Source organism: Taudactylus pleione, unplaced genomic scaffold, assembly GCF_031769625.1.
Source record: "Taudactylus pleione unplaced genomic scaffold, aTauple2 ptg000007l, whole genome shotgun sequence".
Classification (NCBI taxonomy): Eukaryota; Metazoa; Chordata; class Amphibia; order Anura; family Myobatrachidae; genus Taudactylus; species Taudactylus pleione.
The window spans coordinates 5,124,595-5,246,458 of NW_028284410.1; the positions used below are offsets into that span (position 1 = coordinate 5,124,595).

General features: G+C 54.5%; 2 protein-coding genes and 1 pseudogene across 3 annotated transcripts; all 3 read left to right on the forward strand.

Moving 5' to 3' along the window:
- Positions 1-73,902: 73,902 nt before the first annotated feature.
- On the forward strand, positions 73,903-110,438 carry OSCP1 (organic solute carrier partner 1). Its single transcript, XM_088460418.1, has 10 exons — positions 73,903-74,288; positions 82,886-83,040; positions 83,392-83,559; positions 91,401-91,481; positions 91,738-91,841; positions 93,154-93,282; positions 106,282-106,351; positions 107,867-108,006; positions 108,349-108,412; positions 109,982-110,438. Exons 1-10 carry the CDS (start codon positions 74,177-74,179, stop codon positions 110,096-110,098), a joined length of 1,140 nt encoding a protein of 379 aa, XP_088316544.1. The 5' UTR covers positions 73,903-74,176; the 3' UTR covers positions 110,099-110,438.
- On the forward strand, positions 96,196-97,908 carry LOC148542871 (uncharacterized; annotated as a pseudogene).
- A 4,409-nt stretch (positions 110,439-114,847) lies between the features above and the next one.
- LSM10 (LSM10, U7 small nuclear RNA associated) lies at positions 114,848-121,047 on the forward strand. 2 transcript variants are annotated; one of them, XM_088460437.1, is made up of 2 exons: positions 114,848-115,012; positions 120,351-121,047. In XM_088460437.1, the coding sequence occupies exon 2, from the start codon at positions 120,359-120,361 to the stop codon at positions 120,722-120,724; it is 366 nt and encodes a 121-aa protein (XP_088316563.1). In that variant the 5' UTR covers positions 114,848-115,012; positions 120,351-120,358; the 3' UTR covers positions 120,725-121,047. The 2 variants fall into 2 exon arrangements, with proteins under 2 accessions (XP_088316563.1, XP_088316555.1); XM_088460429.1 differs by lacking the exon at positions 114,848-115,012 and adding an exon at positions 115,091-115,528.
- The last annotated feature ends 817 nt before the right edge of the window (positions 121,048-121,864 follow it).

Genomic DNA, 121,864 nt, shown 5'->3' on the forward strand with positions numbered 1-121,864 from the left:
TTCCCTCTCCCACGCCCTGCACCTCACACTACCTACTTCCCTCGCCCACCTCCTGCACCTCACACTACCTGCTTCAATCTGCCACACACCCTCCACCTCACATTACCTACTACCCTCGCCCACACCCTGCACCTCACACAACATGCTTCCCTCTTCCACACACCCTGCACCTCACACTACCTGCTTCCCTCGCCCACCTCCTGTACCTCACACTACCTGCTTCCCTCTCCCACACACTCTGCACCTCACATTACCTACTTCCCTCGCCCACACCCTGCACCTCACACTACCTGCTTCCCTCTCCCACACACCCTGCACCTCACACTACCTGCTTCCCTCGCCCACCTCCTGTACCTCACACTACCTGCTTCCCTCTCCCACACCCTGTACCTCACACTACCTGCTTCCCTCGCCCACACACCCTACACCTCACACTACCTGCTTCCCTCGCCCACACACCCTGCAACTCACACTATCTGCTTCCCTCGCCCACACTCCCTGCACCTCACACTACCTGCTTCCTTCGCCCACCTCCTGCACCTCACATTACCTGCTTCCCTCTCCCAAACATCCTACACCTCACATTACCTGCTTCTCTCACCAACCCCCTGCACCTCAAACTACCTGCTTCCCTCACCCACCCACCGGACCTCACAATACCAGCTTCCCTCTCCCACACAACTTGCACCTCACACTACCTGCTTCCCTCGCCGACCTCCTGCACCTCACACTACCTGCTTCCCTCTCCCACACCCTGCACCTCACACTACCTGCTTCCCTCTCCCACACACCCTGCACCTCACACTATCTGCTTCCCTCGCCCACACACCCTGCACCTCACACTACCTGCTTCCCTCGCCCACACACCCTGCACCTCACACTATCTGCTTCCCTCGCCCACACACCCTGCACCTCACACTACCTGCTTCTCTCACCAACCCCCTGCACCTCACACTACTTGCTTCCCTTACCCACCCCCTGCACCTCACACTACCTGCTTCCCTCTCCCACACCCTGCACCTCACACTACCTGCTTCCCTCACCCGCCCCCTGCACCTCACTCTACCTGCTTCCCTCTCCAACAGCCAGCACCTCACACTGCCTACTTCCTTCTCCCACCCCCTGCACCTCACACTGCCTGTTTCCCTCTCCCACAGCTTGCACCTAACACTACCTGCTACTCTCACCCACCCCCTGCACCTCACACTACCTGCTTCTCTCACCAACCCCCTGCACCTCACACTACCTGCTTCCCTCTCCCACACACCCTGCACCTCACACTACCTGCTTCCCTCTCCCACACACCCTGCACCTCACACCTGCTTCCCTCGCCCACCTCCTGCACCTCACACTACCTGCTTCCCTCTCCCACACACCCTGCAGCTCACACTACCTGCTTCACTCTCCCACACCCTGCACCTCACATTACCTGCTTCCCTCTCCCACACACCCTGCACCTCACACTACCTGCTTCCCTCGCCCACACACCCTGCAACTCACACTACCTGCTTCCCTCGCCCACACACCCTGCACCTCACACTACCTGCTTCCCTCTCCCACACACCCTGCACCTCACACTATCTGCTTCCCTCGCCCACACACCCTGCACCTCACACTACCTGCTTCTCTCACCAACCCCCTGCACCTCACACTACCTGCTTCCCTCGCCCACCTCCTGCACCTCACATTACCTGCTTCCCTCTCCCACACATCCTGCACCTCACATTACCTGCTTCTCTCACCAACCCCCTGCACCTTACACTAGATGCTTCCCTCACCCACCCCCTGCACCTCACACTACCTGCTTCCCTCCCCCACCCCCTGCACCTCACACTACCTGCTTCCCTCTCCCACCTCCTGCACCTCACACTACCTGCTTCCCTCTGCCACACACCCTGCACCTCACATTACCTACTTCCCTCGCCCACACCCTGCACCTCACACTACATGCTTCCCTCTCCCACACACCCTGCACCTCACACTACCTGCTTCCCTCGCCCACCTCCTGTACCTCACACTACCTGCTTCCCTCTCCCACGCACTCTGCACCTCACATTACCTACTTCCCTCGCCCACACCCTGCACAACACACTACCTGCTTCCCTCTCCCACACACCCTGCACCTCACACTACCTGCTTCCCTCGCCGACCTCCTGCACCTCACTACCTGCTTCCCTCTCCTACACCCTGTACCTCACATTACCTGCTTCCCTCTCCCACACAGCCTGCACCTCACACTACCTGCTTCCCTCGCCCTCACAACCTACACCTCACACTACCTGCTTCCCTCGCCCACACACCCTGCACCTCACACTATCTGCTTCCCTCGCCCACACACCCTGCACCTCGCACTACCTGCTTCACTCTCCCACACCCTGCACCTCACATTACCTGCTTCCCTCTCCCACACACCCTGCACCTCACACTACCTGCTTCCCTCGCCCACACCCTGCACCTCACACTACCTGCTTCCCTCGCCCACACACCCTGCACCTCACACTACCTGCTTCCCTCTCCCACACACCCTGCACCTCACACTATCTGCTTCCCTTGTCACACACCCTGCACCTCACACTACCTGCTTCTCTCACCAACCCCCTGCACCTCACACTACCTGCTTCCCTCGCCCACCTCCTGCACCTCACACTACCTGCTTCCCTCTGCCACACCCTGCACCTCACATTACCTACTTCCCTCGCCCACACCCTGCACCTCACACTACATGCTTCCCTCTCCCACACACCCTGCACCTCACACTACCTGCTTCCCTCGCCCACCTCCTGTACCTCACACTACCTGCTTCCCTCTCCCACGCATCCTGCACCTCACATTACCTGCTTCTCTCACCCACCCCCTGCACCTCACACTAGATGCTTCCCTCACCCACCCCCTGCACCTCACACTACCTGCTTCCCTCACCAACCCCCTGCACCTCACACTACCTGTTTCCCTCTCCCATGCTCTGCACCTCACACTACCTACTTCCCACGCCCACCTCCTGCACCTCACACTACCTGATTCCCTCTGCCACACACCCTGCACCACACATTACATACTTCCCTCGCCCACACCCTGCACCTCACACTACATGCTTCCCTCTCCCACACACCCTGCACCTCACACTACCTGCTTCCCTCGCCCACCTCCTGTACCTCACACTACCTGCTTCCCTCTCCCACACACTCTGCTCCTCACATTACCTACTTCCCTCGCCCACACCCTGCATCTCACACAACCTGCTTCCCTCTCCCACACACTCTGCACCTCACACTACCTGCTTCCCTCGCCGACCACCTGCACCTCACACTTCCTGCTTCCCTCTCCTACACCCTGTACCTCACATTACCAGCTTCCCTCTCCCACACAGCCTGCACCTCACACTACCTGCTTCCCTCGCCCACACACCATACACCTCACACTACCTGCTTCCCTCGCCCACACACCCTGCACCTCACACTATCTGCTTCCCTCGCCCACACACCCTGCACCTCGCACTACCTGCTTCCCTCGCCCACCTCCTGCACCTCACATTACCTGCTTCCCTCTCCCAAACATCCTACACCTCACATTACCTGCTTCCCTCACCAACCCCCTGAACCTCACACTAGATGCTTCCCTCACCCACCCCCTGCACCTCAAACTACCTGCTTCCCTCACCCAAACCTTGCACCTCACACTACCTGCTTCCCTCTCCCACACACCCTGCACCTCACACTACCTGCTTCCCTCGCCCACCTCCTGTACCTCACACTACCTGCTACCCTCTCCCACGCACTTTGCACCTCACATTACCTACTTCCCTCGCCCACACCCTGCACAACACACTACCTGCTTCCCTCGCCCACCTCCTGCACCTCACACTACCTGCTTCCCTCTCGCACACACACTGCACCTCACATTACCTGCTTCCCTCGCCCACACCCTGCACCTCACACTACCTGCTTCACTCGCCCACCTCCTGCACCTCACACTACCTGCTTCCCTCACCCACCTCCTGCACCTCACACTACCTGCTTCCCTCACCCACCTGCTGCACCTCACACCACCTGCTTCCCTCGCCCACCTCCTGCACCTCACATTACCTGCTTCCCTCTCCCACACTTTCTGCAACTCATATTACCTGCTTCTCTCACCAACCCCCTGCACCTCACACTAGATGCTTCCCTCACCCACCCCCTGCACTTCACACTACCTGCTACCCTCACCCACCCCCTGCACCTCACACTACCTGCTTCCCTCTCCCATGCCCTGCACCTCACACTACCTACTTCCCTCGCCCACCTCCTGCACCTCACACTACCTGCTTCCCTCTGCCACACACCCTGCACCTCACATTACCTACTTCCCTCACCCCCCTCCTGCACCTCACACTACCTGCTTCCCTCGCCCACCTCCAGCACCTCACATTACCTGCTTCCCTCTCCCACACATCCTGCACCTCATATTACCTGCTTCTCTCACCAACCCCCTGCACCTCACACTAGATGCTTCCCTCACCCACCCCCTGCACCTCACACTACCTACTTCCCTCGCCCACCTCCTGCACCTCACACTACCTGCTTCAACTGCCACACACCCTGCACCTCACATTACCTACTTCCCTCGCCCACACCCTGCACCTCACACAACATGCTTCCCTCTCCCACACACCCTGCACCTCACACTACCTGCTTCCCTCGCCCACATCCTGTACCTCACACTACCTGATTCCCTCGCCCACACACCCAGCACCTCACACTACCTACTTCCCTCTCCCAAACATCCTACACCTCACATTACCTGCTTCTCTCACCAACCCCCTGCACCTCACACTAGATGCTTCCCTCACCTACCCCCTGCACCTCACACTACCTGCTTCCCTCTCCCACACCCTGCGCCTCACACTATGTGCTTCCCTCGCCAACAAACCCTGCACCTCACACTACCTGCTTCCCTCGCCCACACACCCAGCACCTCACATTACCTGCTTCCCTCGCCCACACCCTGCACCTCACACTACCTGCTTCCCTCGCCCACCTCCTGCACCTCACACTACCTGCTTCCCTCTCGCACACACACTGCACCTCACATTACCTGTTTCTCTCGCCCACACCCTGCACCTCATACTACCTGCTTCCCTCGCCCACCTCCTGCACCTCACACTACCTGCTTCCCTCACCCACCTCCTGCACCTCACACTACCTGCTTCCCTCACCCACCTGCTGCACCTCACACTACCTGCTTCCCTCGCCCACCTCCTGCACCTCACATTACCTGCTTCCCTCTCCCACACATCCTGCACCTCATATTACCTGCTTCTCTCACCAACCCCCTGCACCTCACACTAGATGCTTCCCTCACCCACCCCCTGCACTTCACACTACCTGCTACCCTCACCCACCCCCTGCACCTCACACTACCTGCTTCCCTCTCCCACGCCCTGCACCTCACACTACCTACTTCCCTCGCCCACCTCCTGCACCTCACACTACTTGCTTCAATCTGCCACACACCCTCCACCTCACATTACCTACTACCCTCGCCCACACCCTGCACCTCACACAACATGCTTCCCTCTGCCACACACCCTGCACCTCACATTACCTACTTCCCTCACCCACCTTCTGCACCTCACACTACCTGCTTCCCTCGCCCACCTCCTGCACCTCACATTACCTGCTTCCCTCTCCCACACATCCTGCACCTCATATTACCTGATTCTCTCACCAACCCCCTGCACCTCACACTAGATGCTTCCCTCACCCACCCCCTGCACCTCACACTACCTGCTTCCCTCACCCACACCCTGCACCTCACACTACCTGCTTCCCTCTCCCACGCCCTGCACCTCACACTACCTACTTCCCTCGCCCACCTCCTGCACCTCACACTACCTGCTTCAATCTGCCACACACCCTCCACCTCACATTACCTACTACCCTCGCCCACACCCTGCACCTCACACAACATGCTTCCCTCTTCCACACACCCTGCACCTCACACTACCTGCTTCCCTCGCCCACCTCCTGTACCTCACACTACCTGCTTCCCTCTCCCACACACTCTGCACCTCACATTACCTACTTCCCTCGCCCACACCCTGCACCTCACACTACCTGCTTCCCTCTCCCACACACCCTGCACCTCACACTACCTGCTTCCCTCGCCCACCTCCTGTACCTCACACTACCTGCTTCCCTCTCCCACACCCTGTACCTCACACTACCTGCTTCCCTCGCCCACACACCCTACACCTCACACTACCTGCTTCCCTCGCCCACACACCCTGCAACTCACACTATCTGCTTCCCTCGCCCACACTCCCTGCACCTCACACTACCTGCTTCCTTCGCCCACCTCCTGCACCTCACATTACCTGCTTCCCTCTCCCAAACATCCTACACCTCACATTACCTGCTTCTCTCACCAACCCCCTGCACCTCAAACTACCTGCTTCCCTCACCCACCCACCGGACCTCACAATACCAGCTTCCCTCTCCCACACAACTTGCACCTCACACTACCTGCTTCCCTCGCCGACCTCCTGCACCTCACACTACCTGCTTCCCTCTCCCACACCCTGCACCTCACACTACCTGCTTCCCTCTCCCACACACCCTGCACCTCACACTATCTGCTTCCCTCGCCCACACACCCTGCACCTCACACTACCTGCTTCCCTCGCCCACACACCCTGCACCTCACACTATCTGCTTCCCTCGCCCACACACCCTGCACCTCACACTACCTGCTTCTCTCACCAACCCCCTGCACCTCACACTACTTGCTTCCCTTACCCACCCCCTGCACCTCACACTACCTGCTTCCCTCTCCCACACCCTGCACCTCACACTACCTGCTTCCCTCACCCGCCCCCTGCACCTCACTCTACCTGCTTCCCTCTCCAACAGCCAGCACCTCACACTGCCTACTTCCTTCTCCCACCCCCTGCACCTCACACTGCCTGTTTCCCTCTCCCACAGCTTGCACCTAACACTACCTGCTACTCTCACCCACCCCCTGCACCTCACACTACCTGCTTCTCTCACCAACCCCCTGCACCTCACACTACCTGCTTCCCTCTCCCACACACCCTGCACCTCACACTACCTGCTTCCCTCTCCCACACACCCTGCACCTCACACCTGCTTCCCTCGCCCACCTCCTGCACCTCACACTACCTGCTTCCCTCTCCCACACACCCTGCAGCTCACACTACCTGCTTCACTCTCCCACACCCTGCACCTCACATTACCTGCTTCCCTCTCCCACACACCCTGCACCTCACACTACCTGCTTCCCTCGCCCACACACCCTGCAACTCACACTACCTGCTTCCCTCGCCCACACACCCTGCACCTCACACTACCTGCTTCCCTCTCCCACACACCCTGCACCTCACACTATCTGCTTCCCTCGCCCACACACCCTGCACCTCACACTACCTGCTTCTCTCACCAACCCCCTGCACCTCACACTACCTGCTTCCCTCGCCCACCTCCTGCACCTCACATTACCTGCTTCCCTCTCCCACACATCCTGCACCTCACATTACCTGCTTCTCTCACCAACCCCCTGCACCTTACACTAGATGCTTCCCTCACCCACCCCCTGCACCTCACACTACCTGCTTCCCTCCCCCACCCCCTGCACCTCACACTACCTGCTTCCCTCTCCCACCTCCTGCACCTCACACTACCTGCTTCCCTCTGCCACACACCCTGCACCTCACATTACCTACTTCCCTCGCCCACACCCTGCACCTCACACTACATGCTTCCCTCTCCCACACACCCTGCACCTCACACTACCTGCTTCCCTCGCCCACCTCCTGTACCTCACACTACCTGCTTCCCTCTCCCACGCACTCTGCACCTCACATTACCTACTTCCCTCGCCCATACCCTGCACAACACACTACCTGCTTCCCTCTCCCACACACCCTTCACCTCACACTACCTGCTTCCCTCGCCGACCTCCTGCACCTCACTACCTGCTTCCCTCTCCTACACCCTGTACCTCACATTACCTGCTTCCCTCTCCCACACAGCCTGCACCTCACACTACCTGCTTCCCTCGCCCTCACAACCTACACCTCACACTACCTGCTTCCCTCGCCCACACACCCTGCACCTCACACTATCTGCTTCCCTCGCCCACACACCCTGCACCTCGCACTACCTGCTTCACTCTCCCACACCCTGCACCTCACATTACCTGCTTCCCTCTCCCACACACCCTGCACCTCACACTACCTGCTTCCCTCGCCCACACCCTGCACCTCACACTACCTGCTTCCCTCGCCCACACACCCTGCACCTCACACTACCTGCTTCCCTCTCCCACACACCCTGCACCTCACACTATCTGCTTCCCTTGTCACACACCCTGCACCTCACACTACCTGCTTCTCTCACCAACCCCCTGCACCTCACACTACCTGCTTCCCTCGCCCACCTCCTGCACCTCACACTACCTGCTTCCCTCTGCCACACCCTGCACCTCACATTACCTACTTCCCTCGCCCACACCCTGCACCTCACACTACATGCTTCCCTCTCCCACACACCCTGCACCTCACACTACCTGCTTCCCTCGCCCACCTCCTGTACCTCACACTACCTGCTTCCCTCTCCCACGCATCCTGCACCTCACATTACCTGCTTCTCTCACCCACCCCCTGCACCTCACACTAGATGCTTCCCTCACCCACCCCCTGCACCTCACACTACCTGCTTCCCTCACCAACCCCCTGCACCTCACACTACCTGTTTCCCTCTCCCATGCTCTGCACCTCACACTACCTACTTCCCACGCCCACCTCCTGCACCTCACACTACCTGATTCCCTCTGCCACACACCCTGCACCACACATTACATACTTCCCTCGCCCACACCCTGCACCTCACACTACATGCTTCCCTCTCCCACACACCCTGCACCTCACACTACCTGCTTCCCTCGCCCACCTCCTGTACCTCACACTACCTGCTTCCCTCTCCCACACACTCTGCTCCTCACATTACCTACTTCCCTCGCCCACACCCTGCATCTCACACAACCTGCTTCCCTCTCCCACACACTCTGCACCTCACACTACCTGCTTCCCTCGCCGACCACCTGCACCTCACACTTCCTGCTTCCCTCTCCTACACCCTGTACCTCACATTACCAGCTTCCCTCTCCCACACAGCCTGCACCTCACACTACCTGCTTCCCTCGCCCACACACCATACACCTCACACTACCTGCATCCCTCGCCCACACACCCTGCACCTCACACTATCTGCTTCCCTCGCCCACACACCCTGCACCTCGCACTACCTGCTTCCCTCGCCCACCTCCTGCACCTCACATTACCTGCTTCCCTCTCCCAAACATCCTACACCTCACATTACCTGCTTCCCTCACCAACCCCCTGAACCTCACACTAGATGCTTCCCTCACCCACCCCCTGCACCTCAAACTACCTGCTTCCCTCACCCAAACCTTGCACCTCACACTACCTGCTTCCCTCTCCCACACACCCTGCACCTCACACTACCTGCTTCCCTCGCCCACCTCCTGTACCTCACACTACCTGCTACCCTCTCCCACGCACTTTGCACCTCACATTACCTACTTCCCTCGCCCACACCCTGCACAACACACTACCTGCTTCCCTCGCCCACCTCCTGCACCTCACACTACCTGCTTCCCTCTCGCACACACACTGCACCTCACATTACCTGCTTCCCTCGCCCACACCCTGCACCTCACACTACCTGCTTCACTCGCCCACCTCCTGCACCTCACACTACCTGCTTCCCTCACCCACCTCCTGCACCTCACACTACCTGCTTCCCTCACCCACCTGCTGCACCTCACACCACCTGCTTCCCTCGCCCACGTCCTGCACCTCACATTACCTGCTTCCCTCTCCCACACTTTCTGCAACTCATATTACCTGCTTCTCTCACCAACCCCCTGCACCTCACACTAGATGCTTCCCTCACCCACCCCCTGCACTTCACACTACCTGCTACCCTCACCCACCCCCTGCACCTCACACTACCTGCTTCCCTCTCCCATGCCCTGCACCTCACACTACCTACTTCCCTCGCCCACCTCCTGCACCTCACACTACCTGCTTCCCTCTGCCACACACCCTGCACCTCACATTACCTACTTCCCTCACCCCCCTCCTGCACCTCACACTACCTGCTTCCCTCGCCCACCTCCAGCACCTCACATTACCTGCTTCCCTCTCCCACACATCCTGCACCTCATATTACCTGCTTCTCTCACCAACCCCCTGCACCTCACACTAGATGCTTCCCTCACCCACCCCCTGCACCTCACACTACCTACTTCCCTCGCCCACCTCCTGCACCTCACACTACCTGCTTCAACTGCCACACACCCTGCACCTCACATTACCTACTTCCCTCGCCCACACCCTGCACCTCACACAACATGCTTCCCTCTCCCACACACCCTGCACCTCACACTACCTGCTTCCCTCGCCCACATCCTGTACCTCACACTACCTGATTCCCTCGCCCACACACCCAGCACCTCACACTACCTGCTTCCCTCGCCCACACACCCTGCACCTCACACTACTTGCTTCCCTTACCCACCCCCTGCACCTCACACTGCCTGCTTCCCTCTCCCACACCCTGCACCTCACACTACATGCTTCCCTCACCCGCCCCCTGCACCTCACTCTACCTGCTTCCCTCTCCAACAGCCTGCACCTCACACCGCCTATTTCCCTCTCCCACCCCCTGCACCTCACACTGCCTGTTTCCCTCTCCCACAGCTTGCAGCTAACACTACCTGCTACTCTCACCCACCCCCTGCACCTCACACTACCTGCTTCTCTCACCAACCCCCTGCACCTCACACTACCTGCTTCCCTCTCCCACACACCATGCACCTCACACTTCCTGTTTCTCTCACCCACCTCCTGCACCTCACACTACCTGCTTCCCTCTCCCACACACCCTACATCTCACATTACCTGCTTCCCTCGCCCACACCTCCTGCACCTCCCACTACCTGCTTCCTTCTCCCACACACCCTGCACCTCACGTTACCTGCTTCCCTCGCCCACACCCTACACCTCACACCTGCTTCCCTCGCCCACCTCCTGCACCTCACACTACCTGTTTCCTTCTCCTACACCCTGTACCTCACATTACCTGCTTCCCTCTCCCACACAGCCTGCACCTCACACTACCTGCTTCCCTCTCCCACACACCCTGCACCTCATACTACCTGCTTCCCTCACCCACCCCCTGCACCTCACACTTCCTGCTTCTCTCACCAACCCCCTGCACCTCACACTACCTGCTTCCCTCTCCCACACACCCTGCACCTCACACTACCTGTTTCTCTCACCCACCTCCTGCACCTCACACTACCTGCTTCCCTCTCCCACACACCCTACATCTCACATTACCTGCTTCCCTCGCCCACACCTCCTGCACCTCACACTACCTGCTTCCCTCTCCCACACACCCTGCACCTCATGTTACCTGCTTCCCTCGCCCACACCCTACACCTCAAACCTGCTTCCCTCGCCCACCTCCTGCATCTCACACTTCCTGCTTCCCTCTCCTACACCCTGTACCTCACATTACCTGCTTCCATCTCCCACACAGCCTGCACCTCACACTACCTGCTTTCCTCTCCCACACACCTTGCACCTCACACTACCTGCTTCCCTCGCCCACCTCCTGTACCTCACACTACCTGCTACCCTCTCCCACGCACTCTGCACCTCACATTACCTACTTCCCTCGCCCACACCCAGCACCTCACACTACCTGCTTCCCTCACCCACCTCCTGTACCTCACACTACCTGCTACCCTCTCCCACGCACTTTGCACCTCACATTACCTACTTCCCTCGCCCACACCCTGCACAACACACTACCTGCTTCCCTCTCCCACACACCCTGCACTTCACACTACCTGCTTCCCTCGCCGACCTCCTGCACCTCACTACCTGCTTCCCTCTCCTACACCCTGTACCTCACATTACCTGATTCCCTCTCCCACACAGCCTGCACCTCACACTACCTGCTTCCCTCGCCCTCACAACCTACACCTCACACTACCTGCTTCCCTCGCCCACACACCCTGCACCTCACACTATCTGCTTCCCTCGCCCACACACCCTGCACCTCGCACTACCTGCTTCACTTTCCCACACCCTGCTCCTCACATTACCTGCTTCCCTCTCCCACACACCCTGCACCTCACACTACCTGCTTCCCTCGCCCACACACCCTGCACCTCACACTACCTGCTTCCCTCGCCCACACACCCTGCACCTCACACTACCTGCTTCCCTCTCCCACACACCCTGCACCTCACACTATCTGCTTCCCTCGCCCACACACCCTGCACCTCACACTACCTGCTTCTCTCACCAACCCCCTGCACCTCACACTACCTGCTTCCCTCGCCCACCTCCTGCACCTCACATTACCTGCTTCCCTCTCCCACACATCCTGCACCTCACATTACCTGCTTCTCTCACCAACCCCCTGCACCTCACACTAGATGCTTCCCTCACCCACCCCCTGCACCTCACACTACCTGCTTCCCTCACCCACCCCCTGCACCTCACACTACCTGTTTCCCTCTCCCACGCCCTGCACCTCACACTACCTACTTCCCACGCCCCCACCTCCTGCACCTCACACTACGTGCTTCCCTCTGCCACACACCCTGCACCTCACATTACATACTTCCCTCGCCCACACCCTGCACCTCACACTACATGCTTCCCTCTCCCACACACCCTGCACCTCACACTACCTGCTTCCCTCGCCCACCTCCTGCACCTCACACTACCTGCTTCCCTCTCCCACACACTCTGCTCCTCACATTACCTTCTTCCCTCGCCCACACCCTGCATCTCACACTACCTGCTTCCCTATCCCACACACCCTGCACCTCACACTACCTGCTTCCCTCACCCACCCCCTGCACCTCACACTACCTGCTTCTCTCTCCCACGACCTGCACCTCACAATACCTGCTTCCCTCGCCCACCTCCTGCATCTCACACTACCTGCTTCCCTCTCCCACACCCTGCACCTCACATTACCTGCTTCCCTCACCTACACACCTTGCACCTCACACTCCCTGCTTCCCTCTCCCACACACCCTGCACCTCACATTACCTGCTTCCCTCTCCCACACACCCTGCACCATACGCTACCTGCTTCCCTCTCCCACACACCCTGCACCTCACACTACCTGCTTCCCTTGCCCACACACCCTGCACCTCACACTACTTGCTTCCCTCGCCCACCTCCTGCAGCTCCCATTACCTGCTTTCCTCTCCAACATATCCTGCACCTCACGTTACCTGCTTCTCTCACCAACCCCCTGCACCTCACACTAGATGCTTCCCTCACCCACCCCCTGCACCTCACACTACCTGCTTCCCTCTCCCATGCCCTGCACCTCACACTACCTGCTTCCCTCGCCCACCTCCTGCACCTCACACTACCTGCTTCCCTCTCCCACACACCCTGCACCTCACACTACCTGCTTCCCTCGCCCACCTCCTCCACCTCACACTACCTGCTTCCCTCTCCCACACACTCTGCACCTCACATTACCTACTTCCCTCGCCCACACCCTGCACCGCACACTACCTGCTTCACTCTCCCACACCCTGCACCTCACATTACCTGCTTCCCTCTCCCACACACCCTGCACCTCACACTATCTGCTTCCTCGCCCACACACCCTGCACCTCACACTACCTGCTTCCTTCTCCCACACACCCTGCACCTCACACTATCTGCTTCCCTCTCCCACACACCCAGCACCTCACTCTACCTGCTTCTCTCACCAACCCCCTGCATCTCACACTACCTGCTTCCCTCGCCCACCTCCTGCACCTCACATTACCCGCTTCCCTCTCCCACACATCCTGCACCTCACATTACCTGTTTCTCTCACCAACCCCCTGCACCTCACACTAGAGGCTTCCCTCACCCACCCCCTGCACCTCACACTACCTGCTTTCCTCACCCACCCCCTGCACCTCACACAACCTGCTTCCCTCTCCCACGCCCTGCACCTCACACTACCTGCTTCCCTCGCCCACCTCATGCACCTCACACTACCTGCTTCCCTCTCCCACACCCTGCACCTCACATTACCTACTTCCCTCGACCACACCCTGCACCTCACACTACCTGCTTCCCTCTCCCACACACCCTGCACCTCACACTACCTGCTTCCCTCGCCCACCTCCTCCACCTCACACTACCTGCTTCCCTCTCCCACACACTCTGCACCTCACATTACCTACTTCCCTCGCCCACACCCTGCACCTCACACTACCTGCTTCCCTCTCCCACACACCCTGCACCTCACATCACCTGCTTCCCTTGCCGACCTCCTGCACCTCACACTACCTGAATCCCTCTCCCACTCTGCACCTCACATTACCTGCTTCCCTCTCCCACACACCCTGCACCTCACACTACCTGCTTCCCTCTCCCATGACCTCCACCTCACACTACCTGCTTCCCTCGCCCACCTCCTGCATCTCACACTACCTGCTTCCCTCTCCCACACACCCTGCACCTCACATTACCTACTTCCCTCGCCCACACACCCTGCACCTCACACTACCTGCTTCCCTCGCCCACACACCCTGCACCTCACATTGCCTGCTTCCCTCTCCCACACACCCTGCACCTCACATTACCTGTTTCCCTCGCCCACACACCCTGCACCTCACACTACCTGCTTCCCTCTCCCACACACCCTGCACCTCACATTACCTGCTTCCCTCTCCCACACACCCTGCACCATACACTACCTGCTTCCCTCGCCCACACATCCAGCACCTCACACTACCTGCTTCTCTCACCAACCCCCTGCACCTCACATTACCTGCTTCCCTCACCCACCTCCTGCACCTCACATTACCTGCTTCCCTCTCCCACACACCCAGCACCTCACTCTTCCTGCTTCTCTCACCAACCCCCTGCATCTCACACTACCTGCTTCCCTCGCCCACCTCCTGCACCTCACATTACCCGCTTCCCTCTCCCACACATCCTGCACCTCACATTACCTGCTTCTCTCACCAACCCCCTGCACCTCACACTAGAGGCTTCCCTCACCCACCCCCTGCACCTCACACTACCTGCTTCCCTCACCCACCCCCTGCACCTCACACAACCTGCTTCCCTCTCCCACGCCCTGCACCTCACACTACCTGCTTCCCTCGCCCACCTCATGCACCTCACACTACCTGCTTCCCTCTCCCACACCCTGCACCTCACATTACCTACTTCCCTCGACCACACCCTGCACCTCACACTACCTGCTTCCCTCTCCCACACACCCTGCACCTCACACTACCTGCTTCCCTCGCCCACCTCCTCCACCTCACACTACCTGCTTCCCTCTCCCACACACTCTGCACCTCACATTACCTACTTCCCTCGCCCACACCCTGCACCTCACACTACCTGCTTCCCTCTCCCACACACCCTGCACCTCACATCACCTGCTTCCCTCGCCGACCTCCTGCACCTCACACTACCTGAATCCCTCTTCCACTCTGCACCTCACATTACCTGCTTCCCTCTCCCACACACCCTGCACCTCACACTACCTGCTTCCCTCTCCCATGACCTCCACCTCACACTACCTGCTTCCCTCGCCCACCTCCTGCATCTCACACTACCTGCTTCCCTCTCCCACACACCCTGCACCTCACATTACCTACTTCCCTCGCCCACACACCCTGCACCTCACACTACCTGCTTCCCTCGCCCACACACCCTGCACCTCACATTGCCTGCTTCCCTCTCCCACACACCCTGCACCTCACATTACCTGTTTCCCTCGCCCACACACCCTGCACCTCACACTACCTGCTTCCCTCTCCCACACACCCTGCACCTCACATTACCTGCTTCCCTCTCCCACACACCCTGCACCATACACTACCTGCTTCCCTCGCCCACACATCCAGCACCTCACACTACCTGCTTCTCTCACCAACCCCCTGCACCTCACATTACCTGCTTCCCTCACCCACCTCCTGCACCTCACATTACCTGCTTCCCTCTCCCACACATACTGCACCTCACATTACCTGCTTCTCTCACCAACCCCCTGCACCTCACACTAGATGCTTCCCTCACCCACCCCCTGCACCTCACACTACCTGCTTCCCTCGCCCACCCCCTGCACCTCACACTACCAGCTTCCCTCTCCCACGCCCTGCACCTCACACTACCTGCTTCCCTCGCCCACCTCCTGCATCTCACACTATCTGCTTCCCTCTCCCACACACCCTGCACCTCATATTACCTACTTCCCTCGCCCACACCCTGCACAACACACTACTTGCTTCCCTCTCCCACACACCCTGCACCTCACACTACCTGCTTCCCTCACCCACCCCCTGCACCTCACACTACCTACTTCCTTCTCCCACGCCCTGCACCTCACACTACCTACTTCCTTCGCCCACCTCCTGCACCTCACACTACCTGCTTCCCTGTGCCACACACCCTGCACCTCACATTACCTACTTCCCTCGCCCACACCCTGCACAACACACTACTTGCTTCCCTCTCCCACACACCCTGCACCTCACACTACCTGCTTCCCTCGCCGACCTCCTGCACCTCACTACCTGCTTCCCTCTCCTACACCCTATACCTCACATTACCTGCTTCCCTCTCCCACACAGCCTGCACCTCACAATACCTGCTTCCCTCGCCCTCACAACCTACACCTCACACTACCTGCTTCCCTTGCCCACACACTCTGCACCTCACACTATCTGCTTCCCTCGCCCACACACTCTGCACCTCGCACTACCTGCTTCACTCTCCCACACGCTGCACCTCACATTACCTGCTTCCTTCTCCCACACACCCTGCACCTCACACTACCTGCTTCCCTCGCCCACACACCCTGCACCTCACACTACCTGTTTCCCTCGCCCACACACCCTGCACGTCACACTACCTGCTTCCCTCTCCCACACACCCTGCACCTCACACTACCTGCTTCTCTCACCAACCCCCTGCACCTTCCATTACCTGCTTCCCTCGCCCACCTCCTGCACCTCACATTACCTGCTTCCCTCTCCCACACATCCTGCACCTCACATTACCTGCTTCTCTCACCCACCCCCTGCACCTCACACTAGATGCTTCCCTCACCCACCCTCTGCACCTCACACTACCTGCTTCCCTCACCAACCCCCTGCACCTCACACTACCTGTTTCCCTCTCCCACACCCTGCACCTCACACTACCTACTTCCCTCTGCCACACACCCTGCACCTCACATTACATTCTTCCCTCGCCCACACCCTGCACCTCACACTACATGCTTCCCTCTCCCACACACCCTGCACCTCACACTACCTGCTTCCCTCGCCCACCTCCTGTACCTCACACTACCTGCTTCCCTCTCCCACACACTCTGCACCTCACATTACCTACTTCGCTCGCCCACACCCTGCATCTCACACTACCTGCTTCCCTCTCCCACACACCCAGCACCTCACACTACCTGCTTCCCTCGCCGACCACCTGCACCTCACACTACCTGCTTCCCTCTCCTACACCCTGTACCTCACATTACCTGCTTCCCTCTCCCACACAGCCTGCACCTCACACTACCTGCTTCCCTCGCCCACACACCATACACCTCACACTACCTGCTTCCCTCGCCCACACACCCTGCACCTCACACTATCTGCTTCCCTCGCCCACACACCCGGCACCTCACACTACCTGCTTCCCTCGCCCACCTCCTGCACCACACATTACCTGCTTCCCTCTCCCAAACATCCTACACCTCACATTACCTGCTTCTCTCACCAACCCCCTGCACCTCACACTAGATGCTTCCCTCACCTACCCCCTGCACCTCAAACTACCTGCTTCCCTCACCCAAACCTTGCACCTCACACTACCTGCTTCCCTCTCCCACACACCCTGCACCTCACACTACCTGCTTCCCTCGCCGACCTCCTGCACCTCACACTACCTGCTTCCCTCTCCCACACCCTGCGCCTCACACTATGTGCTTCCCTCGCCAACACACCCTGCACCTCACACTTCCTGCTTCCCTCGCCCACACACCCAGCACCTCACATTACCTGCTTCCCTCGCCCACACCCTGCACCTCATACTACCTGCTTCCCTCGCCCACCTCCTGCACCTCACACTACCTGCTTCCGTCTCGCACACACACTGCACCTCACATTACCTGCTTCCCTCTCCCACACATCCTGCACCTCATATTACCTGCTTCTCTCACCAACCCCCTGCACCTCACACTAGATGCTTCCCTCACCCACCCCCTGCACTTCACACTACCTGCTACCCTCACCCACCCCCTGCACCTCACACTACCTGCTTCCCTCTCCCACGCCCTGCACCTCACACTACCTACTTCCCTCGCCCACCTCCTGCACCTCACACTACCTGCTTCCCTCTGCCACACACCCTGCACCTCACACTACCTGCTTCCCTCTCCCACGCCCTGCACCTCACACTACCTACTTCCCTCGCCCACCTCCTGCACCTCACACTACCTGCTTCCCTCTGCCACACACCCTGCACCTCACATTACCTACTTCCCTCACCCACCTCCTGCACCTCACACTACCTGCTTCCCTCGCCCACCTCCTGCATCTCACATTACCTGCTTCCCTCTCCCACACATCCTGCACCTCATATTACCTGCTTCTCTCACCAACCCCCTGCACCTCACACTAGATGCTTCCCTCACCCACCCCCTGCACCTCACACTACCTGCTTCCCTCACCCACACCCTGCACCTCACACTACCTGCTTCCCTCTCCCACGCCCTGCACCGCACACTACCTACTTCCCTCGCCCACCTCCTGCACCTCACACTACCTGCTTCAATCTGCCACACACCCTCCACCTCACATTACCTACTACCCTCGCCCACACCCTGCACCTCACACAACATGCTTCCCTCTCCCACACACCCTGCACCTCACACTACCTGCTTCCCTCTCCCACACCCTGCGCCTCACACTATGTGCTTCCCTCGCCAACACACCCTGCACCTCACACTACCTGCTTCCCTCACCCACACACCCAGCACCTCACATTACCTGCTTCCCTCGCCCACACCCTGCACCTCATACTACATGCTTCCCTCGCCCACCTCCTGCACCTCACACTACCTGCTTCCGTCTCGCACACACACTGCACCTCACATTACCTGCTTCCCTCTCCCACACATCCTGCACCTCATATTACCTGCTTCTCTCACCAACCCCCTGCACCTCACACTAGATGCTTCCCTCACCCACCCCCTGCACTTCACACTACCTGCTACCCTCACCCACCCCCTGCACCTCACACTACCTGCTTCCCTCTCCCATGCCCTGCACCTCACACTACCTACTTCCCTCGCCCACCTCCTGCACCTCACACTACCTGCTTCCCTCTGCCACACACCCTGCACCTCACACTACCTGCTTCCCTCTCCCACGCCCTGCACCTCACACTACCTACTTCCCTCACCCACCTCCTGCACCTCACACTACCTGCTTCCCTCTGCCACACACCCTGCACCTCACATTACCTACTTCCCTCACCCACCTCCTGCACCTCACACTACCTGCTTCCCTCGCCCACCTCCTGCACCTCACATTACCTGCTTCCCTCTCCCACACATCCTGCACCTCATATTACCTGCTTCTCTCACCAACCCCCTGCACCTCACACTAGATGCTTCCCTCACCCACCCCCTGCACCTCACACTACCTGCTTCCCTCACCCACACCCTGCACCTCACACTACCTGCTTCCCTCTCCCACGCCCTGCACCTCACACTACCTACTTCCCTCGCCCACCTCCTGCACCTCACACTACCTGCTTCAATCTGCCACACACCCTCCACCTCACATTACCTACTACCCTCGCCCACACCCTGCACCTCACACAACATGCTTCCCTCTCCCACACACCCTGCACCTCACACTACCTGCTTCCCTCGCCCACCTCCTGTACCTCACACTACCTGCTTCCCTCTCCCACACACTCTGCACCTCACATTACCTACTTCCCTCGCCCACACCCTGCACCTCACACTACCTGCTTCCCTCTCCCACACACCCTGCACCTCACACTACCTGCTTCCCTCGCCCACACACTCTGCACCTCACATTACCTGCTTCCCTCTCCCACACACAATGCACCTCACATTACCTTCTTCCCTCAACCACACACCCTGTACCTCACACTACCTGCTTCCCTCTCCCACACACCCTGCACCTCACACTACCTGCTTCCCTCGCCCACACACCCTGCACCTCACACTACCTGCTTCCCTCGCCCACCTCCAGCAGCTCCCATTACCTGCTTTCCTCTCCCACATATCCTGCACCTCACATTACCTGCTTCTCTCACCCACCCCCTGCACCTCACACTAAATGCTTCCCTCTCCCACACACCCTGCACCTCACACTACCTGCTTCCCTCGCCCACCTCACACTACCTGCTTCCCTCTCCCACACACTCTGCACCTCACATTACCTACTTCCCTCGCCCACACCCTGCACCTCACACTACCTGCTTCCCTCTCCCACACACCCTGCACCTCACATCACCTGCTTCCCTCGCCGACCTCCTACACCTCACACTACCTGCTTCACTCTCCCACACCCTGCACCTCACATTGCCTGCTTCCCTCTCCCACACACCCTGCACCTCACACTATCTGCTTCCCTCGCCCACACACCCTGCACCTCACACTACCTGCTTCCCTCGCCCACACACCCTGCACCTCACACTACCTGCTTCCCTCTCCCGCACACCCTGCACCTCACACTATCTGCTTCCCTCGCCCACACACCCTGCACCTCACACTACCTGCTTCCCTCGCCCACCTCCTGCACCTCACATTACCTGCTTCCCTCTCCCACACATCCTGCCCCTCACATTACTTGCTTCTCTCACCAACCCCCTGCACCTCACACTAGATGCTTCCCTCACCCACCCCCTGCACCTCACCCTACCTGCTTCCCTCACCCACCCCCTGCACCTCACACTTCCTGCTTCCCTCTCCCATGCCCTGCACCTCACACTACCTACTTCCTTGGCCCACCTCCTGCACCTCACACTACCTGCTTCCCTCTGCCACACACCCTGCACCTCACATTACCTACTTCCCTCACCCAAACCTTGCACCTCACAATACCTGCTTCCCTCTCCCACACACGCTGCACCTCACACTACCTGCTTCCCTCGCCGACCTCCTGCACCTCACACTACCTGCTTCCCTCTCCCACACCCTCCGCCTCACACTATGTGCTTCCCTCGCCAACACACCCTGCACCTCACACTACCTGCTTCCCTCGCCCACACACCCAGCACCTCACATTACCTGCTTCCCTCGCCCACACACTGCACCTCACACTACCTGCTTCCCTCGCCCACCTCCTGCACCTCACACTACCTGCTTCCCTCTCGCACACACACTGCACCTCACATTACCTGCTTCCCTCGCCCACACCCTGCACCTCATACTACCTGCTTCCCTCGCCCACCTCCTGCACCTCACACTACCTGCTTCCCTCACCCACCTCCTGCACCTCACACTACCTGCTTCCCTCACCCACCTGCTGCACCTCACACTACCTGCTTCCCTCGCCCACCTCCTGCACCTCACATTACCTGCTTCCCTCTCCCACACATCCTGCACCTCATATTACCTGCTTCTCTCACCAACCCCCTGCACCTCACACTAGATGCTTCCCTCACCCACCCCCTGCACTTCACACTACCTGCTACCCTCACCCACCCCCTGCACCTCACACTACCTGCTTCCCTCTCCCACGCCCTGCACCTCACACTACCTACTTCCCTCGCCCACCTCCTGCACCTCACACTACCTGCTTCCCTCTGCCACACACCCTGCACCTCACATTACCTACTTCCCTCACCCACCTCCTGCACCTCACACTACCTGCTTCCCTCGCCCACCTCCTGCACCTCACATTACCTGCTTCCCTCTCCCACACATCCTGCACCTCATATTACCTGCTTCTCTCACCATCCCCCTGCACCTCACACTAGATGCTTCCCTCACCCACCCCCTGCACCTCACACTACCTGCTTCCCTCACCCACACCCTGCAACTCACACTACCTGTTTCCCTCTCCCACGCCCTGCACCTCACACTACCAGCTTCCCTCGCCCACCTCCTGCACCTCACACTACCTGCTTCAATCTGCCACACACCCTCCACCTCACATTACCTACTACCCTCGCCCACACCCTGCACCTCACACAACATGCTTCCCTCTCCCACACACCCTGCACCTCACACTACCTGCTTCCCTCGCCCACCTCCTGTACCTCACAATACCTGCTTCCCTCTCCCACACACTCTGCACCTCACATTACCTACTTCCCTCGCCCACACCCTGCACCTCACACTACCTGCTTCCCTCTCCCACACACCCTGCACCTCACACTACCTGCTTCCCTCGCCCACCTCCTGTACCTCACACTACCTGCTTCCCTCTCCCACACCCTGTACCTCACACTACCTGCTTCCCTCACCCACACACCCTACACCTCACACTACCTGCTTCCCTCGCCCACACACCCTGCAACTCACACTATCTGCTTCCCTCGCCCACACTCCCTGCACCTCACACTACCTGCTTCCCTCGCCCACCTCCTGCAACTCACATTACCTGCTTCCCTCTCCCAAACATCCTACACCTCACATTACCTGCTTCTCTCACCAACCCCCTGAACCTCACACTAGATGCTTCCCTCACCCAAACCCTGCACCTCAAACTACCTGCTTCCCTCACCCACCCCCTGGACCTCACAATACCAGCTTCGCTCTCCCACACAACCTGCACCTCACACTACCTGCTTCCTCGCCGACCTCCTGCACCTCACACTACCTGCTTCCCTCTCCCACACCCTGCACCTCACACTACCTGCTTCCCTCTCCCACACACCCTGCACCTCACAATATCTGCTTCCCTCGCCCACACACCCTGCACCTCACACTACCTGCTTCTCTCACCAACCCCCTGCACCTCACACTACTTGCTTCCCTTACCCACCCCCTGCACCTCACACTACCTGCTTCCCTCTCCCACACCCTGCACCTCACACTACCTGCTTCCCTCACCCTCCCCCTGCACCTCACTCTACCTGCTTCCCTCTCCAACAGCCTGCACCTCACACTGCCTACTTCCTTCTCCCACCCAATGCACCTCACACTGCCTGTTTCCCTCTCCCACAGCTTGCAACTAACACTACCTGCTACTCTCACCAACCCCCTGCACCTCACACTACCTGCTTCTCTCACCAACCCCCTGCACCTCACACTACCTGCTTCCCTCTCCCACACACCCTGCACCTCACACTACCTGCTTCTCTCACCCACCTCCTGCACCTCACACTACCTGCTTCACTCTCCCACACACCCTACACCTCACATTACCTGCTTCCCTCGCCCACACCTCCTGCACCTCACACTACCTGCTTCCCTCGCCCACCTCCTGCACCTCACATTACCTGCTTCCCTCTCCCACACATCCTGCACCTCATATTACCTGCTTCTCTCACCATCCCCCTGCACCTCACACTAGATGCTTCCCTCACCCACCCCCTGCACCTCACACTACCTGCTTCCCTCACCCACGCCCTGCACCTCACACTACCTACTTCCCTCGCCCACCTCCTGCACCTCACACTACCTGATTCCCTCTGCCACACACCCTGCACCTCACATTACCTACTTCCCTCACCCACCCCCTGCACTTCACACTACCTGCTACCCTCACCCACCCCCTGCACCTCACACTACCTGCTTCCCTCTCCCACGGCCTGCACCTCACACTACCTACTTCCCTCGCCCACCTCCTGCACCTCACACTACCTGCTTCCCTCTGCCACACACCCTGCACCTCACATTACCTACTTCCCTCACCCACCTCCTGCACCTCACACTACCTGCTTCCCTCGCCCACCTCCTGCACCTCACATTACCTGCTTCCCTCTCCCACACATCCTGCACCTCATATTACCTGCTTCTCTCACCATCCCCCTGCACCTCACACTAGATGCTTCCCTCACCCACCCCCTGCACCTCACACTACCTGCTTCCCTCACCCACACCCTGCAACTCACACTACCTGCTTCCCTCTCCCACGCCCTGCACCTCACACTACCTGCTTCCCTCTCCCACCTCCTGCACCTCACACTACCTGCTTCAATCTGCCACACACCCTCCACCTCACATTACCTACTACCCTCGCCCACACCCTGCACCTCACACAACATGCTTCCCTCTCCCACACACCCTGCACCTCACACTACCTGCTTCCCTCGCCCACCTCCTGTACCTCACAATACCTGCTTCCCTCTCCCACACACTCTGCACCTCACATTACCTACTTCCCTCGCCCACACCCTGCACCTCACACTACCTGCTTCCCTCTCCCACACACCCTGCACCTCACACTACCTGCTTCCCTCTCCCACCTCCTGTACCTCACACTACCTGCTTCCCTCTCCCACACCCTGTACCTCACACTACCTGCTTCCCTCACCCACACACCCTACACCTCACACTACCTGCTTCCCTCGCCCACACACCCTGCAACTCACACTATCTGCTTCCCTCGCCCACACTCCCTGCACCTCACACTACCTGCTTCCCTCGCCCACCTCCTGCAACTCACATTACCTGCTTCCCTCTCCCAAACATCCTACACCTCACATTACCTGCTTCTCTCACCAACCCCCTGAACCTCACACTAGATGCTTCCCTCACCCAAACCCTGCACCTCAAACTACCTGCTTCCCTCACCCACCCCCTGGACCTCACAATACCAGCTTCCCTCTCCCACACAACCTGCACCTCACACTACCTGCTTCCTCGCCGACCTCCTGCACCTCACACTACCTGCTTCCCTCTCCCACACCCTGCACCTCACACTACCTGCTTCCCTCTCCCACAGACCCTGCACCTCACACTATCTGCTTCCCTCGCCCACACACCCTGCACCTCACACTACCTGCTTCTCTCACCAACCCCCTGCACCTCACACTACTTGCTTCCCTTACCCACCCCCTGCACCTCACACTACCTGCTTCCCTCACCCTCCCCCTGCACCTCACTCTACCTGCTTCCCTCTCCAACAGCCTGCACCTCACTCTGCCTACTTCCTTCTCCCACCCAATGCACCTCACACTGCCTGTTTCCCTCTCCCACAGCTTGCACCTAACACTACCTGCTACTCTCACCAACCCTCTGCACCTCACACTACCTGCTTCTCTCACCAACCCCCTGCACCTCACACTACCTGCTTCCCTCTCCCACACACCCTGCACCTCACACTACCTGCTTCTCTCACCCACCTCCTGCACCTCACACTACATGCTTCACTCTCCCACACACCCTACACCTCACATTACCTGCTTCCCTCGCCCACACCTCCTGCACCTCACACTACCTGCTTCCCTCTCCCACACACCCTGCACCTCACACTACCTGCTTCTCTCACCAACCCCCTGCACCTCACACTACCTGCTTCCCTCACCCACCTCCTGTACCTCACACTACCTGCTTCCCTCTCCCACGCACTCTGCACCTCACATTACCTACTTCCCTCGCCCACACCCTGCACAACACACTACCTGCTTCCCTCTCCCACACACCCTGCACCTCACACTACCTGCTTCCCTCGCCGACCTCCTGCACCTCACTACCTGCTTCCCTCTCCTACACCCTATACCTCACATTACCTGCTTCCCTCTCCCACACAGCCTGCACCTCACACTACCTGCTTCCCTCGCCCTCACAACCTACACCTCACACTACCTGCTTCCCTTGCCCACACACCCTGCACCTCACACTATCTGCTTCCCTCGCCCACACACTCTGCACCTCGCACTACCTGCTTCACTCTCCCACACGCTGCACCTCACATTACCTGCTTCCTTCTCCCACACACCCAGCACCTCACACTACCTGCTTCCCTCGCCCACACACCCTGCACCTCACACTACCTGTTTCCCTCGCCCACACACCCTGCACGTCACACTACCTGCTTCCCTCTCCCACACACCCTGCACCTCACACTACCTGCTTCTCTCAATAACCCCCTGCACCTTCCATTACCTGCTTCCCTCGCCCACCTCCTGCACCTCACATTACCTGCTTCCCTATCCCACACATCCTGCACCTCACATTACCTGCTTCTCTCACCCACCCCCTGCACCTCACACTAGATGCTTCCCTCACCCACCCTCTGCACCTCACACTACCTGCTTCCCTCACCCACCCCCTGCACCTCACACTACCTGTTTCCCTCTCCCACACCCTGCACCTCACACTACCTACTTCCCTCGCCCACACACCCTGCACCTCACATTACATTCTTCCCTCGCCCACACCCTGCACCTCACACTACATGCTTCCCTCTCCCACACACCCTGCACCTCACACTACCTGCTTCCCTTGCCCACCTCCTGTACCTCACACTACCTGCTTCCCTCTCCCACACACTCTGCACCTCACATTACCTACTTCCCTCGCCCACACCCTGCATCTCACACTACCTGCTTCCCTCTCCCACACACCCAGCACCTCACACTACCTGCTTCCCTCGCCGACCACCTGCACCTCACACTACCTGCTTCCCTCTCCTACACCCTGTACCTCACATTACCTGCTTCCCTCTCCCACACAGCCTGCACCTCACACTACCTGCTTCCCTCGCCCACACACCATACACCTCACACTACCTGCTTCCCTCGCCCACACACCCTGCACCTCACACTATCTGCTTCCCTCGCCCACACACCCTGCACCTCGCACTACCTGCTTCCCTCGCCCACCTCCTGCACCACACATTACCTGCTTCCCTCTCCCAAACATCCTACACCTCACATTACCTGCTTCTCTCACCAACCCCCTGCACCTCACACTAGATGCTTCACTCACCTACCCCCTGCACCTCAAACTACCTGCTTCCCTCACCCAAACCTTGCACCTCACACTACCTGCTTCCCTCTCCCACACACCCTGCACCTCACACTACCTGCTTCCCTCGCCGACCTCCTGCACCTCACACTACCTGCTTCCCTCTCCCACACCCTGCGCCTCACACTATGTGCTTCCCTCGCCAACACACCCTGCACCTCACACTACCTGCTTCCCTCGCCCACACACCCAGCACCTCACATTACCTGCTTCCCTCGCCCACACCCTGCACCTCATACTACCTGCTTCCCTTGCCCACCTCCTGCACCTCACACTACCTGCTTCCGTCTCGCACACACACTGCACCTCACATTACCTGCTTCCCTCTCCCACACATCCTGCACCTCATATTACCTGCTTCTCTCACCAACCCCCTGCACCTCACACTAGATGCTTCCCTCACCCACCCCCTGCACTTCACACTACCTGCTACCCTCACCCACCCCCTGCACCTCACACTACCTGCTTCCCTCTCCCACGCCCTGCACCTCACACTACCTACTTCCCTCGCCCACCTCCTGCACCTCACACTACCTGCTTCCCTCTGCCACACACCCTGCACCTCACACTACCTGCTTCCCTCTCCCACGCCCTGCACCTCACACTACCTACTTCCCTCGCCCACCTCCTGCACCTCACACTACCTGCTTCCCTCTGCCACACACCCTGCACCTCACATTACCTACTTCCCTCACCCACCTCCTGCACCTCACACTACCTGCTTCCCTCGCCCACCTCCTGCACCTCACATTACCTGCTTCCCTCTTCCACACATCCTGCACCTCATATTACCTGCTTCTCTCACCAACCCCCTGCACCTCACACTAGATGCTTCCCTCAGCCACCTCCTGCACCTCACACTACCTGCTTCCCTCTCCCACACATCCTGCACCTCACACTACCTGCTTCCCTCTCCCACGCCCTGCACTTCACACTACCTACTTCCCTCGCCCACCTCCTGCACCTCACACTACCTGCTTCAATCTGCCACACACCCTCCACCTCACATTACCTACTACCCTCGCCCACACCCTGCACCTCACACAACATGCTTCCCTCTCCCACACACCCTGCACCTCACACTACCTGCTTCCCTCTCCCACACCCTGCGCCTCACACTATGTGCTTCCCTCGCCAACACACCCTGCACCTCACACTACCTGCTTCCCTCACCCACACACCCAGCACCTCACATTACCTGCTTCCCTCGCCCACACCCTGCACCTCATACTACCTGCTTCCCTCGCCCACCTCCTGCACCTCACACTACCTGCTTCCATCTCGCACACACACTGCACCTCACATTACCTGCTTCCCTCTCCCACACATCCTGCACCTCATATTACCTGCTTCTCTCACCAACCCCCTGCACCTCACACTAGATGCTTCCCTCACCCACTCCCTGCACTTCACACTACCTGCTACCCTCACCCACCCCCTGCACCTCACACTACCTGCTTCCCTCTCCCATGCCCTGCACCTCACACTACCTACTTCCCTCGCCCACCTCCTGCACCTCACACTACCTGCTTCCCTCTGCCACACACCCTGCACCTCACACTACCTGCTTCCCTCTCCCACGCCCTGCACCTCACACTACCTACTTCCCTCGCCCACCTCCTGCACCTCACACTACCTGCTTCCCTCTGCCACACACCCTGCACCTCACATTACCTACTTCCCTCACCCACCTCCTGCACCTCACACTACCTGCTTCCCTCGCCCACCTCCTGCACCTCACATTACCTGCTTCCCTCTCCCACACATCCTGCACATCATATTACCTGCTTCTCTCACCAACCCCCTGCACCTCACACTAGATGCTTCCCTCACCCACCCCCTGCACCTCACAATACCTACTTCCCTCGCCCACCTCCTGCACCTCACACTACCTGCTTCAATCTGCCACACACCCTGCACCTCACATTACCTACTTCCCTCGCCCACCTCCTGCACCTCACACTACCTGCTTCAATCTGCCACACACCCTCCACCTCACATTACCTACTACCCTCGCCCACACCCTGCACCTCACACAACATGCTTCCCTCTCCCACACACCCTGCACCTCACACTACCTGCTTCCCTCGCCCACCTCCTGTACCTCACACTACCTGCTTCCCTCTCCCACACACTCTGCACCTCATATTACCTACTTCACTCGCCCACACCCTGCACCTCACACTACCTGCTTCCCTCTCCCACACACCCTGCACCTCACACTACCTGCTTCCCTCGCCCACACACTCTGCACCTCACACTACCTGCTTCCTTCTCCCACACACAATGCACCTCACATTACCTGCTTCCCTCTACCACACACCCTGCACCTCACACTACCTGCTTCCCTCTCCCACACACCCTGCACCTCACACTACCTGCTTCCCTCGCCCACACACCCTGCTCCTCACACTACCTGCTTCCCTCGCCCACCTCCAGCAGCTCCCATTACCTGCTTTCCTCTCCCACATATCCTGCACCTCACATCACCTGCTTCTCTCACCCACCCCCTGCACCTCACACTAAATGCTTCCCTCTCCCACACACCCTGCACCTCACACTACCTGCTTCCCTCGCCCACCTCCTCCACCTCACACTACCTGCTTCCCTCTCCCACACACTCTGCACCTCACATTACCTACTTCCCTCGCCCACACCCTGCACCTCACACTACCTGCTTCCCTCTCCCACACACCCTGCACCTCACATCACCTGCTTCCCTCGCTGACCTCCTACACCTCACACTACCTGCTTCACTCTCCCACACCCTGCACCTCACATTGCCTGCTTCCCTCTCCCACACACCCTGCACCTCACACTATCTGCTTCCCTCGCCCACACACCCTGCACCTCACACTACCTGCTTCCCTCGCCCACACACCCTGCACCTCACACTACCTGCTTCCCTCTCCCGCACACCCTGCACCTCACACTACCTGCTTCCCTCGCCCACCTCCTGCACCTCACATTACCTGCTTCCCTCTCCCACACATCCTGCACCTCACATTACTTGCTTCTCTCACCAACCCCCTGCACCTCACACTAGATGCTTCCCTCACCCACCCCCTGCACCTCACCCTACCTGCTTCCCTCACCCACCCCCTGCACCTCACACTACCTGCTTCCCTCTCCCATGCCCTGCACCTCACACTACCTACTTCCTTGGCCCACCTCCTGCACCTCACACTACCTGCTTCCATCTGCCACACACCCTGCACCTCACATTACCTACTTCCCTCGCCCACACCCTGCACCTCACACTACATGCTTCCCTCTCCCACACACCCTGCACCTCACACTACCTGCTTCCCTCGCCCACCTCCTGTACCTCACACTACCTGCTTCCTTCTCCCACGCACTCTGCACCTCACATTACCTACTTCCCTCGCCCACACCCTGCACAACACACTACCTGCTTCCCTCTCCCACACACCCTGCACCTCACACTACATGCTTCCCTCGCCGACCTCCTGCACCTCACTACCTGCTTCCCTCTCCTACACCCTGTACCTCACTTTACCTGCTTCCCTCTCCCACACAGCCTGCACCTCACACTACCTGCTTCCCTTGCCCTCACAACCTACACCTCACACTACCTGCTTCCCTCGCCCACACACCCTGCACCTCACACTACCTGCTTCCCTCACTCACCCCCTGCACCTCACACAACCTCCTTCCCTCTACCACGCCCTGCACCTCACACTACCTGCCTCCCTCGCCCACCTCCTGCACCTCACACTGAATGCTTCCCTCTCCCACACACCATGCACCTCACACTACCTGCTTCCCTCGCCCACCTCCTCCACCTCACACTACCTGCTTCCCTCTCCCACACACTCTGCACCTCAGATTACCTACTTCCCTCGCCCACACCCTGCACCTCACACTACCTGCTTCCCTCTCCCACACACCCTGCACCTCACATCACCTGCTTCCCTCGCCGACCTCCTGCACCTCACACTACCTGCTTCACTCTCCCAAACCCTGCACCTCACATTACCTGCTTCCCTCTCCCACACACCCTGCACCTCACACTATCTGCTTCCCTCACCCACACACCCTGCACCTAACACTACCTGCTTCCCTCGCCCACACACCCTGCACCTCACACTACCTGCTTCCCTCTCCCCCACACCCTGCACCTCGCACTATCTGCTTCCCTCGCCCACACACCCTGCACCTCACACTACCTGCTTCTCTCACCAACCCCCTGCACCTCACACTACCTGCTTCCCTCGCCCACCTCCTGCACCTTACATTACCTGCTTCCCTCTCCCACACATCCTGCACCTCACATTACTTGCTTCTCTCACCAACCCCCCCTGCACCTCACACTAGATGCTTCCCTCACCCACCCCCTGCACCTCACACTACCTTCTTCCCTCACCCACCCCCTGCACCTCACACTACCTATTTCCTTCTCCCACGCCCTGCACCTCACACTACCTACTTCCTTCGCCCACCTCCTGCACCTCACACTACCTGCTTCCCTCTGCCACACACCCTGCACCTCACATTACCTACTTCCCTCGCGCACACCCTGCACCTCACACTACATGCTTCCCTCTCCCACACACCCTGCACCTCACACTACCTGCTTCCCTCGCCCACCTCCTGTACCTCACACTACCTGCTTCCCTCTCCCACGCACTCTGCACCTCACATTACCTACTTCCCTCGCACACACCCTGCACAACACACTACCTGCTTCCCTTTCCCACACACCCTGCACCTCACACTACCTGCTTCCCTCGCCGACCTCCTGCACCTCACTACCTGCTTCCCTCTCCTACACCCTATACCTCACATTACCTGCTTCCCTCTCCCACACAGCCTGCACCTCATACTACCTGCTTCCCACGCCCTCACAACCTACACCTCACACTACCTGCTTCCCTTGCCCACACACCCTGCACCTCACACTATCTGCTTCCCTCGCCCACACACCCTGCACCTCGCACTACCTGCTTCACTCTCCCACACCCTGCACCTCACATTACCTGCTTCCCTCTCCCACACACCCTGCACCTCACACTACCTGCTTCCCTCGCCCACACACCCTGCACCTCACACTACCTGCTTCCCTCGCCCACACACCCTGCACCTCACGCTACCTGCTTCCCTCTCCCACACACCCTGCACCTCACACTATCTGCTTCCCTCTCCCACACACCCTGCACCTCACACTACCTGCTTCTCTCACCAACCCCCTGCACCTCACATTACCTGCTTCCCTCGCCCACCTCCTGCACCTCACATTACCTGCTTCCCTCTCCCACACATCCTGCACCTCACATTACCTGCTTCTCTCACCAGCCCCCTGCACCTCACACTAGATGCTTCCCTCACACACCCCCTGCACCTCACACTACCTGCTTCCCTCACCCACCCCCTGCACCTCACACTACCTGTTTCCCTCTCCCACACCCTGCACCTCACACTACCTACTTCCCTCTGCCACACACCCTGCACCTCACATTACATACTTCCCTCGCCCACACCCTGCACCTCACACTACCTGCTTCCCTCTCCCACACACCCTGCACCTCACACTACCTGCTTCCCTCGCCCACCTCCTGTACCTCACACTACCTGCTTCCCTCTCCCACACACTCTGCACCTTACATTACCTACTTCCCTCGCCCACACCCTGCATCTCACACTACCTGCTTCCCTCTCCCACACACCCAGCACCTCACACTACCTGCTTCCCTCGCCGACCACCTGCACCTCACACTACCTGCTTCCCTCTCCTACACCCTGTACCTCACATTACCTGCTTCCCTCTCCCACACAGCCTGCACCTCACACTACCTGCTTCCCTCGCCCACACACCATACACCTCACACTACCTGCTTCCCTCGCCCACACACCCTGCACCTCACTCTATCTGCTTCCCTCGCCCACACACCCTGCACCTCGCACTACCTGCTTCCCTCGCCCACCTCCTGCACCACACATTACCTGCTTCCCTCTATCAAACATCCTACACCTCACATTACCTGCTTCTCTCACCAACCCCCTGCACCTCACACTAGATGCTTCCGTCACCTACCCCCTGCACCTCAAACTACCTGCTTCCCTCACCCAAACCTTGCACCTCACAATACCTGCTTCCCTCTCCCACACACCCTGCACCTCACACTACCTGCTTCCCTCGCCGACCTCCTGCACCTCACACTACCTGCTTCCCTCTCCCACACCCTCCGCCTCACACTATGTGCTTCCCTCGCCAACACACCCTGCACCTCACACTACCTGCTTCCCTCGCCCACACACCCAGCACCTCACATTACCTGCTTCCCTCGCCCACACCCTGCACCTCACACTACCTGCTTCCCTCGCCCACCTCCTGCACCTCACACTACCTGCTTCCCTCTCGCACACACACTGCACCTCACATTACCTGCTTCCCTCGCCCACACCATGCACCTCATACTACCTGCTTCACTCGCCCACCTCCTGCACCTCACACTACCTGCTTCCCTCACCCACCTCCTGCACCTCACACTACCTGCTTCCCTCACCCACCTGCTGCACCTCACACTACCTGCTTCCCTCGCCCACCTCCTGCACCTCACATTACCTGCTTCCCTCTCCCACACATCCTGCACCTCATATTACCTGCTTCTCTCACCAACCCCCTGCACCTCACACTAGATGCTTCCCTCTCCCACACACCCTGCACCTCACACTACCTGCTTCCCTGGCCCACCTCCTGCACCTCACATTACCTGCTTCCCTCTCCCAAACATCCTACACCTCACATTACCTGCTTCCCTCTCCCAAACATCCTACACCTCACATTACCTGCTTCTCTCAACAACCCCCTGAACCTCACACAAGATGCTTCCCTCACCCACCCCCTGCACCTCAAACTACCTGCTTCCCTCACCCACCCCCTGGACCTCACAATACCAGCTTCCCTCTCCCACACACCCTGCACCTCACACTACCTGCTTCCCTCGCCGACCTCCTGCACCTCACACTACCTGCTTCCCTCTCCCACACTCTGCACCTCACATTACCTGCTTCCCTCTCCCACACACCCTGCACCTCACACTACCTGCTTCCCTCTCCCACACACCCTGCACCTCACACTATCTGCTTCCCTCGCCCACACACCCTGCACCTCACACTACCTGCTTCCCTCGCCCACACACCCAGCACCTCACACTACCTGCTTCCCTCTCCCACACACCCTGCACCTCACACTATCTGCTTCCCTCGCCCACACACCCAGCACCTCGCACTACCTACTTCCCTCGCCCACCTCCTGCACCTCACATTACCTGCTTCCCTCTCCCACACACCCTGCACCCCACATTACCTGCTTCCCTCGCCCACACCTCCTGCACCTCACACTACCTGCTTCCCTCTCCCACACACCCTGCACCTCACGTTACCTGCTTCCCTCGCCCACACCCTGCACCTCACACTACCTGCTTCCCTCGCCCACCTCCTGCACCTCACATTACCTGCTTCCCTCTCCCACACATCCTGCACCTCACATTACCTGCTTCTCTCACCAACCCCCTGCACCTCACACTAGATGCTTCCCTCACCCACCCCCTGCACCTCACACTACCTGCTTCCCTCACCCACCCCCTGAACCTCACACTACCTGTTTCCCTCTCCCACGCCCTGCACCTCACACTACCTACTTCCCTCAACCACCTCCTGCACCTCACACTACCTGCTTCCCTCTGCCACACACCCTGCACCTCACATTACATACTTCCCTCGCCCACACCCTGCACCTCACACTACATGCTTCCCTCTCCCACACACCCTGCACCTCACACTACCTGCTTCCCTCGCCCTCCTCCTGTACCTCACACTACCTGCTTCCCTCTCCCAAACACTCTGCACCTCACATTACCTACTTCCCTCGCCCACACCATGCATCTCACACTACCTGCTTCCCTCTCCCACACACCCTGCACCTCACACTACCTGCTTCCCTCGCCGACCTCCTGCACCTCACACTACCTGCTTCCCTCTCCCACACAGCCTGCACCTCACACTACCTGCTTCCCTCGCCCACACACCCTACACCTCACACTACCTGCTTCCCTCGCCCACACACCCTGCACCTCACACTATCTGCTTCCCTCGCCCACACACCCTGCACCTCGCACTACCTGCTTCCCTCGCCGACCTCCTGCACCTCAACTACCTGCTTCCCTCTCCCACACCCTGCACCTCACATTACCTGCTACCCTCTCCCACACACCCTGCACCTCACACTACCTGATTCCCTCTCCCACACACCCTGCGCCTCACACTATCTGCTTCCCTCGCCAACACACCCTGCACCTCACACTACCTGCTTCCCTCGCCCACACACCCAGCACCTCACATTACCAGCTTCCCTCGCCCACACCCTGCAATTCACACTACCTGCTTCCCTCGCCCACCTCCTGCACCTCACACTACCTGCTTCCCTCTCGCACACACATTGCACCTCACATTACCTGCTTCCCTCGCCCACACCCTGCACCTCACACTACCTGCTTCCCTCGCCCACCTCCTCCACCTCACACTACCTGCTTCCCTCACCCACCTACTGCACCTCACACTACCTGCTTCCCTCACCCACCTGCTGCACCTCACACTACCTGCTTCCCTCGCCCACCTCCTGCACCTCACATTACCTGCTTCCCTCTCCCACACATCCTGCACCTCATATTACCTGCTTCTCTCACCCACCCCCTGCACCTCACACTAGATGCTTCCCTCACCCACCCCCTGCTCTTCACACTACCTGCTACCCTCACCCACCCCCTGTACCTCACACTACCTGCTTCCCTCTCCCACGCCCTGCACCTCACACTACCTACTTCCCTCGCCCACGTCCTGCACCTCACACTACCTGCTTCCCTCTGCCACACCCTGCACCTCACATTACCTACTTCCCTCACCCACCTCCTGCACCTCACACTACCTGCTTCCCTCGCCCACCTCCTGCACCTCACATTACCTGCTTCCCTCTCCCACACATCCTGCACCTCATATTACCAGCTTCTCTCACCAACCCCCTGCACCTCACACTAGATGCTTCCCTCACCCACCCCCTGCACCTCACAATACCTACTTCCCTCGCCCACCTCCTGCACCTCACACTACCTGCTTCAATCTGCCACACACCCTGCACCTCACATTACCTACTTCCCTCGCCCACACCCTGCACCTCACACTACATGCTTCCCTCGCCCACCTCCTGTACCTCACACTACCTGCTTCCCTCTCCCACACACTCTGCACCTCACATTACCTACTTCCCTCGCCCACACCCTGCACCTCACACTACCTGCTTCCCTCTCCCACACACCCTGTACCTCACACTACCTGCTTCCCTCACCCGCCCCCTGCACCTCACTCTACCTGCTTCCCTCTCCAACAGCCTGCACCTCACACTGCCTACTTCCCTCTCCCACCCCCTGCACCTCACACTGCCTGTTTCCCTCTCCCACAGCTTGCACCTAACACTACCTGCTACTCTCACCGACCCCCTGCACCTCACACTACCTGCTTCTCTCACCAACCCCCTGCACCTCACACTAGATGCTTCCCTCACCCACCCCCTGCACCTCAAACTACCTGCTTCCCTCACCCATACCTTGCACCTCACACTACCTGCGTCCCTCTCCCACACACCCTGCACCTCACACTACCTGCTTCCCTCGCCGACCTCCTGCACCTCACACTACCTGCTTCCCTCGCCCACCTCCTGCACCTCACATTACTTGCTTCCCTCTCGCACGCACACTGCACCTCACATTACCTGCTTCCCTCGCCCACACCCTGCACCTCACACTACCTGCTTCCCTCGCCCACCTCCTGCACCTCACACTACCTGCTTCCCTCACCCACCACCTGCACCTCACACTACCTGCTTCCCTCACCCACCTGCTGCAACTCACACCACCTGCTTCCCTCGCCCACCTCCTGCACCTCACATTACCTGCTTCCCTCTCCCACACATCCTGCACCTCATATTACCTGCTTCTCTCTGCAACACATCCTGCACCTCACATTACCTACTTCCCTCACCCACCTCCTGCACCTCACACTACCTGCTTCCCTCGCCCACCTCCAGCACCTCACATTACCTGCTTCCCTCTCCCACACATCCTGCACCTCATATTACCTGCTTCTCTCACCAACCCCCTGCACCTCACACTAGATGCTTCCCTCACCCACCCCCTGCACCTCACACTACCTGCTTCCCTCACCCACACCCTGCACCTCACACTACCTGCTTCCCTCTCCCACGCCCTGCACCTCACACTACCTACTTCCCTCGCCCACCTCCTGCACCTCACACTACCTGCTTCAATCTGCCACACACCCTGCACCTCACACTACCTGCTTCCCTCGCCCACCTCCTGTACCTCACACTACCTGCTTCCCTCTCCCACACACTCTGCACCTCACATTACCTACTTCCCTCGCCCACACCCTGCACCTCACACTACCTGCTTCCCTCTCCCACACACCCTGCACCTCACACTACCTGCTTCCCTCGCCGACCTCCTGCACCTCACACTACCTGCTTCCCTCTCCCACACCCTGTACCTCACACTACCTGCTTCCCTCGCCCACACACCCTACACCTCACACTACCTGCTTCCCTCGCCCACACACCCTGCAACTCACACTATCTGCGTCCCTCGCCCACACACCCTGCACCTCACACTACCTGCTTCCCTCACCCACCTCCTGCACCTCACATTACCTGCTTCCCTCTCCCACACATCCTGCACCTCATATTACCAGCTTCTCTCACCAACCCCCTGCACCTCACACTAGATGCTTCCCTCACCCACCCCCTGCACCTCACAATACCTACTTCCCTCGCCCACCTCCTGCACCTCACACTACCTGCTTCAATCTGCCACACACCCTGCACCTCACATTACCTACTTCCCTCGCCCACACCCTGCACCTCACACTACATGCTTCCCTCGCCCACCTCCTGTACCTCACACTACCTGCTTCCCTCTCCCACACACTCTGCACCTCACATTACCTACTTCCCTCGCCCACACCCTGCACCTCACACTACCTGCTTCCCTCTCCCACACACCCTGCACCTCACACTACCTGCTTCCCTCACCCGCCCCCTGCACCTCACTCTACCTGCTTCCCTCTCCAACAGCCTGCACCTCACACTGCCTACTTCCCTCTCCCACCCCCTGCACCTCACACTGCCTGTTTCCCTCTCCCACAGCTTGCACCTAACACTACCTGCTACTCTCACCGACCCCCTGCACCTCACACTACCTGCTTCTCTCACCAACCCCCTGCACCTCACACTAGATGCTTCCCTCACCCACCCCCTGCACCTCAAACTACCTGCTTCCCTCACCCATACCTTGCACCTCACACTACCTGCGTCCCTCTCCCACACACCCTGCACCTCACACTACCTGCTTCCCTCGCCGACCTCCTGCACCTCACACTACCTGCTTCCCTCGCCCACCTCCTGCACCTCACATTACCTGCTTCCCTCTCGCACGCACACTGCACCTCACATTACCTGCTTCCCTCGCCCACACCCTGCACCTCACACTACCTGCTTCCCTCGCCCACCTCCTGCACCTCACACTACCTGCTTCCCTCACCCACCACCTGCACCTCACACTACCTGCTTCCCTCACCCACCTGCTGCAACTCACACCACCTGCTTCCCTCGCCCACCTCCTGCACCTCACATTACCTGCTTCCCTCTCCCACACATCCTGCACCTCATATTACCTGCTTCTCTCTGCAACACATCCTGCACCTCACATTACCTACTTCCCTCACCCACCTCCTGCACCTCACACTACCTGCTTCCCTCGCCCACCTCCAGCACCTCACATTACCTGCTTCCCTCTCCCACACATCCTGCACCTCATATTACCTGCTTCTCTCACCAACCCCCTGCACCTCACACTAGATGCTTCCCTCACCCACCCCCTGCACCTCACACTACCTGCTTCCCTCACCCACACCCTGCACCTCACACTACCTGCTTCCCTCTCCCACGCCCTGCACCTCACACTACCTACTTCCCTCGCCCACCTCCTGCACCTCACACTACCTGCTTCAATCTGCCACACACCCTGCACCTCACACTACCTGCTTCCCTCGCCCACCTCCTGTACCTCACACTACCTGCTTCCCTCTCCCACACACTCTGCACCTCACATTACCTACTTCCCTCGCCCACACCCTGCACCTCACACTACCTGCTTCCCTCTCCCACACACCCTGCACCTCACACTACCTGCTTCCCTCGCCGACCTCCTGCACCTCACACTACCTGCTTCCCTCTCCCACACCCTGTACCTCACACTACCTGCTTCCCTCGCCCACACACCCTACACCTCACACTACCTGCTTCCCTCGCCCACACACCCTGCAACTCACACTATCTGCGTCCCTCGCCCACACACCCTGCACCTCACACTACCTGCTTCCCTGGCCCACCTCCTGCACCTCACATTACCTGCTTCCCTCTCCCAAACATCCTACACCTCACATTACCTGCTTCCCTCTCCCAAACATCCTACACCTCACATTACCTGCTTCTCTCAACAACCCCCTGAACCTCACACAAGATGCTTCCCTCACCCACCCCCTGCACCTCAAACTACCTGCTTCCCTCACCCACCCCCTGGACCTCACAATACCAGCTTCCCTCTCCCACACACCCTGCACCTCACACTACCTGCTTCCCTCGCCGACCTCCTGCACCTCACACTACCTGCTTCCCTCTCCCACACTCTGCACCTCACATTACCTGCTTCCCTCTCCCACACACCCTGCACCTCACACTACCTGCTTCCCTCTCCCACACACCCTGCACCTCACACTATCTGCTTCCCTCGCCCACACACCCTGCACCTCACACTACCTGCTTCCCTCGCCCACACACCCAGCACCTCACACTACCTGCTTCCCTCTCCCACACACCCTGCACCTCACACTATCTGCTTCCCTCGCCCACACACCCAGCACCTCGCACTACCTGCTTCCCTCGCCCACCTCCTGCACCTCACATTACCTGCTTCCCTCTCCCACACACCCTACATCTCACATTACCTGCTTCCCTCACCCACACCTCCTGCACCTCACACTACCTGCTTCCCTCTCCCACACACCCTGCACCTCACGTTACCTGCTTCCCTCGCCCACACCCTGCACCTCACACCTGCTTCCCTCGCCCACCTCATGCACCTCACACTACCTGCTTCCCACTCCCACACACCCTGCACCTCACACTACCTGCTTCACTCTCCCACACCCTGCACCTCACATTACCTGCTTCCCTCTCCCACACACACTGCACCCCACACTACCTGCTTCCCTCGCCCACACACCCTGCACCTCACACTACCTGCTTCCCTCGCCCACACACCCTGCACCTCACATTACCTACTTCCCTAGCCCACACCCTGCACCTCACACTACCTGCTTCCCTCTCCCACACACCCTGCACCTCACACTACCTGCTTCCCTCACCCGCCCCCTGCACCTCACTCTACCTGCTTCCCTCTCCAACAGCCTGCACCTCACACTGCCTACTTCCCTCTCCCACCCCCTGCACCTCACACTGCCTGTTTCCCTCTCCCACAGCTTGCACCTAACACTACCTGCTACTCTCACCGACCCCCTGCACCTCACACTACCTGCTTCTCTCACCAACCCCCTGCACCTCACACTACCTGCTTCCCTCTCCCACACACCCTGCACCTCACACTACCTACTTCTCTCACCCACCTCCTGCACCTCACACTGCCTGCTTCCCTCTCCCACACACCCTACACCTCACATTACCTGCTTCCCTCGCCCACACCTCCTGCACCTCACACTACCTGCTTCCCTCTCCCACACACCCTGCACCTCACATTACCTGCTTCCCTCGCCCACACCCTGCACCTCACACCTGCTTCCCTCGCCCACCTCCTGCACCTCACACTACCTGCTTCCCTCTCCCACACACCCTGCACCTCACACTACCTGCTTCACTCTCCCACACCCTGCACCTCACATTACCTGCTTCCCTCGCCCACACACCCTGCACCTCACACTACCTGCTTCCCTCGCCCACACACCCTGCACCTCACACTACCTGCTTCCCTCTCCCACACACCCTGCACCCCACACTATCTGCTTCCCTCGCCCACACACCCTGCACCTCACACTACCTGCTTCTCTCACCAACCCCCTGCACCTCACACTACCTGCTTCCCTCGCCCACCTCCTGCACCTCACATTACCTGCTTCCCTCTCCCACACAGCCTGCACCTCACACTACCTGCTTCCCTCGCCCTCACAACCTACACCTCACACTACCTACTTCCCTCGCCCACCTCCTGCACCTCACACTACCTGCTTCCCTCTGCCACACACCCTGCACCTCACATTACCTACTTCCCTCAACCACCTCCTGCACCTCACACTACCTGCTTCCCTCGCACACCTCCTGCACCTCACATTACCTGCTTCCCTCTCCCACACATCCTGCACCTCATATTACCTGCTTCTCTCACCAACCCCCTGCACCTCACACTAGATGCTTCCCTCACCCACCCCCTGCACCTCACACTACCTGCTTCCCTCACCCACACCCTGCACCTCACACTACCTACTTCCCTCGCCCACCTCCTGCACCTCACACTACCTGCTTCCCTCTCCCACACACCCTGCACCTCACACTATCTGCTTCCCTCGCCCACACACCCAGCACCTCGCACTACCTGCTTCCCTCGCCCACCTCCTGCACCTCACATTACCTGCTTCACTCTCCCACACACCCTACATCTCACATTACCTGCTTCCCTCGCCCACACCTCCTGCACCTCACACTACCTGCTTCCCTCTCCCACACACCCTGCACCTCACGTTACCTGCTTCCCTCGCCCACACCCTGCACCTCACACCTGCTTCCCTCGCCCACCTCATGCACCTCACACTACCTGCTTCCCTCTCCCACACACCCTGCACCTCACACTACCTGCTTCACTCTCCCACACCCTGCACCTCACATTACCTGCTTCCCTCTCCCACACACCCTGCACCCCACACTACCTGCTTCCCTCGCCCACACACCCTGCACCTCACACTATCTGCTTCCCTCGCCCACACACCCTGCACCTCACACTACCTGCTTCTCTCACCAACCCCCTGCACCTCACACTACCTGCTTCCCTCGCCCACCTCCTGCACCTCACATTACCTGCTTCCCTCTCCCACACATCCTGCACCTCACATTACCTGCTTCTCTCACCAACCCCCTGCACCTCACACTAGATGCTTCCCTCACCCACCCCCTGCACCTCACACTACCTGCTTCCCTCACCCACCCCCTGAACCTCACACTACCTGTTTCCCTCTCCCACGCCCTGCACCTCACACTACCTACTTCCCTCAACCACCTCCTGCACCTCACACTACCTGCTTCCCTCTGCCACACACCCTGCACCTCACATTACATACTTCCCTCGCCCACACCCTGCACCTCACACTACATGCTTCCCTCTCCCACACACCCTGCACCTCACACTACCTGCTTCCCTCGCCCACCTCCTGTACCTCACACTACCTGCTTCCCTCTCCCAAACACTCTGCACCTCACATTACCTACTTCCCTCGCCCACACCATGCATCTCACACTACCTGCTTCCCTCTCCCACACACCCTGCACCTCACACTACCTGCTTCCCTCGCCGACCTCCTGCACCTCACACTACCTGCTTCCCTCTCCTACACCCTGTACCTCACATTACCTGCTTCCCTCTCCCACACAGCCTGCACCTCACACTACCTGCTTCCCTCGCCCACACACCCTACACCTCACACTACCTGCCTCCCTCGCCCACACACCCTGCACCTCACACTATCTGCTTCCCTCGCCCACACACCCTGCACCTCGCACTACCTGCTTCCCTCGCCGACCTCCTGCACCTCACACTACCTGCTTCCCTCTCCCACACCCTGCACCTCACATTACCTGCTTCCCTCTCCCACACACCCTGCACCTCACACTACCTGCTTCCCTCTCCCACACACCCTGCGCCTCACACTATCTGCTTCCCTCGCCAACACACCCTGCACCTCACACTACCTGCTTCCCTCGCCCACACACCCAGCACCTCACTTTACCTGCTTCCCTCGCCCACACCCTGCAATTCACACTACCTGCTTCCCTCGCCCACCTCCTGCACCTCACACTACCTGCTTCCCTTTCGCACACACATTGCACCTCACATTACCTGCTTCCCTCGCCCACAACCTGCACCTCACACTACCTGCTTCCCTCGCCCACCTCCTCCACCTCACACTACCTGCTTCCCTCGCCCACCTCCTGCACCTCACACTACCTGCTTCCCTCACCCACCTGCTGCACCTCACACTACCTGCTTCCCTCGCCCACCTCCTGCACCTCACATTACCTGCTTCCCTCTCCCACACATCCTGCACCTCATATTACCTGCTTCTCTCACCCACCCCCTGCACCTCACACTAGATGCTTCCCTCACCCACCCCCTGCTCTTCACACTACCTGCTACCCTCACCCACCCCCTGCACCTCACACTACCTGCTTCCCTCTCCCACGCCCTGCACCTCACACTACCTACTTCCCTCGCCCACGTCCTGCACCTCACACTACCTGCTTCCCTCTGCCACTCACCCTGCACCTCACATTACCTACTTCCCTCACCCACCTCCTGCACCTCACACTACCTGCTTCCCTCGCCCACCTCCTGCACCTCACATTACCTGCTTCCCTCTCCCACACATCCTGCACCTCATATTACCAGCTTCTCTCACCAACCCCCTGCACCTCACACTAGATGCTTCCCTCACCCACCCCCTGCACCTCACACTACCTACTTCCCTCGCCCACCTCCTGCACCTCACACTACCTGCTTCAATCTGCCACACACCCTGCACCTCACATTACCTACTTCCCTTGCCCACACCCTGCACCTCACACTACATGCTTCCCTCGCCCACCTCCTGTACCTCACACTACCTGCTTCCCTCTCCCACACACTCTGCACCTCACATTACCTACTTCCCTCGCCCACACCCTGCACCTCACACTACCTGCTTCCCTCTCCCACACACCCTGCACCTCACACTACCTGCTTCCCTCACCCGCCCCCTGCACCTCACTCTACCTGCTTCCCTCTCCAACAGCCTGCACCTCACACTGCCTACTTCCCTCTCCCACCCCCTGCACCTCACACTGCCTGTTTCCCTCTCCCACAGCTTGCACCTAACACTACCTGCTACTCTCACCGACCCCCTGCACCTCACACTACCTGCTTCTCTCACCAACCCCCTGCACCTCACACTACCTGCTTCCCTCTCCCACACACCCTGCACCTCACACTACCTACTTCTCTCACCCACCTCCTGCACCTCACACTGCCTGCTTCCCTCTCCCACACACCCTACACCTCACATTACCTGCTTCCCTGGCCCACATCTCCTGCACCTCACACTACCTGCTTCCCTCTCCCACACACCCTGCACCTCACATTACCTGCTTCCCTCGCCCACACCCTGCACCTCACACCTGCTTCCCTCGCCCACCTCCTGCACCTCACACTACCTGCTTCCCTCTCCCACACACCCTGCACCTCACACTACCTGCTTCACTCTCCCACACCCTGCACCTCACATTACCTGCTTCCCTCTCCCACACGCCCTGCACCTCACACTACCTGCTTCCCTCGCCCACACACCCTGCACCTCACACTACCTGCTTCCCTCGCCCACACACCCTGCACCTCACACTACCTGCTTCCCTCTCCCACACACCCTGCACCCCACACTATCTGCTTCCCTCGCCCACACACCCTGCACCTCACACTACCTGCTTCTCTCACCAACCCCCTGCACCTCACACTACCTGCTTCCCTCGCCCACCTCCTGCACCTCACATTACCTGCTTCCCTCTCCCACACAGCCTACACCTCACACTACCTGCTTCCCTCACCCACCTCCTGCACCTCACACTACCTGCTTCCCTCTGCCACACACCCTGCACCTCACATTACCTACTTCCCTCAACCACCTCCTGCACCTCACACTACCTGCTTCCCTCGCACACCTCCTGCACCTCACATTACCTGCTTCCCTCTCCCACACATCCTGCTCCTCATATTACCTGCTTCTCTCACCAACCCCCTGCACCTCACACTAGATGCTTCCCTCACCCACCCCCTGCACCTCACACTACCTGCTTCCCTCACCCACACCCTGCACCTCACACTACCTACTTCCCTCGCCCACCTCCTGCACCTCACACTACCTGCTTCCCTCTCCCACACACCCTGCACCTCACACTATCTGCTTCCCTCGCCCACACACCCAGCACCTCGCACTACCTGCTTCCCTCGCCCACCTCCTGCACCTCACATTACCTGCTTCCCTCTCCCACACACCCTACATCTCACATTACCTGCTTCCCTCGCCCACACCTCCTGCACCTCACACTACCTGCTTCCCTCTCCCACACACCCTGCACCTCACGTTACCTGCTTCCCTCGCCCACACCCTGCACCTCACACCTGCTTCCCTCGCCCACCTCATGCACCTCACACTACCTGCTTCCCTCTCCCACACACCCTGCACCTCACACTACCTGCTTCACTCTCACCCACCCTGCACCTCACATTACCTGCTTCCCTCTCCCACACACCCTGCACCCCACACTACCTGCTTCCCTCGCCCACACACCCTGCACCTCACACTATCTGCTTCCCTCGCCCACAAACCCTGCACCTCACACTACCTGCTTCTCTCACCAACCCCCTGCACCTCACACTACCTGCTTCCCTCGCCCACCTCCTGCACCTCACATTACCTGCTTCCCTCTCCCACACATCCTGCACCTCACATTACCTGCTTCTCTCACCAACCCCCTGCACCTCACACTAGATGCTTCCCTCACCCACCCCTTTCACCTCACACTACCTGCTTCCCTCACCCACCCCCTGAACCTCACACTACCTGTTTCCCTCTCCCACGCCCTGCACCTCACACTACCTACTTCCCTCAACCACCTCCTGCACCTCACACTACCTGCTTCCCTCTGCCACACACCCTGCACCTCACATTACATACTTCCCTCGCCCACACCCTGCACCTCACACTACATGCTTCCCTCTCCCACACACCCTGCACCTCACACTACCTGCTTCCCTCGCCCTCCTCCTGTACCTCACACTACCTGCTTCCCTCTCCCAAACACTCTGCACCTCACATTACCTACTTCCCTCGCCCACACCATGCATCTCACACTACCTGCTTCCCTCTCCCACACACCCTGCACCTCACACTACCTGCTTCCCTCGCCGACCTCCTGCACCTCACACTACCTGCTTCCCTCTCCCACACAGCCTGCACCTCACACTACCTGCTTCCCTCGCCCACACACCCTACACCTCACACTACCTGCTTCCCTCGCCCACACACCCTGCACCTCACACTATCTGCTTCCCTCGCCCACACACCCTGCACCTCGCACTACCTGCTTCCCTCGCCGACCTCCTGCACCTCACACTACCTGCTTCCCTCTCCCACACCCTGCACCTCACATTACCTGCTTCCCTCTCCCACACACCCTGCACCTCACACTACCTGATTCCCTCTCCCACACACCCTGCGCCTCACACTATCTGCTTCCCTCGCCAACACACCCTGCACCTCACACTACCTGCTTCCCTCGCCCACACACCCAGCACCTCACATTACCAGCTTCCCTCGCCCACACCCTGCAATTCACACTACCTGCTTCCCTCGCCCACCTCCTGCACCTCACACTACCTGCTTCCCTCTCGCACACACATTGCACCTCACATTACCTGCTTCCCTCGCCCACACCCTGCACCTCACACTACCTGCTTCCCTCGCCCACCTCCTCCACCTCACACTACCTGCTTCCCTCACCCACCTCCTGCACCTCACACTACCTGCTTCCCTCACCCACCTGCTGCACCTCACACTACCTGCTTCCCTCGCCCACCTCCTGCACCTCACATTACCTGCTTCCCTCTCCCACACATCCTGCACCTCATATTACCTGCTTCTCTCACCCACCCCCTGCACCTCACACTAGATGCTTCCCTCACCCACCCCCTGCTCTTCACACTACCTGCTACCCTCACCCACCCCCTGCACCTCACACTACCTGCTTCCCTCTCTCACGCCCTGCACCTCACACTACCTACTTCCCTCGCCCACGTCCTGCACCTCACACTACCTGCTTCCCTCTGCCACAGCCTGCACCTCACATTACCTACTTCCCTCACCCACCTCCTGCACCTCACACTACCTGCTTCCCTCGCCCACCTCCTGCACCTCACATTACCTGCTTCCCTCTCCCACACATCCTGCACCTCATATTACCAGCTTCTCTCACCAACCCCCTGCACCTCACACTAGATGCTTCCCTCACCCACCCCCTGCACCTCACAATACCTACTTCCCTCGCCCACCTCCTGCACCTCACACTACCTGCTTCAATCTGCCACACACCCTGCACCTCACATTACCTACTTCCCTCGCCCACACCCTGCACCTCACACTACATGCTTCCCTCGCCCACCTCCTGTACCTCACACTACCTGCTTCCCTCTCCCAGACACTCTGCACCTCACATTACCTACTTCCCTCGCCCACACCCTGCACCTCACACTACCTGCTTCCCTCTCCCACACACCCTGCACCTCACACTACCTGCTTCCCTCACCCGCCCCCTGCACCTCACTCTACCTGCTTCCCTCTCCAACAGCCTGCACCTCACACTGCCTACTTCCCTCTCCCACCCCCTGCACCTCACACTGCCTGTTTCCCTCTCCCACAGCTTGCACCTAACACTACCTGCTACTCTCACCGACCCCCTGCACCTCACACTACCTGCTTCTCTCACCAACCCCCTGCACCTCACACTACCTGCTTTCCTCTCCCACACACCCTGCACCTCACACTACCTACTTCTCTCACCCACCTCCTGCACCTCACACTGCCTGCTTCCCTCTCCCACACACCCTATATTACCTGCTTCCCTCGCCCACACCTCCTGCACCTCACACTACCTGCTTCCCTCTCCCACACACCCTGCACCTCACATTACCTGCTTCCCTCGCCCACACCCTGCACCTCACACCTGCTTCCCTCGCCCACCTCCTGCACCTCACACTACCTGCTTCCCTCTCCCACACACACTGCACCTCACACTACCTGCTTCACTCTCCCACACCCTGCACCTCACATTACCTGCTTCCCTCTCCCACACGCCCTGCACCTCACACTACCTGCTTCCCTCGCCCACACACCCTGCACCTCACACTACCTGCTTCCCTCGCCCACACACCCTGCACCTCACACTACCTGCTTCCCTCTCCCACACACCCTGCACCCCACACTATCTGCTTCCCTCGCCCACACACCCTGCACCTCACACTACCTGCTTCTCTCACCAACCCCCTGCACCTCACACTACCTGCTTCCCTCGCCCACCTCCTGCACCTCACATTACCTGCTTCCCTCTCCCACACAGCCTGCACCTCACACTACCTGCTTCCCTCGCCCTCACAACCTACACCTCACACTACCTACTTCCCTCGCCCACCTCCTGCACCTCACACTACCTGCTTCCCTCTGCCACACACCCTGCACCTCACATTACCTCCTGCACCTCACACTACCTGCTTCCCTCGCACACCTCCTGCACCTCACATTACCTGCTTCCCTCTCCCACACATCCTGCACCTCATATTACCTGCTTCTCTCACCAACCCCCTGCACCTCACACTAGATGCTTCCCTCACCCACCCCCTGCACCTCACACTACCTGCTTCCCTCACCCACACCCTGCACCTCACACTACCTACTTCCCTCGCCCACCTCATGCACCTCACACTACCTGCTTCCCTCGCCCACACACCCAGCACCTCGCACTACCTGCTTCCCTCGCCCACCTCCTGCACCTCACATTACCTGCTTCCCTCTCCCACACACCCTACATCTCACATTACCTGCTTCCCTCGCCCACACCTCCTGCACCTCACACTACCTGCTTCCCTCTCCCACACACCCTGCACCTCACGTTACCTGCTTCCCTCACCCACACCCTGCACCTCACACCTGCTTCCCTCGCCCACCTCATGCACCTCACACTACCTGCTTCCCTCTCCCACACACCCTGCACCTCACACTACCTGCTTCACTCTCCCACACCCTGCACCTCACATTACCTGCTTCCCTCTCCCACACACCCTGCACCCCACACTACCTGCTTCCCTCGCCCACACACCCTGCACCTCACACTATCTGCTTCCCTCGCCCACACACCCTGCACCTAACACTACCTGCTTCTCTCACCAACCCCCTGCACCTCACACTACCTGCTTCCCTCGCCCACCTCCTGCACCTCACATTACCTGCTTCCCTCTCCCACACATCCTGCACCTCACATTACCTGCTTCTCTCACCAACCCCCTGCACCTCACACTAGATGCTTCCCTCACCCACCCCCTGCACCTCACACTACCTGCTTCCCTCAACCACCCCCTGAACCTCACACTACCTGTTTCCCTCTCCCACGCCCTGCACCTCACACTACCTACTTCCCTCAACCACCTCCTGCACCTCACACTACCTGCTTCCCTCTGCCACACACCCTGCACCTCACATTACATACTTCCCTCGCCCCCACACCCTTCACCTCACACTACATGCTTCCCTCTCCCACACACCCTGCACCTCACACTACCTGCTTCCCTCGCCCACCTCCTGTACCTCACACTACCTGCTTCCCTCTCCCAAACACTCTGCACCTCACATTACCTACTTCCCTCGCCCACACCATGCATCTCACACTTCCTGCTTCCCTCTCCCCCACACCCTGCACCTCACACTACCTGCTTCCCTCGCCGACCTCCTGCACCTCACACTACCTGCTTCCCTCTCCTACACCCTGTACCTCACATTACCTGCTTCCCTCTCCCACACAGCCTGCACCTCACACTACCTGCTTCCCTCGCCCACACACCCTACACCTCACACTACCTGCTTCCCTCGCCCACACACCCTGCACCTCACACTATCTGCTTCCCTCGCCCACACACCCTGCACCTCGCACTACCTGCTTCCCTCGCCCACCTCCTGCACCTCACATTACCTGCTTCCCTCTCCCACACATCCTGCACCTCATATTGCCTGCTTCTCTCACCAACCCCCTGCACCTCACACTAGATGCTTCCCTCGCCCACCCCCTGCTCTTCACACTACCTGCTACCCTCACCCACCCCCTGCACCTCACACTACCTGCTTCCCTCTCCCACGCCGTGCACCTCACACTACCTACTTCCCACGCCCACGTCCTGCACCTCACACTACCTGCTTCCCTCTGCCACACACCCTGCACCTCACATTACCTTCTTCCCTCACCCACCTCCTGCACCTCACACTACCTGCTTCCCTCGCCCACCTCCTGCACCTCACATTACCTGCTTCCCTCTCCCACACATCATGCACCTCATATTACCAGCTTCTCTCACCAACCCCCTGCACCTCACACTAGATGCTTCCCTCACCCACACCCTGCACCCCACACTACCTACTTCCCTCGCCCACCTCCTGCACCTCACACTACCTGCTTCCCTCTCCCACAGCTTGCACCTCACACTACCTGCTTCCCTCTCCCACGCCCTGCACCTCAAACTACCTGCTTCAATCTGCCACACACCCTGCACCTCACATTACCTACTTCCCTCGCCCACACCCTGCACCTCACACAACATGCTTCCCTCGCCCACACACCCTGCACCTCACACTACCTGTTTCCCTTCCCCACCTCCCTGCACCTCACATTACCTACTTCCCTCTCCCAAACATCCTACACCTCACATTACCTGCTTCTCTCACCAACCCCCTGAACCTCACACTAGATGCTTCCCTCACCCACCCCCTGCACCTCACATTACCTACTTCCCTCGCCCACACCCTACACCTCACACTACCTGCTTCCCTCTCCCACACACCCTGCACCTCACACTACCTGCTTCCCTCGCCGACCTCCTGCACCTCACACTACCTGCTTCCCTCTCCCACACCCTGTACCTCACACTACCTGCTTCCCTTGCCCACACACCCTACACCTCACACTACCTGCTTCCCTCGCCCACACACCCTGCAACTCACACTATCTGCTTCCCTCGCCCACACACCCTGCACCTCACACTACCTGCTTCCCTCGCCCACCTCCTGCACCTCACATTACCTACTTCCCTCTCCCAAACATCCTACACCTCACATTACCTGCTTCTCTCACCAACCCCCTGAACCTCACACTAGATGCTTCCCTCACCCACCCCCTGCACCTCAAACTACCTGCTTCCCTCACCCACCCCCTGGACCTCACAATACCAGCTTCCCTCTCCCACACACCCTGCACCTCACACTATCTGCTTCCCTCGCCCACACACCCTGCACCTCACACTACCTGCTTCTCTCACCAACCCCCTGCACCTCACACTACTTGCTTCCCTTACCCACCCCCTGCACCTCACACTACCTGCTTCCCTCTCCCACACCATGCACCTCACACTACCTGCTTCCCTCACCCGCCCCCTGCACCTCACTCTACCTGCTTCCCTCTCCAACAGCCTGCACCTCACACTGCCTACTTCCCTCTCCCACTCCCTGCACCTCACACTGCCTGTTTCCCTCTCCCACAGCTTGCACCTAACACTACCTGCTTCTCTCACCCACCCCCTGCACCTCACACTACCTGCTTCTCTCACCAACCCCCTGCACCTCACACTACCTGCTTCCCTCTCCCACACACCCTGCACCTCACACTACCTGCTTCTCTCACCCTCCTCCTGCACCTCACACTACCTGCTTCCCTCTCCCACACACCCTACACCTCACATTACCTGCTTCCCTCTCCCACACCTCCTGCACCTCACACTACCTGCCTTCCTCTCCCACACACCCTGCACCTCACATTACCTGCTTCCCTCGCCCACACCCTGCACCTCACACCAGCTTCCCTCGCCCACCTCCTGCACCTCACACTACCTGCTTCCCTCTCCCACACACCCTGCACCTCACATTACCTGCTTCCCTCGCCCACACCCTGCACCTCACACTACCTGCTGACCTCGCCCACCTCCTGCACCTCCCACTACCTGCTTCCCTCTCCCACACATCCTGCACCTCATATTGCCTGCTTCTCTCACCAACCCCCTGCACCTCACACTAGATGCTTCCCTCGCCCACCCCCTGCTCTTCACACTACCTGCTACCCTCACCCACCCCCTGCACCTCACACTACCTGCTTCCCTCTCCCACGCCCTGCACCTCACACTACCTACTTCCCACGCCCACGTCCTGCACCTCACACTACCTGCTTCCCTCTGCCACACACCCTGCACCTCACATTACCTACTTCCCTCACCCACCTCCTGCACCTCACACTACCTGCTTCCCTCGCCCACCTCCTGCACCTCACATTACCTGCTTCCCTCTCCCACACATCATGCACCTCATATTACCAGCTTCTCTCACCAACCCCCTGCACCTCACACTAGATGCTTCCCTCACCCACACCCTGCACCTCACACTACCTACTTCCCTCGCCCACCTCCTGCACCTCACACTACCTGCTTCCCTCTCCCACAGCTTGCACCTCACACTACCTGCTTCCCTCTCCCACGCCCTGCACCTCAAACTACCTGATTCAATCTGCCACACACCCTGCACCTCACATTACCTACTTCCCTCGCCCACACCCTGCACCTCACACAACATGCTTCCCTCGCCCACACACCCTGCACCTCACACTACCTGCTTCCCTCGCCCACCTCCCTGCACCTCACATTACCTACTTCCCTCTCCCAAACATCCTACACCTCACATTACCTGCTTCTCTCACCAACCCCCTGAACCTCACACTAGATGCTTCCCTCACCCACCCCCTGCACCTCACATTACCTACTTCCCTCGCCTACAGCCTACACCTCACACTACCTGCTTCCCTCTCCCACACACCCTGCACCTCACACTACCTGCTTCCCTCGCCGACCTCCTGCACCTCACACTACCTGCTTCCCTCTCCCACACCCTGTACCTCACACTACCTGCTTCCCTCGCCCACACACCCTACACCTCACACTACCTGCTTCCCTCGCCCACACACCCTGCAACTCACACTATCTGCTTCCCTCGCCCACACACCCTGCACCTCACACTACCTGCTTCCCTCGCCCACCTCCTGCACCTCACATTACCTACTTCCCTCTCCCAAACATCCTACACCTCACATTACCTGCTTCTCTCACCAACCCCCTGAACCTCACACTAGATGCTTCCCTCACCCACCCCCTGCACCTCAAACTACCTGCTTCCCTCACCCACCCCCTGGACCTCACAATACCAGCTTCCCTCTCCCACACACCCTGCACCTCACACTATCTGCTTCCCTCGCCCACACACCCTGCACCTCACACTACCTGCTTCTCTCACCAACCCCCTGCACCTCACACTACTTGCTTCCCTTACCCACCCCCTGCACCTCACACTACCTGCTTCCCTCTCCCACACCATGCAACTCACACTACCTGCTTCCCTCACCCGCCCCCTGCACCTCACTCTACCTGCTTCCCTCTCCAACAGCCTGCACCTCACACTGCCTACTTCCCTCTCCCACCCCCTGCACCTCACACTGCCTGTTTCCCTCTCCCACAGCTTGCACCTAACACTACCTGCTACTCTCACCGACCCCCTGCACCTCACACTACCTGCTTCTCTCACCAACCCCCTGCACCTCACACTACCTGCTTCCCTCTCCCACACACCCTGCACCTCACACTACCTACTTCTCTCACCCACCTCCTGCACCTCACACTGCCTGCTTCCCTCTCCCACACACCCTATATTACCTGCTTCCCTCGCCCACACCTCCTGCACCTCACACTACCTGCTTCCCTCTCCCACACACCCTGCACCTCACATTACCTGCTTCCCTCGCCCACACCCTGCACCTCACACCTGCTTCCCTCGCCCACCTCCTGCACCTCACACTACCTGCTTCCCTCTCCCACACACACTGCACCTCACACTACCTGCTTCACTCTCCCACACCCTGCACCTCACATTACCTGCTTCCCTCTCCCACACGCCCTGCACCTCACACTACCTGCTTCCCTCGCCCACACACCCTGCACCTCACACTACCTGCTTCCCTCGCCCACACACCCTGCACCTCACACTACCTGCTTCCCTCTCCCACACACCCTGCACCCCACACTATCTGCTTCCCTCGCCCACACACCCTGCACCTCACACTACCTGCTTCTCTCACCAACCCCCTGCACCTCACACTACCTGCTTCCCTCGCCCACCTCCTGCACCTCACATTACCTGCTTCCCTCTCCCACACAGCCTGCACCTCACACTACCTGCTTCCCTCGCCCTCACAACCTACACCTCACACTACCTACTTCCCTCGCCCACCTCCTGCACCTCACACTACCTGCTTCCCTCTGCCACACACCCTGCACCTCACATTACCTACTTCCCTCAACCACCTCCTGCACCTCACACTACCTGCTTCCCTCGCACACCTCCTGCACCTCACATTACCTGCTTCCCTCTCCCACACATCCTGCACCTCATATTACCTGCTTCTCTCACCAACCCCCTGCACCTCACACTAGATGCTTCCCTCACCCACCCCCTGCACCTCACACTACCTGCTTCCCTCACCCACACCCTGCACCTCACACTACCTACTTCCCTCGCCCACCTCCTGCACCTCACACTACCTGCTTCCCTCTCCCACACACCCTGCACCTCACACTATCTGCTTCCCTCGCCCACACACCCAGCACCTCGCACTACCTGCTTCCCTCGCCCACCTCCTGCACCTCACATTACCTGCTTCCCTCTCCCACACACCCTACATCTCACATTACCTGCTTCCCTCGCCCACACCTCCTGCACCTCACACTACCTGCTTCCCTCTCCCACACACCCTGCACCTCACGTTACCTGCTTCCCTCACCCACACCCTGCACCTCACACCTGCTTCCCTCGCCCACCTCATGCACCTCACACTACCTGCTTCCCTCTCCCACACACCCTGCACCTCACACTACCTGCTTCACTCTCCCACACCCTGCACCTCACATTACCTGCTTCCCTCTCCCACACACCCTGCACCCCACACTACCTGCTTCCCTCGCCCACACACCCTGCACCTCACACTATCTGCTTCCCTCGCCCACACACCCTGCACCTCACACTACCTGCTTCTCTCACCAACCCCCTGCACCTCACACTACCTGCTTCCCTCGCCCACCTCCTGCACCTCACATTACCTGCTTCCCTCTCCCACACATCCTGCACCTCACATTACCTGCTTCTCTCACCAACCCCCTGCACCTCACACTAGATGCTTCCCTCACCCACCCCCTGCACCTCACACTACCTGCTTCCCTCAACCACCCCCTGAACCTCACACTACCTGTTTCCCTCTCCCACGCCCTGCACCTCACACTACCTGCTTCCCTCAACCACCTCCTGCACCTCACACTACCTGCTTCCCTCTGCCACACACCCTGCACCTCACATTACATACTTCCCTCGCCCCCACACCCTTCACCTCACACTACATGCTTCCCTCTCCCACACACCCTGCACCTCACACTACCTGCTTCCCTCGCCCACCTCCTGTACCTCACACTACCTGCTTCCCTCTCCCAAACACTCTGCACCTCACATTACCTACTTCCCTCGCCCACACCATGCATCTCACACTACCTGCTTCCCTCTCCCCCACACCCTGCACCTCACACTACCTGCTTCCCTCGCCGACCTCCTGCACCTCACACTACCTGCTTCCCTCTCCTACACCCTGTACCTCACATTACCTGCTTCCCTCTCCCACACAGCCTGCACCTCACACTACCTGCTTCCCTCGCCCACACACCCTACACCTCACACTACCTGCTTCCCTCGCCCACACACCCTGCACCTCACACTATCTGCTTCCCTCGCCCACACACCCTGCACCTCGCACTACCTGCTTCCCTCGCCCACCTCCTGCACCTCACATTACCTGCTTCCCTCTCCCAAACATCCTACACCTCACATTACCTGCTTCCCTCACCCACCCCCTGCACCTCAAACTACCTGCTTCCCTCACCCAAACCCTGCACCTCACACTACCTGCTTCCCTCTCCCACACACCCTGCACCTCACACTACCTACTTCCCTCGCCGACCTCCTGCACCTCGCACTACCTGCTTCCCTCTCCCACACCCTGCACCTCACATTACCTGCTTCCCTCTCCCACACACGCTGCACCTCACTACCTGCTTCCCTCTCCCACACACCCTGCGCCTCACACTATCTGCTTCCCTCGCCAACACACCCTGCACCTCACACTACCTGCTTCCCTCGCCCACACACCCAGCACCTCACATTACCTGCTTCCTTCGCCCACACCCTGCACCTCACACTACCTGCTTCCCTCGCCCACCTCCTGCACCTCACACTACCTGATTCCCTCTCGCACACACACTGCACCTCACATTACCTGCTTCCCTCGCCCACACCCTGCACCTCACACTACCTGCTTCCCTCGCCCACCTCCTCCACCTCACACTACCTGCTTCCCTCACCCACCTCCTGCACCTCACACTACCTGCTTCCCTCACCCACCTGCTTCCCTCGCCCACCTCCTGCACCTCACATTACCTGCTTCCCTCTCCCACACATCCTGCACCTCATATTGCCTGCTTCTCTCACCAACCCCCTGCACCTCACACTAGATGCTTCCCTCACCCACCCCCTGCACCTCACACTACCTGCTTCCCTCTCCCACGCCGTGCACCTCACACTACCTACTTCCCACGCCCACGTCCTGCACCTCACACTACCTGCTTCCCTCTGCCACACACCCTGCACCTCACATTACCTACTTCCCTCACCCACCTCCTGCACCTCACACTACCTGCTTCCCTCGCCCACCTCCTGCACCTCACATTACCTGCTTCCCTCTCCCACACATCATGCACCTCATATTACCAGCTTCTCTCACCAACCCCCTGCACCTCACACTAGATGCTTCCCTCACCCACACCCTGCACCCCACACTACCTACTTCCCTCGCCCACCTCCTGCACCTCACACTACCTGCTTCCCTCTCCCACAGCTTGCACCTCACACTACCTGCTTCCCTCTCCCACGCCCTGCACCTCAAACTACCTGCTTCAATCTGCCACACACCCTGCACCTCACATTACCTACTTCCCTCGCCCACACCCTGCACCTCACACAACATGCTTCCCTCGCCCACACACCCTGCACCTCACACTACCTGCTTCCCTCGCCCACCTCCCTGCACCTCACATTACCTACTTCCCTCTCCCAAACATCCTACACCTCACATTACCTGCTTCTCTCACCAACCCCCTGAACCTCACACTAGATGCTTCCCTCACCCACCCCCTGCACCTCACATTACCTACTTCCCTCGCCCACACCCTACACCTCACACTACCTGCTTCCCTCTCCCACACACCCTGCACCTCACACTACCTGCTTCCCTCGCCGACCTCCTGCACCTCACACTACCTGCTTCCCTCTCCCACACCCTGTACCTCACACTACCTGCTTCCCTTGCCCACACACCCTACACCTCACACTACCTGCTTTCCTCGCCCACACACCCTGCAACTCACACTATCTGCTTCCCTCGCCCACACACCCTGCACCTCACACTACCTGCTTCCCTCGCCCACCTCCTGCACCTCACATTACCTACTTCCCTCTCCCAAACATCCTACACCTCACATTACCTGCTTCTCTCACCAACCCCCTGAACCTCACACTAGATGCTTCCCTCACCCACCCCCTGCACCTCAAACTACCTGCTTCCCTCACCCACCCCCTGGACCTCACAATACCAGCTTCCCTCTCCCACACACCCTGCACCTCACACTATCTGCTTCCCTCGCCCACACACCCTGCACCTCACACTACCTGCTTCTCTCACCAACCCCCTGCACCTCACACTACTTGCTTCCCTTACCCACCCCCTGCACCTCACACTAACCTGCTTCCCTCTCCCACACCATGCACCTCACACTACCTGCTTCCCTCACCCGCCCCCTGCACCTCACTCTACCTGCTTCCCTCTCCAACAGCCTGCACCTCACACTGCCTACTTCCCTCTCCCACTCCCTGCACCTCACACTGCCTGTTTCCCTCTCCCACAGCTTGCACCTAACACTACCTGCTTCTCTCACCCACCCCCTGCACCTCACACTACCTGCTTCTCTCACCAACCCCCTGCACCTCACACTACCTGCTTCCCTCTCCCACACATCCTGCACCTCACACTACCTGCTTCTCTCACCCTCCTCCTGCACCTCACACTACCTGCTTCCCTCTCCCACACACCCTACACCTCACATTACCTGCTTCCCTCTCCCACACCTCCTGCACCTCACACTACCTGCCTTCCTCTCCCACACACCCTGCACCTCACATTACCTGCTTCCCTCGCCCACACCCTGCACCTCACACCTGCTTCCCTCGCCCACCTCCTGCACCTCACACTACCTGCTTCCCTCTCCCACACACCCTGCACCTCACATTACCTGCTTCCCTCGCCCACACCCTGCACCTCACACTACCTGCTGACCTCGCCCACCTCCTGCACCTCCCACTACCTGCTTCCCTCTCCCACACATCCTGCACCTCATATTGCCTGCTTCTCTCACCAACCCCCTGCACCTCACACTAGATGCTTCCCTCGCCCACCCCCTGCTCTTCACACTACCTGCTACCCTCACCCACCCCCTGCACCTCACACTACCTGCTTCCCTCTCCCACGCCCTGCACCTCACACTACCTACTTCCCACGCCCACGTCCTGCACCTCACACTACCTGCTGCCCTCTGCCACACACCCTGCACCTCACATTACCTACTTCCCTCACCCACCTCCTGCACCTCACACTACCTGCTTCCCTCGCCCACCTCCTGCACCTCACATTACCTGCTTCCCTCTCCCACACATCATGCACCTCATATTACCAGCTTCTCTCACCAACCCCCTGCACCTCACACTAGATGCTTCCCTCACCCACACCCTGCACCTCACACTACCTACTTCCCTCGCCCACCTCCTGCACCTCACACTACCTGCTTCCCTCTCCCACAGCTTGCACCTCACACTACCTGCTTCCCTCTCCCACGCCCTGCACCTCAAACTACCTGATTCAATCTGCCACACACCCTGCACCTCACATTACCTACTTCCCTCGCCCACACCCTGCACCTCACACAACATGCTTCCCTCGCCCACACACCCTGCACCTCACACTACCTGCTTCCCTCGCCCACCTCCCTGCACCTCACATTACCTACTTCCCTCTCCCAAACATCCTACACCTCACATTACCTGCTTCTCTCACCAACCCCCTGAACCTCACACTAGATGCTTCCCTCACCCACCCCCTGCACCTCACATTACCTACTTCCCTCGCCCACACCCTACACCTCACACTACCTGCTTCCCTCTCCCACACACCCTGCACCTCACACTACCTGCTTCCCTCGCCGACCTCCTGCACCTCACACTACCTGCTTCCCTCTCCCACACCCTGTACCTCACACTACCTGCTTCCCTCGCCCACACACCCTACACCTCACACTACCTGCTTCCCTCGCCCACACACCCTGCAACTCACACTATCTGCTTCCCTCGCCCACACACCCTGCACCTCACACTACCTGCTTCCCTCGCCCACCTCCTGCACCTCACATTACCTACTTCCCTCTCCCAAACATCCTACACCTCACATTACCTGCTTCTCTCACCAACCCCCTGAACCTCACACTAGATGCTTCCCTCACCCACCCCCTGCACCTCAAACTACCTGCTTCCCTCACCCACCCCCTGGACCTCACAATACCAGCTTCCCTCTCCCACACACCCTGCACCTCACACTATCTGCTTCCCTCACCCACACACCCTGCACCTCACACTACCTGCTTCTCTCACCAACCCCCTGCACCTCACACTACTTGCTTCCCTTACCCACCCCCTGCACCTCACACTACCTGCTTCCCTCTCCCACACCATGCAACTCACACTACCTGCTTCCCTCACCCGCCCCCTGCACCTCACTCTACCTGCTTCCCTCTCCAACAGCCTGCACCTCACACTGCCTACTTCCCTCTCCCACCCCCTGCACCTCACACTGCCTGTTTCCCTCTCCCACAGCTTGCACCTAACACTACCTGCTTCTCTCACCCACCCCCTGCACCTCACACTACCTGCTTCTCTCACCAACCCCCTGCACCTCACACTACCTGCTTCCCTCTCCCACACACCCTGCACCTCACACTACCTGCTTCTCTCACCCTCCTCCTGCACCTCACACTACCTGCTTCCCTCTCCCACACACCCTACATCTCACATTACCTGCTTCCCTCTCCCACACCTCCTGCACCTCACACTACCTGCCTTCCTCTCCCACACACCCTGCACCTCACATTACCTGCTTCCCTCGCCCACACCCTGCACCTCACACCTGCTTCCCTCGCCCACCTCCTGCACCTCACACTACCTGCTTCCCTCTCCCACACACCCTGCACCTCACATTACCTGCTTCCCTCGCCCACACCCTGCACCTCACACTACCTGCTGACCTCGCCCACCTCCTGCACCTCCCACTACCTGCTTCCCTCTCCCACACACCCTGCACCTCACACTACCTGCTTCCCTCACCCACCCCCTGCACCTCACACTACCTGCTTCCCTCACCCACCCCCTGCACCTCACACTACCTGCTTCCCTCTCCCACACCCTGCACCTCACACTACCTGCTTCCCTCACCCGCCCCCTGCACCTCACACTACCTGCTTCCCTCTCCCACACTACCTGCTTCTCTCACCCACCCCCTGCACCTCACACTACCTGCTTCCCTCTCCCACACACTCTACACCTCACATTACCTGCTTCCCTCTCCCACACCTCCTGCACCTCACACTACCTGCTTCCCTCTCCCACACACCCTGCACCTCACATTACCTGCTTACCTCGCCCACACCCTGCACCTCACACCTGCTTCCCTCGCCCACCTCCTGCACCTCACACTACCTGCTTCCCTCTCCCACACCCTGCACCTCACATTACCTGCTTCCCTCGCCCACACCCTGCACCTCACACTACCTGCTTCCCTCGCCCACCTCCTGCACCTCACACTACCTGCTTCCCTCTCCCACACACCCTGCACCTCACATTACCTGCTTCCCTCTCCCACAGACCCTGCACCTCACATTACCAGCTTCCCTCTCCCACACACCCTGCAGCTCACACTACCTGCTTCCCTCGCCGACCTCCTGCACCTCACACTACCTGCTTCCCTCTCCCACACCCTGCACCTCACATTACCTGCTTCCCTCTCCCACGTACCCTGCACCTCACACTACCTGCTTCCCTCGCCCACACACACTGTACCATACACTACCTGCTTCCCTCTCCCACACACCCTGCACCTCATACTATCTGCTTCCCTCGCCCACACACCCTGCACCTCACACTACCTGCTTCTCTCAACCCCCTGCACCTCACACTACCTGCTTCCCTCGCCCACCTCCTGCACCTCACATTACCTGCTTCCCTCTCCCACACATCCTGCACCTCACATTACCTGCTTCTCTCACCAACCCCCTGCACCTCACACTAGATGCTTCCCTCACCCACCCCCTGCACCTCACACTACCTGCTTCCCTCACCCACCCCCTGCACATCACACTAACTGCTTCCCTCTCCCATGCCCTGCACCTCACACTACCTGCTTCCCTCGCCCACCTCCTGCACCTCCCACTACCTACTTCCCTCTGCCACGCACCCTGCACCTCACATTACCTACTTCCCTCGCCCACACCCTGTACCTCAGACTACCTGCTTCCCTCGCCCACCTCCTGCACCTCACACTAATTGCTTCCCTCTCCCACACACTCTGCACCTCACATTACCTACTTCCCTTGCCCACACCCTGCACCTCACACTACCTGCTTCCCTCTCCCATACACCCTGCACCTCACACTACCTGCTTCCCTCGCCGACCTCCTGCACCTCACACTACCTGCTTCCCTCTCCCACACCCTGCACCTCACATTACCTGCTTCCCTCTCCCACACACCCTGCCCTCACACTACCTGCTTCCCTCGCCCACCTCCTGCACCTCACACTACCTGCTTCCCTCTCCCACACACTCTGCACATCACATTACCTACTTCCCTTGCCCACACCCTGCACCTCACGCTACCTGCTTCCCTCTCCCATACACCCTGCACCTCACACTACCTGCTTCCCTCGCCGACCTCCTGCACCTCACACTACCTGCTTCCCTCTCCCACACCCTGCACCTCACATTACCTGCTTCCCTCTCCCACACACCCTGCACCTCACACTACCTGCTTCCCTCTCCCACACACCCTGCACCTCACACTATCTGCTTCCCTCGCCCACAACCTGCACCTCACACTACCTGCTTCCCTCGCCCACAGACCCTGCACCTCACACTACCTGCTTCCCTCTCCCACACACCCTGCACCTCACACTATCTGCTTCCCTCGCCCACACTCCCTCCACCGCACACTGCCTGCTTCAGTCGCCCACCTCCTGCACCTCACATTACCTGCTTCCCTCTCCCACACATCCTACACCTCACATTACCTGCTTCTCTCACCAACCCCCTGCACTTCACACTAGATGCTTCCCTCACCCACCCCCTGCTTCCCTCACCCAACCCTTGCACGTCACACTACCTGCTTCCCTCTCCCACGCCCTGCACCTCACACTACCTGCTTCCCTCGCCCACCTCCTGGCCCTCACACTACCCGCTTCCCTCTCCCACACACCCTGCACATCACACTACCTGCTTCCCTCGCCCACCTCCTGCACCTCACACTACCTGCTTCCCTCTCCCACACACTCTGCACCTCACACTACCTACTTCCCTCGCCCACACCCTGAACCTCACACTACCTGCTTCCCTCTCCCACACACCCTGCTTCCCTCGCCGACCTCCTGCACCTCACACTACCTGCTTCTCTCTTCACACCCTGCACCTCACATTACCTGCTTCCCTCTCCCACACACCCTGCACCTCACTCTCCCACACACCCTGCACCTCACACTATCTGCTTCCCTCGCCCACACACCCTGCACCTCACACTAGCTGCTTCCCTTGCCCACACACCCAGCACCTCACACTACCTGCTTCCCTCGCCCACACACTCTGCACCTCACACTACCTGTTTCTCTCCCCAACTCCCTGCACCTCACACTACCTGCTTCCCTCTCCAACACCCTGCACCTCACACTACCTGCTTCCCTCACCCACCCCCTGCACCTCACACTACCTGCTTCCCTCTCCAACACCCTCCACCTCACACTACCTGCTTCCCTCACCCGCCCCCTGAACCTCACACTACCTGCTTCCTTCTCCCACGGTCTGCACCTCACAATACCTACTTCCCTCTCCCACCTCCTGCACCTCACACTGTTTCCCTCTCCCACGCCTGCACCTCACACTACCTGCTTCTCTCACCCACCCCCTGCACCTCACACTACCTGCTTCCCTCTCCCACGGCCTGCACCTCACACTAACTGCTTCTCTCACCCACCCCCTGCACCTCACACTACCTGATTCCCTCTCCCACACCCCCTGCACCTCACATTACCTGCTACCCTCTCCCACACCTCACACTACCTGCTTCCCTCACCCACCTCCTGCACCTCACACTACCTGCTTCCCTTTCCCACACACCCTGCACTTCACATTACCTGCTTCCCTCGCCCACACCCTGCTTCCCTTTCCCACACACCCTGCACCTCACATTACCTGCTTCCCTCGCCCACCTCCTGCACCTCACACTACCTGCTTCCCTCACCCACCTCCTGCACCTCACACTACCTGCTTCCCTCACCCACCTGCTGCACCTTACACCACCTGCTTCCCTCGCCCACCTCCTGCACCTCACATTACCTGCTTCCCTCTCCCACACATCCTGCACCTCATATTACCTGCTTCTCTCACCAACCCCCTGCACCTCACACTACTTGCTTCCCTCTCCAACACCCTCCACCTCACACTACCTGCTTCCCTCACCCGCCCCCTGAACCTCACACTACCTGCTTCCCTCACCCGCCCCCTGAACCTCACACTACCTACTTCCCTCTCCCACCTCCTGCACCTCACACTACCTGCTTCACTCTCCCACACACCCTGCTCCTCACATTACCTACTTCCCTCGCCCACACCCTGCACCTCACACTACCTGCTTCCCTCTCCCACACACCCTGCTTCCCTCGCCGACCTCCTGCACCTCACACTACCTGCTTCTCTCTCGACACCCTGCACCTCACATTACCTGCTTCCCTCACCCACCCCCTGCACCTCACACTACCTGCTTCCCTCTCCAACACCCTCCACCTCACACTACCTGCTTCCCTCACCCGCCCCCTGAACCTCACACTACCTGCTTCCCTCTCCCACGGTCTGCACCTCACACTACCTACTTCCCTCTCCCACCTCCTGCACCTCACACTACCTGCTTCCCTCACCCACCCCCTGCACCTCACACTACCTGCTTCCCTCTCCAACACCCTCCACCTCACACTACCTGCTTCCCTCACCCGCCCCCTGAACCTCACACTACCTGCTTCCCTCTCCCACGGTCTGCACCTCACACTACCTACTTCCCTCTCCCACCTCCTGCACCTCACACTACCTGCTTCACTCTCCCACACACCCTGCACCTCACACTATCTGCTTCCCTCGCCCACACACCCTGCACCTCACACTAGCTGCTTCCCTTGCCCACACACCCAGCACCTCACACTGCCTGCTTCCCTCTCCCACACCCTGCACCTCACACTATCTGCTTCCCTCGCCCACACACTCTGCACCTCACACTACCTGTTTCTCTCACCAACTCCCTGCACCTCACACTACCTGCTTCCCTCTCCAACACCCTGCACCTCACACTACCTGCTTCCCTCACCCACCCCCTGCACCTCACACTACCTGCTTCCCTCTCCAACACCCTCCACCTCACACTACCTGCTTCCCTCACCCGCCCCCTGAACCTCACACTACCTGCTTCCCTCTCCCACGGTCTGCACCTCACAATACCTACTTCCCTCTCCCACCTCCTGCACCTCACACTACCTGTTTCCCTCTCCCACGCCTGCACCTCACACTACCTGCTTCTCTCACCCACCCCCTGCACCTCACACTACCTGCTTCCCTCTCCCACGGCCTGCACCTCACACTAACTGCTTCTCTCACCCACCCCATGCACCTCACACTACCTGATTCCTCTCCCACACGCCCTGCACCTCACATTACCTGCTTCCCTCTCCCACACCTCACACTACCTGTTTCCCTCACCCACCTCCTGCACCTCACACTACCTGCTTCCCTTTCCCACACCCTGCACCTCATATTACCTGCTTCTCTCACCAACCCCCTGCACATCACACTACCTGCTTCCCTCGCCCACACCCTGCTTCCCTTTCCCACACACCCTGCACCTCACATTACCTTCTTCCCTCGCCCACCTCCTGCACCTCACACTACCTGCTTCCCTCACCCACCTCCTGCACCTCACACTACTTGCTTCCCTCACCCACCTGCTGCACCTCACACCACCTGCTTCCCTCGCCCACCTCCTGCACCTCACATTACCTGCTTCCCTCTCCCACACATCCTGCACCTCATATTACCTGCTTCCCTCTCCAACACCCTCCACCTCACACTACCTGCTTCCCTCACCCGCCCCCTGAACCTCACACTACCTGCTTCCCTCGCCCACCTCCTGCACCTCACACTACCTGCTTCCCTCTCCCACACACCCTGCTCCTCACATTACCTACTTCCCTCGCCCACACCCTGCACCTCACACTACCTGCTTCCCTCTCCCACACCCTGCTTCCCTCGCCAACCTCCTGCACCTCACACTACCTGCTTCTCTCTGCACACCCTGCACCTCACACTACCTGCTTCACTCTCCCACACACCCTGCACCTCACACTATCTGCTTCCCTCGCCCACACACCCTGCACCTCCCACTAGCTGCTTCCCTTGCCCACACACCCAGCACCTCACACTACCTGCTTCCCTCTCCCACACCCTGCACCTCACACTATCTGCTTCCCTCGCCCACACACTCTGCACCTCACACTACCTGTTTCTCTCACCAACTCCCTGCACCTCACACTACCTGCTTCACTCTCCCACACACCCTGCACCTCACACTATCTGCTTCCCTCGCCCACACACCCTGCACCTCCCACTAGCTGCTTCCCTTGCCCACACACCCAGCACCTCACACTACCTGCTTCCCTCTCCCACACCCTGCACCTCACACTATCTGCTTCCCTCGCCCACACACTCTGCACCTCACACTACCTGTTTCTCTCACCAACTCCCTGCACCTCACACTACCTGCTTCCCTCTCCAACACCCTGCACCTCACACTACCTGCTTCCCTCACCCACCCCCTGCACCTCACACTACCTGCTTCCCTCGCCCACCTCCTGCACCTCACACTACCTGCTTCCCTCTCCCACACACCCTGCTCCTCACATTACCTACTTCCCTCGCCCACACCCTGCTTCCCTTTCCCACACACCCTGCACCTCACATTACCTTCTTCCCTCACCCACCCCCTGCACCTCACACTACCTGCTTCCCTCACCCACCTCCTGCACCTCACACTACTTGCTTAACTCACCCACCTGCTGCACCTCACACCACCTGCTTCCCGCGCCCACCTCCTGCACCTCACATTACCTGCTTCCCTCTCCCACACATCCTGCACCTCATATTACCTGCTTCCCTCTCCAATACGCTCCACCTCACACTACCTGCTTCCCTCACCCGCCCCCTGAACCTCACACTACCTGCTTCCCTCGCCCACCTCCTGCACCTCACACTACCTGCTTCTCTCTCCCACACACCCTGCTCCTCACATTACCTACTTCCCTCGCCCACACCCTGCACCTCACACTACCTGCTTCCCTCTCCCACACCCTGCTTCCCTCGCCGACCTCCTGCACCTCACACTACCTGCTTCTCTCTGCACACCCTGCACCTCACACTACCTGCTTCACTCTCCCACACACCCTGCACCTCACACTATCTGCTTCCCTCGCCCACACACCCTGCACCTCCCACTAGCTGCTTCCCTTGCCCACACACCCAGCACCTCACACTACATGCTTCCCTCTCCCACACCCTGCACCTCACACTACCTGCTTCCCTCTCCCACACACTCTGCACATCACATTACCTACTTCCCTTGCCCACACCCTGCACCTCACGCTACCTGCTTCCCTCTCCCATACACCCTGCACCTCACACTACCTGCTTCCCTCGCCGACCTCCTGCACCTCACACTACCTGCTTCCCTCTCCCACACCCTGCACCTCACATTACCTGCTTCCCTCTCCCACACACCCTGCACCTCACACTACCTGCTTCCCTCTCCCACACACCCTGCACCTCACACTATCTGCTTCCCTCGCCCACAACCTGCACCTCACACTACCTGCTTCCCTCGCCCACAGACCCTGCACCTCACACTACCTGCTTCCCTCTCCCACACACCCTGCACCTCACACTATCTGCTTCCCTCGCCCACACTCCCTCCACCTCACACTGCCTGCTTCAGTCGCCCACCTCCTGCACCTCACATTACCTGCTTCCCTCTCCCACACATCCTACACCTCACATTACCTGCTTCTCTCACCAACCCCCTGCACTTCACACTAGATGCTTCCCTCACCCACCCCCTGCTTCCCTCACCCAACCCTTGCACCTCACACTACCTGCTTCCCTCTCCCACGCCCTGCACCTCACACTACCTGCTTCCCTCGCCCACCTCCTGGCCCTCACACTACCCGCTTCCCTCTCCCACACACCCTGCACATCACACTACCTGCTTCCCTCGCCCACCTCCTGCACCTCACACTACCTGCTTCCCTCTCCCACACACTCTGCACCTCACACTACCTACTTCCCTCGCCCACACCCTGAACCTCACACTACCTGCTTCCCTCTCCCACACACCCTGCTTCCCTCGCCGACCTCCTGCACCTCACACTACCTGCTTCTCTCTTCACACCCTGCACCTCACATTACCTGCTTCCCTCTCCCACACACCCTGCACCTCACTCTCCCACACACCCTGCACCTCACACTATCTGCTTCCCTCGCCCACACACCCTGCACCTCACACTAGCTGCTTCCCTTGCCCACACACCCAGCACCTCACACTACCTGCTTCCCTCGCCCACACACTCTGCACCTCACACTACCTGTTTCTCTCCCCAACTCCCTGCACCTCACACTACCTGCTTCCCTCTCCAACACCCTGCACCTCACACTACCTGCTTCCCTCACCCACCCCCTGCACCTCACACTACCTGCTTCCCTCTCCAACACCCTCCACCTCACACTACCTGCTTCCCTCACCCGCCCCCTGAACCTCACACTACCTGCTTCCCTCTCCCACGGTCTGCACCTCACACTACCTACTTCCCTCTCCCACCTCCTGCACCTCACACTACCTGCTTCACTCTCCCACACACCCTGCTCCTCACATTACCTACTTCCCTCGCCCACACCCTGCACCTCACACTACCTGCTTCCCTCTCCCACACACCCTGCTTCCCTCGCCGACCTCCTGCACCTCACACTACCTGCTTCTCTCTCGACACCCTGCACCTCACATTACCTGCTTCCCTCACCCACCCCCTGCACCTCACACTACCTGCTTCCCTCTCCAACACCCTCCACCTCACACTACCTGCTTCCCTCACCCGCCCCCTGAACCTCACACTACCTGCTTCCCTCTCCCACGGTCTGCACCTCACACTACCTACTTCCCTCTCCCACCTCCTGCACCTCACACTACCTGCTTCCCTCACCCACCCCCTGCACCTCACACTACCTGCTTCCCTCTCCAACACCCTCCACCTCACACTACCTGCTTCCCTCACCCGCCCCCTGAACCTCACACTACCTGCTTCCCTCTCCCACGGTCTGCACCTCACACTACCTACTTCCCTCTCCCACCTCCTGCACCTCACACTACCTGCTTCACTCTCCCACACACCCTGCACCTCACACTATCTGCTTCCCTCGCCCACACACCCTGCACCTCACACTAGCTGCTTCCCTTGCCCACACACCCAGCACCTCACACTGCCTGCTTCCCTCTCCCACACCCTGCACCTCACACTATCTGCTTCCCTCGCCCACACACTCTGCACCTCACACTACCTGTTTCTCTCACCAACTCCCTGCACCTCACACTACCTGCTTCCCTCTCCAACACCCTGCACCTCACACTACCTGCTTCCCTCACCCACCCCCTGCACCTCACACTACCTGCTTCCCTCTCCAACACCCTCCACCTCACACTACCTGCTTCCCTCACCCGCCCCCTGAACCTCACACTACCTGCTTCCCTCTCCCACGGTCTGCACCTCACAATACCTACTTCCCTCTCCCACCTCCTGCACCTCACACTACCTGTTTCCCTCTCCCACGCCTGCACCTCACACTACCTGCTTCTCTCACCCACCCCCTGCACCTCACACTACCTGCTTCCCTGTCCCACGGCCTGCACCTCACACTAACTGCTTCTCTCACCCACCCCCTGCACCTCACACTACCTGATTCCCTCTCCCACACGCCCTGCACCTCACATTACCTGCTTCCCTCTCCCACACCTCACACTACCTGTTTCCCTCACCCACCTCCTGCACCTCACACTACCTGCTTCCCTTTCCCACACCCTGCACCTCATATTACCTGCTTCTCTCACCAACCCCCTGCACATCACACTACCTGCTTCCCTCGCCCACACCCTGCTTCCCTTTCCCACACACCCTGCACCTCACATTACCTTCTTCCCTCGCCCACCTCCTGCACCTCACACTACCTGCTTCCCTCACCCACCTCCTGCACCTCACACTACTTGCTTCCCTCACCCACCTGCTGCACCTCACACCACCTGCTTCCCTCGCCCACCTCCTGCACCTCACATTACCTGCTTCCCTCTCCCACACATCCTGCACCTCATATTACCTGCTTCCCTCTCCAACACCCTCCACCTCACACTACCTGCTTCCCTCACCCGCCCCCTGAACCTCACACTACCTGCTTCCCTCGCCCACCTCCTGCACCTCACACTACCTGCTTCCCTCTCCCACACACCCTGCTCCTCACATTACCTACTTCCCTCGCCCACACCCTGCTTCCCTCTCCCACACCCTGCTTCCCTCGCCGACCTCCTGCACCTCACACTACCTGCTTCTCTCTGCACACCCTGCACCTCACACTACCTGCTTCACTCTCCCACACACCCTGCACCTCACACTATCTGCTTCCCTCGCCCACACACCCTGCACCTCCCACTAGCTGCTTCCCTTGCCCACACACCCAGCACCTCACACTACCTGCTTCCCTCTCCCACACCCTGCACCTCACACTATCTGCTTCCCTCGCCCACACACTCTGCACCTCACACTACCTGTTTCTCTCACCAACTCCCTGCACCTCACACTACCTGCTTCACTCTCCCACACACCCTGCACCTCACACTATCTGCTTCCCTCGCCCACACACCCTGCACCTCCCACTAGCTGCTTCCCTTGCCCACACACCCAGCACCTCACACTACCTGCTTCCCTCTCCCACACCCTGCACCTCACACTATCTGCTTCCCTCGCCCACACACTCTGCACCTCACACTACCTGTTTCTCTCACCAACTCCCTGCACCTCACACTACCTGCTTCCCTCTCCAACACCCTGCACCTCACACTACCTGCTTCCCTCACCCACCCCCTGCACCTCACACTACCTGCTTCCCTCGCCCACCTCCTGCACCTCACACTACCTGCTTCCCTCTCCCACACACCCTGCTCCTCACATTACCTACTTCCCTCGCCCACACCCTGCTTCCCTTTCCCACACACCCTGCACCTCACATTACCTTCTTCCCTCACCCACCCCCTGCACCTCACACTACCTGCTTCCCTCACCCACCTCCTGCACCTCACACTACTTGCTTCCCTCACCCACCTGCTGCACCTCACACCACCTGCTTCCCGCGCCCACCTCCTGCACCTCACATTACCTGCTTCCCTCTCCCACACATCCTGCACCTCATATTACCTGCTTCCCTCTCCAACACCCTCCACCTCACACTACCTGCTTCCCTCACCCGCCCCCTGAACCTCACACTACCTGCTTCCCTCGCCAACCTCCTGCACCTCACACTACCTGCTTCTCTCTCCCACACACCCTGCTCCTCACATTACCTACTTCCCTCGCCCACACCCTGCACCTCACACTACCTGCTTCCCTCTCCCACACCCTGCTTCCCTCGCCGACCTCCTGCACCTCACACTACCTGCTTCTCTCTGCACACCCTGCACCTCACACTACCTGCTTCACTCTCCCACACACCCTGCACCTCACACTATCTGCTTCCCTCGCCCACACACCCTGCACCTCCCACTAGCTGCTTCCCTTGCCCACACACCCAGCACCTCACACTACCTGCTTCCCTCTCCCACACCCTGCACCTCACACTATCTGCTTCCCTCGCCCACACACTCTGCACCTCACACTACCTGTTTCTCTCACCAACTCCCTGCACCTCACACTACCTGCTTCACTCTCCCACACACCCTGCACCTCACACTATCTGCTTCCCTCGCCCACACACCCTGCACCTCCCACTAGCTGCTTCCCTTGCCCACACACCCAGCACCTCACACTACCTGCTTCCCTCTCCCACACCCTGCACCTCACACTATCTGCTTCCCTCGCCCACACACTCTGCACCTCACACTACCTGTTTCTCTCACCAACTCCCTGCACCTCACACTACCTGCTTCCCTCTCCAACACCCTGCACCTCACACTACCTGCTTCCCTCACCCACCCCCTGCACCTCACACTACCTGCTTCCCTCTCCCACGGTCTGCACCTCACACTACCTACTTCCCTCTCCCACCTCCTGCACCTCACACTACCTGCTTCCCTCTCCAACACCCTCCACCTCACACTACCTGCTTCCCTCACCCGCCCCCTGAACCTCACACTACCTGCTTCCCTCGCCCACCTCCTGCACCTCACACTACCTGCTTCCCTCTCCCACACACCCTGCTCCTCACACTACCTGCTTCCCTCGCCCACACCCTGCTTCCCTTTCCCACACACCCTGCACCTCACATTACCTTCTTCCCTCACCCACCCCCTGCACCTCACACTACCTGCTTCCCTCACCCACCTCCTGCACCTCACACTACTTGCTTCCCTCACCCACCTGCTGCACCTCACACCACCTGCTTCCCTCGCCCACCTCCTGCACCTCACATTACCTGCTTCCCTCTCCCACACATCCTGCACCTCATATTACCTGCTTCCCTCTCCAACACCCTCCACCTCACACTACCTGCTTCCCTCACCCGCCCCCTGAACCTCACACTACCTGCTTCCCTCGCCCACCTCCTGCACCTCACACTACCTGCTTCCCTCTCCCACACACCCTGCTCCTCACATTACCTACTTCCCTCGCCCACACCCTGCACCTCACACTACCTGCTTCCCTCTCCCACACCCTGCTTCCCTCGCCGACCTCCTGCACCTCACACTACCTGCTTCTCCCTGCACACCCTGCACCTCCCACTAGCTGCTTCCCTTGCCCACACACCCAGCACCTCACACTACCTGCTTCCCTCTCCCACACCCTGCACCTCACACTATCTGCTTCCCTCGCCCACACACTCTGCACCTCACACTACCTGTTTCTCTCACCAACTCCCTGCACCTCACACTACCTGCTTCACTCTCCCACACACCCTGCACCTCACACTATCTGCTTCCCTCGCCCACACACCCTGCACCTCCCACTAGCTGCTTCCCTTGCCCACACACCCAGCACCTCACACTACCTGCTTCCCTCTCCCACACCCTGCACCTCACACTATCTGCTTCCCTCGCCCACACACTCTGCACCTCACACTACCTGTTTCTCTCACCAACTCCCTGCACCTCACACTACCTGCTTCCCTCTCCAACACCCTGCACCTCACACTACCTGCTTCCCTCACCCACCCCCTGCACCTCACACTACCTGCTTCCCTCTCCCACGGTCTGCACCTCACACTACCTACTTCCCTCTCCCACCTCCTGCACCTCACACTACCTGCTTCCCTCTCCAACACCCTCCACCTCACACTACCTGCTTCCCTCACCCGCCCCCTGAACCTCACACTACCTGCTTCCCTCTCCCACGGTCTGCACCTCACACTACCTACTTCCCTCTCCCACCTCCTGCACCTCACACTACCTGTTTGAAGTAGCGTTATTTAGGAGCTGATTGGTTAGAGCACAATTTAAGATTAGTAATGAATAATAAGATAAATCTGGGCCAAAGATTTCCGTTTTTTGGGGATCCAGGAAGGTTTATCCACTTTTTCATGCACTTCTCCCAGTTTGCATTTTGTAGAAAAATTGCACACACTCCGGGAAACAGATCTCGAATTTCTTGGGAGTGCGCATTTGTGCGATGATTGCGAGTTTCATTAAACAAACTCGCTCCTAATTGGGTTGCCTGAAGACCTCTGAGATGTATCAGGCTTATGTAACCACTGGGTGTGGCGGCCAGATCCCCTTCAGCAACAGGACCCTAACGTGTTACCCATGAGACATATAAGAGGCTTTGCGTCTGCGCACCTCTCTCACCTTCCCTTTAAGAGCCGCACAATAACTAGACAGATAGACGCCATGTGATTGGCTGGGCCCGAAACCTAGCAACCGAGCAGCGGCGTCTGCGGCCTGAGACACCGGAGAGTGCGGGCATCCGAAGACTCGTATCCGCTCCCGGTGACCTCCAGCCAGCTAGCCCTCCTCTCCCTCATCACTGTCAGGGGCCATAGCCTCTCACCCCAGCCTCCTCCCGTCACCCTGCGCCCCGCTCTCTCTCCGGCCGCCCAGCCATGTCTCTCCGCACTCTGCCGCTGCTCTTTATCAACCTGGGAGGGGAGATGCTGTATATCCTGGACCAGCGGCTGCGAGCGCAGAACATCCCCCCGGATAAGGCTAAGAAAGGTGAGTGTGAGTGCACAGGGTAATATGGCTGCTCCCCGCCGGCCCCCAGAGGCAGCAGCGGTGTACATGCCGGAGCCGGAATACCTGGCGATGGTGGGGGGGCTGCCTCCCAGCAGAGGGGCCTATGCGGGCTCCACGATCGCTGTGTGAGCTCGGTGAGCAGCGCTAGCGGGCTATAGTGATATAAAAAAACTGTCCAGATATAATCACCTGACCCCAGTGCTAGGGCTAAACCCGGTGGGAATAAAAATCCGTTGTTATTAATTCTTCTTTATTTATTTTCCTTGTAGAGGTGGTGGGGGGGGGTAATTCGGTAAAGTGCCACATGTAGAAATCACCGCTTTTTCTTTGTTTTTATTTTGGTGGTTGTGGCTAAAATGCTTACCTACTGTATACGCCTGTGGTGTGTGCCTATAAAATAATGGGTACATAATGCAATCTGACGGACTTTAAACACCGAATTATTACATTTTCCAAATCTGTCATATTGCGCCGTTTACCCATTAATAAGCTTAAGCTAGGTACACACTTGTCCAATTCTCATCCAACTTCAGGACCAACTGGTTTGTCAGACATTGGTAGAGTGTGTATGCTCACAAGACCTCTGGTTTCATACAATCTTAGTCTTGTGGGCTTGTGAAAAGATTTTTAAACCTTCTCAAAAAACAGGTTTATTAATAAGGAAGTTTCAAGCGGCACTGCCGTTACAGGCACCCTGCTAGCCAAATGCACAGAGCTCTGTGTCGGCCGCACTGCTCGCACACCCCTAGATACGGCCCTGTTTGAGTGTTTCTGCCCAATTACCTCTGTCCACAGCGTATGGCCATGACTTGGCAGCAGTTATCGCTATCTTGGGCATGAGAACCTCCAGCATGCCCGACAGATGTGATAATTGCTGCTTAGATCTGGCAGCGAATATACTCACCATCAAACAGACCAGTTATCTGACAGTGTATGGCAATGTCACATAATTGATCTGCAGTGTTTATTCTAGCACTCTGCACCTGTCACAACCCCTGCTCTTGCTCTTTCCTGCCTAGGGCGTCACTCTCTGCTCTGATGCTTCTAACACACTCAGCTAATACAACAAACTACTGAGCTACAAACCGGAGTGTGTTAAGGTACCTACACACTAGGCGATATATTACACAATTTGACCGATTTTGACGCATTGGAACAACAAATCGTGTAAAATATGTGTCTACTCATGATGCGCGTACCCGCTGGCCGTACATCGCATCTTCAGATCTTGCTGGTAAGATCTGCCAATTTGGGGCACTATGCACTGGGAAAAGTTAAGGATGCACGATAGATTGTTTGTCACATTGGACACTTTTTAACACCAAATCGTGTCCAGGATTGCCGGGGGAGAGTTCAAGGAAATCGGACACGAGATCGCATCGTGACCACATCGCATAGTGTGTTGGCACCTTTAAAAGCACCAGAGCAGAGAGCGACACCCCAGGCAGGAAAGAGCAAGAGCACGGGTTGTGACAGGTGCACAGTGCTAGAAGGAACACTAATGGCAAATGTAATAGGGTGAAAGTTTAGCAGTAAACCATACACAAGCGGCTATGCATATCTGTCCTTCTCTGATGCAAATGCAGAAGGAGGTGTCAGACGACACCTTGCTGCATTTGCGATCCCAGCACTGCGATCAACGTAGCAGGCTGGGATTACCATTGTGACCTGTGGTTGCTCCTTTGGTCAGGCTGCGGGAGCTGAAGCTTACCTGCAGCCTGACCTGTTGCTCATTCCAGTGGGTTGTAGCCATTCAATAATGAAGTTCAGTGGGTTTTAACTAGTTACTAATTTTAATGAACTTTTGGTTCCTTGATGACTGTGCATTATTGACTAAGGCAGCTCCTGTGGCAAGAGAGTTGCTTAGTAACAGGGATGTACTGAAAGTCAGCAGGCTCCTATGACTGAGTTGAATTTACACTGCGATTAAAGCAATTTCCCTGCTACTAAATTGTGCAAGCTAGATCCCTCGACCTATGTGTGATTGCTCAGTCTGTATTTTATTTTAGTTCTCCGTGACAATCTTTAGTTATACTTAATCTGTCCACTTATATGCTGCTCACGGGTATTTTTCCAGCAGCCACAGACAATGCCTACAGCTGGGCATACACTGTGACCTAAAATGTCTGTCAGACCAATAAACATTTTATTTGACAAGCTCAAAGCGATCAATTATTGTGGCAATGCACTGAGATATTTCACGGCATTTATGGCCACAACATCTGCGTTCCTCTCCTGTGTAGGAACAGGGAAAATGTTGGGCGTTATGCCGGCCAGATGCGGCCGACCAATTATCGGATCTATCGGACATGCTGGATGATTCTGCATGTCTGACATGATGATTATTGATCAGTCGCAGCAATACACTGTTCTTATAGGCCCGATCAGAAGATTATCTGCTGATTGGGCCGATAATTGGACAGTGTATGCCCAGCATTACCAATGCAGTTTAGGATATCTCTTTTAGCACTTCACCCTCCTCTCTTTACCTCAGCAGTCTGTGTGAACCAAAATGCAGTTCCTATTAATGATTCAACCCCTGAAATATGCGAAGTGTGTGTGTGTGTGTGTGTGTGTGTGTGTGTGTGTGTGTGTGTGTGTGTGTGTAAAAAGTAACCTTTTTGCACTGGTTGGCAGTGAGAGTAGTCTTACCACTTGTCAGGCCAGTCAGTTGTAAATCTATACATGCATGAGCCGGCTCCATGGTTCCCACATGCGCATTGGGACTGGAAGACTGAACTTGCACTTCTAGTTCTATAAAATGTAATTTTTTTTTTCTTTACTGAAATGTAAAGAATACAGAAAATTGAAGAAAAATATTTTTTATTTCAATAATGAAGCATTTTTTCCTATAGGTACCACACCCCCACTGACACTATCCTGATAGGAGTACAGCACTGACTTGTCAGTGAAGAAAATTGTCTGTTTAAATGCATTTATTCTTTAGTTATGGCACTTATATATTTAATCTACATAATTTGATTCGCCATTTTCTTTTTTCTGACCTTCGTCTCCAAAGATGACTGGACAGATCAGGAAAGGAAACGAGGTATGGGGTGCTTTAGACAATATGGCTCCTCTTTAAGTCTCTTCTAATGGCTTGTTGCATCTTACCGTTGCTCTAAAGTGCTATGCTTAATTGTTAATTTAGCTAGAATTAATTTAGTGCATTTGGCTGTAATGTACTGTTACTGCCCATATATTTTTTTTCATAGTGCAATAAAATCCAGCAAAATGCTTTGCACAATGCTGAATTGCAATGTTTTCATTGACAGAGGTCCCATAAAATTGTGAAAAAGCAGAATGAATACATTCTGTGGCAAGGCATTTTACAGAACACAAAAATTTAAGTACAAAGGTAAAACATGTTAAGTGATGTTTACGAACATTGCTCAAAGGTATCCTGTACACTTCTGCGGAGATGTGTGCGTGCTGTTATGTGAATCAATTCTCACGTCGCCCCTGGAACCTACCCCTACAGGGTCTCTCTGAGGGAGTCGGCATCTATGAGTTGAAGACAGAGACTGCACATGGAGTGTAAATGTGATAGAACTTTTATTACCCAGGGATCAAAAATCCTTATCACATCTGCATTAAAAACAGTTGATGCAGAATTCTTAGGCTGGGTATACATTAGACGATATTTTTGACGAATTGTTCTGATCCGCCTCAAAACTATATATTTGGCACATCGTCTAATATTTTCCCACGATTACGCGCTCCCGCGGGTTGCATGTGGTATCGTGTGATTGGGCGTGCCGCACGGCCAATCACACTATCGTATGCGGGGCTGTGCAGTGTACATAAGGACGGAACAAGTTATAGTTCTGTCGTTCATTACATCAGGTAATGTGTACCGGCAATCTTGCATGGTCCAGGACGAAGGTAAATCGCCCCGACCATAGACAAGATTGTCAGTTTGTCTAGTGTGTTAATTGAAATTTAAACCTGTGGACAACCTATTATTGCACAGTGAAGGTTATTTGATAACTCAGTGGCCAGTAAGTTTCTGTGTTGCTCTAATTTTGAGGAGTACATCCTTTACATACCTTTGTCATTTTTTTCAAACAGTCATTGTAAATTCACTCTGCATGAACTTTTGTGGTGCAGCTGGGAATGCGTATGGCTTTACCACTTTTGGACCACCACCTTAACTCAATTCAACCTTTGTATTTTTCTTCCTCTAATAATGCTTAGTATCCTCTTAATTGTGTCTTAAATTAATCATGAGTGAGGGTACATTGACGCTGTCTTTAACATTTGCGTAAATTTTGAATATTTAAAAAAATCAAGATCAGAACTGCGCTATAAAAAAATACAGTACAGTGCTTTAATATGATATGGCAGAAATTAGTTCAAGTCGGGAAACCTATAGAGGTATACATTTTTTTTCTTTTTTTATTTTTTTTTCTTTTTTTAAATTAAAACAATAATCTAAAATAACAAACACAGTATAGAGCTGATGGAAAATTAAGAAAAGTTAAGCCTGCATAAACCGTCAGTACAAGGAAGGCACAGTTTCTAGCAAAATTCTATAAATATCAAAATAAATTTTTCTCCTTCTAGGGTAACTCGCCCATAGAATGTGTCTAAATCACGCTGTTAGCTGACAGGTGTCCGCTAGCAAGGCAATATTCCGCTGTGTATGGAACCTTCAGCGTCTCAGGCTCTGAACTGTGGCCCTGATTCAGAGCCGGATGCTCTGACAGAGCGCTCGCTCTGAATCATGACTGGGCTATTTTTTTTATTTTTTTTCTAGAACGGCCTCCTGGCCGCTCTCATAGCTGTGAGTGACCACCCACAGCTGTAGCGAGCGGCCAGGAAGATGGTCGCGATGGTCAAGACCATCGGGCTTGCGACGAAAGCCTTGTGGATAGGGTCTTGTTGCCGCAAGCCCCAGAGAGATTTTGGCTCTAACGGAGCCGAAATCTCTCCAACTGACATCTCTCGTGATGTCAGTGGGGCCGCCCCCAAACGGAGGCGTTCACATGGGAACGCCTCCGTTTGGGCAGCCACTCCCCAGGCCCGCCCACCAAAGGGGGCGTGCTGTCACTCAACATCGACAGCACGCCCCCTTTGGTACGAGACCCGGAGCGACTGATTGCCTGTTGCTGTCCGGGTCTCGCACATGCGCTCCGTCGTGCGCATGTGCTCTGGGCCACCATCGACTTGGTTGCGTGCACTCAGCGCTTGCGACCGGGTCTGAATCAGGCCCTGTGCCCACATGCTGGATGTCTCTGACCGCTGTAATCTCCCATAGGAAGTTTCAAAGTAACAATGGAAAGCTGTAACCTCCAATTGAATATGTAGGAAAAAATGGGGGTTCTTTGACACAGTTTGGCCCAATATTTTGGGGCCTATTTTGGGATGGAGAGCCATCCCTCCACTAGAACCACAGCCCATAAGTAGAGTAGAACGTGCAACAGACTGAAATGCTGTGTGTGGTGGATTTAAACATTAACTTCGTTATGTGATAAAGACAGTCATAGGACTGCATTACCATTAACAGGAGTAGTCTGCACTCACTCCAGAGAATGGTGGTCTTATATTTTCTGTACTGCCAGATGCCAGCGCTGCTGTTTACTAATGCTGTTCCCCAAGAGTGCAGTATATTTTGTCAACTTTCATAATGTTGACATGGTTGTAATGTCTACATTGACCACGTCGACACTGATAAGATGCCGTCATGATTAGAATGTCACAAAAACGTCCCGGTGCCTTACCTGGTATGAGTGGTCCGGTGGTGACGTCATGATGACTTCCGGCTCATCCTGTGGAGTCTCCAGTGTTTTTAGTATCCCTATTCTCCCCTCCTGTAGCCTAATCCTAACCCGCTGGTCCCTGTAAAATGTCGATATGTTGCATGTGGACATTCTGCAGATGCTGACATGTTCACTGTTGACATTTCAACAATGTTGACATTATGGGGTCAATTCAATTACCTGCAAATCCCCCTCTGTACGCTGCACTTACGGTACCTCTGGATGTGTAGATTTTTGTCTGCAGCCCAATAGGGCGGCAAGCAAAATGAGTCTGGGGCGAGTTGCTCTGCCATTACAATGACAACTCCTCACCCCCCCCCCCATTCCCCTTGCAATTTTCTTTCTGAATTGACCCCAAAGACTGCATCCCTTCCCCAAATGTATAAGCGGCTGTCTCCTGCTCTGTGCCAGCTTCCACAGTGTACTCCAGAATAATTTATAGTTCCAGGTAATGAAGTCATTCCAGACTTGCAGCTTTATGGGAAGAAATTTAATGTTTGTAGCTACTAAGGGGCCTATTATAAATGGGTTTTATCATTCACGAGTGATAAAACTCTTTGCGTATGATAATGGTGCTTCAGCCAATCCGCTCCCAACTGTCATATGTTTGAAAAATGACAGTGGGGAGCTGATTGGCTAAAGCATCATTTATCTTACGCAACAGGTTTTAAAACGTTGTATATGATAAACCTTGTTAATAAATAGGCCTCTAATATATATAACTTATTACATATGAAATATGTGATGTCCTGCATTTGGCAATACCACTCACATTATGAATCTTAATTTGTCATTAAATTAAATGCAAAATTTATGTCTATGTATACGGTTACCTTTTTGTATATTACATTCATTTGTTTAAAACCACTTTATTTTACACTCTTACAAATAAAGAATCAGTGAATGTTTCTCTGAAGCTGGGTACACATTTAAAGATGTGTACCCAGATGACCTTATCGTGCGACGGGTCCCAGCATCGGCAAGTGCATACACCCTTGCCGATGTTGGCAGTGGGGGCAATGCTACATTCGGCAGCATGGCCCTTGCTGATTTTGCCCGTCTGATCTGCATTGAGAGTACGCACTAAACAATGTTGCCGACATGTCGTCCGGCCGGATCAGACGACATATTGTCTAGTGTGTACCAGGCATGAGTTCTTAATCCATGTTATCCGTACACCGTAACACTTGGGTATAAATGTATTTATTAATTTGTGGCCTAGAACATCATGTAAAAATAATGCACACTATTAATATGTTAGACATCGTAAATTACAAATCTCTTGGAGCAAAGTGGAAACACAACTACTATGGTTATTAAAATTAATGTTTCTATTTTTTCATCAGATACTGTACAATATTACTATACACAATACTATTTTTGACTATTGCTATGAATATGTTTAAAGTATTAATAACTAACTATGCCAATATAGGTGCTTCATTATCAGTGATATGCCTATAATTAAGTCAGAAATTGGTATTAACATTGTGACATGTAAAATATTATATAATGGGCTATCGTGTCTGTCTAGCACATGTGCACGCCCCCTGCTGACTGTCCCTACCAACTTGGAGTTGCACGTGGGGAATGCAGTGTGGTACTAGGCCCCAGATCCGGCCTCTCCCTGTCGGTGAGCTGAGTTGCACATGGGAGCGACGAAACTGAGTGACCGGCCAGGGAGTCCGGCTACAAGAGAGAATAAATGAATAGGGGGAAAAATGGGGGAGACTGGAAGAACGGGGGGAAACATAGGGGGGAGAGATGGAAAGGTGAGAGAGGAAAATCGCCCTGAACTATAGTTAGTGACCCAGTGAATGAAGGGTCCAAAAAACTAATAATTTTATATACAAAGTGGATGTTGAAAGTCAGTATGTGGGTGGCAGCTAATCTCCTGTAGCCAGTTATACCAGTGCTATAGAAAAAAGCTGAGAAGGATATGGGAGACAAGGTGCCTACTAGATGTAGTATTTTAGTTACACTTTTGTGCAAGTGAAAAGCCACGTAAAATGGACTTGTACTGGAGAATAATTAAGATATTATCTGTAAATCAGGAACTTCAGTTAGTATCTATATTTTCTGAGTCAGTCCCTCTCATGCAGCTTGAGATTCACTGTATAAATATATAAGAAAGCCAATACTGTAATATGTAAACAGATTTATTAGCCAAAAGAGAATAAAACATATGAAAGGTGTACAGCAATAAAAATATTTAACAGCTTTTCTGATGTAGAACCAAATTTGGATTCAATGTAGATTCCAATCATTCACCCTGATGGAGTCTAAGACAAAACACATTGCATCTTTGGACACCAAATATGATCCATAATACAGTACATAAGGGAGTAAATGGTTGTTACCATAGGATTTGGAAGAAATTAACCAGTAATATTTGTATGGCTACCCATCCCAGAATCTGGAGTATTCTATTATGTGTAATTGTATCTGTTAAAAATATATCCAGTTCGCCAGGGCACCAAATACTTATAACGAATTGATATACATGCGCACTTAGAAATGATGGAAAAATTGCTAATAGCGACTAATCCACTTTTACTAATTTTATAAAATGTAATTGATAACTGATAGCGAGAAGCTGATTGATGTGCTATGGGTAACTTCACCTCATTATAAGGTTTAATACATCTCCCCCTTAATGTCCTAATTTCATGCGTAAACAGGAAAGTGTAGTGTGTGTAGACTTACCCTTACTCTAGGATGCCCGCACCCCACTTTGTCCAGGCTTATTTTTAAGGCTGCATTCATTATTTCTTACTCATGTAATTATTCCTTATTAAACCTTTTGTCTTTCAGTTATGAATGATATTATCACCACCATGTTTAATAAGAAGTTTATGGAAGAATTGTTTAAGCCACAGGAACTATACTCCAAGAAAGCTCTTAGGACCGTTTTTGACCGTCTCGCCCATGCTTCTATCATGAGACTAAACCAAGCAAGTATGGACAAGGTAAATAGAGCAGTGTATATGTTTGTTTTATTTTTACTGACCAATTTCTTAAAAAAAAAAAAGTTTAGACCTTGTTAAAGGTTTCACTAATCTATACTTCAGGTATATCGCAGTTGAGTACTGTTACTTCACAATATACCGCACTTTCCCATTCTTTTTAAATTTGTTTAACCTTTTGCATGTTTGTTTGTTTTTCTTTTTTTTTTTCTTGACTGCTCACTAAAATGCGGTTCTTTGATGAAAATACTGATTTACTTATATATATATTATAAAACCAAAATTGACCGGTTGCGCTGTTCTACAATAACATATTAATATTTATTGATGTGATGAAGTCTTCTTTTTGTTCAGCTTTATGATCTCATGACTATGGCCTTCAAATACCAAGTTCTTCTGTGCCCTCGGCCCAAGGACATCTTGTTAGTTACCTTTAACCACATGGATGCTATCAAAGACTTTGTTCGGGACTCTCCAAGTATTCTAAATCAAGTGGAAGAAACTTTCCGACAACTTATTGATGTAAGAGGGTTAATTTGCATTGTGAAAAAGGTGGTATGTGTATAATCTATGCATGGAAACAGTAGAACTCTAGATAAATAATCTGTTATAATTATTAATGATTATTCTCTGCTTCCTCCACCTAATCCTGGGAAGTTCAGGCAGCACCATCAGTCTTGTCCAAGTAGCTGAAAAGACAACCTAACGCTGACCACTCTTTATTGTACTTTTGAATCCAGTCAGCTATGCTGGAAATGCAATTGTCACAAGTGCCAGAATGGTTTAGGGCTTTGCTGGGCAACAGGCAGCCCCAGACTCCCATGCGGCCCCACCAAGCCTTCCTATTTATCATATTTCTCAGATTTATTTAAAATGACTGCTTGCATGTTATTACAGATGGGTATCTTTTTGATTAATGTAATTTAATGATTTAACTTCTTACTAAGATTAATCACTTAACTGATCATGGGCCTGATTCAGACCCACTCGCAAGCGGCTGTCCGCTCGCAAGTGGGTCGATGTTATGGACTGAGCATGCGCACGACGGAGGGAGCTCCGTCGTGCGCATGCGCCAGACGCGACGAGCGAAGGAAAGTCCTTCGCTCGTTGTGTCCGATCAAAGGGGGCGTGCTGTCAATGTTGATTGACAGCACGCCCCCTTTGGTGGGCGTGCCGGGGGCGTGCCTCCCTGACGGGGGTATTCCCACGGGAACGCCTCCCGTCAGAAGCCGGCCCACTGACATCACTAGTGATGTCAGTGGGAGTGATTTTGGCTGTGATAGAGCCAAAATCACTCCGGAGCTTGCGGTTGAAAACCTCAACCGCAGGCTCCGGCTCGCAAATTCGATGGTCGCGATGGTCTCGACCATCGCGACCATCACAATGCACGCTCGTATAGCCTGTGGGTGGTGACCCACAGCTATACGAGCGTCCAGGAGGACGCTCCATGAAAATGGAGCCCGGCCCTCATTCAGAGCGTGCGCTCTGCTCAGAGCGTACGGCTCTGAATGAGGGCCCATATTTTTATTTTTCACAACATGGGCTTCAAAAATGTTTATTTCTACTTCAGGGTCCATAGGGTATCCACAGGATACCTTGGGGTATAGGTGTGACGTCAGTCGCAGGGCACCAAAGAGTTAAGCTTTCAGCCTCCCAGGATGCACTAGGTCCCCCTCCTATACCCCGCCCCCGGGCCAAGGCACCTCAGTTTAGTTTGGTGCCCGGCCGGAGTCGGGTGCACCTGTTGGAGTGGGGGCTAGAAGAGCCCCTGAAGCTTATTCTTCATGCAGCTGTGGCTGCACATCTGGATGTACAGCATGGACAGTCAGTCCTGACGTCCCTACACCCCGCCGGTACCAGAACGCCGGTACTGATCCGGGGATGCTGGTGGGCGTCTGGGGTCACAGCTAGCGGTGACCCCAGATGCTCCGGACCATGGCCGGATTCAAGGGGGACAGAGGTAAGCAGCGGGGTCCCGCGGTGGGTCCCCGCTGATCACATGGTCCTAAGTCCCCAGGCAGGGGGCTCCCTGGGGACTGGCTGCAGCGTGGAGCCAGGCGACCAACCTGCGCTTCCACTACCCCCTGGGACAGCGGACCGCAGCAGAGCGGTAGCGCTGCGGCGTCCCAGGGGTTAAATGCATGCCAGGGGAGCGCGCCTTCCCTGTCTCACAGCCGGCGCCTCCCCCGCTGCACACAGCCCTCTCTGCATGCTGCCGACTGGTCCTGTGGCAGCGCTCCTCCCCCAGGCCAGCCTCCTCTCTGCTCCTCGGCGGCCATCTTCTCCAGAACGCATGGTGAACGCTGCTGGAAGCGCTGGACGGAAGCATCGTGGTCTGGGTCCCCCCGCATACCTCTCCTCCGCTGTGGTCAGGTCTGTGTATGCAGCGCTGTGTCCTACCAGGCCCTGTGTCTGTGTAGTTGAGTGATCAGCGCTGTTAGTGCAGGAATTTTTATTTTTCTGCATTGTATGTGACTGTGCTAGCGCTGCTGCCTGTAATCTTTTCTTCTCTAAACTGTCAGCTTTATTACTGTCCCTGTTCTTTCTGCTAAAGCCCTTGCGGTGCGGTGCTGCAGGGTGGTCTCTCGCCTATTTAATACTTAATTGGTGAGAGAGGTCACATACGTGGTGCCATCATGTCTGAAAGTGATTTTCCCCTCCGGCTACAGTGTACCACGTGCAAAGTACCGTTAGCGGAGGGGGAGGGTAGCGCGGAGGGCCTTTGCCGGCAGTGTTTGTCCATGGCGCGGCCTATTACGGTTACAGCACCGGTACAGGAGCCGCCCTGGGCTTGTTTCGCTCAGGCGTTAACAGCTTTAGTGGGCCAGTTAGCTCCGCAGCCCGCGTTTACTCCGATGGGTTTGTCCCAGCAGTCTGTGGTGTCGTCACCCATGCAGGGGTTCCCACGACAATTGGTGGTACCCCACAGTCTCCCTATTTCCCCGCTCCCGGGTTCTCAGGAGCCAGCGTGGGTTAACTCCCTGACGAGTTCTGTACAGCACTTGTCGGATGTGTTGCAAGGGGAGTCTGTGATGCGGTCTCATAAAAGGCCGGTGGCGTCTCTGTCCGCTCCTTATGAGGATGACGAAGGGACGTCTGATGATGGGGAGATTCTAGATCCTTACGATCAGGAACCTCTCCATACTAAGGACGCTGATGCTAAGTCCAAAGTATATATTCCTGGACTTATTCGGGCGGTCCGCACAGCCTTGGTGATTGAGGACGAAGTTCCCCCAGCGGCTAAATCTAAGTATGCCTTTTTCAAAGATGTGAAGGGCGATGCCACAGTCTTTCCTCTTTCGGGTCAGTTGGTGGACCATTTAGAGGAGGCGTGGAAACAACCTGGCAAAAGATACCAGCCGCAGAGACGCCTGGCGGTGGCTTATCCGTTCGCGGATAATTATTTTGCGAAGTGGGAATCCCCTCCACAGGTGGATTCTCACGTGACCCGTCTTGTCCGTAGTGCCACATTGCCGATGCCATCCATGTCCTCCCTTAAGGATGCTACGGACCGCAAGGTAGAAATCTGCCTGAAGTCCGCTTATTCCCTTGCTGGGGGGGCAGCACGGCCGGCTATGGCCATTTGCTGGGTTGCCAGAGCGATGGAGCGCTGGGCGGATTCATTAGAGGCTTCTTTTGAATCCGACTGTCCGGCCGATCAGGCGGAGTTGATTGGCAATCTCCGTGATTCGGCCACCTACATCAACGAGGCGGCTCTAGACATTAGTACTCTGGTGTCTAGAATTTCTTCAGCAGCGGTAGCTGCTCGTCGCACCTTGTGGCTGCGATCCTGGAAGGCGGACGCAGATTCCAAGAAAGGTCTGGAAGCGTTGCCGTTTACCGGAGAAGTTCTCTTCGGTCCGGATCTGGATAAGATTGTGGCCACGCTGGCGGCAGCCAAATCTGCCTGTCTCCCGTCGGCCGCTGCTCCTTCTGGTTCGGGACCATCGTCCTTTCGGTCATCTAGGGCCCAGGGCAGGCCCAAACCACAGTCGTTTCCTCGACAGGCTGGCCCTAAGAAATCGGTCAAGCCCCGGAAGCAGGCATGGAGTACCAGATGTCCGGCCCCCAAGCCAGATGGCAAGCCTGCGGCCTGACGGTCCGGGCCTCCCTTTGGGGGATCCCAGGGTGGGAGGCCGCCTGCTACAGTTCGCCCAGTGTTGGTCGACCACTACGACAGACACTTGGGTTCTGGAGGTGGTTTCCCACGGATACGCCCTCTCCTTCCGGCACAGACCCCCGGCTCGCTTCTTCACCACGGGTCTCCCATCAGACCGGAACAAGGCTACGGAGCTGCGGAAGGTATTGCACACTATGCTCCAGGCTGGAGTTATAGTGGCGGTTCCATTCTCCCAGAGGGGCCAGGGTTTCTATTCAAATCTATTTTTGGTACAGAAACCCAATGGGTCATATCGTCCGATTCTCAACCTCAAAGCACTCAACAAGTCTTTGCGGGTCCCGAAGTTTCGGATGGAGACCCTACGGTCCATCATTCTGGCGCTGGAACCTGGGGACTACTTGGTGTCATTGGACATACAGGACGCTTACCTGCATGTCCCTATTCTTTGGCGCCATCAACAGTTCCTCAGGTTTGCAATCAGCAGCGACCACTTCCAGTTTCGGGCGTTACCTTTTGGCCTGGCAACAGCACCACGTGTTTTCACCAAGGTGATGGCGGTCATGGCGGCTTCTCTGCGGCTGCAGGGAGTCCGCATGTTGCCGTATTTGGACGACCTGTTATTGGTGGCAGGATCTCCAGAGCTCCTGTTACGCCACTTGGACCTGACCATTGCACTGCTGCAACGGCACGGCTGGCTAATCAACTGGCAGAAGTCCACTCTAATCCCGTCTCGGAGGATTCTGCATCTTGGAGCCTTATTGGACTCGGGACAGCAAAGGATCTTCGTGACGGAGGACAAGATCTCTGCTTTACAGTCAAGGGTGCGCAGTTGTCTGCACAGCCGCCGGGTGTCCTTACACTCGGCGATGAGGTTACTGGGCTCCATGGTGTCGGTGTTCGACATGGTGGAATACGCCCAGTTTCACTCCAGACCTCTGCAGCACCTGATCCTGTCCAAGTGGAACGGGCTGACTCAGTCTCTGAAGTCCCAGACGATTGTGCTCACCCAGGAGGTTCGCCTGTCCCTTACGTGGTGGTTACAGACGACCCACCTCAACAAGGGACGTCCGTTCTGGGTTCCAAATTGGGTCCTGTTGACAACGGACGCCAGTCTTCGGGGCTGGGGAGCAGTTTCGGGTCCACACTTGTTCCAGGGCAGGTGGACGCCGACAGAAGCGGAGCTTCCAATAAATATCTTGGAACTCCGTGCGGTCTTCAATGCTCTCCAGCAGGCACAGCGGTTTCTACAGGGTCGCCCGGTGCAGGTCCAGTCGGACAACGCTACCACCGTGGCCTACATAAACAGGCAAGGAGGAACTCGCAGTCGGGCGGCTCTCGTAGAGGTCTCTCGGATCCTGGTTTGGGCGGAGCGCAATCTTCCGGCCATATCAGCGGTCTTCATCCCGGGAGTGCTCAATTGGGAGGCGGACTTTCTAAGTCGCCAGGACGTTCATCCGGGGGAATGGTCCCTGCACCCGGACGTTTTTCAACTACTGGTGGACAGGTGGGGTCTTCCAGAAATCGACCTCATGGCGTCCCGGCACAACAACAAGTTGCCGGTGTACGGGTCTCGCACAAGAGACGAAGGGGCGTCTCTGGTGGATGCTCTGTCCGTCCGGTGGACGTTCCGGTTCGCATACCTGTTCCCTCCGGTCTCCCTTCTTCCACGGGTAATCCGGAAATTCAAACAGGAAGGAGGGACGCTCCTGTTGATAGCTCCCGCGTGGCCCAGACGGCACTGGTTCTCAGACCTTCAGGGTCTGTCCGTGGACATTCCTCTGCGGTTGCCGCTACGACCGGACCTTCTGTCTCAGGGTCCTTGCCTTCACCCGGACCTGACTCGGCTGTCTTTGACGGCGTGGCTGTTGAGACGGCCATGCTGAGGTCCCGGGGGTTTTCCAGCTCTGTGGTGCGTACCATGTTACGAGCTCGGAAACCGTCTTCCGCGAGGATATACCATCGCGTGTGGCATACGTTCTTCCAGTGGTGTCGACCGAGAGGTTATGCACCGCGGGAGTTTCGTCTGTCTCGGATTCTCGCCTTCCTGCAAGCGGGACTAGATCATGGGCTTCGCCTTGCTTCTTTGAAGGTACAGGTTTCGGCCCTATCTGTCTGGTTTCACCGTAGGATTGCTACAATCCCGGATGTGCGCACCTTTAGGCAGGGTGTTCTCCGCATTCAGCCGCCCTTTGTTCCACCTGTGGCGCCTTGGGATTTGGCTGTGGTCCTGAGGGCTCTCCAAGGACCGCCGTTTGAACCACTGGGCTCAGTGGATCTTAAATGGCTAACAGCTAAGACTGTTTTCCTTCTGGCCATTGCTTCGGCCAGACGTGTTTCTGAGTTAGGGGCTCTTTCTTGTAGACCCCCTTTCTTGGTTTTTTATGGGAACAGGGCAGTGCTCCGCACTCGGCCCGAGTTTCTTCCCAAAGTTATTTCCCAGTTTCATATTAACGAGGAAATAGTTGTTCCGGCCTTTAACTCACCGGGTCTTTCCGTGGGTGAGGCCTCTTTGGATGTTGTGCGGGCCTTAAGGACTTATGTTGACCGCACTTCTTCGTTTAGGAAGTCGGACGCTTTGTTTGTCCTCTTTGGCTTCCGTAAAAAGGGTTGGCCTGCTTCAAAGCAAACTTTGGCAGCCTGGATCCGTATGGCTATTTCTGAAGCTTATCTTCATGAAGGCCTACCGGTCCCTCCTTCTCTGAAGGCTCATTCCACTAGGTCTGTGGGTCCTTCGTGGGCAGCTCGACGTGGTGCCTCGGCAGTTCAGATCTGCAAGGCTGCTACGTGGTCTTCTGTCCATACCTTCGTGAGGTATTACAGGTTTGACACCTTCGCCTCTCAGGATGCTTCCTTCGGGCGGCGGATTCTCCTTTCTGCACAGGAGCGTCCCCACCCTTAAAGGATACTGCTTTGGGACATCCCCAAGGTATCCTGTGGATACCCTATGGACCCTGAAGTAGAAAATATGAGATATGGTAAGAACTTACCCTTGTTATCTCTATTTCTACGAAGTCCATAGGGTTCCACAGGACTCCCGCCCTGTCGCACCTGTGCTGCAGATGGGCTTTGCTCTGGTCACCGGTTTTCCGTCTCCCTCTGGTGAGAATGTGATTCTTGTATGTGTCCAGATCTTTGTTCTCTCTCTTCCTTCTCCTCCTCCGGCCTATGGCTTGGTAACTAACTGAGGTGCCTTGGCCCGGGGGCGGGGTATAGGAGGGGGACCTAGTGCATCCTGGGAGGCTGAAAGCTTAACTCTTTGGTGCCCTGCGACTGACGTCACACCTATACCCCAAGGTATCCTGTGGAACCCTATGGACTTCGTAGAAATAGAGATAACAAGGGTAAGTTCTTACCATATCTCATATTTTATTTATTTTTTTTATTTAAAAAAAAAAAACTTTCAAAAATGAATTCAAATATATTGAAAAATTTTTGGATGATGTCTCTCGCCACCCTGTGCCCATAGGGCCCCATTGTAAAATTGCCTCCCCACACACACACTTGCTCTCCATTAGCATTACCCCACATATCCCTTAGTAGTTATAGATCCCCATCTGTGTAGCCCCCACTCCAAAACCTACTACTTTTTTTTTTCTTTTAAATGGGGCACAACTCTGTGTGGTCAGGGGGGACCGATGGTCAATCTCCCCTGCTACAGCTGATCTCTGCACATGCAGAGATCAGCCAAATAATGCTCAGGAGTAAGTAAGGCCCATCTTTGGACTTTTGTCCCCAGTACATACACTCCAGAATGGCATTCGCACCACTTTCAGAGGCGGGATTCATGCTGTAATGTCTATGATCACAGACCGCTGCATCACTGCAGGTGGACGGACAAGCAGCCGTTATTCCTGATTTTCCTCTTTAAAAGCTGAGCGAAGCAGCAGGGCTGCATGGAAGTTATTGGCTAAAGCCCAGCTGGCTGTTGTCTCATCCCAATGGACCGCACCAGTAATATGCAGCCCTTTAGAAGTTTAGAAGGCTAGTCGATTTAGTGATCACTGAAGCGTATCTAGTTGCCTATGACTGGGTTAGTGTCTCCCAGGCCTTTAGAGTACCATAGATAGGTCCACAAAATAAATTAGATCTGCAATCACGATAAAAGCCGGGCAAGTTTGCAAGCAACTTGTCCGTTATGGGTGACATTTGTCAGCAACCTCATTTTTAAACCTATTTTCTGCATTACTTATAGGTCATATGTACAATGGTAAGATAACAGCGGACATGTTTTCTCTTGGTACAGATTTATAACTGCCTGCCTGCTGGTGAGTTTCAGCTTATCAGGCAAACTTTGCTCATCTTCTTCCAGGACATGCACATTCGGGTAAGTGTTTGGCACCACCACATGATAGGTGCACAGTAGGTGCTTGATTTTACACAGATTACTTTGATTGTACTGTACACATTGGCATCTCTGAAATCTTTTTGATATAAATACATTGTCATTTTCTGAAATGAGTTACTCACACATGTAAGGCCTTAATTATACAATGGGGTTTTCTGGAATAAGTGACTACTTTACAAACTGATGTACCTTCTGGGCACTTCTGTAACCATATGTCGTGTTCTTTGTTTGGTAGGTCTCTATTTTCTTGAAAGATAAAGTCCAAAACTCAAATGGGCGTTTTGTGCTCCCTACATCTGGTCCTGTCCCTTGGGGCACTGAAGTGCCCGGGCTTATTAGGTGAGTGCTGGCTGATCTTTACTTTGCCCAGGATATAAAACCTAACTAATATTTGCCTTTCCGTAAAACGTGTAGATATGGGAGGTTTTTTTACTTGTACCTTTTTTTTTTTTTTTTTTTGTTCTTTTATATGTAACATGCAAACTTCTGTCATTTATTGGTAACTAGTCAACTATAATCATTATTAGATTTTAATATATATGGATTGTTATGTTTGCTTATAATAATAGTACAAACTCTCTAAACGTTCTATATATGCTTCCCCTCTCCTACAAGCCCTCTACTGCCTCCCATTCCCCTTCAGAACCTGATTCAAGGTTCTTACACTCGCTTACAAGGCCTCACCCATTCCTCTCCCATTTAGATCTCTAACCTCATCTCCCTTCACTCTTCTGGCCGCCCTCTTCGTTCAACAAATTCACACCGCCTCTCATGCCAACTTATTACTTCCTCCCACTCCCGCCTTCAAGATTTTGCTTGTGCTGCTCCCCACCTTTGGAACTCTCTCCCCATCAGACTTTCTACAATCCTTCACACGGGGTCTCAAGACCCACTACGTCATCAAAGCCTTCCAGCTCTCATCCTAACCTGCTGCTACATGCTCCTTCCTCCCTGTCTACCACATCTGCGTCACACCTGTTTGTGTGCCCCTCCCCTTTAGAATGTAAGCTCTTACGAGCAGAACCCTCTAACCTCTTGTGTTTCTCTTTACTTTATTTTCATCTACTCCTTACTCCCCATTAGGGCACCTAACACTTGGTTGCTTATGCTGTGGATATTTGGGTGTTATGGTCGATAATGTAGCAATGTATATTATCCATGTCCTTGTCCTGCGCTGTATTGGAAGTCTCACTGGTCACTTATTAGTTTATGTACTTTGTAAAGCGCTGCAGAACACTTGTGGCACCATATAAATAAACAAAAATAATAATAATAATCTCTAGCTACAGTGGTATCCAGAAACTTTGAGAATAAACTAACTTTGATACTAAAATGAAGATCAATACAAAACAAGAGTGTTCTAATGATCTAAATTGCAATTACTTGTTTATTTTTATATAAAATATCAAGTTGTATTTTATAAGTAGTCCATTTTTATATTGTGTACTAATATAAAGATTATATCATTGTAGTTTCAAAGAAGTGATGAAATATTATGGTGTAATTCAATAAACAAAATGCACACTGATCATATTACTGACTATTATGAGCCAGTAACTAGATCTGCCCTAAGCTGGTATCCTTTTATAATCTCAGAAAACTTCTCAGTGGCTTGCAATGTTTTTAAAGTATTATTTTGTCCATCCCATAGGATTTTCAATTATAAAGGAGAGGAAGTAAAAGGAATGGAGTTCCAGAATGGGGGAAATTATGTCAGCCCATTGCGGGAAGGGTCTTATGATCTATTTGGCGACAGGGTGCTTAAGCTGGGGACAAATATGTAAGTGTTTGGTTTACAGCTGTTTAATTTGAGTGAAAATGCATAACCAGCTTCTGTATTTGTAAATAATGTTTCAGGCTGAAGGAAGTTCTAGATGTGCATTGGCAATGTTGAGCTGCACATACCGCTGTTCATATTTCTCCTTCATCCACTAGGGGACACTGGAGCTACAACACGGTGGTATAGACGTGGGTCGAGAGGAGCCTGGCACTTTAAGAATTTCTATAGATGTGACTGGCTCCTCCGCCTCTATACCCAATCAGCACCAGTTTTTTAAAATGTGCCAAGATAAGCCGGAGCACTCTGGGCTGTCTTCAGCCTTATTGGATTTTATTTTATCTTATGTTTTTTTATGAAGACAGGCAGGCGGCTTTCTGTGACAGCCTGCCTGCTATGTGGGAGCCGCTGGGGAGGGCACCGACACTGCTACTGCTGCCAGTGTCCGGAGCCCTTGTAGGAAACTAGTGAGACATCGGTCTCAGTGAGGCCCGCCACAGCAGACTTGTGAGCTTGTGCCCGGGTCCTCACACGCCTACAGCCCAGCACTCCAGCCGCAGCGGACGGAGTATTACACACCGCTCCTGACTAGCAGGAGCGGTGTTAAGTCTGGGCTTTTCAGTGCGGCACTCGGTGGCTGCACTGATAGGTGGCGTCAGTCTCTCCTCCCACTAACTATGGGGAAGGAGAGCGGTTGGCTGTTAGCATAGTGCAGTACAACTGCGACTATCATTTCCCTTCATTCCTTCCCACTATCCACTGTTGTGCCGGCGGTGGGGAGAGTATAGCGCCAGCTAGCCCCATAACAAACAGTGCTCCACTTTTAAGATTCCGATCCGGGTCTGAGTGGGCGGGTCTTTATACAGACGGCCATGATTGCACTCCTAGGTATCTGGCGCCACCCTTCTCCCTCCGCTCACTTGGAGGGCTCAGCACGGAACGGTGCCGTTTTCGAGCAAAGACAAGAGGGACGCTGATGTTGCAGGCTCTGCTGTGTTGCCACTGTCGCTGAAGAGCCAATTCAAAAGTAGGGGTTAGTAAGCCCCATAAGGTGGGAGCTGTCTGTGACCTTGCTCCCCTCCATCTATTCCTGTCTCCTCTTTCCTACCTGTTACTTCGTGTGTGTGTGTGTGTGTTATTTGTATACAAGATGGTAGCTAAAGCAGCAGAGAACTTCTCAAAAATTACTTGCTTGCTCTAAATGCAAGAAAAAGTTTACTCATGCACGGACAGAAGGCTCTTCCCTATGTGAGGTGTGTGTGTGTGTGTGTGTGATACCGAACTCTCTATTGCTACACAGGGTGTGAATGTACCTCCATCCTGGATACAAACTTTTACTGGGGTTATAGCGGATTTAACTTCCGAATTAGCCGCCTCTAGAAGAGAAAGGGAAGCTGCTCGGGAGGGTCCCAGTACTTCCCATCCCACTTTTGCAACTAGTGATAGTTTTGTTTCAGATGATTAGTGCTTTTCCAGACCGTTTCTTGGGCTGTCGGCATCAGCCGACAGTCCAAGAAACGAGCTTTATCTGTGGTTCTCCAGTCCGAGGAAGAATAGGAGGGTAATGATTCTTCACAGGAAGAGAAGGAAGGTGAGACACTGGAGGACTATGGATATGGAGGTCTTTTTTCCGGAACCAATACCACTGTCGCAGGGGGTGAAGGCTCTGATCCTCGCAGTTCGTGAGGTCCTTCATGTGTCTGATACTGATTGTCAGGAATCAGTGGATGTAAACCTGTTTGGTAAGAAACTCAAATCCACTGTTACCTTTCCTGTTTCCCTTAAATTAGATGCACAGATTGTGGCCGCCTGGAAACATCCAGATTAGAAGTTTCATCTTCCGTGCCATTTTCTGTCTCTGTATCCCTTTCCTCTAGATAATAGGAGTAGATGCGGAAACTCCTCCACAAGTGGACTCTTCAGTCTCTCGTCTTTCCAAGAAGACTACCTTTCCGGTACCAGGCGCAACGACCTTACAGGAAGGCTCAGATCGCAAGATAGAAGTCACTCTCATGTCCATCTACATAGCGGCAGGGGCCCTACTTAGACCGGCCCTTGTTGGCTCTTGGGTTAACAGTAGAAAAATGGGCTGAACAACTAGCAGAGGGTCTACGATCTAATGCTCCTAGGTCGTAGCTCATCACCCTAGCGGAACATATCCATGTATCGGCGGTATACCTGGGAGAAGCTTCGCGTGATATAGGCCAGGTAAGTTCTAGGATTTCAGCCTCTGCTGTTGCCGCTCATTGAGCCCTGTGGTTACGTTCCTGGCAGGCGGATGCAAAATCCAAGTGTGTGGTTGAAGGACTTCCGTTTACAGGTGATAGGCTATTTGGTCCCGAGCTAGACAAATGGATCTCTCTAGCCACGGGTGGGAAAAGCACTTTTTTGCCTTCTTCAGCGCCAACTCCATGCATGTCCTACAAAGGGCCTTCCTTTTGTTCCTTTCGCACCTCTGCAAAATTCCAGGGTAGACCCAGGGGTGCTTCATCGGCTACAAAAGGACGACGCCAGGCTGCCAGCTCCCGCAATCCGATCCCAAGCCTGTTGCATGACGTGCTCCTGTCCCACCTGGGGGGGACCCTAAGGTGGGTGCTCTCCTTCTGCGGTTTGCGGAGGTCTGGACCAAGATCTGTTTGGACTCCTGGGTTTGCAGTTTGGTCGGTCAGGGCTACAAGCTCGACTTTGCTTTTCCTCCTTCAGTTCAGTTTTTCACCACAGGTCTTCCCATCGATCCAAGGAAACTACTTCAGCAGGCAATCAACAGGCTTTTGGCTGCAGAGGTCCTGGTTCCAGTTCCAACTCCCCAAATGACTCAGGGCTTCTATTCAAATCTTTTTGTAGTCCCCAAGCCAGATGGTTCGGTTCGACCCATCTTGAACCTCAAATCTTTATCGGTTATACCACAGATTCATAATGGAATCCCTCCATTCAGTGATTGCGGGATTGGAAGAGGCAGAATATCTGGTCTCATTAGACATCAAGGATGCGTATTTTCACATCCCCATTTGGAAACCGCATCAAGCATTTCTTCGCTTTGCGATTCTGGATTCCCATTACCAGTTTCAGGCCCTGCCGTTTGGCCTATCATCGGCTCCCAGGGTCTTCACCAAGGTAATGGCGGTTATGATTGCCTATCTTCGCTCACAGGGAATGAACATTTTACCATACTTGGACGACCTTCTAATCAAAGCCTCGTCAAGAGAGGGTCTATTGGAACATGTAGCTCTGACACACCAGTTCCTCGTTCAACTCTGCTGGATAACCAATTTACAGAAGTCCCGTTGATACCATCTAACAGGCTTAATAGTGTTCACTCCAGCTCCGGCGGCAGGCAGGGCGCCGGAGCTAGAGAGGGCAAGTTTGGCGCGCGTGTCCGAAAAAGGGGGCGTGACCATGAAAAGGGGGCGTGTCTATAAGATGTCCCCTTTTCGCCATACTTGGGGGCGTGCCCGGCACTTACGGACACGCCGGGCAGCCTCCAAGCGCTACAGAGTGAGAATAGATGCCGGGCGCTTTTTATTCTCCGACAGTGACCGGGTCACCGCACATTCCTCCACCCGCGGGACACTGCGTCCAGCAGGTGAAGACGGCACCCGCAGGCTGTGAGGGCAGGGCGCTTTTTGCCCCTCAGAAGGAGGGCAGGGCGCCGCACCCCGCTAGAACAATCTAGCGGGAACGCTACTTAAGCTTCTGGGGATGATTCTGGACACAGTGTCACTGTGAATTTTCCTTCCTCTGGACAAAGCACAGGATATCCAGGAATTTGTTTGATCAGTCCTCAAACCCAGATGTTTCAGCCCACCTTTGTATCAGACTCCTAGGGAAGATGATAGCATCAATCGAGGCCATCCAGTTCGGTAGATTTCACTCCAGATCATTCCAGTTGGACCTTCTGTCCCAGTGGTCCGGGTCTCACCTGCAGATGCATCATCTGGTGACCTTGTGTCCACAATCTCTCTGTTTTCCCTACTTTGGTGGCTCCGGACAGATCACGTGCTGGCGGAGCGTCTATTCGGCATTAGGGACCGAATTCTGCTGACCACGGATGCCAGTCTTCGCGGTTGGGGAGTGGCGACCTTGAACAACCAATTCCAGGGACGTTGGACACACCAGGAGTCTCTCTTACCAATCAATATTCTAGAACTACGAGCCATCTATTACGGTCTTCTTGCAGCGGCTCCCCTGTTACGGGGGACACCGGTTTGTGTCCAGTCAGACAACGCTACAGCCGCCACGGCTATACGGATATACGCCACGTATATCAATCGTCAAGGGGGGACTCGCAGCCGCATGGCAATGCGAGAGGCAAGACCTGTTCTCAGATGGGTAGAAAGAAATGTCCCGGGAATCTCGGCAATCTTCATTCCGGGAGTAGACAACTGGGAAGCAGACTACCTCAGTCGACACGATCTTCATCTGGGAGAATGGGCTCTTCATGGCGCAGTCTTCCGGCATCTGGTGTTCTGCTGGAGAGTACCACAGATTGTTTCTGGAGGCCATGAGATCGATAACCAACTACCTCCTGTATTGGTTCAGGACGAGGGATCCCATATGATCTTGTGTACCTGTTTCCGCTGTTCCCTCCGATTCCACGAGTGCTCAAGTGCATCAAATGCGAATCCATGACAGTCTTCCTGGTGGCACCGGATTGGCCTCGCTGAGCTTGGTACTCGGATCTTCTCTCCCTCCTGGCAGATGATCCTTGGCCTCTTCCTCTTAGATTAGATCTTCTGCAACAATGTCCTTTCGTTCATTCCGACTTAAGTCATCTTCGTTTTGATGGCGTGGCTGTTGAAACCGCCATTCTAAAAAGCCGGGGCATTACAAGGAAGGTGATTCCTACCATGCTTCAGGCTCTTAAGCCGGTCATTACCATAGAATTTGGAATTCCTATGTGTCTTTGTGTGAGTTGTGTGGTTCCTCTACTTCTTCCTTGCATTTACCTTGCCTCCTTCTTTTCCTTCAAAAAGGCTTGGATGCGGGGCTTCGGTTAGGTTCCCTTTTAAGTGCAGGTTTCAGCTTTCACTGTTTTCTTCCTGCGTAGTTTGGCGCGGCTTCCGTAGGTTTAGACATTTCTTCAGGGGGTCCTTTTGTGTTCAGTTTCCCTTTATTCCACCTACATACCCATGGGATCTTAACCTTGTTCTCTGCTTTCTTCAGTCCGCACTTTTTGAGCCTTTAGATGAAGTTGACCTCAAATTTCTTACTTGGAAGTTGATCCTGTTGCTGGCGCTTGCTTCCGCTAGACGAGTTTCGGAACTGTGTGCCCTTTCTTGCAGGTCTCCTTATTTGGTATTTCATGATGATCGAGTGGTTCTTTCACTTTTACCTAAGTGGTGTCGGCTTTCCACATAAATCAACCGATTGTGGTACCTGCACTGAAGGATTCATCACCTCTGGCCGTGGTGCAGGTTCTCCAAATTTGTGTCTCTCACTGAAGGTTTCCGTAAATCGGACGCTCTTCTTTCTTCTTCTTTCTTTTTTCTTTTTTTTTGTCCTTTTATGATGCAGCCAAGCAGGGTGGCCGGTGTCTAAACAGACCATGGCGAGATGGATTCACCTGACTATTCGTCAGGCTTATTTGTCTAATTCTCTGTCCCTGCCTGTTTCCATTGCGGCTCATTCTACACGCTCAGTAGCTACAGCTTGGGCTGCGTGCAGGGAAGCCTTCACTTCTCAACTGTGTAGGGCAGCTACTTGGTCCTCTTTACATACCTTTTGCAGCCTCTGATTTCTAGTTTTGGCCGTAGGGTTTTACAGGTTTCTCAGCGCTCACCCTCCATGTTGGGGGTTTGGGACGTCCCCAGTGTCGTAGCTCCAGTGTCCCCTAGTGGTTGAAGGAGAAAACAGAATTTTGGTACATACCGGTAACTCTGTTTCTCCGATTCCACAGGGTCCACTGGACGCCCTCCCAGCGCTGCTTCCTGTTTCTGTTCAGTTAGTTAACTGTTGCGGTTTGGCTTTTCTGTACTCCTTGCTGTAGGGTGTGACTGCTGTGTGGTTTGGTTAGCAGCTGTGCTAATTTCTTCTTAGCTTCTCCTTCTCCTCTTTGGTTCTGTGTTTCCTCCGTCTCTTCTCTGGCTCAGTTTTTTAACTGGGGCTGATGGGGTATAAAGGGGGAGGAGCCAGTCACATCTTTAGAAATTCTCAAAGTGCCAGGCTCATCTAGACCCTTGTCTATACACCAGTGTCGTAGCACCAGTGTCCCCTGTAGAATCGGAGAAACAGATTTACCGGTAAGTACCAAAATCCTGGTATTATTGCAGCTAGGGTGCAAGGTAAAATTAGCAATATTACTGGACAAGAAGTCCCTTCTGACCTCTTCGGAAGGATCTGTGCGGCCATCTCCTAAATTTGAATCTCCCCATACTGCAGGACAGGGTGATGTATGGTAAAATCAGAGCTGTGTTTAAATAAAATGTAGTACACGAAAGGGTGTCCCTTTACACATCTTTATTCTGCCTAATATATCATTTCTACTTTCTACTTCAGGGTCCATAGGGTATCCACAGGATACCTTGGGGTATAGGTGTGACGTCAGTCGCTGGGCACCATAGAGTTAAGCTTTTCAGCCTCCCAGGATGCACTAGGGTCCCCCTCCTATACCCCGCCCCCGAGCCAAGGCACCTCAGTTTAGTTTGGTGCCCGGCCGGAGTCGGGTGCACCTGTCGGAGTGGGGGCTAGAAGAGCCCCTGAAGCTTTCTTCAGTGCAGCTGTGGCTGCACATCTGGATGTACAGCATGGACAGTCAGTCCTGACGTCCATGCTGTCTTCCCTACACCCCCGCCGGTACCAGAACGCCGGTACCGATCCGGGGATGCTGGTGAGCATCTGGGGTCGCAGCGGTGACCCCAGATGTTCCGGACCCAAGGGGGACAAAGGTAAGCAGCGGGGTCCCGTGGTGGGTCCTCGCTGGTCACATGGTCCTAAGTCCCCAGGCAGGGGGCTCCCTGGGGACTGGCTGCAGCGTGGAGCCAGGCGACCAACCTGCGCTTTCCACTACCCCCTGGGACAGCGGACCGCAGCAGAGCGGTAGCGCTGCGGCGTCCCAGGGGTTAAATGCATGCCAGGGGAGCACGCCTTCCCTGTCTCACAGCCGGCGCCTCCCCCGCTGCACACAGCCCTCTCTGCATGCTGCCGACTGGTCTTGTGGCAGCGCTCCTCCCCCAGGCCAGCCTCCTCTCTGCTCCTCGGCGGCCATCTTCTCCAGAACGCATGGTGAACGCTGCTGGAAGCGCTGGACGGAAGCATCGTGGTCTGGGTCCCCCCGCATACCTCTCCTCCGCTGTGGTCAGGTCTGTGTATGCAGCGCTGTGTCCTACCAGGCCCTGTGTCTGCGTAGTTGAGTGATCAGCGCTGTTAGTGCAGGAATTGATTTTCTTTGCATTGTATGTGACTGTGCTAGCGCTGCTGCCTGTAACTTTTCTCTAAACTGTCAGCTTTATTACTGTCCCTGTTCTTTCTGCTAAGCCCTTGCGGTGCAGGGCTGCAGGGTGGTCTCTCGCCTATTTAAGTTATAATTGGTGAGAGAGGTCACATACGTGGTGCCATCATGTCCGAAAGTGATTTTCCCCTCCGGCTACAGTGTACTACGTGTAAAGTACCGTTAGCGGAGGGGGAGGGTAGCGCGGAGGGCCTTTGCCGGCAGTGTTTGTCCATGGTGCGGCCTCTTACGGTTACAGCACCGGTACAGGAGCCGCCCTGGGCTTGTTTCGCTCAGGCGCTTACAGCCTTAGTGGGCCAGTTAGCTCCGCAGCCCGCGTTTACACCGATGGGTTTATCCCAGCAGTCAGTGGTGTCGTCACCCATGCAGGGTTTCCCACGACAATTGGTGGTACCCCACAGTCTCCCTATTTCCCCGCTCCCGGTTTCTCAGGAGCCAGCGTGGGTTAACTCCCTGACGAGTTCTGTACAGCACTTGTCGGATGTGTTGCAAGGGGAGTCTGTGATGCGGCCGCATAAACGGCCGGTGGCGTCTCTGTCCGCTCCTTATGAGGATGACGAGGGGACGTCTGATGATGGGGAGATTCTGGATCCTTACGATCAGGAACCTCTCCATACTAAGGACGCTGATGCTAAGTCCAAAGTATATATTCCTGGACTTATTCGGGCGGTCCGCACAGCCTTGGTGATTGAGGACGAAGTTCCCCCAACGGCTAAATCTAAGTATGCCTTTTTCAAAGATGTGAAGGGCGATGCCACAGTCTTTCCTCTTTCGGGTCAGTTGGTGGACCATTTAGAGGAGGCGTGGAAACAGCCTGGCAAAAGATACCAGCCGCAGAGACGCCTGGCGGTGGCTTATCCGTTCGCGGATAATTATTTTGCAAAGTGGGAATCCCCTCCACAGGTGGATTCTCACGTGACCCGTCTTGTCCGTAGTGCCACATTGCCGATGCCATCTATGTCCTCCCTTAAGGATGCTACGGACCGCAAGGTGGAGATCTGCCTGAAGTCCGCTTATTCCCTTGCGGGGGGAGCAGCACGGCCGGCTATGGCCATTTGCTGGGTTGCCAGAGCGATGGAGCGCTGGGCGGATTCATTAGAGGCTTCTTTTGATTCCGACTGTCCGGCCGAACAGGCAGAGTTGATTGGTAATCTCCGTGATTCGGCCACTTATATCAACGAGGCGGCCTTAGACATTAGTACTCTGGTGTCTAGAATTTCTTCAGCAGCGGTGGCTGCTCGTCGCACCTTGTGGCTGCGATCCTGGAAGGCAGACGCAGATTCCAAAAAGGGTCTGGAGGCGTTGCCGTTTACCGGAGAAGTTCTCTTCGGTCCGGATCTGGATAAGACTGTGGCCACGCTGGCGGCAGCCAAATCGGCTTGTCTCCCGCTGCTCCTTCTGGTTCTGGACCATCGTCCTTTCGGTCATCTAGGGCCCAGGGCAGGCCCAAACCACAGTCGTTTCCTCGACAGGCTGGCCCTAAGAAATCGGCCAAGCCCCGGAAGCAGGCATGGAGTACCAGACGTCCGGCCCCCAAGCCAGATGACAAGCCTGCGGCCTGACGGTCCGGGCCTCCCTTTGGGGGATCCCAGGGTGGGAGGCCGCCTGCTGCAGTTCGCCCAGTGTTGGTCGGCCACTACGACAGACACTTGGGTTCTGGAGGTGGTTTCCCACGGATACGCCCTCTCCTTCCGGCACAGACCCCCGGCTCGATTCTTCACCACGGGTCTACCATCAGACCGGACCAAGGCTACGGAGCTGCGGAAGGTATTGCGCACACTGCTCCAGGCTGGAGTTATAGTGCCTGTTCCATTCTCCCAGAGGGGTCAGGGTTTCTATTCAAATCTATTTTTGGTACAGAAACCCAATGGGTCGTATCGTCCGATTCTCAACCTCAAAGCACTCAACAAGTCTTTGCGGGTTCCGAAGTTTCGGATGGAGACCCTACGGTCCATCATTCTGGCGTTGGAACCTGGGGACTACATGGTGTCATTGGACATTCAGGACGCTTACCTGCATGTCCCTATTCTTTTGCGCCATCAACAGTTCCTCAGGTTTGCAATCCGCAGCGACCACTTCCAGTTTCGGGCGTTACCTTTTGGCCTGGCGACAGCACCACGTGTTTTCACCAAGGTGATGGCGGTCATGGCGGCTTCTCTGCGGCTGCAGGGAGTCCGCATGTTGCCGTACTTGGACGACCTGTTATTGGTGGCAGGATCTCCAGAGCTCCTGTTACGCCACTTGGACCTGACCATTGCACTGCTGCAACGGTACGGCTGGCTAATCAACTGGCAGAAGTCCACTCTAATACCGGCTCGGAGGATTCTGCATCTTGGAGCCTTATTGGACTCGGGACAGCAAAGGATCTTCGTGACGGAGGACAAGATCTCTGCTTTACAGTCAAGGGTGCGCAGTTGTCTGCACAGCCGCCGGGTGTCCCTACACTCGGCGATGAGGTTACTGGGCTCCATGGTGTCGGTGTTCGACATGGTGGAATAGGCCCAGTTTCACTCCAGACCTCTGCAGCACCTGATCCTGTCCAAGTGGAACGGGCTGCCTCAGTCTCTGAAGTCCCAGACGATTGTGATCACCCCGGAGGTTCGCCTGTCCCTTGCGTGGTGGTTACAGACGACCCACCTCAACAAGGGACGTCCGTTCTGGGTTCCAAATTGGGTCCTGTTGACAACGGACGCCAGTCTTCGGGGCTGGGGAGCAGTTTCGGGTCCACACTTGTTCCAGGGCAGGTGGACGCCGACAGAAGCGGAGCTTCCAATAAATATCTTGGAACTCCGTGCGGTCTTCAATGCTCTCCAGCAGGCACATCGGTTTCTCCAGGGTCACCCGGTGCAGGTCCAGTCTGACAACGCTACCACCGTGGCCTACATAAACAGGCAAGGAGGAACTCTGTCGGGCGGCTCTCGTAGAGGTCTCTCGGATCCTGGTTTGGGCGGAGCGCAATCTTCCGGCCATATCAGCGGTCTTCATCCCCGGAGTGCTAAATTGGGAGGCGGACTTTCTAAGTCGCCAGGACGTTCATCCGGGGGAATGGTCCCTGCACCCGGACGTTTTTCAACTACTGGTGGACAGGTGGGGTCTTCCAGAGATCGACCTCATGGCGTCCCGGCACAACAACAAGTTGCCGGTGTACGGGTCTCGCACAAGAGACGAAGGGGCGTCTCTGGTGGATGCTCTGTCCGTCCGGTGGACGTTCCGGTTCGCATACCTGTTCCCTCCGGTCTCCCTTCTTCCACGGGTAATCCGGAAATTCAAACAGGAAGGAGGGACGCTCCTGTTGATAGCTCCCGCGTGGCCCAGACGGCACTGGTTCTCAGACCTTCAGGGTCTGTCCGTGGACAGTCCTCTGCGGTTGCCGCTACGACCGGACCTTCTGTCTCAGGGTCCTTGTCTTCACCCGGACCTGACTCTGCTGTCTTTGACGGCGTGGCTGTTGAGACGGCCATGCTGAGGTCGCGGGGGTTTTCCAGCTCTGTGGTGCGTACCATGTTGCGAGCTCGGAAACCGTCTTCCGCGAGGATGTACCATCGCGTGTGGCATACGTTCTTCCAGTGGTGTCGACCGAGAGGTTATGCACAGCGGGAGTTTCGTCTGTCTCGGATTCTCGCCTTCCTGCAAGCGGGACTAGATCACGGGCTTCGCCTTGCTTCTTTGAAGGTACAAGTTTCAGCCCTATCTGTCTGGTTTCACCGTAGGATTGCTACAATCCCGGATGTGCGCACCTTTATGCAAGGTGTTGTCCGCATTCAGCCGCCCTTTGTTCCACCTGTGGCGCCTTGGGATTTGGCTGTGGTCCTGAGGGCTCTCCAAGGACCGCCGTTTGAACCACTGGGCTCAGTGGATCTTAAATGGCTAACAGCTAAGACTGTTTTCCTTCTGGCCTTTGCTTGGGCCAGACGTGTTTCTGAGTTAGGGGCTCTTTCTTGTAGACCCCCTTTCTTGGTTTTTCATGGGAACAGGGCAGTGCTCCGCACTCGGCCCGAGTTTCTTCCCAAAGTTGTTTCCCAGTTTCATGTTAACGAGGAAATCGTTGTTCCGGCCTTTAACTCACCGAGTCTTTCCGTGGGTGAGGCCTCTTTGGATGTTGTGCGGGCCTTAAGGACTTATGTTGACCGCACTTCTTCGTTTAGGAAGTCGGACGCTTTGTTTGTCCTCTATGGCTTCCGTAAAAAGGGTTGGCCTGCTTCAAAGCAAACTTTGGCAGCCTGGATCCGTATGGCTATTTCTGAAGCTTATCTTCATGAAGGCCTACCGGTCCCTCCTTCTCTGAAGGCTCATTCCACTAGGTCTGTGGGTCCTTCGTGGGCAGCTCGACGTGGTGCCTCGGCAGTTCAGATCTGCAAGGCTGCTACGTGGTCCTCTGTCCATACCTTCGTGAGGTATTACAGGTTTGACACCTTTGCCTCTCAGGATGCTTCCTTCGGACGGCGGATTCTCCTTTCTGCACAGGAGCGTCCCCACCCTTAAAGGATACTGCTTTGGGACATCCCCCAAGGTATCCTGTGGATACCCTATGGACCCTGAAGTAGAAAATATGAGATATGGTAAGAACTTACCCTTGTTATCTCTATTTCTACGAAGTCCATAGGGTTCCACAGGACTCCCGCCCTGTCGCACCTGTGCTGCAGATGGGCTTTGCTCTGGTCACCGGTTTTCCGTCTCCCTCTGGTGAGAATGTGATTCTTGTATGTGTCCAGATCTTTTTTTCTCTCTCTTCCTTCTCCTCCTCCGGCCTATGGCTTGATAACTAACTGAGGTGCCTTGGCTCGGGGGCGGGGTATAGGAGGGGGACCCTAGTGCATCCTGGGAGGCTGAAAAGCTTAACTCTATGGTGCCCAGCGACTGACGTCACACCTATACCCCAAGGTATCCTGTGGAACCCTATGGACTTCGTAGAAATAGAGATAACAAGGGTAAGTTCTTACCATATCTCATATTTTTTATTGTGTTAGTGATACTTTTTACATTCAGCAGAAGAATAAACATATTGGGGGCGATTTAATTCAACGCAAATTGAATAGCGCCGGGAGCTATTTAATTCATTGTGTTGTTTGGACAGGCTAAGGATTTTTTTCTCGCACCCCTCTGGGAATGCGAGGAGAAATCTGACCAAAGTGCCGGGTGCGCAGCTGTTTTTCTGCTTAGTGCGACGCTAACAGCCACGCGCCCGCTACTTTGGTCAGAGAATGCCGGTTAATAACCGGCAGTCTCTGACCACACAGCGCACTGAATTGAATAGCGCCGGGTGCTCGCTCCAGGCGCTATTCAATTCGCATTGAATTGAATCGCCCCCATTGTTGCAGCTCACATATGATATCTCTGTGCTGCTCTCATCAAGGTTCTGTCCAGCTGCTCGTACCAGTGTTCCTGCCAGCTGGTTGCTTCTTCACTTCTTGCCCTTAAGAAGGTCATAAACTAGGTTTATACGCTTTGTCAATGGGCACCTAAAGTGGAGTCCATGCAGCATTTATAATAGATAACAGTAGTAATAAAGTGGCCATTTAAAGGAAGCAAAGTTTTAATGTGAAATATGTTGGCAGGTACAGTGTAAGTCGCTCCGTGGAGACTCACATGTCTGGAACAATGAAAAGCTCAGCATCACACACCAAGGTAAGACTATCATCTGTGCTTGTTTCCCACAGTGTAATAGAATATTGGTACAGGTTGAGTCACCCATATCCAAATATTCCGAAATACGGAATATTTTTAGCATGACTGAGATAGTGAAACCTTTTGCTTTTTGATGATTCAATGTACACAAACTTTATTTAAGGCACAAACTTATTAAAAATATTGTATAAAATTGCCTGCAGGCTGTGTGTATAAGGTGTATATAACACATAAATGCTTTCTGTGTTTAGATTTGGGTCCCTTTCCCAAGATATTTGATAATGGTATGCAAATATTCCAAAATGCGGAATATTCTGATATCCAAAAATACCCCTGGTCCCAAGCATTTTGGATATGGGAGACTCAAACTGTATTACCATTTTTAGACAATTTCTCTGGTTTAGAAAAAAATTTAGTTTAAATTATCATTTGAATTTAGGCCCATATTCAATTAGAGGCGAAAATGTGCCTGTCCGACTTTCCGCCTGTTTCAGACGAGAAAACTTTTCGTGTGCGTCCCCGCTTTTCGTCCTATTCAATTCCTAACCACGTGAAAGCGGCGAATGCGGAGCAGGTGGAAAGTACTGTCAGAAGTGGGGAAATCAGTCTGTACCCCAAAAAAAATTCACTAACATAGGGAATCAATGTACATGTGTAGTAATGCCCCTAATAAAAGTGTTTGGGGTACTTAAGTAGTTTAAATTGCTTCTTATTAGCGTCTTTGCAAAAGTGGTGAAGAATGGCATAAAGCAGTATTTTTTGGAGAAAATAAGTAGTCCAGTCAAATTTGGGGTACTTGAAAATGGGTGCAAGCCTATTTTAATGTTTCTAAAGTGAATTTTAAAAAAATGCACCTGCAGTCCCAAAAACACCTGACCCATCCGTGCAGACCCCCAAGAAGTCTATTTCACTAGTTTTTATGCTTGTCCCTCCACTTTTTACTTTTTTGCCCCAAAAATGAAAGTACTTTTTTGGGTTGTTCTACGGTGTTTTTTTTTTTTTTTCTTTTTCAAGATTTGGCCTTTGGTGGAGTGTGCCAAGGGTTCTGGGTCATTTCCTTACGTTTGCACCTCAAAATAAAGATTTTGCACTTCTTTCCAGCTGCTATTCATAGGCGAATCTTTTTCGCCTATTACATTGCATTGCATTCACTTAGGCGAATTTCGGCTGGAATTGAATTTGGAGATAAGTTCCAACCAGGCGAAAAGCGGCAATACACAAAATGTTTTCGCCGATTTACGGCTTTTCGCCTCTAAATGAATACGGGCCTTAGTACTTAAGGATTATATAGACTGAATAGCGAGATATTCAAACTTGCTTTTGATTTGTTTATTTTATTTTTTTTTATCCATATGCAGCGTAGTGTCCTGCCAAGTTTTTGGGTAGGGTATGCTCTTAGTTTTAGTTTAAAAAACACTATACATTAAAGCATCACCTTGTACCTTTTTTGTTTAATTCACTTTTTATTAGTTCAGTGAATCAAGTTATGTAATTTTTTTTTTTTTTATTTGATAGGAAAATGTTGTGCCAAATCCTCTGGCTAAAGAAGAGTTGAATCTCCTGGCACAGCTAATGGGTGGTCTGGAGCTGAAGAAACCCTCCAGTACTGATCACAGCTTCCGCTTAAACCTATTCACCAATGATGAAGAAGAGGAGTGAGTGAAAGTCCTTGTCTGTTTCCTGCTATAAGACAGCTGTTCAATATAGGATAGAGTCAAATGGACTATCAGTGTGTAACGTTCTAGAAGCTGAAGAATTTCCCAAGTGACTGGGTATCTGCATTTTTTTTTTAATTCATTGGTAGTTGTCACAGCAGAAACTGGAATGCAATGAGAAATAAGAAAAAGGGCTATATGGTCCCCAGGTCAAACAATTACAAATATTTCTGGTCCTTCCGCACCAATGGGAAAAATTGTGTCTTCACAAAACCTGAATGAATCAATGTATGTTACTCACTTTTTATATTAATTTTTTTTTTTATTTTTTTTTTCTTCAAGACATGCAGCACTCACAAGACCGGAAGAGCTTTCTTATAAAGTCATCAGCATCCAAGCTAGTAAAGTAAGTGAAGTTCTAATTCAGTATACTGTTGTTGTAACCATTTGCCTCCTATGAGCCAAATAGATTATCAGGAGGCAGCATCCAGCCCACATCTGCTAGATTTAACTTGTAGTAATAATAACAAATAAATTATTTAAAACAATAAATAAAAAATGGAAAAAGACCAAAGCAAAGTGGGTTACCCCCTCCAGTTAAGTTATTTTGGTAACATTTTAAAGAAATCATTGATTTTATTTATATAGTGCCTCTTTCTGTTAATTATATGTAAGATATGCATATATTTCTAAAAATGCAACTATAGCTTTTCTTCAATATTGCAATGTAAAAAAATATATATATTACGCTCAATGGAAGTCAACCGTAAAGTGTTATTACATACCCAGTGACATATAGCTTTACATACTTTACAGCCAATCATCACACTTCTTACTCAATAACTGTATTCCTATTTCATCCTTTCCTTCTGCCTTTGTTCGTCAGAATGTTCTACAAACCATATTTTATACCCACATTTTTTCACTACAATGCAACCAAGACCATAGGGTAGTAGGTCATGATTACATTATTCCAGTGGTAACCAAACTGGGCGCCGTAGCACCCTGGGGTGCCTCAGGTCACTTGCAGGGGTGCCAGTTGTTGGTGGTCCAGGACCAAATCAAATTTATTTTTGGCCAATGTGTTAGGCAAAACCAGTGTTGGCAGCTGCCAATCATAAACTTTGTGGACAAAAAGAAGCACAACCCTGTCCACCACCACATAACTGACCCTACGGATGACCGGTGAGCACAAGTTACATGATTTCATAATTCTGATGAATTGTTCAATTCAAAACTTTTGGTTTAGGGGTGCCATGAAAGAAATGCTGATACTCTAGGGTGCTGTGACTCAAAGTTTGGGAACCACTGCATTATTCATTAGACCTTTTTTTTTTTATCTATTTGTTAAAAAGCTGTGGTCTTATGAAGTTTATTTGCAATTAGATTTTTCCACAAATTACTATGCTGTTCGTATTCAGGTTTTGTTGCTTTCTCTTTCTCTAGACTGCACAAATGTAAAATGTATTTCAGAGTCTGTAAAATATAAGTCCTGAATCAACTTGTGTGCTATTTGAAAAATCTTATTTTGATAACTCTGTATGGCTGTTCAGAGCTTTTGGTTTTGTTTTAATACTTTTGAACTGTGGATTTTTGCCTGTGCAACTCACAGTAACCCAATATTTCACAAAAATAACATCACAGATACCAGAAGACAGGTAATTTAGACAAGCTAAAGTATATTCATTTCTTTCCTACATTTTTCTTCTCCACTCCTGGAGATGAGATGGCCACTGTGTTGGGGAGAATTGCATCATTTTGATGCCCCACGGGATGATGCAGGGTGTGGGGTGGTGCAGAGCACGATGACATGTTTCAGTGAAAAGCATGTCCTCACGTTCCCGTCGCGATCATTTCTCTAGGATATGGGAGCGTGGAGGAGGCTCAAGAATGTTCTGAGTAGGCAAGTGTGATATTCTCCCCTATTCTACAGCTGCAGTGTTGAACTAAAGTTTTTATTTTTTTTGCTTTTCAGGACCAGGAGAGGAATAAGGAGCTTTCTCGCATCATGGGCGAGTTCCGGTCTGAGGATACGCTCGTTCAGAGTACCAGTAAAGGAGATGATCTTCTAGCGCTAATGGATGGACTGTGATGATAAATGGTTGTAGATGCCACTGAAATCAAAAAATTTCCAGACATGAGCTTGGATGGGGCGAATGCACCAAGTGTGGCTAAAATATATGTATAAATTCCTGTAAATATCTGTATAAAAAGTGAATTCTGATGTTATTATTTATTAGAAAGAAAAATATGTTTTATAAGGAATAATGTCTAGTGCTGTAAATTATTATAGGTAGTCCCCTCAGACCTGTATAAAAGCATATGGTGACAGCTGTTCTATGACTTAAATCCTTTTAATTTACGGTAGAGGATTCCTTATCCCATATACTGTAAGTGCAGAAATGTGTGTAATAAATCAAGTGGGCAGCTTGTATGAGTGAATGGTCACATTTTATATATTTATGTGTATGCTTATCAATATATTCTATCCATATAAAAGACACCTGTCCTTTTCTTACCGCTTCTCATCAAGTCTTCTGTACCAGAAGGTGTTGCAAGTAGCCAAGTTATGTATTGTGAATGTAGGTTCACACTATTCCTTTATAGGTCACTAACTAATTTATTCACATATAATCTTTGCAGGAAAACTCAAATTATGAGATATATTCAACTGCAGAATTTGTTGACACTAATCAGAATTATAATTAACTATGTACAGTATCTGTTTTTAACAGTGTAATAATAGTTAAAGTAGGCAGAGCTTATATATGGAAACAGTGTACTGGAACATGGATATTAATATCGGGTGTGCCAGGATATATGCAAAAGTCACAAGAAGTCACCTACCATACCTAACCGATTTCACTAGGGCAGTAGCTATTTGAAGGTTGTTACAATTGGGAATGAGTTGTCTTGGTGGATGGGCAGGGGAGACGTATGTCCATTTATTGCTGCGCTGCATAGCAGAGCAATGGTGGTAGGAGTAGGAAAACAGGAACATAGTTATGAGAATCCTTGCCCTTTGCCTCAATATGCTCCCCTCCAGTAACGGTGGGTATGCACATACTTCTAATATACTACTTCTAATATGCATTTTGTATTTATTCTGTGCATGTGTACAAGTTACACAGGGCCTGATTGAGAGGTGAACACAGTGCCAAACTTTGACAAGTTGAGTGGTTCGCTACTGTGCTTGCGTGAAAAGTCTAGAAAACCCTGACTGTGCATGTTATTGTGTGCTATCGTTTGCGTACGACATTGCTGTGGCTTGGGACGGTGTATGTTAACCATGGGTGTTTCAGAGTGGGAGGAGACCTAGAGTGATTGCAAAAAGAGGAGGTGGGATGGATGTGTTATGGGAGTGTCATGGGCATGTTTCAACAAGCGACTGTGTTCTCTCTTGCAACCACAGTGGCCATATTTTGAGGATGTTACAAAGCAGACAGGGGCTGCTCTGGGTCGATGGTGAAGAGATTGGATCCACCAGCACAGTTGAGCATTGCTCACATATGCAAAGTGTGTGTTGCATAGTTAACCCAATTCGTTGCACGGAAGTGAAAATGCTGACAAATCACAGCCTCGCATGGTGTGCACCTCTGAATTAGGGATAGTATCAGTATCCCGGCAGCCGCGATGCCGGCACTGATATTACTGGCGCCAGAATCCCAACGTCTTACACAATTTCTGCTCCGACTGCCAGAATACCGAAGGTAAGTAGCGGGGTGGGGGGGAAGTTAGGTTTAGGGTGCAGGGAAGGGAGGTTACTACAGGTTCAGGTACTAGGGGGGAGATTTGGGTTAGGCACCAAAGAGGAAGGGTTAGCATACCGAACAACAAGTGTCTGACAGCTGGGATCCTATACCGATTCCCTGAATTAGGCCTACGTACATTAAGATTTTCTTATTTTAGATTAAGGGGCAGTGGCAGTGAAAAGCAAGGAGGATTGTTGTAGTCTGCAATCATGTTTTTGCAATTAACCACTGTAAATTTAATCATGATTGTAATTATTAAGTAACATTATACCTATTTGGAATTCAAAACTTTGTTATATTAAGTACTTTTAAATGTTTGCTGCTTTAAAGCTACGGGTTATATTGCCGGAATTGCGCCATTCCTTGTAGTTTGCAGGCTTTTACATATAGTCCATTGTCTTCTAATGCTGTCTGTACAGAGACTCTCGCCTACAGGAAATATACAGGGCAAAAAAGCTAGCATTTAACAAACAACTGCATGAGTCACCTGTGAGACTCCCACTGCTATATTGTAGCCTTAGGGAGTTCTATGCAATACTGGTAATAACAAATTGTAGTAAAATAATTATACCTAATTATTTCTATTGAAGTTGCTGGTATACATTTGAAGGCAAATACAACCACAACTCTAGTAATATTATTCAAGCTCTAAACTGGACACACACATACTCACTAACTTATATTATGGGCTGGATAGCATAGTAATAAAGTATAAACTAGCTAGAGTTGAGGAATATTATTTTTAGACTTTTAAAAATACATGTACAGCCATGGCCAAAAGTTTTGAGAATGACACAAGTATAGGTTTTCACAAAGTTTGCTGCTTCAGTGTTTTTAGATCTTTTAGTCAGATGTTACTATGATATACTGAAGTAAAATTACAAGCATTTCATAAGTGTTAAAGGCTTTTATTGACAATCACATTAAGTTTATGCAAAGAGTCAATATTTGCAGTGTTGACCCTTCTTTTTCAAGACCACTGCAATTCGCCCTGGCATGCTGTCAATCAACTTCTGGGCCACATGCTGACTGATGGCCGCCCCTTCTTGCCTAATCAATGCATGGAGTTTGTCAGAATTTGTGGGTTTTTGTTTGTCCACCCTCCTCTTTGAGATTGACCAATGGGATTAAGGTTATGTGATCGGATGGAGGTTTCGATCCCCACTGGACCTTGGGTGCTTACCGGCATTGACTGCCTGTCACTGACTCCGCCCACTGCGCAATGGGCGTAACAATGCTGCCACCACCAAACTCTACTATCAGCTTCCTATGCACCTCATGCCACTTCCAGGCATGAGGCTGCATAGGAGGATATTTTATTCCTTCTGGAAGGGGTTGGGGGATCCAGCAGCCCACCGAGCACTCTGGATCCCCTGGCCATCCAGAGAATCACAGGTAAGTGCATTTTACTTTTAAATTATACACTTTAAAATACGTACGAGCACACTTGGAATACATTTAAATGAAATTATACATAGCAGCACTGCAGCTCAGGACTGCTCTCCTGGCTCAGCTCAGTGCTGGGCTCTCCCATCCCTGCATTTCTGGACTGCTGGGGCTCCCCCTGTTGCCTGCTCACATAGCTGGCGGTACCGGGAGCTACTCTCCAGGACCCCAGCACACACAGTGCCTGGCGCTCAGCTTTGGGCTCTCATATCCCTGCAGTCCGGGACTGCTGGGGATCTCCCTCGGTGCAGCACACCGGGGGTTAAAGCTCCTGAGCAGCGCAGCCACAGGACTCTGGCTGCGAGCACTCCATGCTGGCCCCTCTCAGCGCTGAGGATTCAGGGAGCCAATGCTCCTTGACCCCTAGCCGGCGGGCACGCTACCCTAGACAACCCCTAGGTACATGGAGCTGGAACTCCCTGTCCCCACGCAGGCGGCTACTATGCACGGCAGTGCTGGGAGTCGCGCTCCCAGTCCCCAGCGCTCAGTCACCCCCTCATTGCTGCATGCAGAGGGTTAACTTCCGTTCGCACCACTCTGTGTAGCTGGAGGGCCGGGAGATTTGCTTCCGGTCTCCAGCGATCGGCAGCCCACCCTGTGATGCCCAGTGGCTGTGGTGCCCTCTTCTTACTGTGCTGGGGCGCCGGGAGCTAAGCTCCCAGTCCCCAGTAGCCAGCACACAGCCCCCTTCTGTCACCCTGCCAGAGCTCACCTCTGGCAGCTCAGGTGCTTCAGCACAGCCCCCCGGTGCATTGCAGCGGGGGGGTTAAACCACAGTGCTGCTGTGGCCACAGAGAGGTCCGGGCCACGGCAGCTAATACATTTATTCACACACGGCGCCTAGTGCCGGTAATACATTTGAATATGGCGCCACAGCACGGTTGGGTTAACCCTTTCAGGGCCGCAGCCATTACACACGTGGGGCCGGCCTCCGGCCACTTGTTATATATCAGTTTATTGGATTTTAGCGCCAGGCTTCTTTTACTGTTTTTTGATAAAGCACTTTTTAAAATGACCATCATTTGTTTAAATGCATCTATTTAGCAGTATATGCTTCCCCCAACCTCCCCTCCACCGCAGTACACTGCGGCCCGCGGGTGGGACAGTCCCAGAAAAATGGGACTGTCCCGCTGAATGCAGGACAGTTGGGAGGTATGTGTATAGTCTGTGTGGATGCTGCACACAAAAATTGTTGATGTTGGAATGTGACAGCACAAATAGGGTTAAAACAGGCTCAGCACATGGGTGAGAGGCAACTCAGTGGTGAAAGGATTAAAAAAATGCCGGTAATGATATACTCTTTTCTATACTCTCAGAAGTACATTTACTAAAGTGAGTTTTTAGAACTTGAGATGTTGCCCATAGCAACCAATCAGATTCTAGTTTACATTTAACTAGCACCTTCTAGAAGATAATAGCTAGAATCTGATTGGTTGTTATGGGCAATATCATCACTTCTAAAAACTCTCACTTTAATAAATATTCCTCTCAGGCTTTAGTGGTGCAACTTCCCGGGTAACTGTCATCACTGAATGTTGTTGCAGTATCCGCCTGCTCTACATGCCAGGCGCCGATAGGCTGGTTGTATGACTGGGTGACTCAAGAACTTCTGCAATTTGTGTGTCCGCCTGTCAGTCAAATGGAGGAGCGCTTCCTTAGTGGAGCATAATCACGTGACAGGGAAGTAACCACCGGCTTGTGCCTTTTTCCCGCGGTGAGCTTGCTGCGTTGAATGTGAATGGTCAAAAGGACTCCGAGTCGCAACAGCAGTGAGAGCTGAGCGCAGCACCTAAACCGGCGGCGGTAGGGTGAGTACGTGATCGACCATGCTCCGTGCACATTACACCCAGCACTGTCCTGGTGATGCGCTTCCTGGCCCGCTGCAGCCACCTCACGCTTGTCGGTCTTAATGTAAAAGCGGGAAGATTGCGGGGCAGCAGCAGCACATCACTGCTGTCCGTAGCTGCGCTCTGTCATCTGCAGCAACGATGGTGCCAGGTGCTAAGATCATGGTATTCCAGCGACTATAACGGATTGTTTAAAGTCGCAGTCCGCTTTAGACAACCAATTATAAATCAGCCTTGCCCCCACATATAGCGAATGAACGGTATGTCCCAGTTACCAGAGTTACAGAGCTGGCTATTGTCACAGGAGGAATCGTCCTGGAGGGGATGGGTACGGATTGCTGGCGCTCGGGATCCTGGCTGTCAAAATCCTGATGCTGACATTCCGACGGTTAGGATACCAACACTTGTCAGTAGGGGAATCCGTATGTAATTCTGGTGACTTCGAAGCCCGACAGCAGGAGATACCAATGCCGGAAGGTAAGTACCCTAACCCTCCTTTAGGGGTGCCAAACCCCAAAACACCTGAGGTGGTGCCTAAACCTAACCCCCCATTCCTGCACTCTAAACCTAACCCTCAGGGGGGGGTTACCTAACTTACCCCCGGGGGTGCCTAACCTTCACTAACCCAAGCCCCCCCTCCTTACCCCGAACCTAACCCTCACCCCCCTTCCTGGACCCTAAATCTAACCCCACTGCACTCCCTAAACCTACCCCCCCCCCCTGCTGCGGCTAAGGCTAAAGGTGCCCACACACATACCGATGTGCACACAATCAGCCGATGTGTATGATTTCCCTTGAAACTCTCCCCGGCAGCTCTGCACACAATTTGGTGTCCAATCTTCATACGATCTCTCCTGCATGCAGACTTTTCACTGTGTATTGTGTCCTAGATTGTCAGATCTGCCCTACTGCACAGCATATCTGACGATGCGATGTGTGACCAGTGGGGACACGCATTGCATCTTGATCGTGAGTGGGGACTCACGATTTCCTTACGATTTTGGCATATTTTACACGATCTGTCGTTCCAATGCGTCGGAATCTGCTAGATCGGGTAAAATATCGCTGTGTGTGGGCAGTTTAAGGACGCCACAGGCTCACCTCGTTCGGGCTGCCGGGATTCAGATAGGCATCGGCACTTTGATGTCTATCTGAAGTTCCCCGTCGGGCTTCTTGTGTCGGGATATAGACCGGCGGCTAGATAGGCATCGGCACTTTGATGTCTATCTGAAGTTCCCCGTCGGGCTTCTTGTGTCGGGATATAGACCGGCGGCATTTAGTCCGCCGGTCTATAAACTGCATCCCGTCAGTAGGTATCCTAATCCCCCCCCCCCTCTGGTGCCTAAACCTAACCACATCTTCCTTCCTGCACCCTAAACCTAACCTCCCCCTTCCCGCATCCTAAACCTAATCCCACCCCCCCCCCCACCCCTCCTTTCTCCCAAACCTGCTACTTACCTTCGGGCCGGCGGCGGTATTTTAAGAGCAAGCATCCCCTGTGACAGGATACTGAACATATCCCCTCCTGGAGGACTCCGTTTAGCAGAGTGCTTCTTTAGAATTCTATGCAAGTGCTGTGGGTTGCTTGCAGCGTTCTCATTGCGAGCATGCACATACAGAGCGATTCAATTCAGTGCGCTGTTTAGTCTAATTTCTTCTCGCATCATCCTGAGGGTTTGAAGAAAAAGCTGACTAAAGTGCTTGCCATGAGGCTGATTTCCGCCTTAGCACGGCACTCTGAGCCACTCAGCTGACATTTTAGTTGGCGAATGCAGGTTCTCGTGACTAAACACCCAGGTTAAGTCGTGAAAATTGGCATTCTCTGACTTAACTGCTTCACTCGGAGTAAATATAGCGCGGAATTGAATATCTTTGGTTTATCCCTTACGGTTTTATTCAACGCTCGGTGAATTGAATCTCCCCCATAGAAAGCTGTATCAGATTGTGGTAACAAGGTGGGCAGGTCTGGATTAAGGTTTGTGGTGGTCTGAGGGCAACTAGCTTGTGGGGGGCACCTACTTTGATGTCAAAAAGTTATTGGGGAGTATTTATCATTGCTTTGAGATAGAGAACTTTATGAGAGAGAAAGAACTAACAAATTAGCTTCTAACTTGCATTTCACAAGCTGTGTTTGAAAAATGACAATTAGGAGCTGATAGGTACTTTATCTGTAACAATTTTATCTCTCTAAGCTTTGATAAATGCCCCCCAATAGGTGTAAATACTCCCAGCACCATAAATCTGTTAAACACTGTTCACATTGTGCTGCACAGAAACCCCAGTTTACATATGCCACATCAGCCCCCCCTCCCCTTCCCATGGGTGGGGGCCCTGATGTTAATCCGGCACCCTAGGTTGGAGTCTTCCAAGCGAGCACTTGTTTTGTGTGGGTGCGTGGTTCATTTAAGAAGGTGTGGTAAGAAGTACATAACTAGTTTTAAAACGCGGAGGCTTGAATAGGGATGGCTATCAACCATTGATGATTTGAAACAATCGATGGTCTGTGGCCGGTGTTGAATACTTTTATCATTGGTGGCAGAGAAGCAGATGGTTCTCTACCATCGATGATAGCCGTGGGCCCTATGTGGTGTTTTTTTTATTTTTGCTGTCTACAGTGCTGCTGCTATGGTATCAGCAAGCAGCTCTGCACCGTCCCCCAGTTCCTCCACACAGTTGGGGAGATGTATGAATGCCTGATATGGAAGAGGAGTGGTATCTGTGCACGTTGTGTAGTGAAACTGCTTTTTCCCCATCTATTATTGTGGGGTTCGTGTGAAATGACCCTGTCATTATAGGCGCTGCTATCTACACGATAGCAGCTCCGATGTGCAAGGCAATGTGTGCACTGACCGTTCTGATGGCTACCCCTATCTGTGTTGATAAGTGCAGCTGTCGTTTGGCCTATCACCACATCAGGGACAGCCCTGTCCCAGCTGCACATGAGATCCTGCGCATGCCCATTGGAGCTGTCCAGGAAGGGGGGGAGAGCGCATCAGCATTAGGCTAATGTGCTGTATGCTCAGACAGGGATAGCCGGAGGGGGGAGTTTTCCGTCCCCCTTCTTCGGCAAATGAGATATTCATACATCTCATCGGTAGTGCTTTCTGCTTTTGCCTCTGTAAAGAGGCAAAGCAGGAAGAGTTATAGTGGCATGCTATAATACATCCTCCCCAGTGTATTGTGCGAGCTGGGATTGGGATGGCCAGCCTTCCTATCAAGCTCAGCTGTCAGTCACAGCCAAGCCCCTCCCCCAGCTCTTTCACAGAAGTAGAAGACCAAGCCAACACGCATGCTAACTCGCATGTGCGAACTTACCGGTAGTAAAACCATAGAGGGTACCACATAGAATAGTTACATTGATGGTCTGTGTCACCATTGTCATCTATGGTAACCATTGATGGCGGCTACACCAATGGCCATCCCTATACTTGAGTGGCATGAGAAAGTGAGCACTCCAGTATAAGTAACTTGGAGAAATTCCAAAGTGTGAGAGGAGACACTCATGAGTACAGTAGGGTTGACAATTGATAATTCGAGACTAGTGGTGACTAGTTGCACCTTTGATGGCCCGCCACCTATGTATATCTCGATTGCTGAGTCCGATGGTGAAACAAATGCGGTATGAGTGGGTGCTGACTGTGCATCTGGCAACTATTATCTGGGTGATCCGCATGTATAGTGTATGCCCAGCATAAGACTGGGATTTTGTGAGTCTACAGTAACTGCAGAATTGGAGCTACAGTATGCCACTCTGTTCGGTGGTAGAATATAGAGGAGGCTGTTGCAATAGTCAAGCTGAGGATGGGCAAGATTAAGACCCCATGGCAAAGTATTGTTTTGGGGCCATTCACCCCCTTTGTTGTAAAAAAAAACAAAACCATATTAAAACGGGTTTGAGTAATCTAGTCCCCACTGGCCTCTAGGTTGAGCTGGAGCCTAGGTTGCATAATGGAATCTGAAGTGGGGTATGATTAGAACATGTACAGGTATTTTAGTTATCATTAATGCGTGTATGAACATTTTTCTTGGTGTGGTATTTATTTCATGCTTGGCATTAGCTTGTATTAAAAGAAACCTCTCTTGAAATAGGTTTGCAAGTATATGAATATAACAAAAAGTTGATTTGGCTGCCTGTGCCTAGACAATCCAGCACTGCATAGATACACCAACTCAGAACTGGCCGAGCAGTCTGTCCCGACTACTCTGCTGTGATGAGATCACTACATATTACACACAACCCTTTACCATCTCTGCATAAATTGAGATCCGGTGTTGACTGGAAAAAACACAAACGCAATAAACTATAGTGCAGTACTATATGTTTTATTGTTAACTATGCTTTACATACAGATCCATTTTTTTTACATTTTAAACCAGAGAATGTTAATAATTTTCCCTAAACAATGTCATGCAGAAAATAAAACCAATATATTGTAATTTGAATATGAAATTATATAGTCACATACTGTACCTCTTTTCAGTACAACAAAGGTCAGTAGTACCCAACAATACTTTGTTTAGACAATAATTCATTATTTGCCTACCAAGTTACAAGGTTTGTCTGTATTAAGATACAAAACAAGCAGCAGCCTTTGCAAAGGTTAATCATATTTTTGATTATTGCTTTTCCTGCGGATGTTATTTTTTGAGCTAGGAGTTACTGAACTACGGAAAATCAACCTTTGCAAGTCTTAAGCTGGGTACACACCTGGGTGACAGATCTTCAGACTGAGTGGCTGATTGGTAAGTGTGCATTGACTTACCAATCTGCCACTTGATGTGTCTGCACTAACATCACAACTGGGTGGGTAAATTTGCTTGCCCAGTTGATGTCTGTTACCGGTGGTACATGCAGCAATTGTTCCAGCAATCAGCTGGTCACCTGTACACACAGCCAGATGTGCCGATATGTCTGCAAGATATATCGACATCAGCTGTGCTGCAGGACAGGTACAATAGGTCTGTGAACGATGGCGTTCATCTGTTGATTGGACGACTTATCACAGTGTGGTTGCAGCCATAAGGACATGCACATAAATTATTCAAAGGAGATTGTGTGGCTAAATAACCAAAATTTCAAATGTGTTAATGCCATAAGGGGAAATAAATATACCTATTCTCATGAAGCCATATACAGCAGTCCAAATAGTATTGAGTGAATTTTTATTGTTCTCCTAATTGTTGTAATCTGTGGTATCGCTTGTCCTGTAATATCTATTTTTTCGTTATACAGTTTACATGGTTTGCTATTAATACAGGATATGTACTGTGAATAACCTCTCAAAATGTGGATTTGCAGGTGCCATCATGGAAGTAAGCCACTCGGTGAAGGAGAGAACAATTGCTGAAAATAGTCTAGTTATCCTATTGCAGGGGCTGACTGGATATGTCACAACCATTGACCTTCGGAATGAAAGCTTTGCCACAGGTGCTATTGTCAATGTGGATGCTTTCATGAATATACGTCTGGCACAGGTCACTTATAGAGATCGTCACGGGGAGGAGGCCAAACTGGACGATTTGTTTATTACTGGACGCAATGTGCGATATGTCCATATACCAGATGAAGTGGATATCATTCGTACTATTGAAGAACAATTGAAGAAGATCCAAAGTGTCCGGGGATTTGGTGGAAAGGGAAGAAAAGAGTTTACCTTAAGTAAGGGCAAGTGATTCCAAACTGTTCATCCCAAACAAAACTAACACTACAATAAAACTTCTACCTACCCAACTGATAATTTGACTAGTACACTAAGGAAAAATGTGTTTTAAAAAGGAGTGCGCTATCCACATAAATGCCTGGTGTAAGAGCAGTGATTCTATACTGGCATCAGTGTAGCGGAGAAGGGAGAAACCAAGGCACTGCTTGAACTTCACTTTAACAATGAAGTTACTGCGTACAGGTGCAGGATCCTCTTTATGTTGCATTAAAACCAAAATTATCTAAGTTGATTATATCATGTTTAAATAAATTAAACAATTTTGTTTTTCAGTTATCCTATGTTGCATACAGCTTCATCAACATCAAATTCCTTAGATTTAAGTCTTTAGAGGCCAAGTCCCACGCATGGTGAAATTATTTGGTCTCCAGTGAGTGTTGCTATAGCAGGCTTGAATGTAGGCTCTTACCTTGTTATAGCTATTTGTACAAATAAATGAAAGTCCTCTGAAGGTTGGAAATCCCTTGAAATATTACTACACTTTCCTTTTAATGAACTTGCTACTAGATCTTTCTAGTACCTTTCAGCCAGGTATTCTTTAATCAGGTAGTGTGTTTTTTTTTTTTTTCTTTTTTTCTTTTCCCTAAGCCTGTAGTAGGGTGGGGAGGGGGGGGGGCGGCGGCGTACAGGCAGGGGCTGGCAAAATAACCCGGTATGCATATGCAGGATAAAAGCTGGGATTTCAGCTTTTTCCTATCAAGTCACCTGTGGTTATCCAAGGATGTCTGTAAAACCTGAACTGTTGGGAAGCCTTGAGGACCGCTTTTTGGAACCTCTGCCCCAGGGCATTGAATGTAGAACTGTCTGATAATATGGCTTCTTTTGCTGTTTTGTCCTGTATTTATATTAAGTGAATATGATTGCTTAAAAATACATGCAAGAGTCCTGTTTCATATTTATTGATTATGTAGCAGTACTAATTCACTCACTGTACTGTATAGTCCCTGCACCAATGGAGTTTACAGTCTAAATTCTCTATACACAAGGGTAGATTTTAGTCAGCAGCCAAATAATGTACCAGTATGTTTTTGGCGTGTTGGAGCAAGCCAAAGCAAACACGGAGAGAAAATACAAGCAAGGCCCTGATCTAGAA

Bases quoted from the DNA above. Each gene is read 5' to 3' on its own strand.
- OSCP1 (XM_088460418.1), top strand. From the start codon at position 74,177: ATGTCTCTCCGCACTCTGCCGCTGCTCTTTATCAACCTGGGAGGGGAG. The intron at 83,041-83,391 runs GTAAATAGAGCA...CTTTTTGTTCAG, and splicing joins ACCAAGCAAGTATGGACAAG to CTTTATGATCTCATGACTAT. The intron at 91,482-91,737 runs GTAAGTGTTTGG...TTTGTTTGGTAG, and splicing joins TCCAGGACATGCACATTCGG to GTCTCTATTTTCTTGAAAGA.
- LSM10 (XM_088460429.1), top strand. From the start codon at position 115,423: ATGCTGACATTCCGACGGTTAGGATACCAACACTTGTCAGTAGGGGAA. The intron at 115,529-120,350 runs GTAAGTACCCTA...GTGGATTTGCAG, and splicing joins GGAGATACCAATGCCGGAAG to GTGCCATCATGGAAGTAAGC.